Source organism: Heteronotia binoei, chromosome 6 (assembly GCF_032191835.1).
Source record: "Heteronotia binoei isolate CCM8104 ecotype False Entrance Well chromosome 6, APGP_CSIRO_Hbin_v1, whole genome shotgun sequence".
In the NCBI taxonomy this organism is placed as follows: domain Eukaryota; kingdom Metazoa; phylum Chordata; class Lepidosauria; order Squamata; family Gekkonidae; genus Heteronotia; species Heteronotia binoei.
In genome coordinates this window covers 148,885,472-149,028,102 of record NC_083228.1, presented here as the reverse complement: position 1 = coordinate 149,028,102, position 142,631 = coordinate 148,885,472, and the positions used below count along the sequence as shown (strand labels likewise).

The window sequence follows — 142,631 nt, the reverse complement described above, 5'->3', positions numbered from 1 at the left end:
CCCCCACTGAACACAAACCCTGCGTGGCATTCGCAGCCCTCCACGCACGGCCTGTCACATTCGGCCGGGGCCAGCAGGTTGGTGCAGGTTGCCGGACACGGAGAAGTGCACATCTTGGGCTCACTGTTGGAAGGGCAAAGAAGTGCTGGGGAAAAAAAAAGTCACATTTGGGGAAGTCCCATTGTTGGCTTTGTGGGGAAAGGGAGATCCTTTGAGGAAACTTGATAGAAACTCAAGTGCTATCACTGGGTTACCAACTCTGGGCTGGGAAATTCCTGGAGATTTGGGGGGTGGTGTTTGGAGAGGGTGAGGTTTGGAGAGGGGACAGACCTCAGAGGTACATAATGCCACAGAGTTTACCCTCTGAAGCAGCCATTTCTGTGTGGAAACTGATCTCTGCCATTGGGAAATCAGTTGTAATTCCAGGAGTTCTCCAGGTCAGACCTGGAGACTGGCAAGCCTAGTGTTCTGGGTCCTACAGCCTCCTCCCTGTCGCTTCGCAAGTAGTGAGACATCAGCCCTGTCATGACAAGGGGAGAACCAAGGCCCTGAACAACACCGCAGGAGTGTTGTTAAGCAGACGATGTCTCTCTTTGGTTGGCTGGCATTCTCTCAGAAAGGCGCTTCACCAAAGGAAGAGGGTACCTTGGAGGCCAGACATCCAAATGTAAAAGAGTCATCCCAGTTCACAGGCAACCTATTTACCATGTGAGTTCTGAGATGTTCCTATTTATTTATTTTATTAGCCACCTTTCTCCCTTCCAGAACTCAATCCCGCTTACATGAACATATGAACATATGAAGCTGCCTTATACTGAATCAGACCCTCGGTCCATCAAAGTCAGTATTGTCTTCTCAGACTGGCAGTGGCTCTCCAGGGTCTCAAGCTGAGGTTTTTCACTCCTATTTGCCTGGACCCTTTTTTGGAGATGCCAGGGATTGAACCTGGGACCTTCTGCTTACCAAGCAGATGCTCTACCACTGTGCCACCGTCCCTCCCCTGTGTGACACAGTGTTGAACTGAATGGGCCATTGGCCTGATCCAACATGGTTCCTCTTATGTTCTTATGTCTGGAGCAGTGATGCTCTGTATTTGGTGCTTGGGAGGGACAACAGTGGGAGGGATTCTAGTGTCCTGGCACCACTGGCAGACCTCCTGATGGCACCTGTGTTTTTTGGCCCCTGTGTGACACACTGTTGGACTGGATGGGCCATTGGCCTGAACCAACATGGCTTCTCTTATGCTCTTATGTGACACAGAGTGTTGGGCTGGAGGGGCCACTGGCCTGATCCAAGATGGCTTCTCTTATGTTCTTTTGTGACACAGAATGTTGGACTGGAGGGGCCATTGGCCTGATCCAACATGGCTTCTCTTATGTTCTTATGTGACACAGTGTTCGACTGGAGGGGCCACTGGCCTGATCCAACAGGGCTTCTCTTATGTTCTTATGTGACACAGAGTGTTGGACTGGAGGGGCCACTGGCCTGATCCAACGGGGCTTCTCTTATGTTCTTATGTGACACAGAGTGTTGGACTGGATGGGCCACTGACCTTGTCCAACGTGGCTTCTTTTATGTTCTTATGTGACACAGAGTGTTGGACTGGATGGGCCATTGGCCTGATCCAACATGGCTTCTCTTATGTTCTTATGTGACACAGAATGTTGGACTGGATGGCCCACTGGCCTGATCCAACAGGGCTTCTCTTATGTGACACAGAGTGTTGGACTGGATGGGCCATTGGCCTGATCCAACATGGCTTTTCTTATGTTCTTATGTGACTCAGAGTGTTGGACTGGATAGGCCATTGGCCTTGTCCAACGTGGCTTCTCTTATGTTCTTATGTGACTCAGAGTGTTGGACTGGATGGGCCACTGGCCTAATCCAACATGGCTTCTCCTATGTTCTTATGTGACTCAGAGTGTTGGACTGGATGGGCCACTGGCCTGATCCAACATGGCTTTTCTTATGTTCTTATGTGACACAGAGTGTTGGACTGGATGGGCCACTGGCCTGATCCAACAGGGCTTCTCTTATGTGACACAGAGTGTTGGACTGGATGGGCCATTGGCCTGATCAAACATGGCTTCAATTATGTTCTTATCTGACACAGAGTGTTGGACTGGATGGGCCATTGGCCTGATTAAACATGGCTTATCTTATGTTCTTATGTGACACAGAGTGTTGGACTGGATGGGCCACTGGCCTGATCCAACAGGGCTTCTCTTATGTCACACAGAGTGTTGGACTGGATGGGCCATTGGCCTGATCAAACATGGCTTCAATTATGTTCTTATCTGACACAGAGTGTTGGACTGGATGGGCCATTGGCCTGATCCAACATGGCTTCTCTTATGTTCTTATGTGACACAGAGTGTTGGACTGGATGGCCCACTGGCCTGATCCAACAGGGCTTCTCTTATGTTCTTATGTGACACAGAGTGTTGGACTGGATGGCCCGCTGGCCTGATCCAACAGGGCTTCTCTTATGTGACACAGAGTGTTGGACTGGATGGGCCATTGGCCTGATCCAACATGGCTTTTCTTATGTTCTTATGTGACTCAGAGTGTTGGACTGGATGGGCCACTGGCCTAATCCAACATGGCTTCTCCTATGTTCTTATGTGACTCAGAGTGTTGGACTGGATGGGCCACTGGCCTGATCCAACATGGCTTCTCTTATGTTCTTATGTCCTGGCCCCAATGGTGGACCTTCTGATGGCACCTGGGTTTTTTGGCCACTGTGTGACACAGAGTGTTGGACTGGATGGGCCATTGGCCTGATCCAACATGGCTTCTCTTATGTTCTTATGTGACACAGAGTGTTGGACTGGATGGGCCACTGGCCTTGTCCAACGTGGCTTCTCTTCTGTTCTTATGTGACACAGAGTGTTTGACTGGATGGCTCACTGGCCTGATCCAATAGGGCTTCTCTTATGTGACACAGAGTGTTGGACTGGATGGGCCATTGGCCTGATCCAACATGGCTTCTCTTATGTTCTTATGTGACACAGAGTGTTGGACTGGATGGCCCACTGGCCTGATCCAACAGGGCTTCTCTTATGTGACACAGAGTGTTTGACTGGATGGCCCACTGGCCTGATCCAATAGGGCTTCTCTTATGTGACACAGAGTGTTGGACTGGATGGGCCATTGGCCTGATCAAACATGGCTTCTCTTATGTTCTTATTTGACACAGAGTGTTGGACTGGATGGGCCATTGGCCTGATCCAACATGGCTTCTCTTATGTTCTTATGTGACACAGAGTGTTGGACTGGATGGCCCACTGGCCTGATCCAACAGGGCTTCTCTTATGTGACACAGAGTGTTGGACTGGATGGGCCATTGGCCTGATCCAACATGGCTTCTCTTATGTTCTTATGTGACACAGAGTGTTGGACTGGATGGGCCATTGGCCTGATCCAACATGGCTTCTCTTATGTTCTTATGTGACACAGAGTGTTGGACTGGATGGGCCACTGGCCTTGTCCAACGTGGCTTCTCTTATGTTCTTATGTGACACAGAGTGTTGGACTGGATGGGCCATTGGCCTGATCCAACATGGCTTCTCTTTTGTTCTTATGTGACACAGAGTATTGGACTGGATGGCCCACTGGCCTGATCCAACAGGGCTTCTCTTATGTGACACAGAGTGTTGGACTGGATGGGCCATTGGCCTGATCCAACATGGCTTCTCTTATGTTCTTATGTGACTCAGAGTGTTGGACTGAATGGGCCACTGGCCTAATCCAACATGGCTTCTCTTATGTGACACAGAGTGTTGGACTGGATGGGCCATTGGCCTTGTCCAACGTGGCTTCTCTTATGTTCTTACGTGACTCAGAGTGTTAGACTGAATGGGCCACTGGCCTAATCCAACATGGCTTCTCTTATGTGACACAGAGTGTTGGACTGGATGGGCCATTGGCCTTGTCCAACGTGGCTTCTCTTATGTTCTTATGTGACTCAGAGTGTTGGAATGAATGGGCCACTGGCCTAATCCAACATGGCTTCTCTTATGTTCTTATGTGATTCAGAGTGTTGGACTGGATGGGCCATTGGCCTTGTCTAACGTGGCTTTTCTTATGTTCTTATGTGACTCAGAGTGTTGGACTGGATGGGCCACTGGCCTAATCCAACATGGCTTCTCTTTTGTTCTTATGTGACTCAGAGTGTTGGACTGGATGGGCCATTGGCCTGATCCAACATGGCTTCTCTTAGTTCTTATGTCCTGGCCCCACTGGTGGACCTCCTGATGGCACCTGGATTTTTTGGCCACTGTGTGACTCAGAGTGTTGGACTGGAGGGGCCACTGGCCTGATCCAGCAGGGCTGCTCTTACGTGACACAGAGTGTTGGACTGGAGGGGCCATTGGCCTCATCCAACATGGCTTGTCTTATGCTCTTAAATAATCAGCTCTAGTGGTGGGGAGACGAAGGTGAGGGAAAGGTACTCACGACAGAAGTTCCCTGCTCTCCAGGCCGGAAGGACCAGACCGGCTCTCTGGCACGCATCGCTGTAGACACCTAGGGTCTTACACAGCTGCTCCTGGTGGCCCTGAAAGGAGCACATGTCTCGCACACAGGAATGGAGGAAGCTTTGAGGGCTGATGGTGGAGTGGCAGACCTGGAAATGTCCCTGGCTACTGACCAGTATCCCACAGAACTCGTCGGTTTGGTAAAGCTCCGTCTGATCTTCAGTGCACGGATCCTCCACATCTGGAACACCACACAGGGCGCCCTGCTCCGCATCGATCACTTTCCAGCTGCTGCCCAGCTCGTTGGCATCCTTGGCTTGCAGCCCGTCGGGCATCATGAAGTCATCGTGTGCGTCGCCATTGAAGTTCCCGCACAAGCCACAGGTCATGTTGAAAAAGAGGGCCGGGAGCCGGATTTCCACCAAGTGGTCGGTGTCATATGAAACCTTCAGCTGGAATTCCGTCTCAAGAGAAATGTATCGCCCGCTCTTAGTGACCGTCACTGACCCGGCCGCGTAGCTCACTGGGAGCGTCCTCCATCTTTTATCCACCTGAGGGAAGGGGAAACTGCATGTGGGGCTGGGAGAGCCCTAGAAGGGGGGCAGGGCCTCAGTGGAGCACAGGGCCCTAGAGCCCACCCTCCCAAGCCATGTTCTCCAGGTAGGGTTGCCAAGTCCAATTGAAGAAATATCTGGGGACTTTGGGGGTGGAGCCAGGAGACTTTGGGGGTGGAGCCAGGAGACATTAGGGGTGGAGCCAAGATCAAGGCTGTGACAAGCATAATTGAACTCCAAAGGGAGTTCTGGCCCTCACATTTAAAGGGATGACACACCTTTTAATTGCCTTCCTTCCATAGGAAATAATGAAGGATAGGGGCACCTTCTTTTGGGGCTCATAGAACTGGACCCCCTCGTCCAATCTTTTTGAAACTTGGGGAGTATTTTGGGGAGAGGCTCTAGATGCTATACTGTAAATTTGGTGCCTCTCCCTCAAAACACAACCCCCCCAGAGCCCCAGATATCTGCGGATCAATTCATAATTTTCTATGGGAATAAATCTCCATAGGGAATAACAGAGTTCCCAGCAGACATTTCCCTCCCCTCCCCCTGCTTTCTCACGACCCTGAAGCGGGGGGAGGGCCTCCAAACCAGGGGATCCCCTGCCCCTACCTGGGGATTGGCAACCCTATCTCCAGGGCAGTGCCTCCCAACTTTTTTGGCACTAGGGACTGGTTTCATGGAAGACAATTTTTCCACGGACCGGTAAGGGAGGTGGTGCTGGTTTTTTTGCCACCTCAGGCTGCCCGAAGCATCTACATTTGTTTCGGTGAGATGAGTTTCGGCACTGCTGTTGCAACGTTTTTCTCAAAACTAGTTTTGAGGTGGTCATTTCTCTACAGGCGTTTCAGACTTGTCTTGTAGAAGTTTTCATGCATTTTAAAAGACTGCTCCAAAAGCCACCACGAGCCGCAGTAATTTGCATGAGAACTGACAGCACTTGAAATGTTTACATATCATTGCTTGCCTCATCTTGTAATTTAAATTTGTATTGTTTTTCCAGTATTCACAAGATTGCCAAGCAATTTCACTAAGCACTGACATTCCGTCTGCCCTCTGATCATAGACCCTCCCTCCCCCCAATCGAAACACTTTCAGCAGGAAATATAGAAGTTTGGCTACGCAAAATGAGCAAAGCAAATCCACCAACGTAAAAGGAAAATAATTAAAGCGGAGCGGTGGCAGGCGACTTGAAGACTCTAAAACTCTGGATCAAACTGAATGTAAAAACACCCTGGGGCTGTCTCTGCCTCGCCCTCCCCTTTAAAGACCCCTGCTGATCAGCTGATTAGTGAAGGTCTATAAATGAGGGGTAGGCAAAGGTCACAGCAGCACTGTCTCTACTGCCAACCTGGGACCTGGGCAGACGAAAGAGGCCAGGCCTCCTCTTTAGTCAAGAGCTCTCTGCCTTGGTCCGAGGCCCAGTTGCTACCAGGGCACAGTCCGGTACTTGTCCGTGGCCTGGTGGTTGGGGACCCCTGCTGCAGGGGAACTGAACTGTGTAGTCTACAGAGGAGCTGTAATTCCAGGCCCCACCTGGAGGCTGAGCAAACACCTGAAGACGGACTGTGCACAATACTATTAATCTCTTCAATATTTTCAGGATTATGACTTACTATGACACTTGTTTATATACTATACTTCATACATTAAGCAAACACGCTTCCATTATTTAAACTAAGCAATTAGTATATGTCTCTCCATGCGAACATCCACTCCGACCAAAGGTGCTGACTCCAGTGTAGATGTTGCTACATTGAAAGTTTTCGATGTTTTCAATGTTATTTTAAGCGCGCCAATTTCAGTTCTGCAAGAAGTCGGGTGGCCGGGAAGAAGAATTTTCTTTCGAAATGTTGCCATTCTAGCCACTTTTCAGTCAAGATAACAAGATTCATTCATTGTAACCAGGGATGGAATTCTAGCAGGAGCTCCTTTGCATATTAGGCCACACCATCCCCTGAGAACCAGTTTGGTGTAGTGGTTAAGTTTGTGAACGCTTATCAGGGAGAACCAGGTTTGATTCCACACTCCTCCAAGGCCATTCCAGCAGCTGCAAGTGGAGGAGTGGGGAATCAAACCCGGTTCTCCCAGATAAGAGAGCTATGGCTGACCCTAGGCCATTCCAGCAGGTGCAAGTGGAGGAGTGGGGAATCAAACCCGGTTCTCCCAGATAAGAGAGCTCTGGCTGACCCAAGGCCATTCCAGCAGGTGCCAGTGGAGGAGTGTGGAAACAAACCCGGTTCTCCCAGATAAGAGAGCTCTGGCTGACCCAAGGCCATTCCAGCAGGTGCCAGTGGAGGAGTGTGGAATCAAACCCGGTTCTCCCAGATAAGAGAGCTCTGGCTGACTCAAGGCCATTCCAGCAGTTGCAAGTGGAGGAGTGGGGAATCCAACCCGGTTCTGCCAGATAAGAGTCCGCACACTTCACCACTACACCAGACTGGCTCAAAATGAGGATCTTTTCCAACACAGCTGTCCTGCTGCCCCACAGGGCAAAAGAAAATCCCTGGTGGTTATTAAGCAAGTGGGCCTTCTGGGTATGTCATAGGGTTGCCAACCTCCAGGTGGTGGCTGGAGATCTCCAGGGAGAGCTTTGGAAGACGGACTCTATGAAGCCCCTCCCCTCCCCAAGCTCCGCTCTCCTCAGGCTCCACCCCCCCAACCTCCAGATATTTCCCAACCTTTCCTCCTGTCATGAGCCCTGATGAGGAGGAGCTGGAAGGGTTAACAGACCTGGAAGAGTTGCCAGCCAGTTCCTCAGCTGAACAAACAGCAGCTGGCCCATCAATCACTCTCCAGGCACCAGTGTCAACTGTTGATGGTCAATCTCCTCCAAGCTCTCCTCCTCCCATCTCAAGAGTTCGAAGCAGGCTCCGGAAAGAACTTTCAGAGCGAAGACATGAGGCACGCCGATGCTTCAGGTCTCTCAGCCCTGAGTTCTAGCAGAGTCACTGCCACTCAGGGAACAGGCTGATTGAGACTCCCATATAGCTCCCACCCAGGACCTGGTAACCTTGTGGAAGCAATGTCAATTCTCTGGCTTGCATCCACACTCCCTGATCCTGACCTGCTTGATTTCCTTGGCACCCTGACCTTTTGGCTTTTGGACACTGACTTCTGATTCCAGTTTGTGATTCTGCATTGGTGACTTGGCTCCTGCTTGACTTCCTAGATTTTGACCTTGGACTGGCTTTGGACTCCTGCCTGCCTGCACCCTGAGAACGTGACACCTCCCCAGGAGGGAGGAAGTCCAGTGGGACTCACCATCACCTGGTCAGTGACGTCCTTGTGGATCTCCACGTGGTGCCCATAGACAAAGGCGAGGATGCGGTGGACATAGGTCTGGGGGGGCTCCTCCAGGAAGACGTTCTTGGCCTCCACCCTGAAGTAGGGGACGATGGTGCGGAGGCTGCAGCGCTGGGCCAGGGTGTAGGTGCAGTTGCCCATGAAATGGAAGGAGGCGTGGTCGAAAGTATAGTAGTTGGGGTCCCCGTGAACGCGGCAGATCTGCTCAGTGGCCTTCTGGCACCCCGGCTGCCCCTGCTCCACCCTGCAGAAGGAGCCCTCTGGGCAGGTCGCGTTGCCACACTGCAGCTCCCCCTGGCCCAGGCAGGTGCAGTAAGAGGAGCAGCTCTCATCCGCCCAGAACTCCGAGCCCACCGGGTAGCGCTGGCCCTGGTGCTGGCATCCACACTCCTGGCCTGGTGGGCACGGAACGGCTGCCGAAAGCAAAAGGAAATCTCAGGCTATGCCAGCGCCGGAAGGAATGGCTCACGCAGCGTCCCTTCATGCAGCCTCACACAGACATCCAGAGAGCCCCAGAAGAGGAGGGATTAAACCCTGTGGAGGCCCCTAGGCAGTTGCGCCCCCTCCCTCTCCTACAGACCCCCCTCTGCCTTGTAGTTGCGCCCCCTCCCTCTCCTTCAGACCATCCTCTGCCTTGTAGTTGTGCCCCCTCCCTCTCCTTCAGACCCTCCTCTGCCTTGTAGTTGTGCCCCCTCCCTCTCCTACAGACCGTCCTCTGCCTTGTAGTTGTGCCCCCTCCCTCTCCTTCAGACCCTCCTCTGCCTTGTAGTTGTGCCCCCTCCCTCTCCTTCAGACCCTCCTCTGCCTTGTAGTTGTGCCCCCTCCCTCTCCTTCAGACCCTCCTCTGCCTTGTAGTTGTGCCCCCTCCCTCTCCTACAGACCCTCCTCTGCCTTGTAGTTGTGCCCCCTCCCTCTCCTACAGACCCTCCTCTGCCTTGTAGTTGTGCCCTCTCCCTCTCCTTCAGACCCTTTTCTGCCTTGTAGTTGTGCCCCCTCCCTCTCCTACAGACCCTCCTCTGCCTTGTAGTTGTGCCCCCTCCCTCTCCTACAGACCCTCCTCTGCCTTGTAGTTGTGCCCCCTCCCTCTCCTTCAGACCCTCCTCTGCCTTGTAGTTGTGCCCCCTCCCTCTCCTTCAGACCCTCCTCTGCCTTGTAGTTGTGCCCCCTCCCTCTCCTTCAGACCCTCCTCTGCCTTGTAGTTGCACCCCCTCCCTCTCCTACAGACCGTCCTCTGCCTTGTAGTTGCGCCCCCTCCCTCTCCTACAGACCGTCCTCTGCCTTGTAGTTGTGCCCCTCCCTCTCCTTCAGACCCTCCTCTGCCTTGTAGTTGTGCCCCCTCCCTCTCCTACAGACCCTCTGCCTTGTAGTTGTGCCCCCTCCCTCTCCTTCAGACCCTCCTCTGCCTTGTAGTTGTGCCCCCTCCCTCTCCTACAGACCCTCCTCTGCCTTGTAGTTGTGCCCTCTCCCTCTCCTTCAGACCCTTTTCTGCCTTGTAGTTGTGCCCCCTCCCTCTCCTACAGACCCTCCTCTGCCTTGTAGTTGTGCCCCCTCCCTCTCCTACAGACCCTCCTCTGCCTTGTAGTTGTGCCCCCTCCCTCTCCTTCAGACCCTCCTCTGCCTTGTAGTTGTGCCCCCTCCCTCTCCTTCAGACCCTCCTCTGCCTTGTAGTTGTGCCCCCTCCCTCTCCTTTAGACCCTCCTCTGCCTTGTAGTTGTGCCCCCTCCCTCTCCTACAGACCCTCCTCTGCCTTGTAGTTGTGCCCCCTCCCTCTCCTTCAGACCCTCCTCTGCCTTGTAGTTGTGCCCCCTCCCTCTCCTACAGACCCTCCTCTGCCTTGTAGTTGTGCCCCCTCCCTCTCCTACAGACCCTCCTCTGCCTTGTAGTTGTGCCCCTCCCTCTCCTACAGACCCTCCTCTGCCTTGTAGTTGTGCCCCTCCCTCTCCTACAGACCCTCCTCTGCCTTGTAGTTGTGCCCCTCCCTCTCCTACAGACCCTCCTCTGCCTTGTAGTTGTGCCCCCTGGCTCCACCCCCAAAGTTCCCTGGGAGAGGATGGCAGAGATGGATGTCCATGTGGGCCCTGCCCAGTTCAGCCTCCCTCCCATCTCTGCCTAGGACTAACAATCTCAAGGTGGGGGAGGGGATCCCATGGTTTGGAGGCCTTCCTTCCGCTTCAGGGTCGTCAGAAAGCGATGCATGGGTATCTGGGGCTCTAAAGGAGTTGCTTTTTGAGGTAGAGGCACCAAAGTTTCAGCATAGCATCTGGAGACTCTCCTCAAAATAATCCCCAAGTTTCAAAAAGATTGGACTGGAGGGGTTCAATTCTATGAGTCCCCAAAGAAGGTTCCCCTGTCCTTCATTATTCCCAATGGAGGGAAGGCATTTAAAAGGAGTGTGGTCCCTTTAAATGTAATGGCCAGAACTCCCTTTGGAGTTCAGGTGTGCTTGCCACACCCTTACTCCTGGCTCCACCCCCAGAGTATCCTGGCTCCACCCCCCAAGTCCCTAGATATTTCTTGTGCCAGACTTGGCAACCTTATTTTTGCCCTTACGACTGGGAGTGCTCTAAAGGTGAAGAAAGGGGCACAGCTCTTGATCTAGGTGGCAAGATGCTGCCCAGCCTCAAAGTCGAATGCAGAAAGCTAAGCTGTAATGTCATGTGGGGGGGGGGCGGAGGGGGGGAGACACACATGGTGGATTTGATCTAGGTAACAGGCAGCACCTACCTGGGACACTCCTCAAAGTAGGCTCTGGATCTCTCTCCTCTCCCCTGAAAAAGGAGATGCAAACAGATCAGGTGACTTTCAAGCAATACCAATCCAGCACCAGCACCAGCAACACCCTCTAGTAGTCCTATCAAGACGGCACTTTGGTTTGCCAACTGACCCCTTCCCCTGTTCCTCTGTCTCTAGCTCCATGCCCAGTCCATCTGCAGAAGGTGTTTCTGGGTTGTCCAGCTTTTTACTTTATCTTTTAAGAAGGATGTAGCAACTCCCCCATTCTTAGAATCATAGAGTTGGAAGGGACCTCCAGGGTCATCAAGTCCAAACCCCCCCACCCCGCCACAAACAATGCAGGAAACTCACAAATACCACCCCCCCCTTTAAATTCACAGGATCTTCATTGCTGTCAGATGGCCATCTAGCCTCTGTTGAAAAACCTCCAAGGAAGGAGAGCCCACCACCTCCCAAAGAGGAAGCCTGTTCCACTGAGGAACTGCTCTATCAGAATAATAGAATCACAGAATCATAGAGCGGGAAGGGACATCAACATATGAACATATGAAACTGCCTTATACTGAATCAGACCCTCGGTCCATCAAAGTCAGTATTGTCTACTCAGACTGGCAGCGGCTCTCCAGGGTCTCAAGCTGAGGTTTTTCACCCTTATTTGCCTGGACGCTTTTTTAGTAGAGATGCCAGGGATTGAACCTGGGACCTTCTGCTTCCCAGGCAGATGCTCTGCCACTGAGCCACCGTCCCTCCCCATCAAGTCCAACTCCCTCCCAATAAACAATGCAGGAAACTCACAAATACCACCATCCCCCCTCTAAATTCACAGGATCTTCATCACTATCAGATGGCCATCTAGCCTCTGTTTAAAAACCTCCAAGGAAGGAGAGCCCACCACCTCCCGAGGAGGAAGCCTGTTCTACTGAGGAACAGCTCTAACCGTCTGGAAGTTCTTCCTAATGTGGAGCTGGAAACTCTTTTGATTTAATTTCAACCTGTTGGTTCTGGTCTTGCTTTCTGGGGCCACAGAAAACAATTCCACACCATCCTCTAGAACAGGGGTGGTCAACGGTAGCTCTCCAGATTTTTTTTGCCTACAACTCCCATCAGCCCTAGCCATTGGCCATGCTGGCTGGGGCTGATGGGAGTTGTAGGCAAAAAACATCTGGACAGCTACCGCTGACCACCCCTGCTCTATATGACAGCCCTTCAAGTACAGGAGGATGGGAGGAAGGAGGGAAGGAAGGAAAGGAGAGAGGAAGGGAGGGAGGGAGGGAGGGAGGAAGGAAGGAAGGAAGGAAGGAAGGAAGGAAGGAAGGAAGGAAGGAAGGAAGGAAGGAAGGAAGGAAGGAAGGAAGGAAGGAAGGAAGGCATGGGGAGGGAGATGTGGAAAGAAAGCAACTTTAACTTTGACTTTGAATACATTCTCCAAGTTGTTAGTTGCCTTGGCTTAGAGATGCGATTGAAAGAGAGAGATGCCTTCTCCAAGCTGGCTGATGGGGCAGTAGGGACTTTGAGAGCCGCAGAATATGTGTGACTCCTGACCCGCAGTTTGGCCACCCCGGCATAGATCTAGCTGTTGGGTGGCTGAGCTCCAGGAAGGGGTAGGCATACCTAGTTGCAGCCAACAAACTACCCTCCCTGAACCTTCCCCACTCCAAGCACAAAACCATCCACATTCCATGTTTAAAATCACGCACCCGCCCCCGTCTTTCCCACACAGCGAAAGAATTGTCCCCCACAGTGATACATACAAAATCCAGTGCCAACTAGCATACCTAGAATAGAAGCATTCAGGAAAAAAGCAAGTGCATTTTGACTGTGGCACAGAGTGTTAAAGCTGCAATACTGCAGTCCTAAGCTCTGCTCACGACCTGAGTTCGATCCCTGGTGGAAGCTGGGTTTTCAGGTAGCCGGCTCGAGGTTGACTCAGCCTTCCATCCTTCCAAGGTCGGTCAAATGAGTCCCCAGCTTGCTGGGGGGAAAGTGGAGATGACTGGGGAAGGCAATGGCAAACCGCCCCGTAAAAAGTCTGCCCTGAAAACGTTGTGAATGCAACGTCACCCCAGAGTCAGAAACGACCGGTGCTTGCACAGGGGACCTTTCCTTTCCTACCCAAGAAGCAAAACATGAACCAGAATTGTGAAAGAGGCAGAACATGAGACCTTGCATTCTAAGAAGCAGAAATTTGGGCTGGTCAGAAGACCTTCCCTCTTTCCCCTCAAAGCCAGTGAGAGTTTCAGGGTCTAAAGAGGCAGCTTTCCTGTACATTCCCAGGGCTGATTTAGAATTTGGGAGGGTCTGTGAGGAGGATCCATCTGGAACAGAACCATGCTCAGCCTTAGAAGTGACCCAGAAGAGGAAGGAAAGGAGAGATTTCCTTGCTGTATTACAGAACCGGCTTACCTGCTGGCGCTTGTCACAAAGAGACACAAGAAAGCCCAAGAGTGCTGGAGATACCAGAGGGTCCCCATTCTGCTCAGATGAACCCAGGGCTTGTCTTGACGCCTGCAGCAAAATACGAAGCCGTGGCCTTTTGCGAGCCAGTGAGAATGACCCAAGGCCACCTGTGAGAGCAGCGGGGAGGATCAGAGGCAGCCATAAAAACGCACCTGTCCAGGTGAGAACGGCCAGTTTCCACTCAATGGCCACCTACATTTTGTTGCAGCGAACACAGAATAAGGATTCACATGCAGGGTGAAGTGGGGCGTTTCAATCCCAAGGACCCACCTCATGCCTCGTTTCCTGCTTGTGGATTCTGTCTGCAGGATCCAACTCACAAGGCACAATTCTAAAACCTGCTTTTTTGGTTAAGCCAAAAGGACTTTTTAAAAACAACCTTTTTGACTTTGCTGAAATGACTGAGGAGCTCCAGCACCATGAGGGTCCACCCCGAGTACCCCCTTTCCAAATTGTCTCTGGCACTTTCCGGTCTCTCCCACTTGCTGGAGTTTGTGGCTTCTGGTCCCAGAACTTCCTGAAGGTGGTGGCCATGACCAGGAGTTAGGGTGGCCAGTTGCCAATTCCTGGAAAATTCCTGGAGACTGAGGAGGGCTTGGTGGCCTCAGGGCCGGACTTCTGCCATGGAAAGAAGAAGAAGAAGACTGCAGATTTATACCCCGCCCTTCTCCCTGAATCAGAGACTCAGAGTGTCTCATAATCTCCTCTATCTTCTCCCCCCACAACAGACACCCTGTGAGGTGGGTGGGGCTGAGAGAGCTCTCACAGCAGCTGCCCTTTCAAGGACAACTCTGCAATAGCTATGGCTGACCCAAGGCCATTACAGCAGCTGCAAATGGAGGAGTGGGGAATCAAACCCGGTTCTCCCAGACAAGAATTATAGAATCACAGAGTTGGAAGTCACCTCCAGGGTCATCTAGTCCAACCCCCTGCACAATGTAGGGAACTCACAAACACCTCCCCCTAAATTCACAGGATCTTCATCGCTGTCAGATGGCCATCTAGCCTCTGTTGAAAAACCTCCAAGGAAGGAAAATCATAGAATCCTAGAGTTGGAAGGAACCTCCAGTGTCATCTAGTCCAACCCCCTGCACAATGTAGGGAACTCACAAACACCTCCCCCTAAATTCACAGGATCTTCATCGCTGTCAGATGGCATCTAGCCTCTGTTGAAAAACCTCCAAGGAAGGAAAATCATAGAATCCTAGAGTTGGAAGGAACCTCCAGGGTCATCTAGTCCAACAATGCAGGGAACTCACAAACCCCTCCCCCTAAATTCACAGGATCTTCATCGCTGTCAGATGGCCATCCAGCCTCTGCTGAAAAACCTCCAAGGAAGGAAAATCATAGAATCCTAGAGTTGGAAGGAACCTCCAGGGTCATCTAGTCCAACAATGCAGGGAACTCACAAACCCCTCCCCCTAAATTCACAGGATCTTCATCGCTGTCAGATGGCCATCCAGCCTCTGCTGAAAAACCTCCAAGGAAGGAAAATCATAGAATCCTAGAGTTGGAAGGAACCTCCAGGGTCATCTAGTCCAACAATGCAGGGAACTCACAAACCCCTCCCCCTAAATTCACAGGATCTTCATCGCTGTCAGATGGCCATCCAGCCTCTGCTGAAAAACCTCCAAGGAAGGAAAATCATAGAATCCTAGAGTTGGAAGGAACCTCCAGGGTCATCTAGTCCAACAATGCAGGGAACTCACAAACACCTCCCCCTAAATTCACAATGCAGGGAACTCACAAACACCTCCCCTTAAATTCACAGGATCCTCATTGCTGTCAGATGGCCATCTAGCCTCTGTTGAAAAACTTCCAAGGAAGGAAAATCATAGAATCCTAGAGTTGGAAGGGACCTCCAGGGTCATCTAGTCCAAACCCCTGCACAATGCAGGGAACTCACAAACACCTCCCCCTAAATTCACAGGATCCTCATTGCTGTCAGATGGCCATCTAGCCTCTGTTGAAAAACCTCCAAGGAAGGAGCACCCACCACCTCCCAAGGAAGCCTGTTCCACTGAGGAATCGCTCTAACGGTCAGGAAGTTCTTCCTAATGTTGAGCCGGAAACTCTTCTGATTTAATTTCAACCCACTAGTTCTGGTCCTACCTTCCGTGGCCACAGAAAACAATTCCACACCATCCTCTATAGGACAGCCCTTCAAGTTCTTGAAGATGGTGCTCCTATCACCTCTCAGCCGCCTCCTCTTCAGGCTAAACATCCCCAGCTCCTTCAACCTTTCTTCATAGGACTCGGTCTCCAGGCTCCTATGGCAAAAAGGTGAAGGAGTTGCATGTTGGCTACATGGGGAGGAGGAGAGGGAGGAGGAAGATAGGGAGGAGGAGGTGGAGGAGGAAGGGGAGGAGGAGTTGGCTGCATGAGGAGGAGGAGGGAGGAATCACACCCAGTTTTCCAGATTAGAGCCTGCCACTCGGAACCACCACAGCAAACTCGTTCTCATGTGCTGATGGTGGGCTGCATTTAAGGATTGTTCAGATGAATCCAAATGCAGGAGTGAAAAGCAACCCACAAAGCCTGGGCAGTAAGAGTGGAGGATTCAGCTTTGCCAAAGAAAGAGCCGGCTCAGGGCTGCATGCCTGGTGCCAGCTGCTGCCATCTCATTTGTTTATTAGGACCCCTGTCTTGCTGCCAGGAGATAGACGGCTAAATGTGCAAAGACATGGACCAGTTGGGCCATTTGCAAATCTTGGAGCCCTGGTCCGTTTCTCTTTGAGGACTTGCTGAATGTACCGTGACCTTGGCTCCCTTCTTGGACTCTTCTCTTCTCCTTTGTTATTGCTTCTTTTTGCTCTTTCTGCATCCAGGTATGATGTTGCAGCAGCGGTGGCCAAGCTTGCTTAATGTAAGAGCCCTAGAGAATAAATGCCAGATGTTGGACATTATATGTGCAGATGTGGAAGCACGATGAAATACCAAAAAAGTGGGAATGGACTTTAAAAGTTATGCATTGGAGTTAAATGGAGAAGCTTACAAGAATCTTAAAAGAACATGATTTAGAGAAGTTTAAAAATGAGTGGGGAAAATTTCAAAAATATGTTGAAAAACAATGGAATGTTAAAGGTTATTTGGTTATTTTTGGTTATTTTTGACAATGATTAAGTTCTAAAGGAACGTTAAATGGACTATAGTAAAAAAGTGAGGCTATTGGAATAATTTTTTTCCGTTCTTTTGATAATGACTAAAAGACTTCTACGAAGATGGATTACAATTATAACCTATGGTTTTTTCTTTTCTTTTCTTTTCTTTTCTCTTTTTGCTTTATGATTTTTTTTAATGAAGATTCTTTAATAGACAAACTGATTACCTTTTTTTTTTAGCAATATAATTAAAATACACTGCCGGGGGTCACTAAAAGGAGGGGAGGGTGGAGAAAATGTAATGTATGTGTATTAATTTTAAGAATAGATGATGTTATTACAATATATTACAGTATAATAAATTGTTTTAAATCAGAATAAATGCCAGATGTTTGAGAGCCACAAAACATGAACATCAGATGCTTGAGAGGAGGGAGGGAGGGAGGGAGGGAGGGAGGGAGGGAGGGAGGGAGGAAGGAAGGAAGGAAGGAAGGAAGGAAGGAAGGAAGGAAGGAAGGAAGGAAGGAAGGAAGGAAGGAAGGAAGGAAGGAAGGAAGGAAGGAAGGAAGACAGGCAAATAGATAGCGGAGGGAGGTTGAGAGAAAGCAACTTCAACTTTAAATGCATTCTCCAAGCTGGCTTGGCTTGGAGAACTGATTTCAAGGGACAAATGCCTTCTCCAAGACAGCTGACAGGGCGGTGGGGGCTTCAAGAGCCACATAAGAGCCACATGTGGTTCTCGAGCCACAGTTTGGCCACCCCTGTATTTGAGCATGATCAGAGCTCTCAGCCCTTGGCCAAGAAGGTCCTTGACCCTCGGGCCCTGCTCAGTGGGGCTCGGACAGACAAAATAACATAGCTGGCTGTTGTTTCTTTTATTTAATTGTATTGCACTGGAATTTCATTTAGTACTGAAATTGCTTTGGCTCCGTTCGAGGAGCAAAGAAGGCATGAATATTCTAAGAAAAAAGATGCATCCATAGAGGGTAAGTGTTTTGCCTGTCAAACGCTGGAAAAGGTGGCACCTTCTCAGCGGGGCAACTCAACAGTTGAGTGCCTTGCAACCACTTCAGATGTTCCCTTTGCATTCAGGAGAGTCCAGTCTGCGTGAGCCGGGAGTGGAAATCCCTGCAGACCTTGGAGAGACGAGATCTGAAGGCGTCTCCCACCTGCTCTCCATGCCCATTAGGGCTGGAACGGTACAGAAGGGTCCCCGGGGCAGGGACGGGTTGTGTTCCATTGGAATTAGGACAAGGTGGACGGAGCTGTGGGCGGGAGGTGTTATAGCTCCATCAAAGAAGCAGGATGGTGCCGAAGGGCTTTTGGAACAGAGCGTGGTTGAATGCTCCTCCCCCTGAACCCAGAGGAAGCTCCAGGTGCTACCCAGAGGCCAGATAAGTCCTCCAGCTTCATCTGAGAATCACAGCCATGTCCAGAGAAAAGATCTCTCTGGAGCAGCTTCCTAGAGAGGAAACAATGAAGACAGTTTGGTGTTTTTTGATGGGAAACCACAAAGGATCTTCCTTCCGTTCTGAGATACAGCTCCTGTCTTGTGGCTTTCAAACATCTGACATTTATTCTATGTGGCTCTTATGTGAAGAGCCAGTTTGGTATAATGGTTAAGTGAGCGGACTCTTATCTGGGACAATCGGGCTTGATTCCCCACTCCTCCACTTGCAAATTCTGGAATGGCCTTGGGTCAGCCAGAGCTCTCTTATCTGGGAGAATCGGGTTTGATTCCCACACGTCCACTTGCAGCTGCTGGAATGGCCTTGGGTCAGCCAGAGCTCTCTTATCTGGGAGAATTGGGTTTGATTCCCCCATCCTCCACTTGCACCTGCTGGACTGGCCTTGGGTCAGCCAGAGCTCTCTTATCTGGGACAATCGGGCTTGATTCCCCACTCCTCCACTTGCAAATGCTGGAATGGCCTTGGGTCACCCAGAGCTCTCTTATCTGGGAGAATCGGGTTTGATTCCCACACCTCCACTTGCAGCTGCTAGAATGGCCTTGGGTCAGCCAGAGCTCTCTTATCTGGGAGAATCGGGTTTGATTCCCCCATCCTCCACTTGCACCTGCTGGACTGGCCTTGGGTCAGCCAGAGCTCTCTTATCTGGGAGAACCGGGTTTGATTCCCCACTCCTCCACTTGCACCTGCTGGAATGGCCTTGGGTCAGCCAGAGCTCTCTTATCTGGGAGAACCGGGTTGGATTCCCCACTCCTCCACTTGCAGCTGCTGGAATGGCCTTGGGTCAGCCAGAGCTCTCTTATCTGGGAGAACCGGGTTGGATTCCCCACTCCTCCAATTGCACCTGCTGGAATGGCCTTGGGTCAGCCAGAGCTCTCTTATCTGGGAGAACCGGGTTTGATTCCCCCCTCCTCCACTTGCACCTGCCGGAATGGCTTTTGGTCAGCCAGAGCTCTCTTATCTGGGAGAACCGGGTTTGATTCCCCACTCCTCCACTTGCACCTGCTGGAATGGCCTTGGGTCAGCCAGAGTTCTCTTATCTGGGAGAACCGGGTTTGATTCCCCACTCCTCCACTTGCAGCTGCTGGAATGGCCTTGGGTCATCCATAGCTCTCTTATCTGGGAGAACCGGGTTGGATTCCCCACTCCTCCACTTGCAAATGCTAGAATGGCCTTGGGTCAGCCAGAGCTCTCTTATCTGGGAGAATTGGGTTTGATTCCCCACTCCTCCACCTGCACCTGCTGGAATGGCCTTGGGTCAGCCAGAGCTCTCTTATCTGTGAGAACCGGGTTTGATTCCCCACTCCTCCACCTGCACCTGCTGGAATGGCCTTGGGTCAGCCAGAGCTCTCTTATCTGGGAGAATTGGGTTTGATTCCCCACTCCACCACCGGCACCTGCTGGAATGGCCTTGGGTCAGCCAGAGCTCTCTTATCTGGGAGAACCGGGTTTGATTCCCCACTCCTCCACTTGCAGCTGCTGGAATGGCCTTGGGTCATCCATAGCTCTCTTATCTGGGAGAACCGGGTTGGATTCCCCACTCCTCCACTTGCAGCTGCTGGAATGGCCTTGGGTCCGCCAGAGCTCTCTTATCTGGGAGGATTGGGTTTGATTCCCCACTCCTCCACCTGCACCTGCTGGAATGGCCTTGGATCAGCCAGAGCTCTCTTATCTGTGAGAACTGGGTTTGATTCCCCACTCCTCCACCTGCACCTGCTGGAATGGCCTTGGGTCAGCCAGAGCTCTCTTATCTGGGAGAATTGGGTTTGATTCCCCACTCCTCCACCTGCACCTGCTGGAATGGCCTTGGGTCAGCCAGAGCTCTCTTATCTGGGAGAACCGGGTTTGATTCCCCACTCCTCCACTTGCAAATGCTAGAATGGCCTTGGGTCAACCACAGCTCTCGTAGGAGTTGTCCTTGAAAGGGCAGCTGCTAGAAGAGTTCTCACAGCCCCAGCCGCCTCACAGGGTGTCTGTTGTGGTGCGGGGGAAGGTAAAGGAGATTGTGACCATTCTGAGACTCTCAGATTCAGAATATAGGGTGGGATATAAATCCAAAACCAACATCATCATCATCATCTTCTTTTAAGCTAGTGTGGCCACTTCTACACTAGGAGCCTGTAGTAGCAGCCATGAAATCCTGGTTTGCTCCCATGAAGGCAGAAGAACAAGAAGTGTGATACAGCGGATTAAAAGGCAAATACAATTTTGGGCTGTATCAACAGAAGTCTAGTGCCCAGATCACGTGATGGGATAGTATTGCTTTACTCTGCTCTGGTAAGACCTCACTGGGAGTATTGTGTTCAGTTTTGGGCACCACATTTTAAGAAGGATCTAGACAAGCTGGAACAGGTCCAGATTAGGGTGACGAAGATGGCGAGGGGTCTGGAGACCAAGTCCTATGAGGAAAGGTTGAAGGAGCTGGGCATGTTTAGCCTGGAGAAGAGGTGGCTGAGAGGTGATAGGATCACCATCTTCCAGTACTTGAAGGGCTGTGCTATAGACGATGGTGTGGAATTGTTTTCTGTGGCCCCAAAAGGCAGGATCTGAACCAACGGGTTGAAATTAAATCAAAAGAGTTTCCGGCTCAACATTAGGAAGAACTTCCCAACCGTTAGAGCAGTTCCTCAGTGGAACAGGCTTCCTGGGGAGGTGGTGGGCTCTCCTTCCTTGCAGGTTTTTCAACAGAGGCTAGATGGCCATCTGACAGCAATGAGGATCCTGTGAATTTAGGGGGAGGTGTTTGTAAGTTTCCTGCATTGTGCAGGCGTTTGGACTAGATGACCCTAGAGGTCCCTTCCAACTCTATGATTCTAATTGCAAATTTATACCATGCCCTTCTCTCTGAATCAGAGACTCAGAGCGGCTTACAATCTCCTATATCTTCTCCCCCCACAACAGACATCCTGTGAGGTGAGTGGGGCTGAGAGAACTCTTACAGCAGCTGCCATTTCAAGAACAACCTCTGCCAGAGCTATGGCTGACCCAAGGCCATTCCAGCAGGTGCAAGTGGAGGAGTAGGGAATCAAACCCTGTTCTCCCAGGTAAGAGTCCACACTAGGGTTGCCAAGTCCACTTCAAGAAATATCTGGGAACTTTGGGGGTGGAGCCAGGAGACATTGAGGGTGGAGCCAGGAACAAGGGTGTGACAAGCATAATTGAACTCCAAGGGAGTTCCGGCCATCACATCGAAAGAGACAGCACACCTTTTTTAAATGTCTTCCTTACATAGGAAATAACGAAGGATAGGGGCACCTTCTTTTGGGGCTCATCCTTTTTATGCAACAGGTCTAGAGCTTTATCATCCTCCTCCAGCTCCTCTATAGGATTCACGACCACCTCCCACAGCTCTTGGTGCTTTAATAACAGACGGACCTTCTGGGACCACGTGGCATAGTTTGTCCCGTTCAGCTTTGTAATGCTGAGACCAGATAACGAAACTACATTTGCCGCTTCCATCTCTGTACTTATCTCTGGACACCTGGGCAACTTGGCAGTATGCCTTAGTCTTCCCCAAAACACTGTGCCGCCTCCTCTTTCTTCAGAACAGCACCACTGGGCCCATAACCAATGTGAGAGAATTTATGCACAGTTCTCTGAAGCTGCTGCTGAAGAATAGGAATTGGAAACACAGGAATCAGTAGACAAGAGACAAATACTGTAGTTACAGTGTTTATATTTACCAGTACAGTATCCAATACTCAGTCTCAGCCAAGCTAGGGTCATACACAGTAATCAGTCCAATACACAGTAGATATAGAGAATGATCCAAACACAGTTACCAAGGTCAATATACAGTATCCGCTGCCAAACCGGACAGTAACCAATGCAGTACTCACAGTCCTTACCAGGCAGAAAGAGCAATCCTTCTGACCTTCCTTTATACTCATACCAATCATGCAATCTAACCAGAGATTGCATCAGCTTCAGTGAGTCAGCACAAAGCTTAATCACAGGTGAGGTCATTCCACCTTACAACTGTAACAAGAAACACCTGGTGCATAACTCAGCAATGCACTTGCAGAAACTACATCACTAGTACCTAAGATGGAAGCAGTTCAGCCATTTTAGAACTGATTCCTAACAAAGAAGAAGATTTTGAATTTATATCCCACCCTATACTCTGAATCTCAGAGCGGTCACAATCTCCTCTACCTTCCCCACCCCCGCAACAAACACCCAGAGAGGTAGGTGGGGCCGAGAGTGCTTTTACAGCAGCTGCCCTTTCAAGGAGAGCTTCTATGAAAGCTCTGGCTGACCCAAGGCCATTGCAGCAGCTGCAAGTGGAGGAGTGGGGAATGAAACCCGGTTTTCCCAGATAAGAGTCCGCGCACTTAACCACTACACCAAATTGGCTCTCTTCTTCTTCTTTTAAGCAAGTGTGAGAGAACTGCCACCTTACACTGCTGAGGAGCTACGAACATTATAGGATCACTAGAAGAAGAAGAAAGATCCCGCCTATATCGAAGTTGTACAGCACCACAAAATGTTTTAAAATTGTATTTTATTGGTTTTAAATTATATTATATATGTTTGAACTGACTGTTTACACACATATATACACACTGTGGCTAATAGCCACTGATGGACCTCTGCTCCATATTTTTATCTAACCCCCTCTTGAAGCTGTCTATGCTTGTAGCCGCCACCACCTTCTGTGGCAGTGAATTCCACACTTTAATCATCCTTTGGGTGAAGAAGGACCTCCTTTTATCTGTTCTAACCCGACTGCTCAGCAATTTCATTGAATGGCCACGAGTTCTTGTATTGTGAGAAAGGGAGAGAAGTACTTCTTTCTCTGTCTTCTCTATCTCATTGCATATATATATACAGCAGAGCCCTGTGGCACAGAGTGTTAGAGCTGCAGTACTGCAGTCTTAAGCTCTGCTCACAACCTGAGTTCGATCCCTGGTGGAAGCTGGGTTCAGGTAGCTGGCTTGAGGTTGACTCAGCCTTCCATCCTTCCGAGGTCATTCAAATGAGTCCCCAGCTTGCTGGGGGGAAAGCGTAGAGGACTGGGGAAGGCAATGGCAAGCCACCGTGTAAAAAGTCTACCGTGAAAACATTGTGAAAGCAAGGTCACCCCAGAGTCTGAAACAACTGGTGCTTGCACAGGGGACCTTTCCTTTCCTGCATATCTATTCTTAAAATCACTCTGTTAATGCATGTTTATTCTGCTGGTCCATGGCTGCAAATTCTGAGTCCTTTGCATGGGAATAAAACAAAGTCTGGGGCAGGCTAGAGCAGCAGAGGGTGAGGTTCCAAGGGGGGAGTGGAGCCCCAGAGCTGGGCCCGTCACCTGCAAGGGAACCTACCTTCAATGCTGGCTTTAGGTCCCTGGTTGTCAAGGGAAGCGATGTTGTTGGCCGAGGCATCAGCCCTTGATGCTTCAAGAGGCCAGTCCAATTTTTAAAAGAAGAAAAAGATATTGGATTTATATCCCGCCCTCCACTCCGAAGAGTCTCAGAGGGGCTCACAATCTCCTTTCCCTTCCTCCCCCACAACAGACACCCTGTGAGGTAGATGAAGATATTGGATTCATATCCCGCCCACCACTCCGAAGAGCCTCAGAGCGGCTCACAATCTCCTTTACCTTCCTCCCCCACAACAGACACCCTGTGAGGCAGATGAAGATATTGGATTTATATCCCGCCCACCACTCCGAAGAGCCTCAGAGCGGCTCACAATCTCCTTTCCCTTCCTCCCCCACAACAGACACCCTGTGAGGTGGATAAAGATATTGGATTTATATCCCGCCCTCCACTCCGAAGAGTCTCAGAGCAGCTCACAATCTCCTTTGCCTTCCTCCCCCACAACAGACACCCTGTGAGGTAGATGAAGATATTGGATTTATATCCCGCCCTCCACTCCGAAGAGTCTCAGAGCAGCTCACAATCTCCTTTCCCTTTCTCCCCCACAACAGACACCCTGTGAGGTAGATGAAGATATTGGATTTATATCCCGCCCTCCACTCCAAAGAGCCTCAGAAGGGCTCACAATCTCCTTTCCCTTCCTCCCCCACAACAGACACCCTGTGAGGTGGGTGGGGCTGAGAGGGCTCTCACAGCAGCTGCCCTTTCAAGGACAGCTCTGCCAGAGCTCTGGCTGACCCAAGGCCATTCCAGCAGGTGCAAGTGGAGGAGGGGGGAATCAAACCCGGTTCTCCCAGATAAGAGAGCTCTGGCTGACCCCAGGCCATTCCAGCAGCTGCAAGTGGAGGAGTGGGGAATCAAACCCGGTTCTCCCAGATAAGAGAGCTCTGGCTGACCCAAGGCCATTCCAGCAGCTGCAAGTGGAGGAGTGGGGAATCAAACCCGGTTCTCCGAGATAAGAGTCCGCACACTTAACCACTACACCAAACTGGCTCTCTGCGAGATATACTCTCATCCTTCAGTTGAAATAATACAATTGATTTTCAAAAGTCGCAAAGATGTTTTAAGAATGGGGAGATGGAAGAGTGCATAGGCACTGTGAGGAACACTAGCCAATAGGTGCCATGCACGGTCAGCTTTTCCCCGGGTCTGAACAATACTAAACGTGAGCAGAACTGGGCTGCTTTTGGCTTTTTTTTTTTTAAAGGAGTTCAACAAAGGGAAGGGAAATAAAAGAGAGCAGAGGCACTTTCTGGTTGTCCGCCTTGTCCTCAAAACGTCACTCCTGTTTGCAGACTTAAACCAAGTACTGAATTGAAAACGTGGATCTGGCCAGTCTGAATACAGAAGAAGAGTAAGAAGCAGCCAGCCTTCCACCCGCTCTGAAAAGGCCTAAGAAATACGGAACAAAAGAGGCTATGCTTTTCCATGCCACAAGAAAGCTTTGTTCTACTTAACATATTCAGAGCAAAACTAAGCTATTGTTAAAGAACCTCTTCGTCGCTAAAAGAAGACGTGCGGGCACTCCCTCCGGCAGGCTAGCTGTGATGGTTCAAGGATGTGCCAGTGCACTCTGCACACATACGGGGGTGCTCTCTTGAGCCTGCGTTGGCACGGGTGCTTGGTCACCTGGCATGTCTGAAAACAGGCCTGCAGCTAATGAAGAGGCTGGCTAAGACTGGCACTGGGGGGTTAACTTGGTTTAGGGTTGCCAATCCCCAGGTGGAGGCAGGGGATCCCTCAGTTTGGAGGCCCTCCCCCCGCTTCAGGGTCACCAGAAAGGTCTGCTGGGAACTCCATTATTCCCTATGGAGACTTATTCCCATAAGAAATAATGGAGAATTGATCCACGAGTATCTGGGGCTCTGAGGGGAGCTGTTTTTTGAGGTAGAGGCACCAAATTTTTGGTATAGCATCCACTGCCTCTCCCCAAAGTACCCCCCAAGTTTCAAAATGATTGGACCCGGGGGTCCAATTCTATGAGCCCCAAAATAAGGTGCCCCTATCCTTTATTATTTCCCATGGAAGTCATTTAAAAAGGTGTGCTGTCCCTTTAAATGTGATGGCTGGAACTCCCTTTGGAGTTCAATTATGCTTGTCACACCCTTGCTCCTGGCTCCACCCCCAAAGTCTTCTGGCTCAATCCCCAAAATGACCTGGCTCCACCCCCAACGTCTCCTGGCTCCACCTCCAAAGTCCCCAGATCTTTACTATAATATAAGAGAGCCAGTTTGGTGTAGTGGTGAAGTGTGCGGACTCTTATCTGGGAGAACCGGGTTTGATTCCCCCCCCTCCTCCACTTGCAGCTGCTGGAATGGCCTTGGGTCAGCCATAGCTCTGGCAGATGTTGTCCTTGAAAGGGAGAGCTCTCTCAACCCCACCCATCTCACAGGGTGTCTGTTGTGGGGGTGCGGGTGGAGATAAAGCAGATTGTGAGACTGAGATTCGGAGTGGAGGGCAGGATATAAATCCGATGTCATCTTCTTCTGCATTACTCACAGATCTGTTCTTAGGAAAAACTGAGCACAAATTCTGCAGTGTTGTCTTGACAAACTAGCATGAGATACGGCTGGAAAGTCTTTCAACCTAGAGGTCCCCAGCCTTTTTTGAGCCTGCATGTATCTCTGGAATTTCGACACAAGTTATAGAGTCATAGAGTTGGAAGGGACCTTCAGGTTCATCTAGTCCAACCCCCTGCACAATGCAGGAAGTTCACAAACATCTCCCCCCCCCCAACACTCCCAGTGACCCCTGCTCCGTGCCCAGGAGATGGCCAAAACAAACAAACAACAGAAACACCCAGCCCCCTCCAAGAATCCCTGGCCAAACTGGTCTGGAGAAAAACTGCTGATCGGAAGGCAATGTGAACTAAGCATTGATGCAACCCTTCCTGCCTAAAGTTCACAGAATCAGCACCGCTGTCAGGTGGCCATTTAGTTGGTGAGTTCAACCTTAAAATGGCTGCCACAGGAGGCAGAGACAAGCACAAAATGGCCACTGCAGGACGTGGAGCCAATCATGAAGAAGAAGAAGAAGAAATTGGATTTATATCCCGCCCTCCACTCTGAAGAGTCTCAGAGCGGCTCACAATCTCCTTCCCTGTGAGGTAGATGAAGATATTGGATTTATATCCCGCCCTCCACTCCGAAGAGCGGCTCACAATCTCCTTTCCCTTCCTCCCCCACAACAGACACCCTGTGAGGTAGATGAAGACATTGGATTTATATCCCATCCTCCACTCCGAAGAGTCTCAGAGCGGCTCACAATCTCCTTTCCCTTCCTCCCCCAAAACAGACACCCTGTGAGGTAGATGAAGATATTGGATTTATATCCCACCCTCCACTCCGAAGAGTCTCAGAGTGGCTCACAATCTCCTTTCCCTTCCTCCCCCACAACAGACACCCTGTGAGGTGGGTGGGGCTGGAGAGGGCTCTCACAGCAGCTGCCCTTTCAAGGACAACCTCTGCCAGAGCTATGGCTGACCCAAGGCCATGCTAGCAGCTGCAAGTGGAGGAGTGGGGAATCAAACCCAGTTCTCCCAGATAAGAGTCCGCACACTTCACCACTACACCAAACTGACTCTAAAGCATCAGGGAGTGTGGATTTGCACAGCTGTACAGCAACCCATCAACTTTTCAGGCAGAAGCTCCCTTAAGAGAATGTCTTTTAAAATGAGCTTATTGTTATTTTCTACCAGACACATAGCTTGTGTGTAGCCATGCCATGAGGATCCTTGTGCTATGGGGTCAATTGCACCTGAAGCAATATTTCTAAAAAGCTGCCCCACCAATCAAATCCCCAATGGCCAATCAGAAATCTTGCTGGGTAAAAGCTCCAACCGTCCCGCCCTCTCTGATAACGAAATGGCAACAAGAAGCCATTCTTGTGTGTGTGAAAGGAAGGCTTGACTGAATGGTCAACTGTAGGTTGAGAGGAGGAGGAGGAGAAGGAAGAACAGTCTTCCCTTAGAGCCCTTCCCCCAGGAACACAGAGCCTTCTAACATTTTCAGATTGCAGCTGTGCTGGTTAGCAGGAGAACAGACAGAGATTAGAAGCCTAGAATCATAGAGCTGAAAGGAACCTCTAGGGTCATCTAGTCCAACCCCCTGCACAATGCAGGAAACTCACAAACCCCTCCCCCTAAATTCACAGGATCTTCATCGCTTTCAGATGGCCATCTAGCCTCTGTTAAAAACCTCCAAGGAAGGCAGTATCGCACGTGAGCTGTCCAAACAACAAAAAGCCGATCTTGTGTCTGTTTTGAAAAAGGGCCGGACTTTCTGTGGTGTCAACTTAATGCGGCACTGATCTGCAGCCAGTCGGAATGACGCTGGATCATGCTCGATTGCCAGATGTGGATGTATGAACGAACACATTTAATCCGTCAGCGAGACGGCGCTGTGTCGCCACTAATGGTACGTCTGGCCGCACCCACCCAGTACCATCATGCCCCCGTATAAATCGATGGTGCGGTCTCATTTGGAGTACTGTGTGCAGTTCTGGTCGCCGCACCTCAAAAAGGATATTATAGCATTGGAGAAAGTCCAGAAAAGGGCAACTAGAATGATTAAAGGGCTGGAACACTTTCCCTATGAAGAAAGGTTGAAACGCTTGGGACTCTTTATATATAAATTTTTGGCCACTGTGTGATACAGAGTGTTGGACTGGATGGGCCATTGGCCTGATTCAACATGGCTTCTCTTATGTTCTTATGGGACACAGAGTGTTGGACTGGAGGGGCCACTGGCCTGATTCAACATGGCTTCTCTTATGTTCTTGTGTCTGGGGCAAGTGATGCTCTGTATTCTTGGGGGGGGGCACAGTGGGAAGTCTTCTAGTGTCCTGGCCCCACTGGTGGACCTCCTGATGGTGCCTGGGTTTTTTTGGCCCCTGTGTGACACAGAATGTTGGACTGGAGGGGCCACTGGCCTGATCCAACATGGCTTCTCTTATGTTCTTATGTAAAATCTCCCGCTCTGTTTCCACAGAACACACCAGTTGCCACCAGCTTTGTGGCGGTGTGGTCAGTGCAGACTGCTCCCACCTGGGCAGGTGTGGAAGCCGGCAAATGAGGGCATCTCTGCCTAACCGAACTCTGCAGGTATTAACTGAACAGTTTCATTTTAAAAACTGTTTTTATGGCTTGCTTGTAGGCAAAGAAATCCCAAGCACTATTTTTATGCCTCTTTTTAGAGCTCTCCTCCACTAGGCAAACACCATAAAATTTCCTTCCCTTGAGGAAAGATTCTACTAAATTTGACTGAAGAATGAGAGCCAGTTTGGTGTAGTGGTTAAGTGCACAGACACTTATCTGGGAGAACGGGGTTTCATTCCCCACTCCTCCACTTGTAGCTGCTGGAATGGCCTTGGGTCAGCCATAGCTCTAATAGAGAGCAGGTCTGGTGTAGTGGTTAAGTGCGCAGACTCTTATCTGGGAGAACCAGGTTTGATTCCCCGCTCCTCCACTTGCAGCTGCTAGAATGGCCTTGGGTCAGCCAGAGCTCTTGCAGGAGTTGTCCTTGAAAGGGCAGCTTCTGTCAGAGCTCTCTCAGCCCCACCCACCTCACAGGGTGTCTGTTGTGGGGGGAGGAGATAAAGGAGATTGTGACCACTCTGAGACTCTGAGATTCAGAGTACAGGGCAGGATATAAATCCAATATCATCATCATCTTCTTCGTCTCCTCCCCCCTTACGGGAACCCAAAATGGTTAACATAATTCCCCATTCCTCTATTTTATCCCCCAACCACCCTGCAAGGTAGGTTTAGGCTGAGAGTCTGTGACTGGCCCAAGATCACCCCGCAAGCTTCCAAGGGAGTGTTGAGATTTCAAACCTTGGTCTCCCAGATCCTAGCAGACACTCCAACCACTACAACAGGCATTGCACTCCCTCAATTCTGTGAAATTCCCCAATATGAAGACAAATTCTTCACATTTCCTTGGAACATGAGCCTACTGTGCCCTCACTCACAAGTAAACCCCACTGAGTTCAACCCCAGGTAACCGAGTATAAGCAGGTGCCCTCAGTTTGAAGTCAGACTTTGGGGAAAAAATCCTTCCACCTGAAATTCATTTTTTGTGAAACCCCCAGTCTGTGGTGAAACAGCATAAAAGAAACCTCAGGACAATTCTTCTCCCTCTCAAAACAGGCTTCATGCAAAAGTGAGGACTTTGGACAGAAGTAAAATGAATCAATTCCAAGACCAGAGAACTCAAGGAAACAACCCCAGCGGGAAAAAGAGAGCAAACAGATCCCACAAATTTAGGCCTCAAAGGAGGGAGGGTCCAGATCCAAACCAGCTGCCCTGATCAGGGGAATGGAGGTATCTTTCGCCGTGTGGCTAACCTTTTCACACGTGGTATGTTTGGGGCCTGATCCAATCCTTGTTGCACTGCCCAGTCACAGCAATGTAATTTCTCATGGACCTGATGTGTTTTGGACAATGGCTCACTGACCATAAGGCATGAGATCAGTGGTCCATCCAGTCCAGCATCCTGTCTCACACAGTTGTCCTGGGATGCAGAGGTTGGTTGCCTCCAGATGTGGAGATTCCTTTTAGTAAGCCTGGTAAGATTCATGGAAGTCTAATGCCCTTCTTAAAGCTATCTATAGTCTTGGGCATAATGACCTCTGCTGGCAGTGATTTCCCAGAATTTAATTACTTGTTGAATAAAGAAGTACCTCTTCTAATCTTTCCTGAGCCTATTTCCCAACAACTCAGTCGGGAGCTCCAAAACTAGCATTACGGGGGAGGCAGAAAATGCTCTTATTCGCTTTCCCTGCTCCATGCATAGTTCTGCAAACCTGTCAGGTACCCCCTTAGCTATCTTTTTTTGTTTTGTTCCTAGGCTGAAAAGCCCAGACTCTTCAACCTTGCCCCATAAAGAATACACATGTGAATAATTAATAATAATAATTCCTTACAGTTGCAGAGGAAATAATGCTGCATGCAAAATGGTTCCAACCATTTTGTTCTTCCAGGGCACAGCTGCCATGGGGCTGCTGAATCCCAGACTTGCCTAGAGTGTTTGGACTCTTGAAAACTCATATCTTCCCGACCCCCACAAAGGAAAAAACACCTGCTTGGTCTCTAAGGTGCTTCTGGGCTTCAGTTTTTCTCTTCCACTGCAGACCAACACAGCTGCCCTCCAAATTTTCTCCACGGAGGTGCTTGAGAATCACAAGAGCATAAGAGAAGCCATGTTGGATCAGGCCAGTGGCCCATCCAGTCCAACACTCTGTGTCACATAAGAACATAAGAGAAGCCCTGTTGGATCAGGCCAGTGGTCCATCCAGTCCAACACTCTGTGTCACATAAGAACATAAGAGAAGCCCTGTTGGATCAGGCCAATGGCCCATCCAGTCCAACACTCTGTGTCACATAAGAACATAAGAGAAGCCATATTGGATCAGGCCAGTGGCCCCTCCAGTCCAACACTCTGTGTCACATAAGAACATAAGAGCAGCCATGTTGGATCAGGCCAGCGGCCCATCCAGTCCAACACTCTGTGTCACATAAGAGAAGCCCTGTTGGATCAGGCCAATGGCCCATCCAGTCCAGCACTCTGTGTCACATAAGAACATAAGAGAAGCCATGTTGGATCAGGCCAATGGCCCATCCAGTCCAACACTCTGTGTCACATAAGAACATAAGAGCAGCCATGCTGGATCAGGCCAGTGGCCCATCCAGTCCAACACTCTGTGTCACATAAGAACATAAGAGAAGCCCTGTTGGATCAGGCCAGTGGCCCATCCAGTCCAACACTCTGTGTCACATAAGAACATAAGAGAAGCCCTGTTGGATCAGGCCAATGGCCCATCCAGTCCAACACTCTGTGTCACATAAGAACATAAGAGAAGCCATATTGGATCAGGCCAGTGGCCCCTCCAGTCCAACACTCTGTGTCACATAAGAACATAAGAGCAGCCATGTTGGATCAGGCCAGCGGCCCATCCAGTCCAACACTCTGTGTCACATAAGAGAAGCCCTGTTGGATCAGGCCAATGGCCCATCCAGTCCAGCACTCTGTGTCACATAAGAACATAAGAGAAGCCATGTTGGATCAGGCCAATGGCCCATCCAGTCCAACACTCTGTGTCACATAAGAACATAAGAGAAGCCATGTTGGATCAGGCCAATGGCCCATCCAGTCCAACACTCTGTGTCACATAAGAACATAAGAGAAGCCATGTTGGATCAGGCCAATGGCCCATCCAGTCCAACACTCTGTGTCACATAAGAGAAGCCCTGTTGGATCAGGCCAATGGCCCAACCAGTCCAACACTCTGTGTCACATAAGAACATAAGAGAAGCCCTGTTGGGTCAGGCCAATGGCCCCTCCAGTCCAACACTGTGTGTCACATAAGAGTATAAGAGAAGCCATGTTGGATCAGGCCAATGGCCCCTCCAGTCCAACACTCTGTGTCACATAAGAACATAAGAGAAGCCCTGTTGGATCAGGCTAGTGGCCCATCCAGTCCGACACTCTGTGTCACATAAGAACGTAAGAGAAGCCATGTTGGATCAGGCCAATGGCCCATCCAGTCCGACACTCTGTGTCACACAGTGGCCAAAAACCCCAGGTGCCATCAGGAGGTCCACCAGTGGGGCCATGACACTGGAAGTCCTCACACAGTTGCCCCTCCCAAGCACCAAGAATACAGAGTATCACTGCCCCAGACATAAGAACATAAGAGAAGCCATGTTGGATCAGGCCAATGGCCCATCCAGTCCAACACTCTGTGTCATACAGTGGCCAATAAATGTATGTATATACATATATATACACACACACAAACATATATATATACTGTGGCTAATAGCCACTGATGGACCTCTGCTCCATATTTTTATCCAATCCCCTTAAAGCTGGCTATGCTTGTAGCCGCCACCACCTCCTGTGGCAGTGAATTCCACATGTTAATCACCCTTTGGGTGAAGAAGTACTTCCTCTTATCCATTTTAACCCGACTGCTCAGCAATTTCATCGAATGGCCATGAGTTCTCATATTGTGAGAAAGGGAGAAAAGGACTTCTTTCTCTACTTTCTCCATCCAATGCATAATCTTGTAAACCTCAGCTATCCTAGTTCATAAAGTAAACTAGGGTACCCTAGTTTGGATGAGGTGGACTACTGAGTTGCCTCTTTGATAAAGACGTTGGGAGAAACGGCGACCTAGTCGACAGGACCGGCAGAGGCTGTTCACACAAGTCCATGCCTGCAGTTGCAAGTGGAATTGATGCGCCAAGGCTTCATAGGAATACCCTCCAAAGCTTTATTTGAGTAGTGGGATTACACGAGCACTTTACAAAGAAGAACAGAGGAGCAGAAAAGAAGATGGGCCTATCCTGGCATTTGTTTTAACTTTGCACTTTATGAAACCTTCTCGGACTCTTATGGGAATGTCTTTTCATAGGTATCGTTGTATTTGATTGTATTGGAAATAGAATTGGTATTATTCAGTGATTTTTCCTTAGCTTTTACAGCTTTTTGTTGTAGTTACCTATTTCCACGACTCTCTGTTGGTTATAACGCCCTCTGAAGGCAGCTGACTGATGATTACAAGTAACCCTGGAACCCCCTCCCCCCCCCTTCAACGTTGCGGCATCAGAAGCAGTCCATCCAGGGGCTTTGTTCAGGATTTAATGCCCATCGTTCCCTCATGCCTTGTCACGTGGCAGAAGTGGAGAGGTCCAGTGGCAGGTTCTTAATCCCTGGCTGCTTTCTTGATCTCCTTGTGTCGGGCAAAAAGCTGTGTGGGGGGGGGGGAGGTGCAGACCAGATGGGCAGCTGTCTTTGAAGGCCAGAAATGCTCCAGGCAGACCAGAGATTTTGCCAGGAAAATCGCTAACGCACCGCTTGACAGAAGAGACCTGGCTATTTAGAGGAAACTAACTGTTCCCACATACTGAACAGGGATATTGGGTTTTTTATCTCATTACATATGCTAAACCAACTCTCACTGCATCCACAGTGTTCCAATGTATTTCTCTTTTAGAACAGTGTATCAGAATAATGTTTTGTTTTTGTGTTGACATGGTCAAATGAGGGATGTGGGCTGTTTGTCTCATTACATATACTAAAGCACCTTCCGCTATACTTTAATGCACCCTGTTTTTCTAAGGGCTTATATGATTTCTCTTTTAGAACAGTGTATCAGAATATTTTGGGGGTTTTTTGTTTTCGTCTTTTTGTATCCATACTCAAATGGGGGATATTGGCTGTTTGTCTTATTGCATATACCAACCCATCTTATGGCAAACTAAATAGTTGTTATAATCTCTTGAGAAACCATGTCCTCTATTTGAACAGAGCTTTACTCTGCTCTGGTAAGCCCTCATCTGGAGTATTGTGTTGAGTTTTGGACACCACATTTTAAGAAGGATGTAGTCAAGCTGGAACGGATCCAGAGGAGGGCGACGAAGAGGTTGAGGGGTCTGGAGACCAAGTCCTATGAGGAAAGGTTAAAGGAGCTGGGGATGTTTAGCCTGGAGAGGACGCGGCTGAGAGGTGATAGGATCACCATCTTCAAGTCCTTGAAGGGCTGTCATCTAGAGGATGGCGTGGAATTGTTTTCTGCGGCTCCAGAAGGCAGGACCAGAACCAATGGGTTGAAATTAAATCCAAAGAGTTTCCAGCTCAACATCAGGAAGAACTTCCTGACCATTAGAGCGATTCCTCAGTGGAACAGGCTTCCTCCTTGGGAGGTGGTGGGCTCTCCTTCCTTGGAGGTTTTTCAACAGAGGCTAGATGGCCATCTGACAGCAGTGAAGATCCTGTGAATTTAGAGGGAGGTGCATTGTGCAGGGAGTTGGACTAGATGGCCCTAGAGGTTCCTTCCAACTCTATGATTCTAACAAAGCCAGAATGTTACCTAGATTTTTGGCACCGGCACCTACGACAGCAGTCTGCTTTCTATCATTCTCCAATGTTTTTTCAACCCTCTTTTGTTCTGCACTAACAAACACAGATCCCTATCTGTGATTCTTTTAATCTGCTAAAAACATTCTCATGATTCCCCACCGCCCACTTACATTAAGTATCGCTGCTTACCATTCCCATTCTGTCTGATGAAGTCTGCTTAAGAGCATACGAAAGCTTACATTCCGAATAAAACTTAGTTGGTCGTACAGGTGCACTTGTCAACTGCTTTGTTTTGTCCCCACATAATTACCGACATTCCCACTGGGGTCAAATCGTTGGTCAAATTCTTTTCCACCTTCAACAGATCTTATGCTCTTATGCAAGAGAGGAGATGCGTTTCACAAAAGGGGAGTTCTCCTAGGTCCTTCTGTTTCTAGTGCATGCCTCCCCTGCAGAGAGAGGATGTTGCTAAGACTGATCTAACTGCAAGCCCTCGCTGGAGAGAAAGTCCTGGAACTCTGTCAGCTTTATTCATAGACTGAAGCAGAGAACACACTGGAAGAGAGACGGTGTGGGGAGGCTGGAGCGCGACAGGGGCCAGAGGGGACAGAAACCATTATTTTCAATTCAGTCACATCTCTGGAACTGAAGAAAGTAGTCATAAAAAGAGCCTCAGAGCATTTGCAAAGTACGTCTAATTTCAGCCAAGACTCTTCCTCAGGTCTGGAACCTGTACTGTGTCATGGATGCTGGGGGCCCTGCAGAAGAAGCTGAGCCTGCGGAAGAAACTGTGCCCCTGCCACCTGCACCAGTGCCCCTGCCTCCTGCTGGAGAAGATCCAAGCCCCCCTGCCTCGCCCTCTCGGGTGGCTCGTGGGCATGACCGCCTTCGTCAGGACCTCAGGGATTGGAGGAGGGCGGCACGCTCACGAGCAGGACGCTCCCTGAGCCCTGAGTTTTGAAAGGATTCTGGCCCTTCTAGGAGTGAAGGTGCTTGAGTCTCAGCAGGATCCTGGCTGCCCTCTGAGTCAGCAATTAGCCCAAATGGGCAACAGACAGCAGAGGGCTATATAGCTGTGGGCTTTGAGAGAAGGCTTTGTGGAAGCAACTAGTCACTTACCTGATGTTCTAGCATCCACTTCGGCTTCTGACTTAGGCTTCTGGACCCCCTGACTCTGGCATTGACTTCTGGACCCCCTGACTTCGGCTTCTGAACCTCTGACCTGCGATACCTGGACTGTGATTCGGTTTTGGCGCTTTGGACCCTCCTTGCTACCCAGCTACAGACCTTGGACTGCCCCTGGACTTTGCCTGACCCGGCCCCAGCCCGTGACATACTGTTTGCGAAGCTGGAGCTCCAGGGCCCTTGCACTCAAAGCAGAGACTCAAGTGCCGCTGAGCATGCACAAAGTGTTTTACCCCCATTGCCATAAGAAACTATTGAGATTTTCAACATCATCCATACAGTGAAAGTTTTATTTTCTGAACATAAAGGACTCGGCTCTTTTCACACTGGTGCTCTCTGCTCCTTGCCGGCCTCTGGTAGCCACCCTCTGGCTCCAGCCTAGCCCTGGGAATTGCTCTGGTCTGCCTTTGACCCCTCTTGTCCAGCAGGCCAGTGAAGGAACAGGACAGTCAGCCATTTATGCCAGGTAATGAGAGAGTATGAGACACAGAATCCCAGAGATTCTCAGAAAGGCCTTTCCTAACCCTTGATTTAATGATGACCCATTAAAGGTGAGCTCTCACATGGGGGTTTGTGTACAGACCGTGTCTCATCATTTGGGGGCTCTTTAGCTTGGAGAAACGTCCACTGCAGGGTGACATGATAGAGGTTTACAAGATTATGCATGGGATGGAGAAAGCAGAGAAAGAAGTACTTTTCTCCCTTTCTCACAATACAAGAACTCGTGGGCATTCAATGAAATTGCTGAGCAGTCGGGTTAGAACGGATAAAAGGAAGTCCTTCTTCACCCAAAGGGTGATTAACATGTGGAATTCACTGCCACAGGAGGTGGTGGCGGCTACAAGCATAGCCAACTTTAAGAGGAGATTGGATAAAAATATGGAGCAGAGGTCCATCAGCGGCTATTAGCCACAATGTGTATATATATGTGTGTGTGTGTACACACACACATATATTGGCCACTGTGTGACACAGAGTGTTGGACTGGATGGGCCATTGGCCTGATCCAACATGGCTTCTCTCATGTTCTTATGTGACACAGAGTGTTGGACTGGAGGGGCCATTGGCCTGATCCAACATGGCTTCTCTTATGTTCTTATGTGACACAGAGTGTTGGACTGGATGGGCCATTGGCCTGATCCAACATGGCTTCTCTTATGTTCTTATGTGACACAGAGTGTTGGACTGGATGGGCCATTGGCCTGATCCAACATGGCTTCTCTTATGTTCTTATGTGACACAGAGTGTTGGACTGGATGGGCCATTGGCCTGATCCAACATGGCTTCTCTCATGTTCTTATGTGACACAGAGTGTTGGACTGGAGGGGCCACTGGCCTGATCCAACATGGCTTCTCCTATGTTATGTTCTTAAACTGGGCTTCGACTCACACAAAGGAACTGCTGCTGGTGTGTAAAGTCAAGCCCAACAATTCTGCAGCACAAGGAAAGACCCTTCTCTGCTCACAAAACAGGAAACTACAGCAGGATCCGCAGACGAAACCCAGGCACTTTGCAGTGTTAACAGAAACCAATAAGAGATTCATTGCATTGGAAAACTCTATTACTCTACCCAGTGAACTAAAGCAGAAGTTTCACCCTTTAAGCTCTCTTTAAGATGCAGTCCCTTCTTGTAGCAGTGAATTAACATGCTGGCTGTGAAGAAAAAGCAAGACTGAGACTTACCAATAAATTTAGGGATTGTAGCAATCGCAGCTGGTAGCTACGGAAATGGGTTTTTTCAAGCCAGCTTTGGCATGTACTTTAGAGGCGACATTGTCCCTTGGCCAGGGTGGGTTTAACTCACCTCACAGGCTTAAATCATATTTCCAGACACTGTGTAGAATCTCAAAGTGGATTCCAGGGCATAAGAACATAAGAGAAGCCATGTTGGATCAGGCCAATGGCCCACCCAGTCCAACGCTCTGTGTCACACAGGGGCAAAAAAAAACAGGTGCCATCAGGAGGTCCACCATTGGGGCCAGGACACCAGAAGCCCTCCCACTGTCTCCCCCCAAGCAGCAAGAATACAGAGCATCACTGTCCCAGACATAAGAGAAGCCATGTTGGATCAGGCCAATGACCCATCCAGTCCAACTCTCTGTGTCACACAGGGGCCCAAAAACCCAGGTGCCATCAGGAGGTCCACCAGTGGGGCCAGGACACTAGAAGCCCTCCCACTGTGCCCCACCCCCAAGCACCAAGAATACAGAACATCACTGCCCAGACAGTTCCAACAATATGCTGTGGCTAATAGCCACTGATGGACCTCTGCTCCATATTTTTATCCAATCCCCTCTTGAAGCTGGCTATGCTTGTAGCCACCACCACCTCCTGCGGCAGTGAATTCCACATTAATTCGATTTACACCGCTTAAAGGAATCCTTCTTACCTTTTACAGCTTCCACTACTTTGTTTGTTAACCATGCAGGCTTTTTCTTATACCTGTTTGTGCCTTTCCTAACTTGTGGTATATATTTTATCTGAGCTTCTAAGTTTGTAGTTTTAAATAGCATCCAAGCTTCCCCAAGGGTTTTGGCTGTACTTACCTTTCCTTTCAGTTTCCTCTTCACGTGCCTCCTCATCTCAGAGAAGTTAAAATCGAATTAACATGTTAGCGTGGAATCAATGCATGCTTTGCCTGGTGCTTGGTTTGGGATTTTTTGGTGACTGCGGCCCCAGTTTGGCAAAGGGGATGCAATGCAGAAGGGGGCAGAGTGAAGGCACCACACCGTGGCTCCCCGCTGGCGGGAGAAGTCACACTATGAAGCTGCCCTATGTCAAATAGACCTTTCATCCATCAAGGTTACTCAGACTGGCAGCAGCTCTCCAGGGTCTGAGGTAGTGCCTGGTCCTTTCAACTGGAGATGCCGGGGATTGAAGCTGGGACCTTCTGCATTCCAAGCAGATGCTCTACCACTGAGCCACAGCCTCTCCCCACCAAGCCTGAGTTGGTTTGGTGACACCTGGAATGGTCAAGATGCTGGTGCTTCTTCCTTCTTTTCCCAGAACTACAGGTCCATTGCTGGGCATAAGGCAGACCAACCAGTTTGGAGACAGACAGACTCTCTCCAGTGGTTCTTATGATGAGTTCCTCCACCCTGTCATGTTCTCAGCTCAGCACTCCCTGCTCCCCCACCCAAGACATGGTCCATTCAGGGAGCTCCCCTTCCTCTGTGGTTTTCCTCAACTGAATGAAGAGCCTTTGCAGGAACGTCTTTCCATATTAGGCCATACCCCCATGATAGAATCAGAGTGGGAAGGGACCTCTAGGGTCATCAACCCCCTGCACAATGCAGGAAACCCACAAACACCTTCCCCTAAATTCACAGTATCTTCATTGCTGTCAGATGGCCATCTAGCCTCTGTTGAAAAACCTCCAAGGAAGGAGAGCCCACCACCTCCTGAGGAAGCCTGTTCCACTGAGGAATCGCTCTAATGGTCAGGAAGTTCTTCCTAATGTTGAGCCGGAAACTCTTTGGATTTAATTTCAACCTGTTGGTTCTGGTCCTGCCTTCCAAGGCCACAGAAAACAATTCCACACCATCCTCTCTAGGACTTGATGATCACTTCTCAGCCTCCTCCTCTCCAGGCTAAACATCTCCAACTCCTTCAACCTTTCCTCATAGGACTTGGTCTCCAGACCCCTCACCATCTTCGTCGCCCTCCTCTGGACCCATTCCAGCTTGCCTATATCCTTCTTAAAATGTGGTGTCCAAAACTGAATACAATACTCCAGGTGAGGCCTTACCAGAGCAGAGTAAAGCGATACCATCAGATCACGTGATCTGGACACTAGACTTCTGTTGATACAGCCCACAATTGCATTTGCCTTTTTAGCTACCTCATCACACAGTTGACTCATGTTCAGCGTATGATGCAGCCAATCCTCCAAGAGCTTACAGTAGGCCCTGTAATAAGAGCCCTGTAAGCTCTTGGGAGGGTTGGCTGCATCGGGAAGGTGTGGCCTAATATGCAAAGGAGCTCCTGCTACAAAGGAAAGCCCTAGTAAGAGAGCAAGGTTCACCAGCCTGCTGGGCCAGAGACTGACAACCCCCCCCCCACGAGGACTTCTTGGGTGTGCTTTAGGGATGGGCACAAATCAAAGTACAAATCATGATTTAAAGCCCTATATGGCCTAGGACCTGCCTACCTTAGGGACCGTCTCTCCCCACACGTTCCCCAGAGAGTACTGAGATCGGGTTCGCAAAACCTGCTTGTAATCCCCGGGCCAAAGGAGGCCCGTTTGAAATCTACCAGGGATCGGGCCTTCTCGGTAACGGCGCCTTACTGTAGGAACCAGCTGCCGGAAGAGGTGAGGGCCCTGCGGGACCTAGGGCAGTTCCGCAGGGCCTGCAAGACAGTCCTCTTCCGGCTGGCCTATAACTAACCGACACTGAGAATTTTGGATGGAGCTAGAGTGCATTCTGACAGACCGCTGTTTTTTATGTTTTATTAATCTACTGTTTTAACTGCTGCTATGTAATGGTTTTTAAGCCAAACCTAATGTAAGTTTTATATGTTGTAAGCCGCCCTGAGCCACTTCGGTGGGAAGGGCGGGATATAAATATAAATAAATAGATTCTCGCCGAAAATAGCTGAATCGTGGTTCCTTCCAAATCAGTTCAAGTAACTGCGCCATGCACAACTCACAGAACAAAGTAGCTTGTTTTTTGGGCGGGTTGCCTGTGTCGTTATGGGTGGAAGGTCATTCTTGTGCGCCATGACGATGTCACCTGGGAGTGGTGTTGTCATGACAGTTATGCTGGCACGAGAGTGCCACTTCCGGGTGACGTCGTCATGCTAGGCACGTCTGCAGCGTGCTGGCACTTTCTAGCCCTCCTGAACCAACAAGCCACAATTCATTCAGAAGATCAGAAAGGACATGAAATGACCCGAACCACCAATTCAGGCAAACCAATAAACCATGGAATGAAACGAACCACCATTTTTGCCTTTGGTGCCCATCCTTAGCATGCTTCAAAACTCCTCAGCTGTGGAGAGCCAGTTTGGTGTAGTGGTGAAGTGTGCGGACTCTTATCTGGGAGAACCGCATTTGCTTCCCCACTCCTCCATTTGCAGCTGCTGGAATGGGCTTGGGTCAGCCACAGCTCTTGCAAGAACTGTCCTTGAAAGGGCAGCTTCTGGGAGAGCTATCTCAGCCCCGCCCACCTCACAGGGTGTGTTGCAAGGGAGGAAGGTAAAGGAGATCGTGAGCCACTCAGATTCAGAGTGGAAGGTGGGGATATAAATCCAGTATCTTCTAAAGAGAGCCAGTTTGGTGTAGTGTTTAAGTGCACAAACTCTTATCTGGGAGAACCAGGTCTGATACCCCACTCCTCCCCTTGCAAGGGCTGAAATGGCCTTGGGACAGCCAGAGCACTCATAGGAGTTGTCCTTGAAATGGCAGCTGCTGTAAGAGCTCTCTCAGCCCCACCTACCTCACAACAGAGGAAGGTAAAGGAGATTGTGACTGCTGAGACTCTGAGATTAGGATATACAGGGCTGGATTAACAATTAGGCGAAGTAGGCACCGGCCTATGGGCCCCCACACCTTTAGGAGCCCTGGTCTAGCTCCTCCCCTGGTTTCCCCCCTACTTGCAGCCCTCCCAGCCTCCACGCACAGCCAGCAACTGTACCGCTCTTTGCCCCACTTGCCTGGTGCGGCTGCTGCTGGCTTCATCGCCAAGTTTGCCTCTCTGTGCCCCTCCCTGTTTTGTCAAAGGGGCTTTTGAGAAGGGGCCTGCAGGCTGCAAGGGGGGGGGGCACGTGGTGGGGCAGGCATTCAGGCTCTGAGATAATTTGCAAAGGGGTCCCTGAGATTTTGACTGCCTAGGGGCCCCCATAGGGCTTAATTTGGCACTGAGGATATAAATCCTGTATCTCAGGGGTGGCCAAGGGTAGCTCTCCAGATGTTTGCTGCCGACAACTCCCAGTTATTGGCCATGCTGATGGGGGCTGATGGGAGTCGTAGCAAAAAAAACATCTGGAGAGCTCCCCTTGGCCACCCCTGCACTATATTCTATGCCCCTGTCCCAAAAAGCTGCCGAGAAGCAGCAAACCCTGCAGTGAATGGGAATGGGTGAACCCCCCCCCCCGACTTTTTAAAAAGCCCCCTGACTTGTAAAATCCTGGCTATGGCCCTGGGGGTGGCCAACGGTAGCTCTCCAGATGTTTTTTACCTACCACTCCCATCAGCCCCAGCCATTGGCCATGCTGGCTGGGGCTGATGAAAACATCTGGGGAGCTACTGTTGGCCACCCCTGGACTATATCCGGGGTGGCGAACGGTAATTCTCCGGGTGTTTTTTTGCCTACAACTCCCATCAGCCCCAGTCATTGGCCATGCTGGCTGGGGCTGATGGGCGCTGTAGGCAAAAAAACATCTGGAGAGCTCCCCTTGGCCACCCCTGCGCTATATTCTATGCCTGTCCTAAAAAGCTGCTGAGAAGCAGGCAGGCCTGCAGTCCATGGGAATGGGGGCCGCCTCACTTTTTAAAAAGCCCCCCCACACACACACACTTGTAAAATCCTGGCTATGGCCCTGGGGGGGTGGTCAAGGGTAAGAACATAAGAGAAGCCCTGTTGGATCAGGCCAGTGGCCCATCCAGTCCAACATTCTGTGTCACACAGCGGCCAAATATATACACACACACACACACACACACTGTGGCTAACAGCCACTGATGGACCTGTGCTCCATATTTTTATCCAATCCCCTCTTGAAGCTGGCTATGCTTGTGGCTGCCACCACCTCCTGTGGCAGTGAATTCCACATGTTAATCACCTTTTGGGTGAAGAAGGACTTCCTTTTATCCGTAGGGTAGCTCTCCAGGTGTTTGTCTCCCCCCCCCCCCCCCCCGGCTGGAGCCTGTCCCCCCGCACTATAGCATAGGCCATGCCGGCGGGGGCTGATGGGCGTCGTAGGCCGAAAAGCACCTGGAGAGCTCCCGCTGGCCGCCCACCCCTGCGCTCTCTGAGATGCCCCCGTGCCCCAAAGCTGCTGAGCAGCAGCGAGGCCTGCAGTGGGTGGGAATGGGGGCCGCCTCGCTTGCCCAATCCTGGCCCCTTCCCCAGGCAGCCAGCGAGCGAGCGAGGAGCAGGAGGCGGGCGGGCGGGCGGGCGGCTGGGCTGGCCGGGGCGCGCCCTGGAGGCGAGGCGCGGGGCGGGGCGCGGGGCGGGGCGCGGGCGCGCGCGGGGGGGGTGGCTGTGCGCGCCCCTGCGAGGGGCTGGAGGCTGCTCGGCGGCGGCCGGCGCTTGTTGCTGGCTGGCTGGGCGGCGGTGCGGGCCGGGGCGGGCGGCTGGAGGATGGCGGCGCCGGCGGCGTCGGGCGGCTGCAAGGGCTCGGGGGTCCCCGGCGCCGCTCGCCCCCCGCCCGAGCTGGACTTCCGCTCGGGCGCCCGGCTGGAGGAGCTGAGCCGGCTCATCCACGAGTTCGGGCGCCACGAGCAGCGCGACTACGACGACCAGCGCGCCCTGGAGATCCACACCGCCAAGGACTTCATCTTCTCCATGCTGGGTGAGCCCCCCCCGCCGGGAGCCTGGCACCCCGCGCCCCCTCCCCCCGGGCTGCGCGAGACAAAGGCGGCGGCGGCCCCCCCCCCCCCCCTGCAGGGCCGGCCTGCCCCCGCCTGCCGCCTCGCCCGTGCTGCAGCCCCTTGCGCTCCCGGGCTGCGTTCAGGGCACGCGGGCCTCGCCTCCCAGGCCTTCCGGGCAAGAGCCTCTGGCCGCTGCCAGGCTGGCAGGAGAGGGCGGGGAGGGAGGCAGCGAGAGCCGCCCTGCCACTGGGCCAGGCCGAAGGGAAGTTTGGGAGGCCAGAACTCGGGGACACTCGTGAAATGCCCGAGCAGTCGGGGTAGAAGGGATCAAAGGAAGTCCTTCTTCACCCAAAGGGGGTTAACACGGAATTCCCTGCCACCTTCAAGAGGGGATTGGATAAGGATATGCAGCAGAGGTCCATCAGTGGCTCTTAGCCACAACAAGGTTTACAAGATCATGCTTGGGATAGAGAAGGTAGAGAAAGAAGTCCTTTTCTCCCTTTCTCACAATACAAGAACATGTGGGCATTCCATGAAATTGCTGAGCAGTCATATTAGAACCGATAAAAGGAAGTCCTCCTTCACCCAAAGGGTGATTCACATGTGGAATTAATTCACTGCCACAGGACGTGGTGGCAGCGGCTACAAGCATACACAGCTTCAAGAGGGGATTGGATAAGGATATGGAGCAGAGGTCCATCAGTGGCTATTAGCCACAGTGTGTGTGTGTGTGTATATATTGGCCACTGTGTGACACAGAGTGTTGGACTGGATGGGCCACTGGCCTGATCCAACAGGGCTTCGCTTATGTTCTTATGTACCTCAGAGTGTTGGACTGGAGGGGCCATTGGTCTGATCCAACAGGGCTCCTCTTATGTTCTTATGTGACACAGAGTGTTGGACTGGATGGGCCACTGGCCTGATCCAACAGGGCTTCTCTTATGTTCTTATGTGACACAGAGTGTTGGACTGGAGGGGCCACTGGCCTGATCCAACAGGGCTTCTCTTATGTTCTTATGTACCTCAGAGTGTTGGACTGGAGGGGCCATTGGTCTGATCCAACAGGGCTTCTCTTATGTTCTTATGTGACACAGAGTGTTGGACTGGAGGGGCCAGTGGCCTGATCCAACAGGGCTCCTCTTATGTTCTTATGTGACACAGAGTGTTGGACTGGATGGGCCACTGGCCTGATCCAACAGGGCTTCGCTTATGTTCTTATGTACCTCAGAGTGTTGGACTGGAGGGGCTATTGATCTGATCCAACAGGGCTCCTCTTATGTTCTTATGTGACACAGAGTGTTGGACTGGAGGGGCCACTGGCCTGATCCAACATGGCTTCCCTTATGTTCTTATGTGACACAGAGTGTTGGACTGGAGGGGCCACTGGCCTGATCCAACAGGGCTTCTCTTATGTTCTTATGTGACACAGAGTGTTGGACTGGAGGGGCCATTGGCCTGATCCAACATGGCTTCTCTGATGTTCTTATGTGACACAGAGTGTTGGACTGGAGGGGCCACTGGCCTGATCCAACAGGGCTTCTCTTATGTTCTTATGTGACACAGAGTGTTGGACTGGAGGGGCCACTGGCCTGATCCAACATGGCTTCTCTTATGTTCTTATGAGGGCTGCCGACTGCCGCTCTCAGTCTTGCTCTGCCCTCTGTGTGCCTTGGCACCTGTCGTGGGCATCCTCTTGGGCCCAGCATGCCAGTGCCAGCTTCTTCCAGCGTGCCAGTGGCTTGCCTCCTGCAGGTGCTGGGTCTGAATGGAAAGGAGGTGCCCTGGCCCCGCAGGCTTCTGTGGCAGAGTCCGAGTCCAAGAGAACAGAATGGGCTCTCTGCTAGACTTTGGCCGGGGGAGATGTTCTTTGTAAGGCACTTGAAGCCCCCCCCTCCCTGTCTGGTTGCAGCCCCCCCAGAGGGTCAGTGGAGTGGCTTTGGACGCTTGACCCACTTGCCAAGCCCAGCAGGCTGACCAGCTTTGTTCCTTTAGGTTTTTCGGTTGGCTTAAAACAGGGGTGGCCAAAGTAGCTTAACATAAGAGCCATATGGAATAAATGTCAGGTGTTTGAGAGCCGCAAGACATGACCATCAGAAGTTTTGAGAGCCACAGGACGAACGGAAGGAAGGAAATAGATGGAGGAGGGAGGGAGAGCTGGCTTGGCTTGGAGAAGCGGTTTAAAGAGAGAAATGCCTTCTCCAAGCTGGCTGATGGGGTGGTGAGGGCTTTTAGAGCCACACAGCATGTGTGAAAGAGCCACATGCGACTCTCGAGCCACAGTTTGGTCGCCCCAGCTTAAAATGTCTGTCCGTCACCTCTCCGAAGCAGCTCACCACCGCCAAAATAATGGCCTTAGAATACCATGAGGAGACCGAGCGAGGGACAAAAGGAGCCACGCTCTCCGGTGTACCTCAGGGCCCCGGTGCTGTTGGCATGGGAAACAGGGCGGCCTTCCGTACCCAGTGCACAGCTAAAGGCCGGGGCTGGTGGTGTGGAAGGGGCCTCTTCTGTTGCCCCGCTGAGTTCCAGGATCCCTGAGTGCCTGGCCCCAATGGGGGTCTGCCCCAAATGTTGTGGCATGCCGCCCCCCCCCCCCGGATGGAAATGGAACTCCTCCTATGGGAGTAGTAGCCACAGGTAACCAAGCCGTAGCGGCTTCATGGGAAGGTCGTGGGGATTAGACACAGAAGGTCTGTGGCCAGGCTTGTGGGAAAGGCCTAGGAGGTGGGACGGTTATAGTTTGTTTTAATTAATGTTCTACTGGTTTTTAAGGTTAAGTTAATGCTTAATTTAATGTTCTTAATGTAATGGTTTTAATTAATGCACCATTGGTTACTATGTTGTTTATTAATGTTTTATTTATTAATGTACCATTGGTCACTGTGTTGTTAGCCGCCCTGAGCCTGCTTCGGCGGGGGAGGGCGGGGTACAAATAAAATTTATTATTATTATTACTAGGTGCTCCTTTTTGTTTTTTCTCAGCTCTTTAATTAACGTCTTTTTAAATTACCTCCCTGTTTCTTTGAGCCTACGATCCCTGGGAATCACATCCCACAATCACAGGGCTGCCGTTTGCCCTGGACTGCTCGGAGCTGGGGCAGAGCCTTGCCCCGTGAAGAGTCGTGGCTGAAAATGGCAGCGATTGATTGACGCCCTGGTTCATTTTCTGCGGCAGTTCAGTGCTCAGGCAGGCCTGATGCCTGTGCTCCGGCGGTGGCGCGAGCTGCAGAAGCCTGTGCCTCCAGGGCCTGCAAACGGACTGTGGGTTGTGTCTGCCACACCTTGCTGCCTTGGGAGGTTGTGGTGCTGTGCGCAAAGCGTGCGGGTGTGGGGAGATCTGCCTTCCAGAAGCCTTTGCAAAGGCCTCTTTTAATCGGTCGGCTTGCCCTGGAGGTGAAGGTGCCGGAGGTTGTGGCACATTTGTGGTGTTTTTTCGCCATTGTTGTTACGGTAAGAGAATTCCATCCTGCGAAGAGTTAAAGGTTGGGCGTTTGCTTGTTGAGTGAAATACTTCTGGATCTGCATCGTGGTAACTAGGATACCAAGCGTGGAGCTGCCGCCCGCTATGAGTCTGCATGAGCCCAGACTTGGGAAGCAGGAGGTACGATAGACAGCCACGTTGCTAATGAACTCTGAGCCGTGTTCTCTGGGAAACCAGCTCCACACCTTTCTCACGAGAGAGAGAATATTTAAACTCTTCAGTTAAATGATCTATCCCAGGGGGTCTTTTAGGGAGAGGCTCTGGAAGGTTTGCAGCGCAAGGTTCGTTCAGTGTATTTTGTCTCCTCAGAGAAGGTGCTCTCTTCCTTTCCTGGGCAGGGCTTGAACCCAAGTGGGCACGGCAGTCACCTCCTTTGGCACTGGTGGGCTGGTGCGGGGCAGTCTGCTCTGGTACGTGCCTTAGTGCCCTCTGCTTTATGGATTCCCAAGCCATTGCTGTTGTGATTGTTGTGATTCCCAAGCCACTGCAGAAAAGGCCAACTGGAATGATGAAAGGGTTGGAACACTTTCCCTATGAAGGAAGGTTGAAACGCTTGGGGCTCTTTAGCTTGGAGAAATGTCGACTGCGGGGTGACATGATAGAGGTTTGCAAGATTATGCATGGGATGGAGAAGGTAGAGAAAGAAGTACTTTTCTCCCTTTCTCACAATACAAGAACTCGAGGGCATTCCATGAAATTGCTGAGCATTCGGGTTAAAATGGATAAAAGGAAGTCCTTCTTCAGAGTGATTAACATATGGAAGTCACTGCCACAGGAGGTGGCGGCGGCTACAAGCATAGCCAGCTTTAAGAGGAGATTGGATAAAAATATGGAGCAGAGGTCCATCAGTGGCTATTAGCCACAGTGTGTGTATGTATATATATATGTGTGTGTGTGTGTGTGCGTGTGTGTATATGTATACACACACATATTGGCCACTGTGTGACAGAGTGTTGGACTGGATGGGCCCTTGGCCTGATCCAACATGGCTTCTCTTATGTTCTTATGTTGTGGTTGGAGAGCCGGCCGGAAGGAGGAGTTTTGGGAGGAGAGCCCTTGGCTACGAAGCCCTCTAGGTCCTATAGGACTTTGTAGCCAAGGGCTCTCCTCCCAAGATTCTAGAGTCTAGGAGGGGGTGGGGAACCTCCGTCCCGAGGGCCGTATGCAGCCCTCAAGGTCACTTGGTGTGGCCCTCGGGGATTGTTGGGCCGAACCGAGCCATGTGGCAGCCTCCCTGCGGCCTGGCTGGCCAGCGAGGATCGTGGGGCCCAGCCGCGCTGTGCAGCAGCCTCCCCAGGGCCAGGCAGGGATCGCAGGGCCCAGATGTACTGAGCAGCAGCCTCCCTGGGGCCTGGCCAGCCGGCCAGAATTGCTGCAGGGCCTGGAAAAGCTACTGTCACACTTCAGTTTGCACCTGACTATCCCAGATGGTGTGGCCTAATATGCTAATTTTAGAGGATGTGGTCTAATATGCTACTGAGTTCCTGCTGGGCTTTTTCTACAAAAAAGCCCTGGACCTATGCATTTGCCTAGGGCGGCGGGTCGGGTTTGTGTGTGCCAGATTAGGCTCTCCCCACATGACTTCAAATAGAAAAACAATTATTTGCATTCTTCCTCAGCAGTGCACTGTTTTTTAAGTTGATAATTTTTTATGGCCCGCAAATGATGTTATAAATATCCATATGGCCCTTGGCAGGAAAAAGGTTCCCCACCTCTGGTCTCGGACATGCTCTGCCTTGGCCCTCCTGTTCATGAGCAGGCCTAGAGATGGTTGGGGGCAAATTGGGACACGGTTTGAGCGTGCCCGGTGTGAAGGCGCATGCGGCGCTTCCCTTGGCCTTGGCGGGGCTCCTTGCTTGGCTTACTGGTGGAGAAAAGAGCTTATGGAGAAAAGAGCTTACGGAGGTGACCTACTTATGACAAATAATCTGTTTCTCTTTTTGTGTGTGTGAGAGAGAGTCTGTGGCAGTGTCGGTCAGACGTTGGCCAGAGGTGCTCAGAAGTTATGGTCAGAAGTCTCTTCTGGCTGGAGCGTGTGGTCATCCTTTGGACTGCAGGAGTGCACTGTCGCTTTTCGATACTGTGTGGCTCAGAAGCAAAGTGGTTCTGGTTTGAATTTCTCTGCCTTGTTTCCAGCTCCAATTTCAGAGTACTGAGGGCCCTGGCCAGACAGTACATGCCACCAACACTCCCTCAAATTCTACTTTGTGAGCTCCTGGCATTAAAGTTGTGAGCTCCTGCATCAATTAGGTTGTTCTGGGGCCATTTTTCCTGAAATGAGACAAAAATGTATGAGCTGGAAGCTAAAAAATTGTGAGTTAACTTGCACTAACTCAACTTAGAGGGCACACTCCCTGTGAGGTAGGTGGGGCTGAGAGAGCTGTGACAGAAGCTGCCTTTTCAAGGACAACTCCTGTGAGAGCTCTGGCTGACCCAAGGCCATTCCAGCAGCTGCAAGTGGAGGAGTGGGGAATCAAACCCGGTTCTCCCAGATAAGAGAACTCTGGCTGACCCAAGGCCATTCCAGCAGCTGCAAGTGGAGGAGTGGGGAATCAAGCCTGGTTCTCCCAGATAAGAGAGCTCTGGCTGACCCAAGGCCATTCCAGCAGCTGCAAGTGGAGGAGTGGGGAATCAAACCCGGTTCTCCCAGATAAGAGTCTGTGAACTTAATCACTACACCAGTCAGCCCTGGTTAGTGCTTGGATGGGAGACCTCTAAAGAAGAAGAAGATATTGGATTTATATTCTGCCCTCCACTCTGAATCTCAGGGTCTCAGAGAGGCCTACAATCTCTTTTCCCTTCCTCCCCCACAACAGACACCCTGTGAGGTGGGTGGGGCTGAGAGAGCTCTCCCAGAAGCTGCCCTTTCAAGGACAGAGTCCCAGAGCAGCCTACAATCTCCTTTCCCTTCCTCCCCCACAACAGACACCCGGTGAGGTGGGTGGGGCTGAGAGGGCTCTTCCAGAAGCTGCCCTTTCAAGGACAGAGTCTCAGAGCAGCCTACAATCTCCTTTCCCTTCCTCCCCCACAACAGACACCCTGTGAGGTAGGTGGGGTGAGAGAGCTCTCCCAGAAGCTGCCCTTTCAAGGACAGAGTCTCAGAGCGGCCTACAATCTCCTTTCCCTTCCTTCCCTACAACAGACACCCTGTGAGGTGGGTGGGGCTGGAGAGGGCTCTCACAGCAGCTGCCCTTTCAAGGACAACCTCTGCCAGAGCTATGGCTGACCCAAGGCCTTTCCAGCAGGTGCAACTGGAGGAATCAAACCCGGTTCTCCCAGATAAGAGTCTGTGCACTTAAGCACTACACAAAACTGGCTAACAGACCCCTCGAGAAGTGAGTTTTGCTGGGAGTGGAGCTGAGGGTAGCTTTGGCTTCAGCCCATTTGTGATTCTTTCTGCAGCTGAAGGACCCTGCGTTCGTATCTGCTGGAGTCCCCCGGAAGTTCCGGAAGCTTTGGCTTGACGGTGGGAAAGGCTTTCTATAAATATTTCCAATACAAGCAGTAAATGGAAACAGATGCTCCCAAGTGCTTTTGTCTCGCTTGGGATGAGGCTGCCTGAGTTGCCACCGTGGAGATGGGTGGCTTGGGTGAAGGTTTTGGAGACCTGTGTTCGAGTCCCTGCTCCCTCATGAAGCTGACTCGGTGACCTTGGAGGGTGCTTTGCATAGGTGCCTCCCTCCAAGGGCAGGTGGAAGAAGAGGCACCTGTGCCACCTGCCACAAAGCTGCCAGTGGAAGGGAGGAAGGACCAAAAGGCAGTTGCTGTAAACTCCTTCCTGGGCCGGTCTCCAACAGGCCTCAGAACAAGAGGCAGTGTTTGAAGTGGTGAGGAATCCTGGGAAGTGGGAGGGTCTCGGGGGGGTTGCTAGCCCCCCAGAGGAAGAAAGAAATGGGCCGGCTTAATGGGATGCTCTTTTATCTGGTCCAGTAAGTAGCACTTTAGAGACCAGCAAAACTGTCATGGTAGATGCTTTTGAGAGTCAGTGGTTCTGGTTGGAGAAGAAGAAGGAGTGTCAAACATGCAGCCCGGGAGCCAAATTGAGCCCCCGGAGGACTCCTATCAGGCCCATGAGTAATTCACCATCTTCTGATCCCTTCTCCCTTTCTTGCTTCCTTCTGTATCACAATTTGCTTTGCCAGGCTTGCTCAATCGCACAGGAGCAACAGAGCAAAGCTCTTCCCTTGGGGAGGAGGTGGGGGAAGGAGAGCTTGCTTTGCCAGGCTCTCTCAGTTGCTCAGCAGAGCTACTGAGCCAAGCCTCTCTCCCTCCTGTTGGCTGAGGCTCAGCAAGCCAGTGAGGTGGATTAGGCTGAGTGTGTGTGTTTGTCTGTGTCATTTATAAAGTTTGTATCTCCCCGACCTGGCGTTACATTTTATGACACACAGGGCCCATCCTGGCAAGGTCACATTTATGTCAGATCCGGCCCTCATAACAAATGAGTTTTACACCCCTGGACTAGATAGTTTTGCTGCATCTCTGCCTTGAGTGACAGCACCAATTCTCTGTTCAGAAACGCACAGAGAGAAGAAGAAGAAGACTGCAGATGTATACCCCGCCCTTCTCTCTGAATTAGAGACTCAGAGTGGCTCACAATCTCCTTTATCTTCTCTCCCCACAACAGACACCCTGTGAGGTGGGTGGGGCTGAAAGGGCTCTCCCAGAAGCTGCCCTTTCAAGGACAACTCTTGCAATAGCTGTGGCTGACCCAAGGCCATTCCAGCAGCTGCAAGTGAAGAAGACTGCAGATTTATACCCCGCCCTTCTCCCTGAATCAGAGACTCAGAGCGGCTCACAATCTCCTCTATCTTCTCCCCCCACAACAGACACCCTGCGAGGTGGGTGGGGCTGAGAGGGCTCTCCCAGAAGCTGCCCTTTCAAGGACAACTCTTGCAATAGCTGTGGCTGACCCAAGGCCATTCCAGCAGCTGCAAGTGAAGAAGACTGCAGATTTATACCCCGCCCTTCTCTCTGAATCAGAGACTCAGAGCGGCTCACAATCTCCTTTATCTTCTCCCCCCACAACAGACACCCTGCGAGGTGGGTGGGGCTGAGAGGGCTCTCCCAGAAGCTGCCCTTTCAAGGACAACTCTTGCAATAGCTGTGGCTGACCCAAGGCCATTCCAGCAGCTGCAAGTGAAGAAGAAGACTGCAGATTTATACCCCGCCCTTCTCCCTGAATCAGAGACTCAGAGTGGCTCACAATCTCCTTTATCTTCTCCCCCCACAACAGACACCCTGTGAGATGGGTGGGGCTGAAAGGGCTCTCCCAGAAGCTGCCCTTTCAAGGACAACTCTTGCAATAGCTGTGGCTGACCCAAGGCCATTCCAGCAGCTGCAAGTGAAGAAGAAGACTGCAGATTTATACCCCGCCCTTCTCCCTGAATCAGAGACTCAGAGCGGCTCACAATCTCCTCTATCTTCTCCCCCCACAACAGACACCCTGCGAGGTGGGTGGGGCTGAGAGGGCTCTCCCAGAAGCTGCCCTTTCAAGGACAACTCTTGCAATAGCTGTGGCTGACCCAAGGCCATTCCAGCAGCTGCAAGTGAAGAAGACTGCAGATTTATACCCCGCCCTTCTCTCTGAATCAGAGACTCAGAGTGGCTCACAATCTCCTTTATCTTCTCCCCCCACAACAGACACCCTGTGAGATGGGTGGGGCTGAAAGGGCTCTCCCAGAAGCAGCCCTTTCAAGGACAACTCCTACAAGAGCTATGGCTGACCTAAGGCCATTCCAGCAGCTGCAAGTGAAGAAGACTGCAGATTTATACCCCGCCCTTCTCTCTGAATCAGAGACTCAGAGCGGCTCACAATCTCCTTTATCTTCTCCCCCCACAACAGACACCCTGTGAGGTGGGTGGGGCTGAGAGAACTCTCCCAGAAGCTGCCCCTTCAAGAACAATTCCTGCGAGCTATGGCTGACCCAAGGCCATCCCAGCAGGTGCAAGTGGAGGAGTGGGGAATCAAACCGGGTTCTCCCAGATAAGAGTCCGCACACTTCACCACCACACCAAACAGAGAGACACCAATTCTGCCATCCTAAGTAGAGTTGAACCTTCGGAACCCGTTGACTCCAGTGGGATTAGAAGGGTGCAACTCAGTTTAGGATGGCGCAGTAAGTATTTTTCTTCTCCGACAGCAGCATGCAGAAATATATCTTGCACTGGCTAAACCCTTCGGGGTGAAAGAGTAACCTTTTGCTCACGATGCGCAAGCATGCCTCTGAAGTATTTGAGAGGCTGGCTGCTGGTGGAAGTCTTGTGATTCGGTTTGCATTCTTTGGTCTTGTGGCGACCTGTTAAGGCAGGCAGCTGCCTGGTTGCAACCTCTGCACTTTGTTCAGCTTCTGTTTTTTGCTTCTTCGGAAGGTTCTAGGGCTGAATGAATCAGAGCCTGGAACTCTCAGGGGCTTTTGATCGGCCTCTCTCTCTCCTGAGGATAAAGGAACGTTTTGTGGGGGGGGGGCAGAGGGGGGAGAGATGACTAGCACAAGTGTTGGAGTTCAAAGTTTCATACAGAAATGTGATTTAAAGCGGGGGGGGGGAGAGGGGGGGAAGAGCATGGGTTTCACAGCCTGCAATTCTCTTATGTTGGCCTACGAATGCTGCTCACGTTAACTGCTTAACCATTTGTGAATCATTGACCAATTTCCGACTCGCCTTACGCCACTCCTCTCCTCTGCGGGGCTTCCATCGGATTTCACACTATCTGCCCCGGGGCTGCAACTCATCTTAAGTACTGTGACCTCATCTGGAGTCTTGTGTTGAGTTTTGGGCACCACATTCTAAGAAGGATCTTGACAAGCTGGAACAGGTCCAGAGGAGGCCGACGAAGATGGTGAGGGGTCTGGAGACCAAGTCCTATGAAGAAAGGCTGAAGGAGCTGGGGATGTTTAGCCTGGAGAGGAGGCGGCTGAGAGGTGATAGGATCACCATCTACAAGTACTTGAAGGGCTGTCCTATAGAGGATGGGGTGGAATTGTTTTCTGTGGCGCCGGAAGGTAGGACCAGAACCAATGGGTTGAAATTAAATCCAAACAGTTTCTGGCTCAACATTAGGAAGAACTTCCTGACTGTTAGAGCGATTCCTCAGTGGAACAGGTTTCCTCAAAAAGGATATTATAGCATTGGGAAAAGTGCAGAAAAGGGCAACAAGAATGTTTAAAAGATTGGAACACTTTCCCTATGAAGAAAGGTTAAAACGCTTGAGGCTCTTTAGCTTGGAAAAACGTCGACTGCGGGGTGACATGATAGAGGTTTACAAGATTATGCATGGGATGGAGAAAGTAGAGAAAGAAGTACTTTTCTCACTTTCTCAAAATACAAGAACTCGTGAGCATTCTATGAAATTGCTGAGCAGTCAGGTTAAAACGGATAAAAGGAAGTACTTCTTCACCCAAAGGGTGATTAACATGTGGAATTCACTGCCACAGGAGGCAGTGGTGGCTGCAAGCATAGCCAGCTTCAAGAGGGGATTGGATAAAAATATGGAGCAGAGGTCCATCAGTGGCTATTAGCCACAGTGTGTATATATATATGTGTGTGTGTGTGTGTATACACACACAAACACATATATTGGCCACTGTGTGACACAGAGTGTTGGACTGGAGGGGCCATTGGCCTGATCCAACATGGCTTCTCTTATGTTCTTATGATTTGGTTTGGTGATGTTTGTGGCCTCAGGTCTGCGTGGATTGCAGAACAGTTGGCCAGTGATTGACCCCAAGCCGAAGAGCCATCCCAAGAAGACACATCACCTCTGCCCTTTTGCAGTTGGAACTGAAGAAGGGGGTGGGTGGTGTGGTCCTCTTTGGGGAGGGGCGCTAGCTTAGTGGTCGAGCATCTGCTTGGTAAGCAGAAGGTCCCAGGTTCAATCCCCGGCATCTCCAACTAAAAAGGGTTCAGGCAAGTAGGCGTGAAAAATCTCATCTTGAGACCCGGGAGAGCCGCTGCCAGTCTGAGGAGACAAGACTGACTTTGATGGACCCAGGGGGGCTCTGATTTCAGTAGAAGGCAGCTTCAGATGTTCATGTCCTTTTCCTGTTGCATGCTTTAAGGAGGCTCAACCCAAATGCTCCTGTCCCCCTCCCAAGGGAGGTGATTCAGGCCCCTGCCAAAAGAGAGCCAGTTTGGTGTAGTTGGTTAAGTGCACGGACTCTTATCTAGGAGAACCGAGTTTCCCCACTCCTCCACTTGCACCTGCTGGAATGGCCTTGAGTTAGCCATAGCTCTGGCAGAGGTTGTCCTTGAAAGGGCAGCTGCTGTGAGTGCCCTCTCAGCCCCACCCACCTTACAGGGTGTCTGTTGTGGGGGAAGAAGATAAAGGAGATTGTGAGCTGCTCTGAGTCTCTGATTCAGAGAGAAGGGCGGGGTATAAATCCGCAGTTCTTCTTCCAGTCTGCCTGCCTCTGTAGCAAAGTCTCTGTTCATGAAAGAAACACTGGAGGGGGTTTTCGGTCAGCGGCTGGGAAAAAAGGCTTCTTTGCCATTCACTGTGGCTGTGTTTCCTCTGTGGGCATCCCTATGATTAATTGACATTTGAGTCAGTGGGGAGGGGAGTTTATTTGGTTTGGGGCTGAGTTCTGACTGGAGATGCCGGGTTTCATTCCCACCTCTCTTGTCTGTCTTCCTTCCAAAAGCTGACCGGTCTCTGGCTGGTGTTTCGGAGACTGTGCTGCTTGGCTTCAAGGGTCACTGGATTTCCATCCCTCAGCAGTGCCTGAGCAGGGGATTAGCTCGGCCTTTCTGCTGTGGCATTACCCAGTGCAGAGTAAACACTGGCGGACACGCCGTTTAGTATTTCCCCTCGGCTTTGTGTAGAGGGGCGAGTGGGGCCAGTTCGATTCTGTGACTCTTTGTTTGGCAGGCAGACTGTGCAAGGGATGCCAAGTTGGAACAGCGGGCATCTGGAAGCACGGCTGAGAATGGTGTTGGCCATCGGCTGGTAGCTAGAGCTGTGCTTGCAGACGGCCTGGTTTCAGTTCTCGCTTGTGGGGGCTTGAAAACCTTCCTGGCTGGGAAGGTCATTTGGCTGGAATCTCTCATAAGAACATAAGAGAAGCCATGTTGGATCTGGTCAATGGCCCCTCCAGTCCAACACTCTGTGTCACACAGTGGCCAAAAAACCCAAGTGCCACCAGGAGGTCCATCAGTGAGGCCAGGACACTGGAAGCCTTCCTACTGTGCTCCCCCCCCCCCAAGAACTAAGAATACAGAGTATCACTGCCCCAGACAGAGTTCCAAATATAAGCTGTGGCTAATAGCCACTGATGGACCTCTGCTCCAGATGTTTATCCAATCCCCTCTTGAAGCTGTCTATGCTTGTAGTCGCCACCACCTCCTGTGACAGTGAATCCCACATGTTAATCACCCTTTGGGTGATTCTTTTATCAGTTCTAACCCGACTGCTCAGCAATTTTATTGAATGTCCACGAGTTCTCGTACTGTGAGAAAGGCAGAAAAGTACTTCTATCTCTACTTTCTCCATCCCATGCATAATGTTGTAAACCTCTCTCATGTCACCCTGCAGTCGACGTTTCTCCAAGCTAAAGAGCCCCAAGCGTTTTAACCTTTCTTCATAGGGAAAGTGTTCCAACCCTTTAATCCTTCTAGTTGCCCTTTTCTGTACTTTTTCCAGTGCTAGAATATCTTTTTTGAGGCACGGGCATCGCTCAAGTCGAGTTCACCTTAGAAACCAATGCAGTTTGGGGATTCTGAGCTGTCAAGAGGCAAAGCTTTCCTTGGGCAGAATTTTGACTTCCAAAATCCCCCCAAATCTTGTGGGTCTCTGAGGTGCGACTGGACTCCAGTTGAGCAGTTCTGCCTGAGACCAAGGCGGCAGCCCTCCAGACCTCTGCCTGGCACTGGAGACTGGAGTGAGTGGATCCCAGATAGCTGCACGCTTTACTCATTTCCTGGGAACCCAAACCGTAAAGTCCTTGCACAGCTGCCGGCTGAGCAGCTGAATGCAACACCGTGACTGACTTGCCGCAGGTGTGTTGTGGGTTCGTGGCAGGAAAAAAAAGGCTTGCAGCAGCTGTGGGCAAAGGAGGGAGACTAGTTAACCTGGTTAGTTAGGTCAGCGGCATGCATGTGTGTTTGTGGTGGCAGCAGTGGGCAGAATTTGGCTGCGGTGTGTCCAGCAGTGCTTGCTAGGCTCTGCCCATCCAGACTTCTGTGGAGTGGTCTCACCTGGTTTGCTCTGCTCCTGTGGGAGGGAGGTGGGAACACTCACTGCCCTGCAACACCTTGCTTGGAGGTGCCTCCATCCAGGAATCCATGGCATCAGGCAACAGGAGAAAGATGAAAGGGAGTTGAGTAACTTTTTCCCGCCGTTCCCCCAAATTCTGGGGGGTGAATTCAGAAACAAGGCAGGTGGGAATGCCCCACTTTGCAATGGCTCACTTGGCTCTGAGCATCTCTCATCTTGGGCACTGGGCAAGATCTGGACTCCTTACCTAGATTTGGGGACATAGAAGCCTAGAGTTGGAAGGGACCTCCAGGGTCATCTAGTCCAACCCCCTGCACAATGCAGGAAACTCACAAACACCTCCCCCTAAATTCACAGGATCTTCATCGCTGTCAGATGGCCCTCTAGCCTCTGTATAAATACTTCCAAGGAAGGAGAGCCCACCACCTCCCGAGGAGGAAGCCTGTTCCACTGAGGAACCGCTCTAATGGTCAGGAATCATAGAATCCTAGAGTTGGAAGGGACCTCCAGGGTCATCTAGTCCAACCCCCTGTACAATGCAGGAAACTCACAAACACCTCCCCCTAAATTCACAGGATCTTCATCGCTGTCAGATGGCCATCTAGCCTCTGTTTAAAAACCTCCAAGGAAGGAGAGCCCACCACCTCCCAAGGAGGAAGCCTCTTCCACTGAGGAACTGCTCTATTAGAATCATAAGAGCTGGAAGGGACCTCCAGGGTCATCTAGTCCAACCCCCTGCACAATGCAGGAAACTCACAAACACCTCCCCCTAAATTCACAGGATCTTCATTGCTGTCAGATGGCCATCTAGCCTCTGTTGAAAAACCTCCAAGGAAGGAGAGCCCACCACCTCCCAAGGAGGAAGCCTGTTCCACTGAGGAATCGCTCTAACGGTCAGGAAGTTCATAGAATCCTGGTGTTGGAAGGGACCTCCAGGGTCATGGGGAAGGAGGGTGGTCATAGGCTGGGTTGTAACCTCCAGAATCCAAGGCCGTGTATGTCAGAATGCTGCTTGCTTGGGGTTCTTTGTGCCCTTGCTGTGATGTTTGTTGGTTTCTCAAAATGGAATGTTTCACAGGGCAGGGGCCAAGGGCAGAGTTTCCCCAGGGCACTTCTGGGCCAGCCCTGAGTGGGTCACCAACCAAGTAAATTTGGATTTGTGGGTTACCCTACTGAAAACTAGGTTGGGTATCCCTGACTTAAGGAATCTCTCTCTCTCTTTCCCCTGAGCCTCCCCCCAGTATAAGTGTGGGGGATGCCTCATTCTTCGTTGTGGCTTTTGAAGTTATAGGAGATTGTAAGCTGCCAACAAAAGTCCGTATAGTCAAAGCAATGGTATTCCCAGTAGTCATGTATGGCTGTGAGAGCTGGACCATAAGGAAGGCCGAGCGCAGAAGAATAGATGCTTTTGAGCTGTGGTGCTGGAGAAGACTCTTGAGAGTCCCTTGGACTGCAAGAAGATCCAATCAATCAGTCCTAAGGGAAACCAAACCTGACTGTTCCCTGGAAGGTCAGATGCTGAAGCTGAAGCTCAAATCCTTTGGCCACCCAATGAGAAGGGAGCACTCCCTGGAGAAGACCCTGATGCTGGGAAAGACAGAAGGCAAAAGAAGAAGGGGATGGCAAAAGATGAGATGGCTGGACAGCTTTACTGATGTAACTAACACGAATTTGAGCGGACTTTGGAGGATGGTGGAAAGCAGGAAGGCCTGGTGTGACTTGGTCCAGGGGGTCGCAAAGAGTCGGACTCAACTGTGCGACTGAATAACAAAAAAGCCGCTCTGAGTCTCTGATTCAGAGAGAAGGGTGGGGTATAAATCTGCAGCCTTCTTTTTGCTGGCGGTGCTGGGAGGCTGGAGGAGTCAAAGGGCTTTTGCTTGGTTCATTAGCTCTTCAGCTCCCTGATATCCAGCAGATGGGCATGCTCAGAGAGGGCTGCTTCTGTCTGGTTACTCTCCAGCGCCCAGAAAATGGGGCTGAATGGGAGGAGTTGACTCTTATTTTGGCAGCCCCAGGAGCTCAGTTAAGATGATCTCAGGTTTCATGTGTGTTTTGTTTTCCCAGGAAAGCTGGATTTTGTTTTCAGCCAGCCTCGATGAGGAGTGAAAACTTGCACATCGCTTTGGGGTTTATCCAGTTTCCGTTAATTTTGCTTGGTCCTAATAAATGCTGGGCCACAACTGTTTTTTGGGGGGAGGGTTGTTTGTGGCCCAGCAACACCTGAGGAGTTGTGCCTCTTGTATTCCTATGGAAGAAAATGGCAGGAAGAACTCCCAAAATATCAGTGCAGCTGCTGTCAGTGGAAGAAGCTGCCTCAAGAGCTTGCAGGATCGCCTGCCTAGTCCGAATCCCTGAAAAGGAATTTCAAAGGACTTCCCACCTTAGGCTGGGTTCTGTGGCCATATATGGGGCCACTGGGGCTTTTTTTGTAGCAGGAACTCCTTTGCATATTAGGCCATGCCCCCCTGATGTAGCCAATCCTCCTGGAGCTTACAGTAGGCCCTGTGCTAAGAGCCCTTTAAGCTCTTGAAGGATTGGCTACATCAGGAGTGTAGCCAATCCTCCTGGAGCTTACAGTAGGCCCTGTACTAAGAGCCCTGTAAGCTCTTGGAGGATTGGCTACATCAGGGGTGGAATTCTAGCACAAGCTCCTTTGCATATTAGCCCACACACCCCTGGTGTAGCCAATCCTCCTGGAGCTTGCAGTAGGCCCTGTACGAAGAGCCCTATCAGCTCTTGGAGGATTGGCTATATCGGGGGTGTGTGGCCTAGTGTGCAAAGGAGTTCCCGCTACAAAAAAAACCCTGGGGACCACGATGCTGTGCGGCTCTGACTCTTGCGTGTGTTCCAGATGCCACCCACTACCTTCCAGCCTTGCTCACTTGAAAGCTCCTCCTGTTATTTAGCCTGTTACATTTTCTCTGCTCCAGCCTCCGGGCAGCCTAAATCACTTGTCTGTCAGCAGCACAGCTTCTGGAGGAAGAGGATGTGGCTCAGATGCCGGATGATGAAATCCCGAAAGCTTGACATTTGGAGAATTTGCATCCAGAGGCCTTTCCATACCACAGCCGCTTCTGCAGAAGTGCTCTAATGTGGCCAGGAAAAGACTCCTTGTGCCTGCAGCGGGCATTGGGGGCCTCCCCTTCTGCCTTCTCTGCTTGTCCTAGAATCCTAGAGTTGGAAGGGTCTGCCAGGGTCATTAAGTCCAACCCCCTGCACAATGCAGGAAACTCACAAACACCTCCCCCTAAATTCACAGGATCTTCATTGCTGTCAGAGGGCCATCTAGCCGCTGTTTAAAAACCTCCAAGGAAGAAGAGCCCACCACCTTCCAAGGAGGAAGCCTGTTCATAGAATCCTAGAGTTGGAAGGGACCTCCAGGGTCATTTAGTCCAACCCCCTGCACAATGCAGGAAACTCACAAACACCTCCCCCTAAATTCACAGGATCTTCATTGCTGTCAGAGGGCTATCTAGCCGCTGTTTAAAAACCTCCAAGGAAGAAGAGCCCACCACCTTCCAAGGAGGAAGCCTGTTCATAGAATCCTAGAGTTGGAAGGAACCTCCAGGGCCATCTAGTCCAACCCCCTGCACAATGCAGGAAACTCACAAACACCTCCCCCCAAATTCACAGGATCCGCATTGCTGTCAGGTGGCCATCTGAAACGAAAGGAAAGGTCCCCTGTGCAAGCACCTGTCGTTTCTGACTCTGGGGTGACGCTTTCACAACGTTTTCATGGCAGACTTTTTACGGGGTGGTTTGCCTTCCCCAGTCTTTTACATTTACCCCCCAGCAAGCTGGGTACTCATTTTACCGACCTTGGAAGGATGGAAGGCTGAGTCAACCTCGAGCCGGCTACCTGAAAACCCAGCTTCTGCCGGGGATAGAACTCAGGTTGTGAGCAGAGCTTAGGACTGCAGTGCTAGTACATTTAGCCTCTGTTGAAAAACCTCCAAGGAAGGAGAGCCCATCACCTCCCAATGAAGCCTGTTCCACTGAGGAACCGCTCTAACAGTCAGGAAGTTCTTCCTCATGAACCGGAAACTCTTCTGATTTAATTTCAACCCGTCGGTTCTGGTCCTACCTTCCGGGGCCACAGAAAACAATTCCACCCCATCCTCTCTAGGACAGCCCTTCCAGTACTTGAAGATGGTGATCCTATCACCTCTCAGCCGCCTCCCTTCCAGGCTAAACATGCCCATCCTTTCTTGGGCTGCTGCTTCCACACAGTAGGATCCAGCTGGAAAGTGGATTAAAAGAGGAGTGAAACTGCATTATTTAGCAGGTGTGATCGCAGCCTGTGTTTGTCAAGCACTGCCAAGTCACTGCCGACCCCAGCAAGGGGCTCTCAAGGCGAGGGGCTGAGTCGGGGGGGTCTGCCGGGCCCTTCCTTCTTTTCCAAGTAGCTTCCAAGACAAGGCTACACCCTCTGACTTCTGGCTTACAGAAGGAAGATTCGATCTCAGGGCCCTTTTGAGGCGTGGGGATCTGCCAGGGGAGAGGGAGGAACTCTGTATGCAGCCCTGCCTTGTTTCTTCCACAGAAGTGGAGGGCGCTGTGTGCGAATTTTGCCTTGCATTTAGTCCATAGCAAAGAATAAAATGGAGATTTCTTTGGTAGCGGGGAGGGCGAGCTGTCTAGTGAGTGGTTTGGGGCAGAAGGAAGGATTTTGTCTGTCATGGATTTTTACAGAATGCCTTTTGTATGGCATGGTAGGCAGCCAAGTGTTGCAAATAATATAATATAAATATCTTTAATTGTGTTTGTGTCCTTTATATAAAGTTTATATCGCCACTACCTGGTATTACATTTTAAGACACGCATGGCCCAGCCCCACAAAGTCAGTCTCATTTATGTCAGATCCGGCCCTTGTAACAAATGAGTTTGACATGCCTGCTTTAGAGTGAGAAAGCAGTGAAGTGGCCAAGTTTGCAGATGCCACTAAATTGTTCAGGGTGGTGAGAACCAGAGAGGATTGTGAGGAACTCCAAAGGGATCTGTTGAGGCTGGGTGAGTGGGCGTCAACGTGGCAGATGAGGTTCAATGTGGCCAAGTGCAAAGTAATGCACATTGGGGCCAAGAATCCCAGCTACAAATACAAGTTGATGGGGTGTGAACTGGCAGAGACTGACCAAGAGAGAGATCTTGGGGTCGTGGTAGATAACTCACTGAAAATGTTAAGACTGCGATTACAATTAAAAAGGCCAACGCCATGCTGGGAATTATTAGGAAGGGAATTGAGAACAAATCAGCCAGTATCATAATGCCCCTGTATAAATTGATGGTGCGGTCTCATTTGGAATACTGTGTGCAATTCTGGTCACCGCACCTCAAAAAGGATATTATAGCATTGGGAAAAGTGCAGAAAAGGGCAACTGGAATGATTAAAGGGTTGGAACACTTTCCCTATGAAGAAAGGATAAAACGCTTGGGGCTCTTTAGTTTGGAAAAAACGTCGACTGCGGGGTGACATGAGAGAGGTTGACAAGGTTATGCATGGGATGGAGAAAGTAGAGAAAGAAGTCCTTTTCTCCCTTTCTCACAATACAAGAACTCGTGGGCATTCAATGAAATTGCTGAACAGTCAGATTAAAATGGATAAAAGGAAGTACTTCTTCACCCAAAGGGTGATTAACATGTGGAATTCACTGCCTCAGGAGGTGGTGGCAGCTGCAAGCGTAAGCTGCTTCAAGAGGGGATTGGATAAAAATATGGTGCAGAGGTCCATCAGTGGCTATTAGCCACAGTGTGTGTGTGTGTATATTTTGGCCACTGTGTAGAGTGTTGGACTGGATGGGCCATTGGCCTGATCCAACGTGGCTTCTCTTATGTTCTTATGAGAGACAGAGCATAATGTGAATAAAAAGGTAAAGGTAGTCCCCTGTGCAAGCACCAGTCGTTTTCGACTCTGGGGTGACGTTGCTTTCATGTTTTCACGGTAGAATTTTTTACGGGGTGGTTTGTCATTGCCTTCCCCAGTCATCTAAGAAGAAGAAGAAGAAGATGATATTGGATTTATATCCCGCTCTCCACTCCGAAGAGTCTCAGAGCGGCTCACAATCTCCTTTATCTTCCTCCCCCACAACAGACACCCTGTGAGGTGGGTGGGGCTGGAGAGGGCTCTCACAGCAGCTGCCCTTTCAAGGACAACCTCTGCCAGAGCTATGGCTGACCCAAGGCCATTTCAGCAGGTGCAAGTGGAAGAGTGGGGAATCAAACCCGGTTCTCCCAGATAAGAGTCCACACACTTAACCACTACACCAAACTGGCTCTCCGCTTTCCCCCAGCAAGCTGGGGACTCATTTTACCGACCTCGGAAGGATGGAAGGCTGAGTCAACCTGGAGCCGGCTACCTGAACCCAGCTTCCGCTGGGATCGAACTCAGGTCGTGAGCAGAGGGCTCCGACTGCAGTACTGCAGCTTTACCACTCTGTGCCATTGGGCTCTTATATAATTTGAATAGAGGGTACCAATTCAGTCTGTGGGAGCTCTTGCAATGCAAGCAAAAAGAACAAGTCCGCTCCTTGGTGAGCTGGTTTTCTGCTTGCAGGGAGCTTGTGCCCGTGTGTGGGCTCCCTCTTTGACACCTGCTGTCTGACACGGGCACTCCTTTCTGCCGCTCACCTGGCTGCAGTGCCTGGCTCCAAACCTCCCTCCCATCAAGGGCACTGGGGGGGAGCAGAAGGGGGTCTGTCGGTGGCCCAGGGCTGGCCTAATGAAGACATTGGATTTATATCCCGCCCTCCACTCCGAAGAGTCTCAGAACGGCTCACAATCTCCTTTCCCTTCCTCCCCCACAACAGACACCCTGTGAGGTAGATGAAGATATTGGATTTATATCCCACCCTCCACTCCGAAGAGTCTCAGAGCGGCTCACAATCTCCTTTCCCTTCCTCCCCCACAACAGACACCCTGTGAGGTAGATGAAGATATTGGATTTATATCCCGCCCTCCACTCTGAATAGTCTCAGAGGGGCTCACAATCTCCTTTCCCTTCCTCCCCCACAACAGACACCCTGTGAGGTAGATGAAGGTATTGGATTTATATCCCGCCCTCCACTCCGAAGAGTCTCAGAGGGGCTCACAATCTTCTTTCCCTTCGTCCCCCACAACAGACACCCTGTGAGGTAGATGAAGATATTGGATTTATAGCCCGCCCTCCACTCTGAATAGTCTCAGAGGGGCTCACAATCTCCTTTCCCTTCCTCCCCCACAACAGACACCCTGTGAGGTAGATGAAGGTATTGGATTTATATCCCGCCCTCCACTCCGAAGAGTCTCAGAGGGGCTCACAATCTTCTTTCCCTTCGTCCCCCACAACAGACACCCTGTGAGGTAGATGAAGATATTGGATTTATAGCCCGCCCTCCACTCCGAAGAGTCTCAGAGAAGCTCACAAGCTCCTTGATCTTCCTCCCCCACAACAGACACCCTGTGAGGTGGGTGGGGCTGGAGAGAGCTCTCCCAGAAGCTGCCCTTTCAAGGACAACCTCTGCCAGAGCTTTGGCTGACCCAAGGCCATTCTAGCAGGTGAAAGTAGAGGAGGGGGGAATCAAACCCTGTTCTCCCAGATAAGTGTCCGCACATTTAGCCACTACACCAAACTGGCTTCTAGTGTCCTGGCCCCACTGGTGGACTACAATCTCCTTCACCTTCCTCCCCCACAACAGACACCCTGTGAGGTGGGTGGGGCTGAGAGTGCTCTTCCAGAAGCTGCCCTTTCAAGGACAACCTCTGCCAGAGCTATGGCTGACCCAAGGCCATTCCAGCAGGTGCAAGTGGAGGAGTGGGGAATCAAACCTGGTTCTCCCAGATAAGAGTCCGCACACTTAACCACTGCACCAAACTGGCTCTCAGGAGACAGACACCCTGTGAGGTGGGTGGGGCTGAGAGAGCTCTCCCAGAAGCTGCCCTTTCAAGGACAACCTCTGCCAGAGCTATGGCTGACCCAAGGCCATGCTAGCAGGTGCAAGTGGAGGAGTGGGGAATCAAACCTGGTTCTCCCAGATAAGAGTCCGCACACTTAACCACTACACCAAACTGGCTCTCACCAAACCAAAAAATTGAGCTTTTTGTTATCTGATACTGATCCATTTGTCACCTAGAGAGTGTCTCTTTTTGCCTTGGCTGCTAAAAAAATCAGAGCCAAAACTGCCTCTTTAGATTAGTTGACTTTATTTTAGACGTCTATTATTTTATAGTATATTGATATTTACCGTAAACGGGTTCGTTGGATTTACAACATTTTTAACTTAACTGTGTAGATATTGTCTCAGCATTATGGTGTTATAATATCTTAGCAGTTTAAACCAGTTTGCATTTTTAGCAATGCATTTGAGGTTGCAATTGTTGCATTATACCCCATGTAACCCATTGGTCTGTTTATTGGACCGTTTTTAATTTCTGTCCGATTAATTTTTATGATACCGTGTTTAATCTTATATTGTGACGGCCAATGGCCACGTACAATAAATCTTTTCTACTTCTTCTTTCTTCTAAACACGGCCAGTCCGTGGTTCTCCTTCATCCAGTGATTTTTGGGGGGGGGCTACGGATGAGTGAAGACGCGCATCCCCAGTGCTGAAGAGTCAGGCCTGCTGAGTGCTGTTAAGCCTGAACAAGCCCCCGTTATCTGTGCATGTGCAGACAGAAGAGCTTCTTGCTAGTTGCCTTCTGATGCGGTCGCTTCTTGGTATATAAATCCTGAGTGGCGGCGGGGGGGGAGGGAGGGAGTGAATTTGGAAGGGGCTCAGTAAAGTTCAAAATGGTTGAGGGCTGGGGCAGCTGAAGAACTTCCTGCTCCGGCATTGTCCAGCTTACCAGTTAAAATTTGCCTCACAAGCCCTCCTCTCTGTGCTCTCACCTGCAGAGGTGAGACAGGTGGCAACTGGGGGTTACTTGGTTAGCAGAGCTCAACGGACGTAACACAGCAGAGTGTACCTGGTTTGTGCGTGCTGAGAAGAAACAAACTTACAGATGGAGCCTCTTTATCTCTGCAAGAGATAGAGTCCTTTATTGTACGGAGCTCTGTTCTAGACAGGATAGAGACAGGATAGCATTAGACTAATCTAGGTGACCTAGCTAGGATGGATAGTGATGCAAGAAGCGTGTCCTGCCCTTTTAATTGTTTTCTTGTAAGATTTTAATTAGTTAATGCTTAACCTGCAAACGTTTTTACTGTTGTAAGCTGCCCTGAGACTGCTTCGGCGGGGAGGGTGGGCTAGAAATCCAATAAAATAAAATAAAATAAAAATTCCTTCCAGTCTTGCAGTTCTGGCAGTGTCTGTGCTGGCAGCAGACAGAGTGGGCAGAGACCCCCAGTCCAGGGCTGTTCTTTGCATATTGTCTGCTTTAGGGATACTGTGGTGTGCTTGCATGAATTTCTTTTATTTCTGCATCGTCATGGGAACTGTGCTGCCCCTGTTGGACCGCACCATTCTCAGCTTTCCCCCATGCAGCGGTGCCAGGATCGTAACGAAGAATACCTCCCCCCCCCCCCATCCCCGGTTCCTTCTGCACTGGCTCTCTGGCGCCGGGCGTCTGGCACCTCTCACGCCGGGAAGGGCTGGCTGGAGTCTGGTGTCTGCTTTAGGGGGAGCTCTGTGCGAATGCAGGTGTATTAATAGCTGGAGATGCCGAGTTCGAGGCCTTCCATCTCCTGTTGGCATCTCTGCCCGGGAAAGTCAGGTCATTGTCCTTTGATGCAGTTCTAAGGGCGATGCCTCCTTGGGGAAGGGGGGATCACAGCTCTGCTGTACCTGTGCTAGGGTTGCCAACCTCCAGGCGTAGTCTGGAGTTAGAAGAGATCTCCAAATCACAGAGCTCAAGTGCTCTGGAGAGAACGGCAGCCTCGGAGACTGGGCACAAGGACCTAAACAGGGCATGGTGCCCTTCCCCTGACTCCTCTGCTGACCGTGGATCAGGAAATGCCTCGGGATTTGAGGATGGAGCCTATGGATGCCCTAGATTGGCATGGGGCAGGGATGTGATACAATTAAAGGTGCCTTGCAGGGGAGTCGAACTCATTTGTTATGAGGGCCGGATCTCACATAATGAGACCTTCTTGGGCTGGGCCATGCATGTCATAAAATATAACGCCAGGTAGCAGAGCTACAAAGAGCCCCATGGCACAGAGTGGTAAAGCTGCAGTACTGCAGTCCTAAGCTCTGCTCATGACCTGAGTTCGATCCCGGCGGAAGCTGGGTTCAGGTAGCTGGCTCCAGGTTGACTCAGCCTTCCACCCTTCCGAAGTTGGTCAAATGAGTCCCCAGCTTGCTTCGGGGAAAGTGTGGATGACTGGGGAAGGCAAGGGCAAACCACCCCGTCAAAAGGTCTGCCGTGCTTGCACAGGGGACTTTTCCTTTCCTTTTCCCCAGTCATCTACACTTCTCCCCCCCCCCCACCCCCAGCAAGCTGGGTACTTGTTTGACTGACCTCGGAAGGATGGAAGGCTGAGTCAACCTCAAGCCGGCTACCTGAAAACCCAGCTACCGCCGGGGATCGATCTCAGATTGTGAGGTATGTTATATATGCTATAAGAGCCCCGTGGCGCAGAGTGGTAAAGCTGCAGTACTGCAGTATGAGCTCTGCTCATGACCTGAGTTTGTTCCCGGCGGAAGCTGGATTCAGGTAGCCAGCTCAAGGTTGACTCAGCCTTCCATCCTTCCGAGGTCGGTAAAATGAGTCCCCAGCTTGCTGGGGGGGAAGTGTAGATGACTGGGGAAGGCAATGGCAAATCACCCCGTCAAAAGTCTGCCGTGAAAACGTTGTGAAAGCAACGTCACCCCAGAGTTGGAAACGACTGGTGCTTGCACAGGGGGCTACCTTGACCTTTAGCAAAGCTATAAACTTTATAAAGGACACAGACAAGCACAATTTAAAAAAAAAATTAAATTGTTTTTAAATAAAACATGCTTAAAACATTAGCACTTTTGCAATTGTTTATTTAACAGTCTGATAACTGTTCCTCTTGCTCTGAATTATTGTGTCAAAATCTGGAGACTGTCTGTGCTGTAGCAGTCTTGAGTATGCCGTTTAGGTGTCGCTCAGGTGTGTTTGTGTCAGTTGCAAACCTGCTTTTCATTTCCGTGACATTCAATACAGATCTCTCATGGTCAGTGCTTTGAGCTTGAGATGCAGAGGAAAACGTGAAATGGCTGGGCATTGCGAGTTTTGTGCACGAGTTGCTTCATGTGCTGGTCGGCCAATGAAGAGAATAGAGGCTTTGCTCTGTAGTGTGATTGAACAAACCTGGCAAAGCAAGCTGTGATGCAGAAGGAAGCAAAAGAGGGAGAAGGAAGCAGGCAGCAGTGAGTTGTTCGTGGGCCTGATAGGAGCCTTCTGGGGGCCTCATCTGTCCCCCAGGCTGCGTGTTTGACACCCCTGTTTATTGCATCAGGCTAGTAGACCATCAGGGTCTGTCTTGTCTACTCAGACTGGCAGTGTCTGTCCCACTATCTCAGGTGGAGAAACATCTTTCACAGTGCCTGCTCCCTGATGCATTTTCGGGGATTGAACCTGGGACCTTCTGCACACCAAGCGGGTGCTCTGCCGCTCTGCAATGCTATCAAGTCCATTCTCCAGAGCGTCAGTTTCATCCAGAGGAACTGATCTCTGCAGTCTGTGGGTCAGCTGTCGTTCTGGGAGAGCTCCAGACCCTACCTGGATAGGATCACCATCTTCAAGTGCTTGAAGGGCTGTCCTATAGAGGGTGGGGTGGGATTGTTTTCTGCGGCCCTGAAAGGTCGGACCAGAACCAATAACTTGAAATTAAATTAAAAGAGTTTCCGCCTCAACATTAGGAAGAACTTCCTGAATGTTAAAGTGGTTCCTGAGTGGAACAGGCTTCCTCCTCGGGAGGTGGTGGGCTCTCCTTCCTTGGAGGTTTTTCAACAGAGGCTAGATGGCCATCTGACGGCAATGAGGATCCTGTGAATTTAGGGGGAGTTGTTTGTGAGTTTCCTGCATTGGGCAGGGGGTTGGACTAGATGACCCTGGAGGTCTCTTCCAACTCTATGATTTTATGACTGTTAAGAGCGGTTCCTCAGTGGAACAGGCTTCCTCCTCGGGGGGGAGGTGGGCTCTCCTTCCTTGGAGGTTTTTCAGCAGAGGCTGGATGGCCATCTGACAGCAATGAGGATCCTGTGAATTTAGGGGGGGGGTATTTGTGAGTTTAGAGCGGTTCCTCAGTGGAACAGGCTTCCTCCTGGGGAGGTGGTGGGCTCTCCTTCCTTGGAGGTTTTTCAACAGAGGCTAGATGGCCATCTGACGGCAATGAGGATCCTGTGAATTTAGGGGGAGGTGTTTGTGAGTTTAGAGCGGTTCCTCAGTGGAGCAGGCTTCCTCCTCGGGAGGTGGTGGGCTCTCCTTCCTTGGAGGTATTTATACAGAGGCTAGATGGCCATCTGACAGCAATGAAGATCCTGTGAATTTGGGGGAGGTGTTTGTGAGTTTTCTGCATTGTGCAAGGGGTTGGACTAGATGACCCTAAAGGTACCTTCCAACTCTGTGATTCTATGATTCTACCTGGAGGTTGGCAACCCTAAGATGGACCTGGGGAGTAAACAGATCATGGTCGGGTGTGTTAGCCAGCCAGGCTGACTGTAGTTTTTAGTGTTTCTTCTGTGGCCCGCCTTGTTTTCAGCTGGCCGGCTGCCTGTGTCAGTGGGCCTCATTGTCTGGGCATGAAGGCCCTTTTGCAACTGTAGCTGCTACTACCCTGGCACTGCCAGCCGGTATTTCAGCCCTCTTTGGTGCCTGGCCAGCAGTTGAGAGAGCTCGGACCACATTCCTCGCAGTCCTAGCCAGGGCAGCTCCCTGGCAGCTTCAGTTCTCTCCGGCTCTCCTCAGCCGGGAGAAGAGGGGGAGCAGCTTTAGCGGCTGTGGAAACTGCGTTTTGCTGAATTGTACAGGAAACCAGCCCCCCCCCCTTGCTCTGCTTCACCCTATTCCCTGCCTCCGTCCTTCCTGGACCCCGCTCCAGCACCACGGACAAAGGAGATGTGGCATCTGAGAAGGGATTCGTTCCTTCAGAAATGGAAGGTGGACACTGTTCTCCTAAGGCGCCACTACTTCCTGGTCTGATGTGTTCTGCCATCTCATGGTAGTGAAATGACCGCAGCAACAGAACCTGGTACAGAAAGGATGGGGTCTCACTCCTCCTGGTCTCTTTCCGTGGTCTGCTGCTGGACGACTGGGGGCAGTCCATGCCACCAGCTTGTTCTTCTGCAGGGGTGGCTAAACTGTGGCTCTTCCACACATATTGTGTGGCTCTCGAAGTCCCCATTGCCCCGTTAACTGGCTTGGAGAAGGCATTTGTCTCTTTTGGAGAGGCATTTTTTCTTTTGACTTCCAGAAAGCTTTTGATAAAGTTCCTCATCAAAGGCTCCTTAGAAAGCTTGAGAGTCATGGAGTTAAAGGACAGGTCCTCTTGTGGATCAAAAACAGGCTGAGTAATAGGAAGCAGAGAGTGAGTATAAATGGGCAGTCTTCGCAGTGGAGGATGGTAAGCAGTGGGGTGCCGCAGGGCTCGGTACTGGGTCCCATGCTCTTTAACTTGTTCATAAATGATTTAGAGTTGGGAGTGAGCAGTGAAGTGGCCAAGTTTGCGGATGACACTAAATTGTTCAGGGTGGTGAGAACCAGAGAGGATTGTGAGGAACTCCAAAGGATCTGTTGAGGCTGGGTGAGTGGGCGTCAACGTGGCAGATGCGGTTCAATGTGGCCAAGTGCAAAGTAATGCACATTGGGGCCAAGAATCCCAGCTACAAATACAAGTTGATGGGGTGTGAACTGCCAGAGACTGACCATGAGAAAGATCTTGGGGTCGTGGTAGATAATTAACTGAAAATGTCAAGACAGTATGCGTTTGCAATAAAAAAGGCCAACGCCATGCTGGGAATTATTAGGAAGGGAATTGAAAACAAATCAGCCAGTATCATAATGCCCCTGTTTAAATCAATGGTGCGGTCTCATTTGGAGTACTGTGTGCAGTTCTGGTCGCCGCACCTCAAAAAGGATATTATAGCATTGGAGAAAGTCCAGAGAATTGCAACTAGAATGATTAAAGGGCTGGAGCACTTTCCCTATGAAGAAAGGTTGAAACGCTTGGGACTCTTTAGCTTGGAGAAACGTCGACTGCGGGGTGACATGATAGAGGTTTACAAGATAATGCATGGGATGGAGATAGTAGAGAAAGAAGTACTTTTCTCCCTTTCTCACAATACAAGAACTCGTGGGCATTCAATGAAATTGCTGAGCAAACAGGTTAAAACGGATAAGAGGAAGTACTTCTTCACCCAAAGGGTGATTAACATGTGGAATTCACTGCACAGGAGGTGGTGGCGGCCACAAGTATAGCCACCTTCAAGAAGGGTTTAGATAAAAATATGGAGCACAGGTCCATCAGTGGCTATTAGCCACAGTGTATGTGTGTATATAAAAATTTTTGCCACTGTGTGACACAGAGTGTTGGACTTGATGGGCCGTTGGCCTGATCCAACATGGCTTCTCTTATGTTCTTATGAGAGCCAGTTTGGTGTAGTGGTGAAGTGTGCGGACTCTTATCTGGAAGAACCGGGTTTGATTCCCCACTCCTCCACTTGCTTGAATGGCCTTCTTGGGTCAGCCAGAGCTCTTGTAGGAGTTGCCTTTGAAACGGCAGCTGCTGTGAGAGCCCTCTCAGCCCCTCCCACCTCACAGGGTGTCTGTTGTGGGGGAGGAAGGGAAAGGAGATTGTGAGCTGCTCTGAGACTCTTTGGAGAGGAGGGCGGGATATAAATCCAATATCTTCTTCTTCTATAAGCCCAAGCCAAGCCAGCTGGCGATTTGGAAAATGCATTTAAAGTTGCTTTCTTCCCACCTCTCCATCCCCATCTATTTTCCTCCCTCTCGTCCTCCCTCTGACATTCATGTCTTGCGGCTCTCAGACACCTGATGTTTATTCTATGTGGCTCTTACATTAAGCAAGTTTGGCCACTCCTGCCCTTTGGGGTGAGCTGCCTTTGATGCATCCGGTGGGGGAGGGGGTGGGCTGGCCACAAGGAAAGCGTCCCCATTCCCCTAACTATGCTTCCCCTAGCCTGGTGGAGGAACTTGTGAGTACCAGGGGCTGTAGTCCTTAGCCTGAAGAAGACGAATTGCAGATTTATACCCCATCCTTCTCTCTGAATCAGACTCCCAGAGTGGCTTACAAATCTCCTTTACCTTCCTCCCCCACAACAGATGCCCTGGGAGGTGGGTGTGGCTGAGAGAGCTCTGATAGAAGCTGCATTTCAATGGCAGCTCGGCAAGAGCTAAGGCTCACCCAAGGCCATTCCAGCAGGTCCGTGTGGAGGAATGGGGAATCAAGCCTGGTTCTCCCAGATAAGAATCCACACACTTACCCACTACACCAAACTGGCTCTGGGAGGAAGCCCCTTGTCCCTGGCCTGCTCTGGTTCCCTCTCCGTCTTTCATGCTCACCTAGGGGTGACTTGGTGGTCCTCCTTTCCTACTCTGCACAACTCAGGCTAGCCCACTCTTATTGGAGCTCAGAGCTAAGCAGGGTCAACCCTGGGTAGTACTTGGACGGGAGACCACCTGGAAAGCTACAGATGCAGGAAAGACCTCTTAGAATCACAGAGTTGGAAGGGATCTCCAGGGTCATCTAGTCCAACCCCCTGCACAATGCAGGAAACTCACAAGTATCTCCCCCCTAAGCCTCCCCCTCCCTGTGACCCCTGCTTCAAACCCAGAAGGTGGCAAAAAAACCCAACACACACACACAAATGAAGAAAAAACCACTCTCCAGGATCCCTGGCCCGGAGAAAAATTGCTACCTAACCCCAAAGTGGCCATCTTTCCCTGGGCCATGTAAGGAAGGGTTGCTTGACTTGGGAACCCCACAGGCTGCAGCTGGACAGCTCACCCCCACCAGCTGGTGGTACTCCAAGCACCAAGGGGCCAGTCAGGCACGGAATTCCTCTGTTGAGGTCTCTGCTTGGTCCTCTGAGAGTTCTGCTTCCCCCGGCTTCTGTCTCCCTTCCCCCGCCCCCTTGCCTGGCCTGATCTGAGGGCTCTTGGGGGGGGGGGCTTCTCCCTGCCCCCCCCAGCCATGGCAGCCCCCTAATCTGTTAGGATATCGTTTAGCTGAGCAACGCTGAGTAGACTGCAAAACTAGCCAGGCACACACATTTAGCTTTAACAAAGTAATCATTACTTGTCTAAAGCAGTAGACAAGTGCACCTTTTAAGACCAACTAAGTTTTATTTAGAATGTAAGCTTCCGTATGCTTAAGAAAGCTTACATTCTAAATAGAACTTACTTGGTCTTAAAGGTGCACTTGTGTACTGCTTTGTCCTGTTGCTTCACACCAACACGGCTGCCTGCTGGGATCTGTTTTTCCTTGTCTAGCGAGGGAAAAGGTAACTTGGAGTTCTACAAAACAAGAAAATGATTTAACGTCCTATCTGTCTCCTCTAACTACATGTGACTCTCTCAGGTTTAAACAGCAGCTGCATGGAGATCTGGGGACTTAAACAAAGGGTCATAAACTGTAACCTAGTGCTTTCTCCGCAGACTGTCCCAATCTATTGATAACCCAATTAGGACTTCCCCTTATAGGTTAATATGCATATTGATGCCTAGCTTCTGGCGGGAGATATGTGCATAGACTAGATGATAGGTCCTATCACTGACTAGCTAAGTACTCACATGCATAAACAAACAATTAGCTCCAGGGAGTGAAGTTGCCAAAAACCCAGCATAATCCCTTTGGACACACCTGAGTGGGCAGCGCTGGGTGGGGGAGACCAGAAGCTGGTCTCCTCTGCGCCTCCTGATGTCCCACTTTGCCAGAGGACTTCATCGGTATGGTCAGTGTGGCACCCCCCCCAATCTGTCAGAATCCACCTTTCCTTGAAGAGGTGATCTAATTCAGGGGTGTTAAACATGTGGCCCAGGGGCCAAATCAGGTTCCCGGAGGGGTCCTATCAGGCCCGCGAGCAAATGAAAAGTAGGTTTACAATTTACAGATACACACTTGGATGCCTGAACAGCATACTCAGGATTGCTACAGCACAGACATTGTCTCCAGATTTTGATGCAGTAATTCAGAATAAGAGGCGTCAGTTATCAGAGACTTAAATAAACAAAATATTGCTAGAGTGCTAATGTTTTAACCATGTTTTATTTTAATTTTTTTAAAATGGTGTTTGTCTGTGTCTGCTCCCTACCTGGCATTGCATTTTACGACATGCTTGGCCCTGCCCGAAAAGGCCTCATTTATGTCCGATCTGGCCCTCATAACAAATGAGTGGAACACCCCTGAACTAATTGACCCTCGTAAATCTAGCTTTGGATTGTAAAGGGATCTGCCTTAGCCCTTCTGGGGAGAGCGGAGGGGGCTCATGGAATCCCACAAGAAGTAAGAAAGAGCCAGAGAGGAAGAGGCAGGAATCACGGGAGCAGAGCGTCTCTCTCATTCTTCCTTGTGTGCAGTGGGGAGAGCGGGGTGGGGGCAGGGGGAAGAGCAGCTAATAGCATCCGTGCCTGATGGGAGCCCCTCCCTGAAAGGTGAGCAGGACCATTAATACTTGGAGGTCACCTAAGATTGCTGTTCTCCCCCTCCCTGGGTCCTGGGACTTAGTAGGTTTTCCCGACTTTCCATGTCCCGCCATCTGGTGCCCACACGAGGCAGAGGGATTAGAGAGGGGATCCAACAGTTTGCTGGCGCTGGTGTCCGGTCCTGGGCTGCCCTCACCCCTGGAGGTGAGGTGTGGGGGGCAGTTGGCACAGAATGCTTTGTGTTTATGGGGGAAGCCTGTAATTCGTTCCTTGGCATAGTGGGATGGAGAAAGACAGAAATTCCCTTTTTTTTCCCGTCTCCCTTCTCAAGAGAGAAACGGTGCTCTGCATTGAATGGGAGCACATGCAGCCAGGGCTACGGGAACTGCACTGGCTGCCAATAGTATTCCGGATTCGCTCCAAGGTGCTGGTTATTACCTTTAAAGCCCTATATGGCCGAGGACCTGTCTACCTTTTTTAAAAAATGGTGTTTGTCTGTGTCTGCTCCCTACCTGGCATTGTCTCTCCCCACATGTTTCCCAGAGGGTACTTAGATCTGGATTGCAGAATTTACTGTCAATCCCCGGGCCGAGGGAGGAGAGACTGAAGGCTACCAGAGAAAGAGCCTTCTCAATTGCTGCCCCCATTGGTGGAACCAACTCTCAGAAGATGTAGGGGCCTTGCGGGACCTTGCTCAGTTCCTCAAGGCCTGTAAAACAGCTCTATTTCGACTTGCCTTTAGTTAAACTACAGTTCAATACTAATAATAAGAAGAATAATTTTTAATTTATATCCCGCCCTCCCCGCCAAAGCAGACTCAGGGCGGCTTACATAGCATAAAATACAAACATTACAATAGTACAATAATAAAAACCCCAAATTACATAGCAGTTGTGTTCCTCAATTAAATATACGATTACATTAAAATCATCAATTAGGCTAACAATTTAAAACCACAATTAATTTGGTGCTACGATCGTAATATAACAGTTATTCATGACGATGGTACAGTAATTCCACTTTAAAACGCCAGCTGGAAGAGGATGGTCTTGCAGGCCCGGCGGAACTGGTCAGGGTTCTGCAAGGCCCGTATCTCTTCTGGTAATTGGTTCCACCAGTGGGGAGCTGTAATCGAGAAGGCCCTCTCCCTCGTAGCTTTCAATTTGGCCTCCTTCAGCCCAGGGATGGTCAGCAGGTCTTGCGAGGTAGATCTCAGTACTCTCTGGGGAACATATGGGGAGAGACGGTTCCTAAGGTTGGCAGGTCCTCGGCCGTACAAGTAGATGCCCAATGTCACTGACTGTAATGGTATCAACACTAGCACCAAATTCTTTAATTGGTAAGGATTGTTAATTTTAATTGCCTGCTCGCTGTTTTATTGTTTGGCGTTTGATTGTTGTTAGCCGCCCTGAGCCAGCTTCGGCGGGGAGAGCGGGATATAAATGCGAGGAATAAATAAAAATAAAATTATCCCAACGTTTGGATAAGGATCAGTGTTGTGCACTGAGACGCTGAATGGAAACTGGTCCCACTTTCGCAGCATGCCCAGTTCTGCAGCTGGATGCTAGAAACTGGAGGGGCCCAATTAGAACTTTAATTCCATGTGGGGGTTTTGTTTGTTTTAATCTTGTCCTTCCTTCCCAATCACCTTTAATCCACTCTTAAATCCTGCTGCGGAGTTGGGATTGTGACTGGTGGGGGAAGCGGGGAGGACAGACAGCTGGGGCATTTGCGTTTTCTTCTGGGATCTGGAATAGCAGACCAGGTGGGGGGGGGGGGCGCTCTGGAAAGGTGGCACCGAAATACACTTCAAACAAACAAAAAAATCACCCCAGCCCGGAGGTTTTGGTTATGTCTTCGATGCCAGCTTTGTTCTGCTTTCTCTCTATGTGGGACAAAATTAAAAGCAGAATCCATTAATTCTACTCTAAGCGATGAACCTCAAGTCTGTGTTAGATGCCATGGAAATCAGGTTCCAGTTTGACAGCCTGGTAACTGGAGAAGACCGGTCTTGGAAATGCCTTGATATCTAGAGGGGACGTCTTATGAAGGCTGTAAGAATTTCCTGGTCCTTCCTACTTGAAAGGATTTCAGACCTTTTTATGGACTTCATTGTGAACTTTATTTGCTGAAGGAAGGAATTGTTGAAGACTCTTAATCCCTCTATTGGAAACTGGGGAAGCAGTTGTTTGGCAATGAACTGCAATTGGAGGGAAGGTATGAGGGCATTGTATACACTGGTGTGTATAAAATTATAATAGGATTGAAGCAATTGTATTATTTTTCAGTGGTACGGTTTGTTGCAGTATTTTTTTGCTAGCCGAACATTAACAGCCACTTGAGCCGAACTGTCAGCAGGAGATGTCAGAGACCGAACCCATATGACCATCTGAAGCTGCCTTCCACTGAATCAGACCCTCGGTCCATCAAAGTCAGTCTTGTCTACTCAGACTGGCAGCGGCTCTCCAGGGTCTCCAGCGGAGGTTTTCCATGCCTACTTGCCTGGACCCTTTTTTAGTTGGAGATGCCAGTGGGGATTGAACCTGGGACCTTCTGCTTCCCAAGCAGATGCTCTACTACTGAGCCACCATCCCTCCCCGAGGGCCAGGGACTTTTGCACATGCTGCCCCAGGCGTTTGCACCCTGTGAAGTTCCTGCATTGTGCAGGGGGTTGGACTAGGGAAGAAGAAGAAGACTGCAAATTTATACCCCGCCCTTCTTGCTGAATCAGAGACTCAGAGCAGCTCACAATCTCCTCTATCTTCTCCCCCCACAACAGACACCTCGTGAGATGGGTGGGACTGAGAGAGCTCTGACAGAAGCTGCCCTTTCAAGGACAACTCCTGCAATAGCGATGGCTAACCCAAGGCCGCTCCAGCAGCTGTAAGTGGAGGAGTGGGGAATCAAACCCGGTTCTCCCAGATAAGAGTCCGCACGCATAACCGCTGCACCAAACTGGCTCTACAGCAAACTGAAGGAGGAGGAGGGGCAGACTGCAGATTTATACCCCGCCCTTCTCCCTGAATCAGAGACTAAGAGCGGCTCACAATCTCCCATATCTTCTCCCCCCACAACAAACACCCTGTGAGGTGGGGGCAGATTTATACCCCGTCCTTCTCCCTGAATCAGAGACTCAGAGCGGCTCACAATCTCCTCTATCTTCTCCCCCCACAACAGACACCCTGTGAGGTGGGGGCAGATTTATACCCTGTCCTTCTCCCTGAATCAGAGACTCAGAGTGGCTCACAATCTCCTATATCTTCTCCCCCCACAACAGACAACCTGTGAAGTGGGGGCAAATTTATACCCCGCCCTTCTCCCTGAATCAGAGACTACGAGCGGCTCACAATCTCCTCTGTCTTCTCCCCCCACAACAGACACCCTGTGAGGTGGGTGGGGCTGAGAGGACCCTCACACCAGCTGCCCTTTCAAGGACAACCTGTGCCAGAGCTGTAGCTGACCCAAGGCCATTCCAGCGGGTGCAAGTGGAGGAGTGGGGAATCAAACCCGGTTCTCCCAGATAAGAGAGCTATGGCTGACCCAAGGCCATTCCAGCAGGTGCAAGTGGAGGAGGGGGGAATCAAACCCGGTTCTCCCAGATAAGAGAGCTATGGCTGACCCAAGGCCATTCCAGCAGGTGCAAGTGGAGGAGTGGGGAATCAAACCCAGTTCTCCCAGATAAGAGAGCTCTGGCTGACCCAAGGCCATTCCAGCAGCTGCAAGTGGAGGAGGGGGGAATCAAACCCGGTTCTCCCAGATGAGAGAGCTATGGCTGACCCAAGGCCATTCCAGCAGCTGCAAGTGGAGGAGTGGGGAATCAAACCCGGTTCTCCCAGATAAAGAGAACTATGGCTGACCCAAGGCCATTCCAGCAGGTGCAAGTGGAGGAGTGGGGAATCAAACCCGGTTCTCCCAGATAAGAGAGCTCTGGCTGACCCAAGGCCATTCCAGCGGGTGCAAGTGGAGGAGGGGGGAATCAAACCCAGTTCTCCCAGATAAGAGAGCTATGGCTGACCCAAGGCCATTCCAGCAGGTGCAAGTGGAGGAGTGGGGAATCAAACCCAGTTGTCCCAGATAAGAGAGCTCTGGCTGACCCAAGGCCATTCCAGCAGCTGCAAGTGGAGGAGGGGGGAATCAAACCCGGTTCTCCCAGATAAAGAGAACTATGGCTGACCCAAGGCCATTCCAGCAGGTGCAAGTGGAGGAGTGGGGAATCAAACCCGGTTCTCCCAGATAAGAGAGCTCTGGCTGACCCAAGGCCATTCCAGCGGGTGCAAGTGGAGGAGTGAGGAATCAAACCCAGTTCTCCCAGATAAGAGAGCTCTGGCTGCCCCAAGGCCATTCCAGCAGGTGCAAGTGGAGGAGTGGGGAATCAGACCCGGTTCTCCCAGATAAGAGAGCTCTGGCTGACCCAAGGCCATTCCAGCGGGTGCAAGTGGAGGAGTGGGGAATCAAACCCAGTTCTCCCAGATAAGAGAGCTCTGGCTGCCCCAAGGCCATTCCAGCAGGTGTGAGTGGAGGAGTGGGGAATCAAACCTGGTTCTCCCAGATAAGAGAGGTCTGGCTGACCCAAGGCCATTCCAGCAGCTGCAAGTGGAGGAGGGGGGAATCAAACCCGGTTCTCCCAGATAAGAGAGCTCTGGCTGACCCAAGGCCATTCCAGCAGCTGCAAGTGGAGGAGGGGGGAATCAAACCCGGTTCTCCCAGATGAGAGAGCTATGGCTGACCCAAGGCCATTCCAGCAGCTGCAAGTGGAGGAGTGGGGAATCAAACCCGGTTCTCCCAGATAAAGAGAACTATGGCTGACCCAAGGCCATTCCAGCAGGTGCAAGTGGAGGAGTGGGGAATCAAACCCGGTTCTCCCAGATAAGAGAGCTCTGGCTGACCCAAGGCCATTCCAGCGGGTGCAAGTGGAGGAGTGAGGAATCAAACCCAGTTCTCCCAGATAAGAGAGCTCTGGCTGCCCCAAGGCCATTCCAGCAGGTGCAAGTGGAGGAGTGGGGAATCAGACCCGGTTCTGCCAGATAAGAGAGCTCTGGCTGACCCAAGGCCATTCCAGTGGGTGCAAGTGGAGGAGTGGGGAATCAAACCCAGTTCTCCCAGATAAGAGAGCTCTGGCTGCCCCAAGGCCATTCCAGCAGGTGCGAGTGGAGGAGTGGGGAATCAAACCTGGTTCTCCCAGATAAGAGAGGTCTGGCTGACCGAAGGCCATTCCAGCAGCTGCAAGTGGAGGAGGGGGGAATCAAACCCGGTTCTCCCAGATAAGAGAGCTCTGGCTGCCCCAAGGCCATTCCAGCAGCTGCAAGTGGAGGAGTGGGGAATCAAACCCGGTTCTCCCAGATAAGAGAGTTCTGGCTGACCCCAGGCCATTCCAGCAGCTGCAAGTGGAGGAGGGGGGAATCAAACCCGGTTCTCCCAGATAAGAGAGCTATGGCTGACCCAAGGCCATTCCAGCAGCTGCAAGTGGAGGAGTGGGGAATCAAACCCGGTTCTCCCAGATAAAGAGAACTATGGCTGACCCAAGGCCATTCCAGCAGGTGCAAGTGGAGGAGTGGGGAATCAAACCCGGTTCTCCCAGATAAGAGAGCTCTGGCTGACCCAAGGCCATTCCAGCGGGTGCAAGTGGAGGAGTGAGGAATCAAACCCAGTTCTCCCAGATAAGAGAGCTCTGGCTGCCCCAAGGCCATTCCAGCGGGTGCAAGTGGAGGAGTGAGGAATCAAACCCAGTTCTCCCAGATAAGAGAGCTCTGGCTGCCCCAAGGCCATTCCAGCAGGTGCAAGTGGAGGAGTGGGGAATCAGACCCGGTTCTCCCAGATAAGAGAGCTCTGGCTGACCCAAGGCCATTCCAGCGGGTGCAAGTGGAGGAGTGGGGAATCAAACCCAGTTCTCCCAGATAAGAGAGCTCTGGCTGCCCCAAGGCCATTCCAGCAGGTGTGAGTGGAGGAGTGGGGAATCAAACCTGGTTCTCCCAGATAAGAGAGGTCTGGCTGACCCAAGGCCATTCCAGCAGCTGCAAGTGGAGGAGGGGGGAATCAAACCCAGTTCTCCCAGATAAGAGAGCTCTGGCTGACCCAAGGCCATTCCAGCAGCTGCAAGTGGAGGAGTGGGGAATCAAACCCGGTTCTCCCAGATGAGAGAGCTATGGCTGACCCAAGGCCATTCCAGCAGCTGCAAGTGGAGGAGTGGGGAATCAAACCCGGTTCTCCCAGATAAAGAGAACTATGGCTGACCCAAGGCCATTCCAGCAGGTGCAAGTGGAGGAGTGGGGAATCAAACCCGGTTCTCCCAGATAAGAGAGCTCTGGCTGACCCAAGGCCATTCCAGCGGGTGCAAGTGGAGGAGTGAGGAATCAAACCCAGTTCTCCCAGATAAGAGAGCTCTGGCTGCCCCAAGGCCATTCCAGCAGGTGCAAGTGGAGGAGTGGGGAATCAGACCCGGTTCTCCCAGATAAGAGAGCTCTGGCTGACCCAAGGCCATTCCAGTGGGTGCAAGTGGAGGAGTGGGGAATCAAACCCAGTTCTCCCAGATAAGAGAGCTCTGGCTGCCCCAAGGCCATTCCAGCAGGTGCGAGTGGAGGAGTGGGGAATCAAACCTGGTTCTCCCAGATAAGAGAGGTCTGGCTGACCCAAGGCCATTCCAGCAGCTGCAAGTGGAGGAGGGGGGAATCAAACCCGGTTCTCCCAGATAAGAGAGCTCTGGCTGCCCCAAGGCCATTCCAGCAGCTGCAAGTGGAGGAGTGGGGAATCAAACCCGGTTCTCCCAGATAAGAGAGTTCTGGCTGACCCCAGGCCATTCCAGCAGCTGCAAGTGGAGGAGGGGGGAATCAAACCCGGTTCTCCCAGATAAGAGAGCTCTGGCTGCCCCAAGGCCATTCCAGCAGCTGCAAGTGGAGGAGGGGGGAATCAAACCCAGTTCTCCCAGATAAGAGTCTGTGCACTTAACCACTACACCAAACTGGAGGTCCCTTCCAACTCTCTGATTCTAATAATTGTAGCCCCTCTGGTTATTGTCCCTGTCCCACCTTGCTCATGGGGCAGATGTAAACCAGGCCTTGCTTCTCAGAAAACCTTGAACGATCAGTGCATTTCATGATTGATATAAAGCAGTGGCCCCCAACCTATTTGGCACCAGGGACCGGTTTCATGGAAGACAGTTTTCCCACAGCCCGGTGGGGGTGGTGCTGGGGTGTTTGCCACCCCATGCTGTCCCCCCACCCATACCCCATCCCTACCAGGTTTGGTGTAGTGGTGAAGTGTGCGGACTCTTCTCTGGGACAACCGGGTTTGATTCCCCACTCCTTCACTTGCACCTGCTAGCATGGCCTTGGGTCAGCCGTAGCTCTGGCAGAGTTGTCCTTGAAAGGGCAGCTGCTGTGGGAGCCCCCTCAGCCCCACCCACCTCACAGGGTGTCTGTTGTGGGGGAGGAAGGTAAAGGAGATTGTGAGCAGCTCTGAGACTCTTTGGGGTGGAGGGTGGGATATAAATCCAATATCTTCATCTACCTCACAGGGTGTCTGTTGTGGGGGAGGAAGGTAAAGGAGATTGTGAGCCGCCCTGAGACTCTTCGGAGTGGAGGGTGGGATATAGATCCAATATCTTCATCTACCTCACAGGGTGTCTGTTGTGGGGGAGGAAGGGGAAGGAGATTGTGAGCCGCTCTGAGTCTCTTTGGAGTGGAGGGCGGGATATAAATCCAATATCTTCATCTACCTCAAAGTGTGTCTGTTGTGGGGGAGGAAGGGAAAGGAGATTGTGAGCCGCCCTGAGACTCTTCGGAGTGGAGGGTGGGATATAGATCCAATATCTTCATCTACCTCACAGGGTGTCTGTTGTGGGGGAGGAAGGGGAAGGAGATTGTGAGCCGCCCTGAGACTCTTCGGAGTGGAGGGCGGGATATAAATCCAATATCTTCATCTACCTCACAGGGAGTCAGTTGTGGGGGAGGAAGGGAAAGGAGCTTGTGAGCCGCCCTGAGACTCTTCGGAGTGGAGGGCGGGATATAAATCCAATATCTTCATCTACCTCACAGGGTGTCTGTTGTGGGGGAGGAAGGTAAAGGAGATTGTGAGCCACTCTGAGGCTCTTCGGAGTGGAGGGTGGGATATAAATCCAATATCTTCATCTACCTCACAGGGTGTCTGTTGTGGGGGAGGAAGGGAAAGGAGATTGTGAGCCGCCCTGAGACTCTTCGGAGTGGAGGGCGGGATATAAATCCAATATCTTCATCTACCTCACAGGGTGTCTGTTGTGGGGGAGGAAGGAAAAGGAGATTGTGAGCCACTCTGAGGCTCTTCGGAGTGGAGGGTGGGATATAAATCCAATATCTTCATCTACCTCACAGGGTGTCTGTTGTGGGGGAGGAAGGGAAAGGAGATTGTGAGCCGCTCTGAGACTCTTCGGAGTGGAGGGCAGGATATAAATCCAATACCTTCATCTACCTCACAGGGTGTCTGTTGTGGGGGAGGAAGGAAAAGGAGATTGTGAGCCGCCCTGAGACTCTTCGGAGTGGAGGGCGGGATATAAATCCAATATCTTCATCTACCTCACAGGGTGTCTGTTGTGGGGGAGGAAGGAAAAGGAGATTGTGAGCCACTCTGAGGCTCTTCGGAGTGGAGGGTGGGATATAAATCCAATATCTTCATCTACCTCACAGGGTGTCTGTTGTGGGGGAGGAAGGTAAAGGAGATTGTGAGCCGCTCTGAGACTCTTCGGGGTGGAGGGTGGGATATAAATCCAATATCTTCATCTACCTCACTGGGTGTCTGTTGTGGGGGGAAAGGTAAAGGAGATTGTGAGCCGCTCTGAGACTCTTCGGAGTGGAGGGTGGGATATAAATCCAATATCTTCATCTACCTCACCGGGTGTCTGTTGTGGGGTGGGGGGAGGTAAAGGAGATTGTGAGCCACCCTGAGACTCTTCGGAGTGGGATATAAATCCAATATCTTCATCTCCCTCACAGGGTGTCTGTTGTGGGGGAGGAAGGGAAAGGAGATTGTGAGCCGCTCTGAGACTCTTCGGAGTGGAGGGTGGGATATAAATCTAGTATCTTCATCTACCTCACAGGGTGTCTGTTGTGGGGGAGGAAGGAAAAGGAGATTGTGAGCCACTCTGAGAATCTTCGGAGTGGAGGGTGGGATATAAATCCAATATCTTCATCTACCTCACAGGGTGTCTGTTGTGGTGGAGGAAGGCAAAGGAGCTTGTGAGCCGCTCTGAGACTCTTCGGAGTGGAGGGTGGGATATAAATCTAGTATCTTCATCTACCTCACAGGGTGTCTGTTGTGGGGGAGGAAGGAAAAGGAGATTGTGAGCCGCTCTGAGTCTCTTTGGAGTGGAGGGCGGGATATAAATCCAATATCTTCATCTACCTCAAAGTGTGTCTGTTGTGGGGGAGGAAGGGAAAGGAGATTGTGAGCCGCCCTGAGACTCTTCGGAGTGGAGGGTGGGATATAGATCCAATATCTTCATCTACCTCACAGGGTGTCTGTTGTGGGGGAGGAAGGGGAAGGAGATTGTGAGCCGCCCTGAGACTCTTCGGAGTGGAGGGCGGGATATAAATCCAATATCTTCATCTACCTCACAGGGAGTCAGTTGTGGGGGAGGAAGGGAAAGGAGCTTGTGAGCCGCCCTGAGACTCTTCGGAGTGGAGGGCGGGATATAAATCCAATATCTTCATCTACCTCACAGGGTGTCTGTTGTGGGGGAGGAAGGTAAAGGAGATTGTGAGCCACTCTGAGGCTCTTCGGAGTGGAGGGTGGGATATAAATCCAATATCTTCATCTACCTCACAGGGTGTCTGTTGTGGGGGAGGAAGGGAAAGGAGATTGTGAGCCGCCCTGAGACTCTTCGGAGTGGAGGGCAGGATATAAATCCAATATCTTCATCTACCTCACAGGGTGTCTGTTGTGGGGGAGGAAGGAAAAGGAGATTGTGAGCCACTCTGAGGCTCTTCGGAGTGGAGGGTGGGATATAAATCCAATATCTTCATCTACCTCACAGGGTGTCTGTTGTGGGGGAGGAAGGGAAAGGAGATTGTGAGCCGCTCTGAGACTCTTCGGAGTGGAGGGCAGGATATAAATCCAATACCTTCATCTACCTCACAGGGTGTCTGTTGTGGGGGAGGAAGGGAAAGGAGATTGTGAGCCGCCCTGAGACTCTTCGGAGTGGAGGGCGGGATATAAATCCAATATCTTCATCTACCTCACAGGGTGTCTGTTGTGGGGGAGGAAGGAAAAGGAGATTGTGAGCCACTCTGAGGCTCTTCGGAGTGGAGGGTGGGATATAAATCCAATATCTTCATCTACCTCACAGGGTGTCTGTTGTGGGGGGGAAGGTAAAGGAGATTGTGAGCCGCTCTGAGACTCTTCGGAGTGGAGGGTGGGATATAAATCCAATATCTTCATCTACCTCACCGGGTGTCTGTTGTGGGGTGGGGGGAGGTAAAGGAGATTGTGAGCCACCCTGAGACTCTTCGGAGTGGGATATAAATCCAATATCTTCATCTCCCTCACAGGGTGTCTGTTGTGGGGGAGGAAGGGAAAGGAGATTGTGAGCCGCTCTGAGACTCTTCGGAGTGGAGGGTGGGATATAAATCTAGTATCTTCATCTACCTCACAGGGTGTCTGTTGTGGGGGAGGAAGGAAAAGGAGATTGTGAGCCACTCTGAGAATCTTCGGAGTGGAGGGTGGGATATAAATCCAATATCTTCATCTACCTCACAGGGTGTCTGTTGTGGTGGAGGAAGGCAAAGGAGCTTGTGAGCCGCTCTGAGACTCTTCGGAGTGGAGGGTGGGATATAAATCTAGTATCTTCATCTACCTCACAGGGTGTCTGTTGTGGGGGAGGAAGGAAAAGGAGATTGTGAGCCGCTCTGAGACTCTTCGGAGTGGAGGGTGGGATATAAATCTAGTATCTTCATCTACCTCACAGGGTGTCTGTTGTGGGGGAGGAAGGGAAAGGAGATTGTGAGCCACTCTGGGACTCTTCGGAGTGGAGGGCGGGATATAAATCCAATATCTTCATCTACCTCACAGGGTGTCTGTTGTGGGGGAGGAAGGGAAAGGAGATTGTGAGCCACTCTGGGACTCTTCGGAGTGGAGGGCGGGATATAAATCCAATATCTTCATCTACCTCACAGGGTGTCTGTTGTGGGGGAGGAAGGGAAAGGAGATTGTGAGCCACTCTGGGACTCTTCGGAGTGGAGGGCGGGATATAAATCCAATATCTTCATCTACCTCACAGGGTGTCTGTTGTGGGGGAGGAAGGCAAAGGAGGTTGTGAGCTGCTCTGAGACTCTTCAGAGTGGAGGGCGGGATATAAATCCACTATCTTCTTCATCATCATCTTCATTTAATTCTTTTTTGTTTGAACAGTTTTATTCAGACATGGGCTTGTTTTAAAATACTTGTAGTACTTTTTATTTGGACTGACCCAGCTGACACAGTGCAGGCTTTCATGCTCTCCAGAACTTTTTGTCCGGGGGTGGGCAGCAGATTTTTCAGGCCATGATGTCAGTGCCTGATTGTTAGCGAGGGCCGGCTTTTGCCTCCCCTCTCCCTGGGCTTTTCCGCTCTCTCTCCCTCTGCCTTTTGCCTCTTCTGGTGAATGTGCTGCAGCAAAGACGCTTTTCCAGGTCAGGCGGCTGGAGTTGATGTGACTTTGCTGGGCCCGGATGAGTCAGCTAAATCAGCAGCTCCCAAAATATCTCTCCACCACTGGCAAGAAAGGGTGCTGGTGGCAGCAGGGGCTGTTCCCGTTCTCGTGTTTGTGGGTCTTGTTGCGGAAAGCACATGTAGCTGTGCAGTTTTCAGCAGAATTTGCCGCTGCTGTATTCAGAATGTTCCTTCTTCTCGGCCGTCTTCCCCTCTCCTCCAAAAATCTGAGCTGCATTTCGTGCAAATTGTAGGTGTGGCGGCTTCTCTTCATTGCCCTGGCGAATTTGAGGCTCTTTGTGAAGGTGTAGGGTGAAGTGAATTGGACCAAGGCAGTTTTGTTTGGGTTTTCTCCCAGTCGGTTGATATCCTAGTCCATTTGGGGCTTTTTGCCATGCAGATGTGGTGGGCGTGTGGCCTGCTGTCTGTCCCCAAAGGGCTTTGTTTGTGGTGCCGGCTGAGAAGTCCTTGAGTGGAATGTTCCTTGAAAGGCCCCGTTTCCTTCAACTTCTTTCAGGCTCTTTGTAGTTTGGGGTGGGGGGGGCAGGTATTCCTAGAATTTGTGCAGAAACATTCCATACTTGACATAGTACATCTTCTTTGAGGTGCGGTGACCAGAATTGTACGCAGTGCTCTAAATGAGGCCGCACCGTCGATTTATACAGGGTCCTGTTTAGAGGCTGAGACCCACCCCCCAGTACACAAACACACACTCTCTGATTGATATGGGCAGTGCTCTGCCATGCATAACCCAGGAAGTGGTTCATTCTTGCTCTTTCCCATGCACTAATCTGGGAGCAGCTCATGCCCCCTGGACCCTTCCCCACGCCCTGGGGTTCTTCACATAGGTTGGGCAAGCCTGTTGCTTCCAGCAGGTTTCTCTGGACTCCCTTGCCTAGCCCCCCCTCCCCCCGCCGTGTCCTCTGATAGCTTCCATAAGCACTGGATAAATGAACTCACTGCCTTCTAATGAAACTGGTCCTTTGCCAGAGCCCAGCTGGAGGAAGGAGCTGGGAGGGGAGAATGGAGGAGCAAGTGCAGCTGTTGACTCTCTTGGAAAAGGAGGGCGAGGGAGGGGGAGAGAGAGAGCCTGCAGCGTTTTTACGAGGATCTGCGGCTCAGAGGGGGGGGGGGTTGATCCTCCTCCTTGGCTTTTATGGCTCCAGCTATAAAGGGAAGGGGGGACTTTGGACCGGGCTGTAGTGAAACCTGCTGACGGTGCATCCCTCCTTCTTTTTCATCTCTGCAGATGGCGGCTGCTCGTTCTGGACAGGGGGCCGCCCCACAGCCTGGCCACCCATTTCCAGCCTCTGGAATATAGAATCATAGGTGCCGCCAAGGTCATCTAGTCTAACCCCTGCACAATGCAGGAAATTCACAAATACCTCTCCCTAAGTTCACAGGATCCTCATTGCTGTCAGATGGCCATCTAGCCTCTGGTTGAAAACCTCCAAGGATGGAGAATGATAGAATCCTAGAGTTGGAAGGGACCTCCAGGGTCATCTAGGCCAACCCTCTGCACAATGCAGAAAACTCACAAATATCTCCCCCTAAATTCACAGGATCCTCATTGCTGTCAGATGGCCATCTAGCCTCTGTTGAGAAACCTCCAAGGAAGAAGAATCATAGAATCATAGAGTTGGAAGGGACCTCTAGGGTCATCTAGTTCAACCCCCTGCACAATGCAGGAAACTCACAAACCCCTCCCCCTAAATTCATAGGATCCTCATTGCTGTCAGATGGCCATCTAGCCTCTGTTTCAAAACCTCCAAGGAAGAAGAGCCCACCACCTCCTGAGGAAGCCTGTTCATAGAATCCTAGAGTTGGAAGGGACTTCCAGGGTCATCTAGTCCAGCCCCCTGCACAATGCAGGAAACTCACAAACCCCTCCCCCTAAATTCACAGGATCAGCTTTGCTGTCAGATGGCCATCTAGCCTCTATGTAGAAACCTCCAAGGAAGGAGAGCCTGTCCACTGGGGAACCACCTGTCCACTGAGGAACCACTCTAACGGTCAGGAAGTTTTTCCTAATGTGGAGCCGGAATCTCTTTTGATTTAATTTCAACCTATTGGTTCTGGTCCTGCCTTCTGGGGCCACAGAAAACAATTCCACACCATCCTCTATAGGACAGCCCTTCAAGTCCTTGAAGATGGTGATCCTATCACCTCTCAGCCGCCTCCTCTCCAGGCTAAACATGAGTCTTTTTTTAAAAAAAAGGAAATAGATCCCCCCCTTACAGAATTTGTTGAATGCGTCATGTCTAATATTTATGTTTTCCCCCATATTTCTGCATTCTGAAGCCTATGACTTTGCTTATTCTTGATTGATTTGTTTTGTTTTGTACCCAAGCGGGTTTAGGGAGGGCCACAAGAAGTCAGTGGAACACATAATTAAAACGTTAAAAGCAAATAATCACAATTTAGACAAAGCAACAATTGGATGACACATAAGAGTCACGTTTCAGTGAGATCACAAGGAGGTGGCTGTTATTCAGGTAGATCCAAGCGGGCAGCCATGTTGGTCTGAAGCCGTAGAACAACGTAGGAGTTAAGCCGCATCTTTAAGACCAACGAAGTTTTATTCAGAACGTAAGCTTTCGTGTGCTCTAAGCACACTTCAGCTGGCAGTTCCTGGTGCCGCCTGGAGCATGCTAGATTAGACGTCCACCTCTTTTGCCAGGGCGCCCCAATGGGCAGCCTTAGGTGTCACATACCAAGTATTGTGCTTATTTAAGAGTGTAAAATCTGCTTTTGAGTCTCGGCGAAAGGTGGACTAAAATGGCATGAATAAACAACAAAGTGGATAACAGGAGTTAGTCCTTGTAAACATCTGGATCAGTGTCGATCATTTGAGTCCCAAGTACAGCCTCGATTTCAGGGGGTCTGGAGTTGGAGCCCCCCCTCCCTCCCCGCCATCTGCTTTTCGGCTTGGCTCCAGCACGGTGCAAGTGGAGATGCAGACAGAGCGCACTTCCTCTTGTGCAAAATTCTGTGAAACGCCCAGTGCTTTCATGCCTGCATGTTACAATACCCAGAAATTGATTTCACAAGTGGAAATGCAAGGGGGGGGGAGGAGGGAAGAGAAGGAAGTCCTTCTTCACCCAAAGGGTGATTAACATGTGGAATTCACTGCCACAGGAGGTGGTGGCGTCCACAAGCATAGCCACCTTCAAGAAGGGGTTAGATAAAAATATGGAGCAGAGGTCCATCAGTGGCTATTAGCCACAGTGTGTGTGTGTGTGTGTGTATATATATATATATATATATATATATATATATATATATATATATATATATATATATATATATATATTTGGCCGCTGTGTGACACAGAATGTTGGACTGGATGGGCCATTGGCCTGATCTAACATGGCTTCTCTTATGTTCTTATGTTAAGTCCTGTAAATCTGGCTTACCATAAACATTTGCCACCATCACCGCCTTGCATTTCTACTTTGGCAAGAGTTCCAGAGCCAGCCAACATTTTTGCCCCCGATCCAACTTGGCAAGCCTAGAGGCTCAATTCCTCATTTGTAAAAAATGGGTAGGATATTTCCTTTCCTCACGGACTACTTGAGGACAAGTGCAAGATAATGAACCGTGGAACCATGGAAAGTGCTTTGTAAATGACAGGTGTAAAGTAAAGGAACATCTTTGTCTCCCTGCCTGAATTGAGGGTGCAAATTCTCCCATTTCCTGTTTGGTGCTTTCCAGGCCTCAAAATAGGAGTCAATGGCACCTTTAAGACCAATTTAGCTTTGTGACGGAACCGGCCCGATTCTGCCTTCAGACCCGGTCCCATCAGCTCCCTATTGAGTCGCCAACTCCTGGAGGGAGCTATTTCTCCTCCTGCCCCTTGGGCGCGCTGCCACCACCTGCTCAGTCCCGGGGTTCAGATTGAGAGGAACAGGACTCCCAATCCCCCTCTCCCGCTGCGAGGCTAGGCCTCCAGGTCCTCTGCCACCCTGCACTTGGGTTTCACAGAGACCTCAGCGCTTCTTTGGGGCACCCCTGGAGGATTGGCACCTTATCCAACTGCATGCCTTCCCCCTTCCCTGGGGCCCCCTTCTTAAAAACAGCGTGGTCTAAAGCGGTCTGGGGATCTATGTGGTACAGAGTTTGACTGCCAGCATTTTAAACAGAAAAAACATTTATTTAAAAGGGAAAAGGATAGGGAAAGAAAAACAAAACAAAAACAGTTGCATCTACAAAATTAGCACAGCACAGCACAGCACAGCAAACAGCCTGACAAACAAAATGTGTTATAAACGCGTCCTGCTGGCCCTGATCTAAACTTGTCCTGTCTTGTGAATTACTTACTTAGTCTGCCTGCCTGGGGGCCTCCCCGGCAGGAGCCTCCATTGCTCACCACATGCTCGCTCGAGCCCCAGTTCGAATCTGCCTTCTCTTCCTGCCTAACACATGCAAGGAACAACAGCACTTCCTGCCTCTCTAGGAGATTTTCCCCCTAGCAATGTTGGTTTGGCTCTGGAAGGGAGGGGGGGAGTGAGGGGAAGGCTACAAAGCCGGCTGAGGGATTTACTGACCCCTGCCAAATGAAGCACCACCACTGCCTAAAATGGCGTTTCTCCACAAGCTTTATTCAGAACGTAAGCTTTCATGTGCACACGAAAGCTGACGTCCTAAATAAAACTAAGTTGGTCTTAAAGGTGCAATCGATTCCTGTTTTGTTCTACTGCTTCAGACCAACATGGCTGCCTGCTTGGATCTATCTTGCAGGCCTCAGATTCAGCAGGAATCCTGAACCTTTCTGAGGGTTCCCACTCCTCCTCCCCACCTACCTACCTTGTCCATTGAATAGTAGGTGCAACTGCATAACAATCCCTGGATGAGCTCTACTATCTATTTTTCTGGAGAGCCAGTTTGGTGTAGTGGTTAAGTGAGCAGACTCTTATCTGGGCGAACCGGATTCGATTCCCCGCAACTCCACTTGCAACTGCTAGCATGGCCTTGGGTCAGCCACAGCTCTGGCAGAGGTTGTCCTTGAAAGGCAGCTGCTGTGAGAGCCCTTTCAGCCCCACCCACCTCACAGGGTGTCTGTTGTGGGGGAGGAAGGGAAAGGAGATTGTGAGCCGCTCTGAGACTCTTCGGAGTGGAGGGTGGGATATAAATCCAATATCTTCATCTACCTCGCAGGGTATCTGTTGTGGGGAAGGAAGGGAAAGGAGATTGTGAGCCGCTCTGAGACTCTTCGGAGTGGAGGGTGGGATATAAATCCAATATCTTCATCTACCTCACAGGGTGTCCGTTGTGGAGGAGGAAGGGAAAGGAGATTGTGAGCCACTCTGAGACTCTTTGGAGTGGAGGGCGGGATATAAATCCAATATCTTCATCTACCTCACAGGGTGTCTGTTGTGGGGGAGGAAGGGAAAGGAGATTGTGAGCCCCTCTGAGACTCTTCGGAGTGGAGGGCGGGATATAAATCCAATATCTTCATCTACCTCACAGGGTGTCTGTTGTGGAGGAGGAAGGGAAAGGAGATTGTGAGCCGCTCTGAGATTCTTCTGAGTGGAGGGCGGGATATAAATCCAATATCTTCATCTACCTCACAGGTTGTCTGTTGTGGGGGAAGAAGGGAAAGGAGATTGTGAGCCACTCTGAGACTCTTCGGAGTGGAGGGCGGGATATAAATCCAATATCTTCATGTACCTCACAGGGTGTCTGTTGTGGGGGGGGGGAAGGGAAAGGAGATTGTGAGCCGCTCTGAGACTCTTCGGAGTGGAGGGCGGGATATAAATCCAATATCTTCATCTACCTCACAGAGTGTCTGTTGTGAGGGGGGGGGGAGGGAAAGGAGATTGTGAGCCGCTCTGAGACTTCGGAGTGGAGGGCGGGATATAAATCCAATATCTTCATCTACCTCACAGGGTGTCTGTTGTGGGGGAGGAAGGGAAAGGAGATTGTGAGCCGCTCTGAGACTCTTCGGAGTGGAGGGCGGGATATAAATCCAATATCTTCATCTACCTCACAGGGTGTCTGTTGTGGGGGAGGAAGGGAAAGGAGATTATGAGCCGCTCTGAGACTCTATGGAGTGGAGGGCGGGATATAAATCCAATATCTTCATCTACCTCACAGGGTGTCTGTTGAGGGGGAGGAAGGGAAAGGAGAATGTGAGCCGCTCTGAGACTCTTCAGAGTGGAGGGCGGGATATAAATCCAATATCTTCATCTACCTCACAGGGTGTCTGTTGTGGGGGAGGAAGGGAAAGGAGATTATGAGCCGCTCTGAGACTCTTCGGAGTGGAGGGCGGGATATAAATCCAATATCTTCATCACCTCACAGGGTGTCTTTTGTGGGGGAGGAAGGTAAAGGAGATTGTGAGTTGCTCTGAGACTCTTCGGAGTGGAGGGCGGGATATAAATCCAATATCTTCATCACCTCACAGGGTGTCTGTTGTGGGGGAGGAAGGTAAAGGAGGTTGTGAGTTGCTCTGAGACTCTTTGGAGTGGAGGGCGGGATATAAATCCAATATCTTCATCACCTCACAGGGTGTCTGTTGTGGGGGAGGAAGGTAAAGGAGATTGTGAGTTGCTCTGAGACTCTTCGGAGTGGAGGGCGGGATATAAATCCAATATCTTCATCACCTCACAGGGTGTCTGTTGTGGGGGAGGAAGGTAAAGGAGATTGTGAGTTGCTCTGAGACTCTTCGGAGTAGAGGGCGGGATATAAATCCAATATCTTCATCACCTCACAGAGTGTCTGTTGTGGGGGAGGAAGGTAAAGGAGATTGTGAGTTGCTCTGAGACTCTTTGGAGTAGAGGGCGGGATATAAATCCAATATCTTCATCACCTCACAGAGTGTCTGTTGTGGGGGAGGAAGGTAAAGGAGATTGTGAGTTGCTCTGAGACTCTTCGGAGTGGAGGGCGGGATATAAATCCAATATCTTCATCACCTCACAGGGTGTCTGTTGTGGGGGAGGAAGGTAAAGGAGATTGTGAGTTGCTCTGAGACTCTTTGGAGTAGAGGGTGGGATATAAATCCAATATATTTTTCATCTTCTTCTTCTATAAAACACGCCTTGGTGCTTTCAGAAGCACTGGTAGGCCTGAAAGGGGGCCAGGCAGCTCCCTGCTGCCGTTGGGAGTGGCTGCACGGGAAGGGGGGGGGGGGATTCGTGTTCCTGCCAGCACAGGTAATATAGCTTTATTGAGATGGCTATCAAGTGGTGTTCAGCACAGCATGGATTTCTTCCTCCTTTTATAGGCGAGAGCTAGAACTTGGCAGGGGAAAAGAGCAAGGGCCTTTCTTTATTTCTTCCAGTTGACAGAATATGGAAAAGAGAGCAGGCAGTCTCTATGGCCTCTTTGTCCCCTCCCCTCCCTCTCCCCTTAACTGTGTGCAGAGGAGGGAAGCGATGTCTTTAGCTGCTGCTGTTGTGCCAGCAATAGCCACAGTGTTGTGCATCAGGATTTCACATCTGCCGAAGAGAACTCTGTTCCAGAGGCTGGGGGAGAGATGGGGGGCTTGACATGTGTGATGCTCTGGGGGTACTCAGTGGGGGTACTCAAACCCAAAGAGTAGGAAGCACAGTGCAGCCTGCAGTGGCCCTATTGCCATTCCAGCATCCCCTGGGGTAAGAGGACAGCCCGTAGTCTCTGCTCAGTCTGGGGAGGCTGGGTCAGAGGTCAGCCAGTTGCAATCCAAAAAGGGCTTTCTGCTTAAATATTAGTTGGGAGCAGCACCCTGACCTGGCAAGCCCATTTTCATCAGATCTCAGAAGCTAAGCAGAGTCATCTGTGGTTAATACTTAGTTGGGAGACTTCCTTGAAATACCCAGTCAGGAGGCCGAGGCAGGCTTATTCAGCCACCTCCCTGAATATCCTCCAGGCCCCCAGTAGGGGTCAGTCACTAGAGGTCACCAAGACTTCCAGGTGCAGACACACACACACACATGAAAAATAAATAAATAAAAAAGATTAGTCAAGGGAGTGTTGAGCCCCACCAGATTTTAGCATCAGCTAGCAGACCAGAGCTCGAGAACCAGTTTGGTGTAGTGGTAAAGTGTGTGGACTCTTATCTGGGGGAACTGGGTTTGATTCCCCACTCCTCCACTTGCAACTGCTGGAATGGCCTTGGGTCAGCCATAGCTCTCACAGAGCTGTCCTTGAAAGGGCAGCTGCTGTCAGAGCTCTCTCAACCCCACCTACCCCGCAAGGGTGTCTGTTGTGGAGGAGGAAAGTAAAGTGAATTGTAAGCCACTCTGAGATTCAGAGTGAAGGGCATAATATAAATCCGATATCATCATCTTCTCGCAAACTGGGGTGCTGTCATTGGTGACTTTGAGAGGGGATTTCTGGAGGCCGGGGGGGGGGGGGGGGCGGAGAGGCGGGAAGGGCTTGCCCTGCTAGGTCAGAGCCAAAGTCCCCTAGATCTTGTCTTCATCTCCCAAAATGACCAAAGAGGGACAAGATGGTGAGAACAATGTTCTAAGCTGCAGAGACTTGTGAGCAAAAATTCTACATTGTGAGCTCCTGGCATTAAGGTTGTGAGCTGCTGCATACATTAGTGTGCTCGGGGGTCATCCTTCCTGAGCTAAGACAAAAATGTGTCAGCTGGAGGCTAAAAATCTCCAGAAAAGCAAGTTCTCACCCGGTGTTCCCTCCAAGCTGAGTTAGCGTGAGCTAGCTCACAGATTTATCTGTGAATGTGGGGAGCTCTGTTTTAGCAAACAATGGATTCCCCCAACCCCCCCCCCCGCACGCACACACACACACACACACACACTCTAAATTTGCCTAATCCATTTAAAATAAAGCACATCTAAAGTAACAGCTGTCGCCATGTAGCTGAAGATCCAGATGGGCAGCAATGGGAAAGAGCCAGAGTTTGGCAGCACCTCCAAGACTCGCAAAATTTGTGGCGGGGGGTGAGCTTTCGTGAGTCACGCCTCACTTCTTCAGGGCAGGGATTTGAATCCAGGCCTTCCAATGCTGCAGGCCAGCACTAGTCACTCGCTGGGCCCCTTGAATTGGTTCGCAGCACCTTTGTTTGCTCGGCGGAGGGCTGTCCTGGGGAGCAACCCGCTTCTTCCTCTCCCCACCGAAAGCCAAGAACACAAAGGGGCCATCTGTTCCTTTGGACCCGCAGGGGCCGCCCGCCTCCGGAGCTGGCAGGGACTCTGCCCAGGGAAGGGGGGGGTGCCGCTCTGGGCAAAGTGGCCGTGAATTGCCTTGTGTGGAGTGATGGGGGGGGGGAGGGCACCATCCAGAAAGTTCTGCACCTTCCTTGGATATCCGTCCTCATTTGCAGCAACTCCCTGCCCCAGCTGCCCTTCTGGGATCATCTCAGTTCTGCAATTGGGACTGACAAACAAGTGTAGAAAGCGGCCCAGGACGTGGCAAACAGCTGTTAAGGGTGTGTATCCTGGGCATGGGTGGGTGGGGGGATCTGTCGGATGGCATGAAGCCCATGCTGCAACTCTTTGTTCCTCGTGTCCCTCCAGCAAGGAGCCCCTGCTTGAGGCTACATCCTGTGTGGGAGAATAGGGATTGGCCCAAGGTGGTCCTTATTGAGGACGATTTGAACTCAAGGCTCCTTAGAACTTTGGCCTGTTCCTCCATGGGTGCGCTTGGCCCGAGGGGAGCTCACCTGTTTGTATTTTTTCCCTGCTGCCTGCTTCATTTCCATCTGTTACTACTATTTCCTTCTGTTACTACACCACTACAGTTTGGTGTAGTGGTGAAGTGTACAGACTCTTACCTGGGGGAACTGGCTTTGATTCCCCACTCCTCCACTTGCACCTGCTGGAATGGCCTTGGGTCAGCCATAGCTCTCTTATCTGGGAGAACCGGCTTTGATTCCCCACTCCCCCACTTGCATCTGCTGGAATGGCCTTGGGTCAGCCGTAGGTCTCTCGGCAGAGTTGTCCTTGAAAGGGCAGCTGCTGTCAGAGCTCTCTCAGCCCCACCCACTTCACAGGGTGTCTATTGTGGGGGAGGAAGGGAAAGGAGATTGTAAGATGCTCTGAGACTCTGTTCTTGAAAGGGGAGCTTCTGGGAGAGCTCTCTCAGCCCCACCTGCCTCATAGGGTGTCTGTTGCGGGGGAGGAAGGGAAAGGAGATTGTAGGCCGCTCTGAGACTCTGTCCTTGAAAGGGCAACTTCTGGGAGAGCTCTCTCAACCCCACCTGCCCCACGGGGTGTCTGTTGTGGGGCAAGGAGATAAAGGAGATTGTAAGATGTTCTGAAAATCTGATTCAGAGAGAAGGGCGTGGTATAAATCCGCAGTCGTCTTCTGTTAGAGATTGAGATAAGGTGACTGGAGGGGGTGCCTGCTTAGATCCAGAGGGTGGGCAAGAAAGAAGTCCCCCAAGCCCCGTTTGATGGGGGGGGGGCTCCTTGCAGCTGCAGGGGCTGTTTTTGTGGGCAGGGGAGGTGCTGCTTTCCAAAGGCTTATTGGCAGGGAGGGGGCTGTCTGGCCTCTTCTTCCCCCTTCTCCTCCTCCTCGCCTGTGATCCTCTTCTCCGCTTTAGTCACGGTGAGGTCTGTGCTGATGGGGGGAGCGTTTCCCTCCTCCTTTGTGTGTGTTTTATGAGCCTGATCAAGCAGGTGGGCGAAGGGAGGGGGCTTTGAAAGGCCCCTTTGTTGGGCCTGCAGGTGCCGGTGGAGGTCCTCATTTCCACCACACTGGGATTGGACGTGTATGCAGCCGGTCTGTCCTCTTGTGCAGGCAGAAATGCAGGCTGTGTTGCGTGGTGTGCCCGAGCGTGCTCCCCCCTTCTCCAGCCGAGAAGCCACCCCCACCTCATGGCCCCCCTGCCCAGGTTTCTGGCTGTCAGCTCCTTCTTCCTTCCGGTTTCATTGATTCTCTTTCCACTAATGAGGCTGCAGGCAACGCAGGAACACAATGGCCTGTCTTTGGGGTCAGGTGGGTTGTTTGAGGGGCAGGGCAAATTTGGCGGAGCTCTTGTTGTCTTCTGTGAACAGCGCACACCTTGGTGCAATGCAGATGTGCAAAGCTGCCTGGTGAATCCTCCCTCTTGCTGGCTCTTCTTGAGAAGAAGAAGAAGATATTTGATTTATATCCCGCCCTCCACTCCGAAGAGTCTCAGAGCGGCTCACAATCTCCTTTCCCTTCCTCCCTCACAACAGACACCCTGTGAGGTAGATGAAGATATTGGATTTATATCCCGCCCTCCACTCCGAAGAGTCTCAGAGCGGCTCACAATCTCCTTTACCTTCCTCCCCCACAACAGACCCCCTGTGAGGTAGATGAAGATATTGGATTTATATCCCGCCCTCCACTTCGAAGGGTCTCAGAGCGGCTCACAATCTCCTTTACCTTCCTCCCCCACAACAGACACCCTGTGAGGTAGATGAAGATATTGGATTTATGTCCCGCCCTCCACTCCGAAGAGTCTCAGAGCAGCTCACAATCTCCTTTCCCTTCCTCCCCCACAACAGACACCCTGTGAGGTAGATGAAGATATTGGATTTATATCCCGCCCTCCACTTCGAAGGGTCTCAGAGCGGCTCACAATCTCCTTTACCTTCCTCCCCCACAACAGACACCCTGTGAGGTAGATGAAGATATTGGATTTATGTCCCGCCCTCCACTCCGAAGAGTCTCAGAGCAGCTCACAATCTCCTTTCCCTTCCTCCCCCACAACAGACACCCTGTGAGGTAGATGAAGATATTGGATTTATATCCTGCCCTCCACTCCGAAGAGCCTCAGAGGGGCTCACAATCTCCTTTCCCTTCCTCCCCCACAACAGACGCCCTGTGAGGTAGATGAAGATATTGGATTTATATCCTGCCCTCCACTCCGAAGAGTCTCAGAGCGGCTCACAATCTCCTTTCCCTTCCTCCCCCACAACAGACACCCTGTGAGGTAGATGAAGATATTGGATTTATGTCCCGCCCTCCACTCCGAAGAGTCTCAGAGCGGCTCACAATCTCCTTTCCCTTCCTCCCTCACAACAGACACCCTGTGAGGTAGATGAAGATATTGGATTTATATCCCACCCTCCACTCCGAAGAGCCTCAGAGGGGCTCACAATCTCCTTTCCCTTCCTCCCCCACAACAGACGCCCTGTGAGGTAGATGAAGATATTGGATTTATATCCCACCCTCCACTCCGAAGAGTCTCAGAGAGGCCTACAATCTCCTTTCCCTTCCTCCCCCCACAACAGACACCCTGTGAGGTAGATGAAGATATTGGATTTATATCCCGCCCTCCACTCCGAAGAGTCTCAGAGCAGCTCACAATCTCCTTTCCCTTCCTCCCCCACAACAGACACCCTGTGAGGTAGATGAAGATATTGGATTTATATCCCGCCCTCCACTCCGAAGAGTCTCAGAGCAGCTCACAATCTCCTTTCCCTTCCTCCCCCACAACAGACACCCTGTGAGGTAGATGAAGATATTGAATTTATATCCCGCCCTCCACTCCGAAGAGTCTCAGAGCGGCTCACAATCTCCTTTACCTTCCTCCCCCACAACAGACACCCTGTGAGGTGGGTGGGGCTGGAGAGGGCTCTCACAGCAGCTGCCCTTTCAAGGACAACCTCTGCCAGAGCTATGGCTGACCCAAGGCCATTCCAGCAGGTTCAAGTGGAGGAGTGGGGAATCAAACCCGGTTCTCCCAGATAAGAGTCCGCACACTTAACCACTACACCAAACTGGCTCTCCACACCAAACTGGCTCTTTACCTTCCTCCCCCACAACAGGCACCCTGTGAGGTAGATGAAGATATTGGATTTATATCCCGCCTTCCACTCCGAAGAGTCTCAGAGCGGCTCACAATCTCCTTTCCCTTCCTCCACCATAACAGACACCCTGTGAGGTAGATGAAGATACTGGATTTATATCCCGCCCTCCACTCCGAAGAGTCTCAGAGCGGCTCACAATCTCCTTTACCTTCCTCCCCCACAACAGACACCCTGTGAGGTGGGTGGGGCTGGAGAGGGCTCTCACAGCAGCTGCCCTTTCAAGGACAACCTCTGCCAGAGCTATGGCTGACCCAAGGCCATTCCAGCAGGTGCAAGTGGAGGAGTGGGGAATCAAACCCGGTTCTCCCAGATAAGAGTCCGCACACTTAACCACTACACCAAACTGGCTCTCCACACCAAACTGGCTCTTTACCTTCCTCCCCCACAACAGGCACCCTGTGAGGTAGATGAAGATATTGGATTTATATCCCGCCTTCCACTCCGAAGAGTCTCAGAGCGGCTCACAATCTCCTTTCCCTTCCTCCACCATAACAGACACCCTGTGAGGTAGATGAAGATACTGGATTTATATCCCGCCCTCCACTCCGAAGAGTCTCAGAGCGGCTCACAATCTCCTTTCCCTTCCTCCACCATAACAGACACCCTGTGAGGTAGATGAAGATATTGGATTTAGATCCTGCCCTCCACTCCGAAGAGTCTCAGAGCGGCTCACAATCTCCTTTCCCTTCCTCCCCCACAACAGGCACCCTGTGAGGTGGGTGGGGCTGAGAGGGCTCTCACATCAGCTGCCCTTTCAAGGACAACTCCTGCCAGAGCTCTGGCTGATCCAAGGCTGTTCCAGCAGCTGCAAGCGGAGGTGTTGGGAATCAAACCCGGTTCTCCCAGATAAGAGTCCGCACACTTCACCACTTCACCAACTGAGAGCCAGTTTGCTGTAGCAGTTAAGAGTGCGGACTCTTATCTGGGAGAACCGGGTTTGATTCCCCACTCCTCCACCTGCAGCTGCTGGGATGGCCTTGGGTCAGTCGCAAGTTCTCAGAGCTTTTCCACAGCAGTTTCTGTCAGAGCTCTCTCAGTCCCACCTGCCTCACAGGGAGTCTGTTGTGGGGAGGGGAAACATCCTTCATATTGCCTCCTGCCTGTTCCTGAAATGGAGATGGTGGGGATTGAGCCGGGGACCTTCTGCACGCCAAGCAGAGGCTCTGCCACTGAGCCATGGCCCAAAGACGGAGAATGTGGGAAAGTATGATAGTGTTTGCACATATTCCAACATCCAACCTGGGATCTTTTTTTGCCCAGCTTTCATGTTTGAATCTGTTCGAAAGCAGACGTGCTATATATCTCAGTGTATAGCTTGCTGAAACTAGAATCCTACTATTTGAAGGGAGGCGGGGGGGATCTTCCATTTCTTTGTGGCCAGCGCAGGTGGGTGAGATTATGCAAAAGGAATAACACCTGTGCATTTGCTTAAAGATACAGGCTGGAGCGTGGCAGGTTTGGATCGCCTTGACTCTAGCAACCAGACCTCATGTGGTGCGGAATGCTAAAAGTTCTAAGGTTCTTGAATTCACCTGCCTCCCTCTGCTGGACTGCGGCTTGCTTCTTCTCTTGTCCAAGGGGGACTATCGAAGGCCAGCAAGAGCTGCGCAGGAAGAGGTCCCTTCTGGCTGGCTGAGAAGGATGCTGTGGAGTCTGCTTTCTGTCATGAGGTGTGGATGAAAACCTTGTTCTTCCAGCGTGCTGACCGGGCAATGTTCCGGCGTGCGTTCAGCTTTCACCACGTGAATGTCAAACTGCTCCCGGGGACTTCCGAACTACAAATATCCCCTCTCATTTGACACCAAACTACTCCGGTCCTCGTCTCCCCAGGACTGACATGTTGCTTGTTGGCACTGCTGTGAGGGGGCCGCAAAGCGTCCTTTTCCATCCGTTAGTGAATCCGCGACTTGCGGTGGATTTTTACACCTGGTGATCTTTTTAAGCTCCCGATTGACAAACTTCCACACGCAGTGCAAAATCAGAAAACGGGCCGCAGGTATTTTTTAAACACAATTTCTGTAAAACTATAGAGCAGGGGTGGCCAACGGTAGCTCTCCAGATGTTTTTTTGCCTACAACTCCCATCAGCCCCAGCCAGCATGCTGGCTGGGGCTGATGGGAGTTGTAGGCAAAAAACATCTGGAGAGCTACCGTTGGCCACCCCTGATATAGAGTGTTTGTTTCTTTTGTTTGTGTTCTCCTTCGCTCACCAGGGCTCAGGGCGGGTTACGGGGAAAGGAGTCCGTGCAGTCAACAGGACAGGACATCCGATAGACAAGGCAACTGAATTATGGTTGTAGAAGAAACCGAACTAAACTGAAGCAAAGCAAACGTGCTAACAGGACACGTGCTAAATGATGCAAAAATCACATTGCAGAATCCTGGTTTCAGCAGGATCTGAGTAACTTTGTCAGTCATTTAGTACAGAGCTGCTCCGCTCCATGTGCTGAAAAGCCCTCTTGAATCATGCCGTTTTGCATAGATTCAGGTGAGTCACTATGTTGGTTTGAAGCAGCAGCACAAAGTGTGAGTCCAGGGGGCCCTTGAAAACCAACAAAGTTTAATTTGGGGTATAAGTTTTCATGTTCATTCACGCTTCATCAGATCTGAAGAAGTGGGCATGTACATGAAAGCTTGTATCCAGAATAAGACTTCGTTGGCCTGGGCCCCAGACTGAAATTTTGTAGAATTTTTGCTCTTTTAGGATGAATGTAGTGCATTTAAAGACAAGGTGGGTAGGCAGCGGACTCGTACAGCTCTTGTCCAAGATGCATTTCTGCATGTAGAAAGATTTGTAATCTCCATGCTTCAGAACTGCTGGATGCCTTCTGTTGCCCTTTCGACTCTTCCCTTGGAGCTGACCTTTTCACCGCTCCCTCAGACTTCTGTGAGGCACATCCCCATAGGCTGGGTATCAAGTAGCATATGTCTCTTCGTTTCTGGAATTTGTATATCTAGCTATTTGGAATGTATATTTGGAATTAGTGTTTCGTTGTGTATGACTGGCTATAGTAAGAACATATAAGATGCCATGTTGGATCAGGCCAATGGCCATCCAGTCCAACACTCTGTATCACACAGTGGCCAGTACACACACACACTGTGGCTAAGAGCCACTGATGGACTTCTGCTCCATATTTTTATCCAATCCCCTCTTGAAGCTGGCTATGCTTGTAGCTGCCACCACCTTCTGTGGCAGTGAATTCCACATGTTAATCACCCTTTGGGTGAAGAAGGACTTCCTTTGATCCGTTTTAACCTGACTGCTCAGCAATTTCTTGGAATGCCCACAAGTTCTTGTATCGTGAGAAAGGGAGAAAAGGACTTCTTTCTCTACTTTCTCCATCCCATGCATAATCTTGTAAACTTCTATCATGTCACCCCGCAGTCAACATTTCTCCAAGCTAAAGAGCCCCAAACGCTTTAACTTTTCTTCATAGGGAAAGTGTTCCAAATCTTTAATCATTCTAGTTGCCCTTTTCTGCACTTTTTCCAGTGCTATATAATATCCTTTTTGAGGTGCGGCGACCAGAATTGCGCACAGTACTCCAAATGAAGCTGCACCATTGATTTATACAGGGGCATTATGATACTGGCTGATTTGTTTTCAATTCCCTTCCTAATAATTCCCAGCATGGTGTTGGCCTTTTTTATTGCAATTGCACACTGTCTTGACATTTTCAGTGAATTATCTACCACGACCCCAAGATCTCTCTCTTGTGTTGTTGTGCCTGGAGCAGTGGATTTGTGGTTTGGATTCTCCACACTGCAGTCCGTTGTTTTGACTTACATACCAGGAGGTTGGAAGCCACAGGTAGCTCCCTTGCAAACTGCCTTTGAGTTTTGTGTTGGCGTCCTAGAAGACTCAAGAGAGGGGGGAGAGAGGCTAAAGGCAGTGCTGCTTTGCAGACAATGTGTGGTTGGCTTGTGGAACTCATTGCCAGAAGACGATCGGGGCGAGGGATAGACTTACGAGGAGAACACTGGCTGTTATCTGAGGGGGACTTCCAGAGTGAAACTGAGGCGTGGTCGGTGGGAGAAAGCTCTGGTCTGCAGGTTCCCCATGGCATCCATCCGGAGAGAGGGTGCCGGATTAGATGGCCCCTCCTGGGTGTGCTCGAGCAGGTCTACTCTGACATAGGAGCTCTTGGTTAGAAGTCCAGACGTGCAAAGGGCTGTAGTCCCTGACCCATAACTGCAAATGGGGCACCCCACGTCATTTTCTTAACGGGGCCCTTTTCCCTCTTCTCCCCTACAGGGCCCTGTCTTGGATTCAGTAGCAGGCTGGTGTGTGTGTTCTTCGGAGATTTAGAAAGAGTAGTTTTTGAAAAGCCTGAAATGGATGCAAAGTTCACTATTGAGCAGCGCCTGTTTCTGGGAAATGTCAAGAGCATTTTGCTGCGGTAGCTGAACTTCACAAAGATCCTGGGGGGTGGAAATGAGAAGGGAAGGGGGGGAGGGTGTTTGCTACAAGCAGAGGGGGGGAGAATTGTTATCTCGTGGCAGCTCTGGACTCCGCAAGCCTGGCGTCTTCTTTGCAGGAAGAGAGAGGCTCCAAGCCCGGAGAGGGTCCCATCTTCTCACAAGGGGCCTTGCTTCTTCAGGTCTTTGCAGGATCAGCTGCTCAGTTGCTCTCAGCTGGGCTTAATCAAGAGGCATGCCTTTAAAGGGGCCCTGCATGCAAAGGCTCGCCAGCCAGATCATGTTCCGGCCTTTCAAAGCACAGCTTAACTGCTCAATATCAGACTATTAGAACATATAGATTTTGCCCCTAAAGGGGGCCTCTATGTGCTTCTTTGTGCCGCTTGCCTGTCAATACAGAGTTCTGCTTCTGCCCGTTCTGAAGAGTGGTGGGGGTCGAAGTGGGCACGGTTCAGCCTGGGGCCCGTCTGGCCCCTGGGAGTTCTCCGAGCTGCTGGATGTTTTGAAAGGAGCCTTTCCCCACCAGAGTGGCAGAATCAGCTTAAGGAAAAATGTTCAGTAGCTCAAGGGCCGTTCAGAGGCGTTGAGCGGGGCAGAGAGCGAGGGCTGCCAGAACGGAGTCTGCGCCCACTTTGGAGACAAGGATGTAACCACAGCTGCCAGAATCCTTTCTGCTAAAGGGTGGAAAAGTTCTGACACACCATCGAAATTGGACCTAGTGAAGAAGACATTAGAAGCGGCGGAAATGGACGTTGTCAATACTTATAAGACATTTTACAGATTTTTACAGATTCACTTTTACAGATGGAATCCTTTGTACAGGTGGATGGAAACATGTTTATGATGTTACCCTAAGAAATGGAGGCTCAATATTTTCTTTAAGCTATATTGGCATATATGTTACATTTTGAATACTCATGGAAACGACTTTCTTTTCGGTTAAAAAATGGCTAGAACAGGGGTGACCAAACTTGCATAACGTAAGAGCCACATAGAATAAATGTCAGATGTTTGAGAGACGGAAGGAAGGAAGGAGGCAGGCAAATAGGTGGGGGGAGAGGGAGAGAGGTGGAAAGAAAGCAACTTTAACTTTAAATGCATTCTCCAATCCACTGGCTGTCTTGAGAGCCAGTTTGGTGTAGTGCAGGGGTGGGCAACGGTAGCTCTCCAGATGTTTTTTGCCTACAACTCCCATCAGCCCTAGCCATTAGCCATGCTGGCTGGGGCTGATGGGAGTTGTAGGCAAAAAACATCTGGAGAGCTACCGTTGGCCACCCCTGGTGTAGTGGTTAGGTGTGCGGATTCTTATCTGAGAGAACTGGGTTTGATTCCCCACTCCTCCACTTGCACCTGCTGGAATGGCTTGGGTTATCCATAGCTATTGCAGGAGTTGTCCTTGAAAGGGCAGTTTCTGTCAGAGCCCTCTCAGCCCCCACCCACCTCCCAGCGTGTCTGTTGTTGGGGAGGAAGGTAAAGGGGATTGTGAGCTGCTCTGAGACTCTGATTCAGGGAGAAGGGCGGGGTATAAATCTGCAATTCTTCTTCTTGGCTTGGATAAGTGATTTAAAGAGAGGAAAGTCTTCTCCAAGCCGGCCAACAAGGTGGTGGGGGCTTCAAGAGCCACACAATATGTGTGAAAGAGCCACGTGTGGCTCCCGAGCCACAGTTTGGCCACCCATGGGCTAGAACATCGTCATGCAATCTTGCAATTTAACAGTGCAATTTGAGATACGTATTTTTTTTTAAAAAAAAAAAACTATTCTCATTCCCTTTGAAATCAATCAAATATTTGAAAGCCACTTTGGAGAGAAGCGGCTGGCATCCAATTCGAAGCCCTCCCAAGGGGGCCGGGAGCCGGATGTGGAACCGTCTGTGCTTCTGACAATGCTTTGCTCATACTGCGGCGAATTTGTGGCTTTCGTGGAATGCAGGGGCTGCATCCAGGCATCGCAAGCAGGAACCCAGCTGCTGTTTGTCCTGCCAGCCAGAGGTGGTTGGGGAAGGGGGCAGCATTCAGGCGAGAATCTGAATCAAGCCGCAGCACAGAAATTGAGTCCGAGGCCAAAGTCTGAACTGAACGAGGCTACTGCAAATACATGCTCTGGCTTTATTTCAAACCCTATGGGCAAAGACGGAAGCAATGTGGCTTGAGTGAAAGAGAGCCAGTTTGGTGTAGTGGTGAAGTGTGCGGACTCTTATCTGGGAGAACTGGGTTGGATTCCCTACTCCTCCACTTGCACCTGCTGGAATGGCCTTGGGTCAGCCACAGCTCTAGCAGTTTGGGCTAGTGGTGAACTGTGCAGAGTCTTATGTGGGAGAACCGGGTTTGATTCCTCACTCTTCCACTTGCACCTGCTGGAATGGCCTTGGGTCAGCCATAGTGGCTAAGTGTGCAGACTCTTCTCTGGGAGAACCGGGTTTGATTCCCCACTCCTCCACTTGCAGCTGCTGGAATGGCCTTGGGTCAGCCATGGCTCTGGCAGAGGTTGTCCTTGAAAGGGCAGCTGCTGTGAGAGTCCTCTCAGCCCCACCCACTTCACAGGATGTCTGTTGTGGGGGAGGGAGATAAAGGAGATTGTGAGCTGCTCTGAGACTCTTGAGTGGAGGGCAGAATATAAATCCAATGTCGTCGTCTTCTTGTTGTTGTGGAGAGGGAAGGGAGGTGGGGTGGGGTGAGGGTAGAAGAAGAAGAAGAAGATATTGGATTTCTATCCCGCCCTCCACTCCGAAGAGTCTCAGAGCGGCTCACAATCTCCTTTACCTTCCTCCCCCACGACAGACACCCTGTGAGGTGGATGGGGCTGGAGAGGGCTCTCACAGCAGCTGCCCTTTCAAGGACAACCTCTGCCAGAGCTATGGCTGACCCAAGGCCATGCTAGCAGCTGCAAGTGGAGGAGTGGGGAATCAAACCCGGTTCTCCCAGATAAGAGTCCGCACACTTAACCACTACACCAAACTGGCTCTCCAGTAGGGTTGCCAAGTCCAATTCAAGAAATATCTGGGGACTTTGGGGGTGGAGCCAGGAGACATTGGGGGGTGGAGCCAGGAGCAAGGGCATGACAAGCATGATTGAACTCTGAAGGGAGTTCTGGCCATCACATTTAAAAGGACCGCACACCTTTTTAAATGCCTTACTTCCATAGGAAATAATGAAGGATAGGGGCACCTTCTTTTGGGGCTCATAGAATTGGACCCCCTGGTTCAATTTTTTTGAAACATGGGGGGTGTTTTGGGGAGAGGCACTGGATGCAGTACTGAAAATCCGGTGCCTTTACCCCTGAGCCCCAGATACCCATGGATCAATTCTCCATTATTTCCTATGGGAATAAGTCTCCATAGGGAATAATGGAGTTCCCAGCAGAAATTTCCCTCCCCTCCCCCCGCTTTCTGATGATCCTGAAGAGGTCGGGGGGAGGGCTTCCAAACCAGGGGATCCAGGGACGTAATTTGTGCGAAGCAATGCCCATTAACATAGCAGGATTGGGTCCCATTTAGCGAATGATCGTTCCAAAAATCGGAGAAGGCGGACGCAGCAATTTGTGTTGTGAGTAACGATTGAGAAGGGCGTGGCCGAAACCGGTCTCTATTTTCTTCTCCGACACTTCTTACGAGTAATTGAAGATTGCATCTTAAAGCAGATTTTGGAATAGAGTGGACTTTTGTGGGCTGAGACTGTAAGAATATGTTTGCATGGTTTGTGTATACGGGATGAGCAATTTATGAGCAATTGAATATACGGTGTTTGTTTGTGCTACCTGAACTCTGTTGTTTTTGATACACCTGGGGATCGGCAATCCTCGGTGAGGGCGAGAAAGTGTGATTGGGCATGTAGGAAACCCCACCTGATTCCTTGATTTGATCCCACATCTCCCCCACCTCCCATAGCCAGTCACTCTTCTCCTTTTCTCTGCTGGCACAAGCTAAGTTGAACGAAGTCCTAAGACCAACAGAGTTTTATTCAAGGTGCAAACTTTCTTGTGCATGCACACTTCATCAGAGACGCACTTGGATCTGTAAGCTGAACTAAGCCGGAGTCAAGTATCACCTTTAACTTGACTCCTGCTTTGTTCTACTGCTTCAGACCAACACGGCTGCCCGTCTGGGTCTTTCTGTAAGTTGAACTGTTAGCGCCACCATCTGACCGACCCAGGAAAGGCAGGTATTAGGGGCACTTTGGACTATTGGGTGAATTTCCTCGTTCATGCAGTCAAAAGGGTAACGGCTGGTTATTTGGGAAGAGAACGCAGGGAGTCTCGCGCCTTGGAGCTCTAGTTTTCCTTGGTTCGTTTGGATTCCTTCTGGGTCTGCCGCTTCATAAGTTTGGCAGGCGATGGAGCCCCCGTCTGTGGCAACTCTGCTGTTCGGAAGAGAGGAAAGCAAAGCAAACCGGGGCTGAGTGCAGAGGTTAGAGGTGGTTTCGATGCTGCTGGTCCCTGTGGGTTGTGGAGCCCTGCTGCGAAAGTGGGCTGGAAAATGGAAGAGAAACCTTTCTCAAGCCAACGCCTGTGTCCCAGATCAGACCTGATGCATTCAGCAAGCAGCCAGGAGGGAAAGCCAGCAAGGGAGGGGAGCAAAACTCGGCCCAGTGCTGTTTGTGTGAGGAAGGGGCTTGGATGCTGTTGCTGCAGGTCTTGGCTCTCATTCGTCACTCTCTCCTGCACCCCCTTCCTCCTCCTCCTCCACTTTTCTCTCCAGAACCCCCCCCCCCCACTACAGCAATTGAGAAGATGCTTCAGTCTCTGGCTTCTGGTTTTTTTTTTAGGGGAGGGGGAGGCTGGCGCCTCTCATGCCTGGCCTATCCACCACCATGAGCTCCTTGGAGAGGTTTGCCAGTGGGGTGAGGTCGCAAAGCAAAAATCAGCATAAATATGATACAGTGTCCCTCCGCCCCCCCCCCCAAAAGATACTATATAGGTATAATCAGGAGGGAAGCCAAAGGGAGGGGGAGAATGAAAAAAAGGGGGGGGAGGAGGAATAAGAACATATATTTCTTGAAACAATAAATGTCGTCACGCTTTCAACCCATAAGTGGTAAAGAGAGTCAGTTTGGTGTAGTGGTTAAATGTGTGGACTCTTATCTTCCTGAGCGCTAGAGCGGTTCCTCAGTGGAACAGGCTTCCTCCTTGGGAGGTGGTGGGCTCTCCTTCCTTGGAGGTGTTTCAACAGAGGCTAGATGACCATCTGACAGCAATGAGGATCCTATGAATTTAGGGGGAGGTGTTTGTGAGTTTCCTGCATTGTGCAGGGGGTTGGGCTAGATGACCCTGGAGGTCCCTTCCAACTCTAGGATTCTATGATCTGGGAGAACTGGGTTTGATTCCCCACTCCTGCACTTGCAGCTGCTAGAATGGCCTTGGGTCAGCCAGAGCTCTGGCAGAGATTGTCCCTGAAAGGGCAGCTTCTGGGAGAGAGAGCTCAGTCTCACTCACATCACAGGATGTCTGTTGTGAGGAAGGAAGGAAAAGGAGATTGTGACCGCTCTGAGATTCAGAGTATTGGACAGGATATAAGTCCAATATCTTCTGAAGAGAGCCAGTTTGGTGTAATGGTTAAGTGTGCATACTCTTATCTGGGAGCATTGGGTTTGATTCCCCACTCCACTCAGCCACCCCGAGCCACTCGTTGGGAAGGGCGGGATATAAATCATAAAATAAATAAATAAAAAATAAATAAACTCCTCCACTTGCAGCTGCTGGAATGGCCTTGGGTCAGCCAGAGCTCTCCCAGAGCTGTCCTTGAAAGGGCAGCTTCTCTTATCAGAGCTCTCTCAGCCCCACCCACCTCGCAGGGTGTCTGTTGTGGGGGAAGAAGATATAGGAGATTGTAAGCCACTCTGAGTCTCTGATTCAGAGAGAAGGGCGGGGTATAAATCTGCAATTCTTCTAAACTTCCAGATTAGATACAGTGTGTTTTGAGTAGCAAAGCCAGCCTGTCTTTGCAAACCATGATTCAGTTTATTCATGGTGTATTATGTAGTAATAGACCATTAGATCCTGTTAGGCTATTTAAAAGGATTAGTAGCTTCTTCGGATATATATATCTGTCTTAATTCTGCTTTCAGCTACTAAGACGGTTATTGTGGCATCTTGGAAAAACCCGAACTCTGTTCTGTTAAAGATTGGTTAAATTGCATTTTGAGCGTAGCTTTCTTAACTGAATGAACATACTACCAAAGGATGCAAAGAAATATTTTATGATATACAGATCAATTCGCGAATTATGGCGGGAAGGACCGTCAGGTCACAGCTGACTTATGGCAACTGTTGTTGGGATAAGAGCATAAGAGAAGCCATGTTGGATCAGGCCAATGGTCCATCCAGTCCAACACTCTGTGTCACATAAGAACATAAGAGAAGCCCTGTTGGATCAGGCCACTGGCCCATACAGTCCAATACTCTGTGTCACACAGGGGCCAAAAAACCCAGGTGCCATCAGGAGGTCCACCAGTGGGGCTAGAAGCTCTCCCACTGTGCCCCCTCCCAAACACCAAGAATACAGAGTATCACTGCCCCAGACAGAGAGTTCCAACAATTTATTTATTTATTTATTTATTCGATTTATATCCCGCCCTCCCCACCGAGGCGGGCTCAGGACGGCTACCTGTGGCTAAGAGCCACAATACCCTGTGGCTAAGAGCCACTGATGGACTTCTGCTCTATATTTTTATCCAATCCCCTCTTGAAGCTGGCTATGCTTGTGGCCGCCACCACCTCCTGTGGCAGTGAATTCTTCAAGTGTCCAGATCACGTGATATGATGGTATCGCTTTACTCTGCTCTGGTAAGACCTCACCTGGAGTCTTGTGTTCAGTTTTGGGCACCACATTTTAAGAAAGATCTAGATAAGCTGGAACGGGTCCAGAAGAGGGCAACGAAGATGATGAGGGGTCTGGAGACCAAGTCCTGTGAGGAAAGGTTGAAGGAGCTGGGCTTGTTTAGCCTGGAGAGGAGGCGGCTGAGAGGTGATAGGATCACCGTCTTCAAGGACTTGAAGGGCTGTCATCTAGAGGATGGTGTGGAATTGTTTTCTGTGGCCCCGGAAGGTAGGACCAGAATAAATGGTTTGAAATTAAATCAAAAGAGTTTCCGGCTCAACATTAGGAAGAACTTCCTGAAAGTTAGAGCAATTCCTTAGTGGAACAGGCTTCCTCGGGAGGTGGTTGGCTCTCCTTCCTTGGAGGTTTTTAAGCAGAGGCTAGATGGCCATCTGTCAGCGATGAAGATCCTGTGAATTTAGGGGGAGGGGTTTGTGAGTTTCTTGTATTGTGCAGGGGGTTGGACTAGATGACCCTTGAGGTCCCGTCCAACTCTATGATTCTAAAGAGCCCCAAGTGTTTTAACCTTTCCTCATAGGGAAAGTGTTCCAACCCTTTAATCCTTCTAGTTGCCCTTCTCTGCACTTTTTCCAAAGCTATAATATCTTTTTTTGAGGTGCGGTGACCAGAATCATACACAGTATTCCAAATGAGGCAGCACCATTGATTTATACAGCGGCATTATGTCAAAAAAAACAAAGAAAATTATGATACTGGATGATACTCTTGAACTAGACTAAAGGTAACCCTGCCCTTGCTTACAGTTTGGGGGGATAGATTCAGGCAGGTTTTTTTTTTAGCAGGAACACACAGAAATCCAGTTCTGGCTGACTTGCTGTCAGGGGTGTGGCCTAACATGCAAATGAGTTCCTTCTGGGCTTTTCCTGCAGGTGTTGGTCTGAAACAACAGAACTAAGTTTCGTCCAGTCAGGCACCTTTAAGACCAGAAAGTTTGATTCTGAGTGTGAGCATGCACGCAAAAGGTCATACCCAGAATTAAACTTTGTTGGTCTTAAAGGCTCCTTACTTTGTTCCTTTGGGACATGTTATTTACAAGCAAGGCCACTAGATGGCGCCTGTGGGCTTGGCTTTTGGCTGCCTGGTTGAGCTGGAATTTGGACACCCCAAAGAACTTCGAGTCCACTTTCAGCGGTCATTGTTAAGCGGACTTTGCCATTTCACACTGGAAAATCCAGTTGCAAAGTACCCTGGAAGAGGCATCAGGGTGTGCTGGGAAAATTGGGAGAAGCCTTTGAATCTGAAGAGTGGGGAGAGCTGGATGGCCAAACAGGTGAACTTGTAAAGTCTGGGTTTGTGGCAAGCAAGAACCATTTTTATCCATGCAGTTCCTTGCTGCACAAACTTTGAAATCTTCCTGGCATTCCTCATCAGTAGCCTGATATCAAGGCCCCCAAGGAGGTGTTGCATAGATGAAAATATGGAGCAGAGGTCCATCAGTGGCTATTAGCCACAGTGTGTGTGTGTGTATATATATATATATAATTTTTTTGTCACTGTGTGACACAGAGTGTTGGGCTGTATGGGCCATTGGCCTGATCTAACATGGCTTCTCTTATGTTCTTAAACTCTGTGTGTGTGTGTGTGTGAGAGAGAGAGAGAGAGAGAGAGAGAATAGTGCCTCTTGCCATGATTTGGGAGAGGGGGAATTCATGCTTGCTTGTACCTTGTAGTAACCTCTGAGGGTCTGTCTTTGCTACTGTCTTTTTGTTCTCACACACTGCAATATTGTGTATGTACTGTCCGTACCGTGCATCTTTCCATCATGGGGCCATGTTATCTAGTTCCCAGAGACGCTCACAGCTTGCTTCAAAAGTGTGGGGCTGGGATGACATATTGTGGCGGGGATGGGGGAGGTGGGGGGTGGTGCTTGGTAGCTTTTGACACTTTTGCATTTGCAAAATGAACTATGCAATGGATGGAGCCTAGCTAGGAGGGCAAGACCCTCTGACATCAGCTTGAGCAAGACCCTGTCCGGCTGTCATTTCGCGCTTGTCAATAAATTGCTGAAACTCAGGTGTGTCGATTGGTGAAGAACTTACCGCATGTGACATTTTGCTAAAACCGATGAGAACCTTGGCAGCTTTTGGGGGGAGGAGAAGGCATTGGCTTAAACACTTCATCTCACGCCCCAAATGGGCACGGCCTATTTCATTGCTTTCCATCTTCTCCGAGAATGAGGTAGGGCATCAGCTGTGCCTGTGAGAGCGAAGAAGGGGCTGCCACGGAGGGACTGGGTCTCTTGCTCTGCCAACTTCCGACTCCCATGGATTGGGCAGGGGCTTAGAAGTTGTGCCAGCAGGAAGGGGTTGTTTGGCCTTCTGAGTCTCTAGAGCCTCACCTCCTCTAGACAATGCATTGTCTATGACCCTGGTGGGGGAAATGTCTTTTTATCCAGGCTTTTAATGGGGGTGGGACCTCTGTCTTCTGAGATATTCAGGGGCTGCTTCTGCTTGGGATTTTGCTTTACAGATACCTTTAGAGCATTCAGCGGTGCTTTTATGGCCCCAGCTCAGGTTGCTTTCACATGGATAATTTGTGATGACACTTGGTAAGAACATAAGAGAAGCTGTGTTGGATCAGGCCAACGGTCCATCCAGTCCAACACTCTGTGTCACATAAGAGAAGCCCTGTTGGATCAGGCCAATGGCCCCTCCAGTCCAACACTCTGTGTCTCATAAGAACATAAGAGAAGCCATGTTGGATCAGGCCAGTGGCCCATTCAGTCCAACACTCTATGTCACATAAGAACATAAGAGAAGCCCTGTTGGATCAGGCCAGTGTCCCATCCAGTCCAACACTCTGTGTCACATAAGAACATAAGAGAAGCCATGTTGGACCAGGCCAGTGGCCCCTCCAGTCCAACACTCTGTGTCACATAAGAACATAAGAGAAGCCCTGTTGGATCAGGCCAATGGTCCATCCAGTCCAACACTCTGTGTCACATAAGAACATAAGAGAAGCCCTGTTGGATCAGGCCAATGGCCCATCCAGTCCAACACTCTGTGTCACATAAGAACATAAGAGAAGCCCTGTTGGATCAGGCCAATGGCCCATCCAGTCCAACACTTTGTGTCACATAAGAACATAAGAGAAGCCCTGTTAGATCAGGCCAGTGGCCCCTCCAGTCCAACACTCTGTGTCACATAAGAACATAAGAGAAGCCCTGTTGGATCAGGCCAGTGGCCCCTCCAGTCCAACACTCTGTGTCACATAAGAACATAAGAGAAGCCCTGTTGGATCAGGCCAGTGGCCCATCCAGTCCAACACTCTGTGTCACATAAGAACATAAGAGAAGCCATGTTGGATCAGGCCAATGGCCCATCCAGTCCAACACTCTGTGTCACATAAGAACATAAGAGAAGACATTTTGGATCAGGCCAATGGCCCATCCAGTCCAACACTCTGTGTCACATAAGAACATAAGAGAAGCCCTGTTGGATCAGGCCAATGGCCCATCCAGTCCAACACTCTGTGTTACATAAGAACATAAGAGAAGCCATGTTGGATCAGGCCAATGACCCCTCCAGTCCAACAGTCTGTGTCACATAAGAACATAAGAGAAGCCCTTTTGGATCAGGCCAATGGCCCATCCAGTCCAACACTCTGTGTCACATAAGAACAGAAGAGAAGCCCTGTTGGATCAGGCCAGTGGCCCCTCCAGTCCAACACTCTGTGTCACAGAAGAACCTAAGAGAAGCCATGTTGGATCAGGCCAGTGGCCCCTCCTGTCCAACACTCTGTGTCACAGAAGAACATAAGAGAAGCCATGTTGGATCAGGCCAATGGCCCATCCAGTCCAACACTCTGTGTCACATAAGAACATAAGAGAAGCCATGTTGGATCAGGCCAATGACCCCTCCAGTCCAACAGTCTGTGTCACATAAGAACATAAGAGAAGCCATGTTGGATCAGGCCAATGGCCCATCCAGTCCAACACTCTGTGTCACATAAGAACAGAAGAGAAGCCCTGTTGGATCAGGCCAGTGGCCCCTCCAGTCCAACACTCTGTGTCACAGAAGAACCTAAGAGAAGCCATGTTGGATCAGGCCAGTGGCCCCTCCTGTCCAACACTCTGTGTCACAGAAGAACATAAGAGAAGCCATGTTGGATCAGGCCAATGGACCATCCAGTCCAACACTCCGTGTCACATAAGAACATAAGAGAAGCCATGTTGGATCAGACCAATGGCCCATCCAGTCCAACACTCTGTCACACAGGGGCCAAAAAACCTCAGGTGCCATCAGGAGGTCCATCAGTGGAGCCAGGACACCAGAAGCCCTCTCACTGTTGCCCCCCCCAAGCACCAAGAAGACAGAGCATCACTGCCCCAGACATAAGAACATAAGAGAAGCCACATTGGATCAGGTCAGTGGCCCATCCAGTCCAACACGCTGTCTCACACGGGCCAAAAAACCCCAGCCGCCATCAGGTGGTCGATCAGGAGGGCCAGGACACTAGAAGCCCTTCCACTGTTGCCCGCTCCCCCCAAGCACCAAGATGACAGAGCATCACTGCCCCAGAGAGTTCCAACAATATGCTGTGGCTAATAGCCACTGATGGACCTCTGCTCCAGATGTTTATCCAATCCCCTCTTGAAGCTGGCTATGCTAGTTGCAGCCGCCACCATCTCTTGTGGCAGTGAATTCCACATGTTAATCACCCTTTGGGTGAAGAAGTACTTCCTTTTATCCATTCTAACTCGACTGCTCAGCAATTTAATAGAATGTCCACGAGTTCTCGTATTGTGAGAAAGGGAGAAAAGTACTTCTTCCTCTTCCTTCTCTATCCCATACGTAATCTTGTAGACCTCTGTCATGTCACCCCGCAGTCGACGTTTCTCCAAGCTAAAGAGCCCCAAGCGTTTTAACCTTTCCTCATAGGGAAAGTGTCCCAACCCTTTAATCCTTCTAGTTGCCCTTTTCTGCACCTTTACTGGTCTTGGGGGGCTTTTTTCCCCTCATTTGCAAGCTACTGGGCCTGCCTTGGCAGGGAGGGCGGGATATAAATAAAAAGTTATTATTATTATTATTACTTCAAGCAGAACTTCAGAGAGGTGGCATATGAACAAATTCCCTCAACCAAATAAATACCCCCTAAGCCAAATGCCCCCCTGATGGGCACCCCCTCCAAAGGTCCATCAGTGGCTATTAGCCGCAGCTTATTGTTAGAACTCTCTGTCTGGGTCAGTGATGCTCTGTATTCTTGGTGTTTTGGGAGGGAGCACAGTGGAAGGACTTCTAGCCCCACTGGTGGACCTCTTGATGGCACTTGGGGTTTTTTGGCCACTGTGTGACACAGAGTGTTGGACTGGGGGGGCCATTGGCCTGATCCAACATGGCTTCTCTTATGTTCTTAAGGCAAGTTGTTCAGCTTGGGGCCTTCCACCTCTGGACCCCCCTTTGAGCTCCTTCTCATATCCAACGGGAGGATCGTTTCTGGAAGCCTCAGACTTGCCCGTGAGCCTGTCCCACCCTCTCCTCTCCTCCGCGTGGCGTCTGTTGGAAAGAGAGTAGTTGGCCCTCCATGTAGGGTAGGCCAAAAGTTCCTTGGGAGTCACAGGACATCTTACTGGACGACCGGTTCCCGTTGATGGGTGGGTCATCGTGAAATCCCCCTGCCCTCAGAGGACTGGCGTCCCCCTCACCCATTCCTTTCTTTCTGGGCGTTGCCCCCAGACCTAGCCTTCTGAGTCTGAATCGGAGCCCTGTTTGGGCGTCTTCTGAGCAGGGAATTGGGGGAGGGGGATCAAAGATGTGGCCGGTTGCTTGTGAGGGGGACGGACCCCCCCCATCTTAAAATAGCACGCTGGTCACTCAGGGCCTGACGTTGCAGGTTCTCCATAATGAGGCTTAATAAAGATTTTCCATTAGGCAGCCGCCCCCCTGCCCCCCCAGCGGCACTTGCTATTTTAGGAGAAATTGCTGACTCGCCTTCCGGGGCATAACTTATTGGAAGTTGGGGCAAGGGGGGCGGGGTGGAGCGGAAGGAGTTCTTTCGCTCCCTCAAGACATCTCTGTTCCTCCTTATTGCATTTCAACCTCTCCGAAAGGGAACCAAGCTATACATTCACTCGCCATGTGATTTTAAAAATAGTTTCCCCCAAAATAACTCCAACCCTTTCCTTTGGGCTCTTTCTCAGAGGCATGCTTATTTAACGATGCATTTCAGAAAAGAAAATTAAGAACCAGGAATGGGGACCCTTCCCTTCTCCGGTCATTGCTGAGCAACGTGCTTCCAAACAACTCTTCGCCTTTTCGTTTGATGCTTGTGATGGAAAAGTTTGCTCCATGGGAAGAGCGGGCGCTGAAATGCTGAAAAGCCAGAAGAAACTCGGTCTTCACTTTCGTAGAATCATGGAGTTGGAAGGGACCTCCAGGATCATCTAGTCCAACCCCCTGCACAATGCAGGAAACTCACAAACACCTCCCCCTAAATTCACAAGATCGTCATTGCTGTCAGATGGCCATCTAGCCTCTGCTTAAAAACCTCCTGGGAAGGAGAGCTCACCACCTCCCGAGGAGGAAGCCTGTTCCACTGAGGAACCGCTCTAAACTCACAAACACCTCCCCCTAAATTCACAGGATCTTCATTGCTGTCAGATGGCCATCTAGTCTCTGCTTAAAAACCTCCTAGGGAGGAGAGCTCACCACCTCCCAAGGAGGAAGCCTGTTCCACTGAGGAATCGCTTTAACGGTCAGGAAGTTCATAGAATCATAGAGTTGGAAGGGACCTCCAGGATCATCTAGTCCAACCCCCTGCACAATGCAGGAAACTCACAAACACCTCCCCCTAAATTCACAGGATTGCTCTAACGGTCAGGAAGTTCTTCCTAATGTTGAGCCGGAAACTCTTTTGATTTAATTTCAACCTGTTGGTTCTGGTCTGACTTTCTAGGGCCACAGAAAGCAATTCCACACCATGACAGCCCTCCTGTGAATTGAGGGGGAGGGGTTTGTGAGTTTCCTGCATTGTGCAGGGTGTTGAACCAGATGACCCTGGAAGTCCCTTCCAACTCTTATGATTCAAGTACTTGAAGATGGAGATCATCTCCCCTCTCAGCTGCCTCCTCTCCAGGTGGAACTTTGTTCAAGGTTAACGCTTCCAAGTGTTGTTTTCAGATCTGGTTCAATGTAGAATCCTGCAGGCAGAATGGCTGCCCTCCCAAATGATCTGCTGGAACAGAGAAGGGAGCAGAAATCCACTTGGGGGGCGCGGGGGTCTTCAAAACTGGATAATTCACCAAAGCAGCAAGGAAGATACCACCCCCCCTTGGAGTGAGGCACTGGTCTCTCTCCTGCTGCGGTTGAGGGGGGAGGCCTTGAGGGGAGTCCCCATTCCCTGCGTGACGAGCTTTAGGTGCTTTGTGGTTTTTTAAAATGGTGCCTTTAATATCTCCCCAGCCAAGAGGGACTAGAAACTTGCTCTTTTGTCTCAACTTCTTATAAACCCCAGTTTGTGCAGGCTGGTGGGCTTTTGCTTGCTTTGATTCTTCTCGTGATTTGTATCCTGTGCTGTGGTCTGCTCTGACAGACTTGCTTTGCAGTAGTGTAGAAATCAAAATTTCATGGCAGACTTTTTACGGGGTGGTTTGCCATTGCCTTCCCCAGTAGCCATCTCACAGCAATCCATCCATCCTCTATTTGTCTGTCTGTCTGTCTGTCTATCTATTATCATCTATCTTATCTATCTGTCTGTCTATCATCTATCTATCTATCTATCTATCTATCTATCTATCTATCTATCTATCTATCTATCTATCTATCTAACTCCATCCATCTATCTATCTATCTATCTATCTATCTATCTATCTATCTATCTATCTATCTATCTATCTATCTATCTATCTATCTATCTATCTATCTATCTATCTATCTACTCCATCCATCTATCTATCTATCTATCTATCTATCTATCTATCTATCTATCTATCTATCTATCTATCTATCTATCTATCTATCTATCTATCTATCTATCTATCTACTCCATCCATCTATCTATCTATCTATCTATCTATCTATCTATCTATCTATCTATCTATCTATCTATCTATCTATCTATCTATCTAATTTATCTAATTTATCTAATCTATCTACCTATCTTATGTATCCATCCATCCTTTTTCACCCTCCTGAAATGTCTGTTTCAAGTGGACCCAGAGGTCTTGTCCACCATTCAGATTCCTAGATCGGGGAGGGTCAAGGCTCCATAGATGCTTGTGAGAACTGCAAAAACTCCCTCCCTCCCCCCCCCCCCCGCTGTAAGAGACAGCGGCAGTTCCAGACTGGGGCCTCCTCGGATGCAATCGTGGGCAGCAAATAATTCCGGCTAATGAGCTGGAGAATTTCCAGTGTGAGTGCTGTGTGGCCTCCTTGGCCTCTAGAGAGAGACGCCTTCCTTCCATCCATCCATCGTGAGCACAGGAGCCTCAAATTGCTGTAGTGAAGATGAAATTTCCTGCAATTGGCTGAGTGGGAGGGGGAACTTCCTAGAGAACTAGTTGACTGCCTTGGTGGAGAAGTTTCCATTTCTTTTCCTTTTGGCCCTGGAGACACGGGTACCAGTGTGAGCCTGCGTGCTTCTTATGTGTTGCCCTGGGGTGCAGGGGATACGCAGCACACCACGTACATCTCAGCTTTCCTGAACTTCACTGTCTCCGGCCGACTTTTTTTGGCCTTCCCTTTATTCTCTTTCGGTGAGCTCTTTGAAACTATTTCTGGCCTGCAGCCGTTCTTGCCAGTAACCTGCTGGCTGTCTTTCTATATTTGTCATTCCTGTTGCTAAATGGAGCAGCTAACAGGGCTGGGGGGTAATGGGCTGTCCTCTCCACGGTGACAGAGACATCAGTGGTGGGTGGGGAGCTGCTTCCTCTCCCACCTTCTGGTTGTTTTAACCTGGAGCTTAATGCTGCCCCCTCCCCCCCCCCCCCGCAGTGAGAATAAAGAAGTCCCTTCAGCTGGGCAAGAGAGAGAGCGAGAGAGCGGGGGCTGCCTCTCCTGGAATTCTGGGGAGAGTTTTCCAGACACAACCTCCATGTTGCTTGCTGTTATTGATGTGGAGGTTTTCCCAGGTGCTTCTCACCTGTGCTTCATAATCCCTGCCAGGATCTTACTGTAAACAGAGACTCTTGCCATTAGTCTTGGAGTACTTTCACTTTTCACTGTCTCTGCTTTGCGCCGCCGCTATCTCTGTGTAATGAGTGAAGCATTCTTTCTGCCTAGTTTCAGGGATGGCCAAGCTCGTCTCTATATGATTATGTTCGCACCTACCTGCAAGGAGCCTGGGAGAGGAATATCGGGGGAGGGATTGCTTGCTTCACGCCTTAAGATTTGAATGTGTAACGGTTTAATCCTGAACTATAAGTAGAGGGCACTTGCCCTCCAAAGCCAGTTTTCGCAAGGACCATCTTGCTCTGACCTGTCATGTATCAATAAACAGCTATTCTTGCAATGGACTGCCGTTGATCCTTGAACCGTTGGGGACTTGACTGTCACTGACAGTTGTGAAGCAATAGCTGGGCAAACACTTGTCAGGGGTGCTCTAGGCTGATCCTCATTGAGCAGGGGGTGGGACTAGATGGCCTCTATTGTACCCTTCCAACTCTGTGTGATTCTGTGGTCTGGGAAGGCCGTCAAGACTGAGTCCCATGGATGAGAGAGAGGCGTAGAATCCAGCTCATGAATTGTGGGAAGGGATCCTTGTTCCTCTCTTTACTACTAGATCACCCCATTGTTCTGGAGCCTTCCCCCCTCCCTGTGAAAGGCTTAGTGGGCACGCACAGTTCTGTTTGGGGGAGAGGCTCAGTGGAAGAGCCTCTGTTTTGCATGTGCTTGGGCAATAGCTGGGATCAAGGGAAGCATGACATATATCAGCAGATGCTTTGCCACGACACAGAGAGAAGGGTTTCAGAGGCAGACCGCAGCTTGCTTTTGAGACAGATTCTGGCTCCAGTTATAGGGCTGGCAGCAAAGCACCAAGATGGAATGATCTTTCCTTTCTGGACTTAGAAAGGGATAAGGTGGATGTTCGGAAGAGCAGCCCTGCCTGCTTGTGGGGGAGGAAAGGGTGTGGGAACTTCCAAGGGAGGTAATGGGGTGTGAACTGGCAGAGACTGACCAACAGAGAGATCTTGGGGTCGTGGTAGATAACTCACTGAAAATGTCAAGACAGTGTGCGTTTGCAATAAAAAAGGCCAATGCCATGCTGGGAATTATTAGGAGAGGAACTAAAAACAAAACAGCCAGTATCATAATGCCCCTGTATAAATCGATAGTGCGGTCTCATTTGGAAAATGTGTGCAATTCTGGTCGCCGCACCTCAAAAAGGATATTATAGCATTGGAGAAAGTCCAGAAAAGGGCAACTAGAATGATTAAAGGGTTGGAACACTTTCCCTATGAAGAAAGGTTAAAACGCTTGGGGCTCTTTAGCTTGGAGAAACGTCGACTGCAGGGTGACATGATAGAGGTTTACAAGATAATGCATGGGATGAGAAAGTAGAGAAAGGAGTCCTTTTCTCCCTTTCTCACAATACAAGAACTCGTGGGCATTCGATAGAAATTGCTCAGCAGTCAGGTTAAAACGAATAAAAGGAAGTACTTCTTCACCCAAAGGGTGATTAACATGTGGAATTCACTGCCACAGGAGCTGGTGGCGGCTGCAACTAGCATAGCCAGCTTCAAGAGGGGATTGGATAAACATCTGGAGCAGAGGTCCATCAGTGGCTATTAGCCACAGCATGATCGAACGTGACTTCTCTTATGTTCTTATGTGACACAGAATGTTGGACTGGAGGGGCCATTGGCCTGATCCAACAGGGCTTCTCTTATGTTCTTATGTGACACAGAGTGTTGGACTGGATGGGCCATTGGCCTGATCCAACCTGGCTTCTCTTATGTTCTTATGTGACACAGAGTGTTGGACTGGATGGACCATTGGCCTGATCCAACATGGCTTCTCTTATGTGACACAGAGTGTTGGACTGGATGGGCCATTGGCCTGATCCAACAGGGCTTCTCTTATGTTCTTATGTGACACAGAGTGTTGGACTGGATGGGCCATTGGCTTCTCTTATGTTCTTATGTCCCTTAGTCCAGGGATGGATAGCTGATTTTGAGCTCCCAAACGCAGTGCTCTCTGGGGAAACAAATGGGGAGAGGCGGTCCCATAGATAGGCAGGTCCTCGGCCATATAGGACTTTATAGGTCAATACCAGCACATTGAAATGGACTCGGTACACAATAGGCAGCCAGTGCAGCTCTTTCAGCAGTGGTTGAATGTGCTCCCATTGAGGTAGGGAGATGTCTTTGGGGCAGTCTTGGTCTAATTGAATGCTTGTGACCTTGGCAGGCAATGTAGACCATTTAATTACATTATTAGAATGGCAAGTCTGAGGTGGGAAGTGGCCAGTGTTTGGTGCGGGTGTCCACACTTGGGTTTTCTACAAACATGGCAGGTTCCTTTTGTGCCTCCTTTTGTGCCCTGATGAAATCCCTTGGAGGCCTTGGGGAATGATCCAGGGGTCGGATCCTGGGGGGAGAAGGCTTCTCTGAGAGACCGCCTGTTCTGCCCCATTGGGCAAGGCCCTCCTCCCGCCACTCTACTGGGCTCTCTGTCCTTTGTAGTGGGAACAGCCAGGAGCTCCCTGAGGGAAGCTGGTCTTCGCCATCCCCCAAGGTGGGGCCAAGGGTGATCCAAAGTGGAGGCTTGTTGGCCACGTCTTTTGCTGTTACTGCTGTCCCAGGCTCTTGGCAAAGCGAGAGGCTCGCTGAGCTCCTGTTGGGTTGTCCCAAATGGCTGGTGGGTTGTGGGTCAGAAGGAGCTGTGCAGACAACTCTTCGAAAGTGTGATGGTCACCATGAAATTATTTTCAATTAGCAATAATTGTGCCCCAGATTAAGCTCGTTGGCTATAATACTTGTGCCCAGCAGCCATCCTGGTACATGGGACATATCCACCTGTTCCAATGTCCTGACCAGTTCAGCCAGCCTGTATGTCTTGCAGGTCCCTTTTGACTTTATCATAGAATCATTTATTTATTTATTTATTATTTATATCCCGTCCTTCCGACAATCATAAAGTTGGAAGGGACCTCCAGGATCATCTAGTCCAACCCCCTGCACAATGCAGGAAACTCACAAACACCCCCCCCCCCCTAAATTCACAGGATCTTCATTGCTGTCAGATGGCCATCTAGCCTCTGTTTAAAAACCTCCAAGGAAGGAGAGCCCACCACCTCCTGAGGAAGCTTGTTCCACTGAAGAATTGCTCTAACGGTCAGGAAGTTCTTCCTAATATTGAGCCGGAAACTCTTTTGATTTAATTTCAACCCGTTGGTTCTGGTCCTACCTTCTGGGGCCACAGAAAACAATTCCACACCATCCTCTATATTCCTTGAAGATGGTGATCCTATCATTTATGTTTCTGTGATGTTTGTACCATGCGGAAGAGGATACCCCGAATGGTGGCTATTGTGTGCCTCCCCTTTCCTCTGTCTCGGGCAAATGGAGGTTTTGTGTTGACTTGCGGGGGCTGAGTGTTCCTGTCCCCCCACCTGGTTCTAAACTTGTCCTTCTTTGTCTTGACAGGCATGGTACAGAAGCTGGACCAAAAACTGCCCGTCGCCAACGAGTACCTGCTGCTTTCCGGTGGGGTCCGGGAAGGCGTGGTCGACCTGGATCTGGACGAGCTGAACATCTATGCTCGCGGGACCGACTACGACATGGACTTCACCCTTCTGGTGCCGGCTCTGAAGCTCCATGACCGGAACCAGCCCGTCACCCTGGACATGCGCCACTCCGCCATGTGCCACTCATGGCTGAGCTTGCGGCTCTTCGACGAGGGGACGATCAGCAAGTGGAAGGACTGCTGCACCATCGTGGACCATATCAACGGGGCGACCAATTACTTCTTCTCCCCCACCAAGGTGGCAGACTGGTTCTACGACTCCATCAGCATCGTCCTCTCGGAGATCCAGAAGAAGCCCCAGAGGGGGATGCCGAAAGTGGAGAAGGTGGAGAAGAACGGGACGATTATCTCCATCATCTTGGGGGTGGGCAGCAGCCGCATGCTTTACGACATCGTGCCCGTGGTGTCCTTCAAAGGCTGGCCGGCGGTAGCCCAGAGCTGGCTGATGGAAAATCACTTCTGGGACGGGAAGATCACAGAAGAGGAAGTCATCAGCGGGTTCTACCTGGTCCCCGCCTGCTCGTACAAAGGCCGGAAGGACAACGAGTGGCGGCTCTCCTTTGCCCGGAGCGAGGTGCAGCTGAAGAAGTGCATCTCCGGCAGCCTCATGCAGGCCTATCAGGCCTGCAAAGCCATCATCATCAAGCTCCTCTCCCGGCCCAAAGCCATCAGCCCCTACCACCTGCGTAGTATGATGCTCTGGGCCTGCGACAGGCTCCCGGCCAACTACTTGGCCCAAGAGGACTACGCGGCCCACTTCCTCTTGGGCCTGATCGACGACCTCCAGCACTGCTTGGTCAACAAGATGTGCCCCAACTACTTCATCCCCCAATGCAACATGCTGGAGCACCTCTCGGAAGAGACGGTCATGCTCCATGCACGGAAGCTCTCCTCGGTGCGCTCGGACCCCACCGAGCACCTCCGGACTGCCATCGAGCACGTCAAGGCGGCCAACCGGCTGACTCTGGAGCTGCAGAGGAGGGGCAGCACCACAAGTATCCCGTCCCCGCAGTCGGACGGGGGAGACTCCAACCAACCCGACGACCGGCTGGCCAAGAAGCTGCAGCAGCTGGTGACGGAGAACCCGGGGAAATCCATCTCGGTCTTCATTAACCCCGACGACGTCACGCGGCCTCACTTCAGAATTGACGACAAATTCTTCTGAGAGCAGCCCCTCCCTTTGGACTCTGCCAGCAGCTCTCCTTGGCCCACCTCTCTGGTGGTTCTCACATATCCACCTTTCTGTTGGGTTTTTGGAGACTGACCCAAAGGTCGTTCAGGTTCTGAAGCGCGAGGCGGGCTTTGAAACAGTGAATCCCTATTTCATTTGCTGCTTTCTCCCTCCCCGATAATTTTGTGTGAACCTGTAATTTTGGACAGTGATCTTGACACTTCCCCACCCCTTTGTTTTCCAAGCTTCCCCGATGCCCGTCTTTCCCTCTTTGCCTCCTCTTCTCTGTTGATTCCGTTTTGCTTTCCTTCCCAACAGCTTCTTTTTGATCGAAGAAGGTGAAAAAGGCCAGTCATAAATTTTGGCGGGTTTTCATTTCCTTGGCCAACGCCCCAGTTGAATTCGTTCTTCACTCCCCTCCTCCAGAAGGATCAAGTTGACTTTAGATGCAGGCGACTTCTTTCAATTTGGGATATTCCCCCTCCCCCCTTCAGTCACCTCTTTTTTGAATGTAATTTTGTTCAGAATCAAACTTCGTACCATGCAGAGAAAGGCCCTTTCTGCCAATCTTCCATGCGGAATAAGGTTCTGGAATGCTAGTTTTTAGTGTGTGTGTAATTATTCAAAGCCTTATTTAAACTCTATTAAAGAACGTACTGTTATCCACATCAATTTGCACAAATGAAATCTTCGGGCGCTCCGGCCTCACCTTTGGCTTTGTGCTCCTTGTAAGGAGGGAGCGTTGATGGACGAATCCTGTTTCCTTGGGGCTCTACCTTTAACCTTGGCTCGATTCTCTCATCCCGCCCCATGGCTTAGGAGGATATCACTCAGGGGTTCCTTGCAGGGGTAAGAAGCAGCCGTTTCACTGGCTTCTCTGTGCAAGGGCAAGAAGTGATCCACGGGGAGTCTTTCCTTGTGACGCTGACAGTGATGGAGGGACTCCTCGGAGAGAAATGTCAGTCGATCTATCAGGTGGGGCCCTGATCCTGCCCCCCTTGCAGGCTAGGCTTGTGCTGGGCTGTTCTGGATTGACCTCCCCAGAGAGGTCATTCCTTGTTATCCCCCCCATCTTTCGCATGGGGGGGAGGAGGAGAGAAAGTAGTTACTCACTGCGCCCTGGGGGCTTCACAGCTGGGATGGGATTCCAAGCAGGTGAAGGGGGGGGGGACACAGCTTAACCTCCTTTGCCATCTCCTCTCCATTCAGGGACACGGGCCACCCGCCCCCTCCCCACAGTTCAAGTCTTGGGATTCCCCTCTTCTCTTTTGCAGCAGCAAAGGAAAACACCTCCTCCATCCTCGGTATTTGCACCTTGATCTTGCACAGGTCAGCAGCATCCTGGGGTGGGGGGGGGGGGGAGGCAGTGATCCAGCTTCTCCGTTTGGTGGCCTGGGTGGTCTAGTGGGGGGAGGGGAGCAGTTCCCACCCAAAGGAACTTCAAGTGTCAGAAAGGGCTGACCCCCCCCCCCAAAGGAACTCCAAGTTGGGGGTGGATTGTGGCCTGCACCAAAGGACAAGCTGGTGGAAATACTGATTAGAATCGGAGAGAGCCCAATTCGAATCCCTGCTGTTCTCCCTGGGAGCTTTGCTAAGTGACCCGTTGGGGGCCAATCCTGCCTACCTCACAGGGTGGTTGTTGGGAGGATCAAACAGAGGAGAGGAGAGGAGAGACGGCTGTTGGCCCAGCTGGAATTCCCACGGGGAGAAAAGCAGGGGAGAAATGAAGCACTTGAATCCCTCCACACACACCTGCCCCCCAGTAACCTTTGTCTTATTGAGGGTTTTCTACACGTGAATTTGTAACTCCCAGGCCCCAGCAGCTGCCATCTGAAAACCTGGGTTTTCCTTGGGGGGGGGGGGGGACGGTGGCTCAGTGGTAGAGCATCTGCTTGGTAAGCAGAAGATTCGAGGTTCAATCCCCGCCATCTCCAACTAAAAGGATCCAGGCAAGTAGGCATGAAAAATCTCAGCTGTAGACCCTGGAGAGCCATGAATGGGGCTGTGGCTCAGTGGCTGAGCATCTTCTTGGTAATCAGAAGGCCCCAGGTTCAATCCCCGGCATCTCCAACTAAAAAGGGTCCAGGCAAGTAGGCGCGAAAAACCTCAGCTGGAGACCCTGGAGAGCCACTGCCAGTCTGAGTAGACAATGCTGACTTTGATGGACCCAGGAGGGTCTGATACACTAGAAGGCAGCTTCATAGGTTCTTTAAGGGAGGGGCAGTGGCTCAGTGGTAGAGCGTCTGCTTGGTAAGCAGAAAGTTCCAGGTTCAATCCCCGGCACCTCCAACTATAAAAAGGGTCCAGGCAAGTAGGCGTGAAAAACCTCCACTTGAGACCCTGGAGAGCCACTGCCAGTCTGAGTAGACAAGACTAACACTGAAGTAACCTGGGGGGTCTGATTCAGTAGAAGGCAGCTTCATAGGTTCATATTATTTAGGGGAGGGACAGTGGCTCAGTGGTCAAGCATCTGCTTGATAAGCAGAAAGTCCCAGGTTCAATCCCCACTGGCATCTCCAACTAAAAAGGGTCCAGAAAAAGGCATGAAAAACCTCAGCTAGAAACCCTGGAGAGCTGTTGCCAGTCTGAGTAGACAAGACTGACTTTAAGGAGGGACAGTGGCTCAGTGGTCGAGCATCTGCTTGGTAAGCAGGAGGTCCCAGGTTCAATCCCCGGCATCTCCAACTAAAAAGGGTCCAGGAAGTAGGCATGAAAAACCTCAGCTTGAGACCCTGGAGAGCCGCTGCCAGTCTGAGTAGACAAGACTGACTTTGATGGACCAAGAGGGGTCTGATTCAGTAGAAGGCGGCTTCAGATGTTCATATTATTTAGGGGAGGGACAGTGGCTCAATGGTAGAGCATCTGCTTGGTAAGCAGAAGGTTCCAGGTTCAATCCCCGGCATCTCCAACTAGAAAGGGTACTGGAAATAGGCATGAAAAACCTCAGCTAGAAACCCTGGAGAGCCGCTGCCAGTCTGAGTAGACAAGACTGACTTTAAGGAGGGACAGTGGCTCAGTGGTAGAGCATCTGCTTGGTAAGCAGAAGGTCCAAGATTCAATCCCCGGCATCTCCAACTCAAAAGGGTCCAGGCAAATAGGCGTGAAAAACCTCAGCTTGAGACCATGGAGAGCTGCTGCCAGTCTGAGTAGGCAAGACTGACTTTGATGGACCTAAGGTCTGATTCAGTATAGGGCAGCTTCAGATGTTCATATTATTTAAGGGAGGGACAGTGGCTCAATGGTAGAGCATCTGCTTGGTAAGCAGAAGGTTCCAGGTTCAATCCCCGGCATCTCCAACTAGAAAGGGTACTGGAAATAGGCATGAAAAACCTCAGCTTGAGACCCTGGAGAGCCGCTGCCAGTCTGAGTAGACAAGACTGACTTTAGGGAGGGACGGTGGCTCAGTGGTAGAGCATCTGGTAAGCAGAAGGTCCCAGGTTCAATCCCCGGCATCTCCAACTAAAAAGGTCCAGGCAAGCAGGCGTGAAAAACCTCAGCTGGAGACTCTGGAGAGCCGCTGCCAGTCTGAGTAGACAAGACTGACTTTAGGGAGGGACGGTGGCTCAGTGGTAGAGCATCTGGTAAGCAGAAGGTCCCAGGTTCAATCCCCGGCATCTCCAACTAAAAAGGTCCAGGCAAGCAGGCGTGAAAAACCTCAGCTGGAGACCCTGGAGAGCCGCTGCCAGTCTGAGTAGGCAAGACTGACTTTGATGGACTGAGAGTCTGATTCAGTATAAGGCGGCTTCATATGTTCATATGTTTAGGAGGGGCCATGGCTCAGTGTTAAGAGCCTCTGCCTGGCATGCAGAGGGTCCCAGGTTCAATCCCCGCTTAAAAGGACCAGACAGGAGGGGATGGAAAAAAGACCTCTCTACCTGAGACCCTGGAGAGCCGCTGCCAGTCTGAATAGTCAAGAATGACTGATTGACCAAGAGTCTGATTCAGCATAAGGCAGCTTCAGGTGTTGCTCAGCAGTTGCTCTGCATGCAGAAGGTCCCAGGTTCAATCCCCAGCATCTCCAGTTAAAAAGACCGGGTAGGAGGTGATGTGAAAGAGAGCCAGTTTGGTGTAGTGGTTAAGTGCGTGGATTCTTATCTGGGAGAACCGGGTTTGATTCCCCCCTCCTCCACTTGCACCTGCTGGAATGGCCTTGGGTTAGCCATAGCTCTGGCAGAGGTTGTCCTTGAAAGGGCAGCTGCTGGGAGAGCTCTCTCAGCCCCACCCACCTCACAGAGTGTCTGTTGTGGGGGAGGAAGGGAAAGGAGATTGTGAGCCTCTCTGATTCAGAGAGAAGGGCGGGGTATAAATCTTCAATTCTTCTTCTTCTAGTTGTAGTTCTTCCTGATCCAACATGGCTTCTCTTATGAGCTCCCAGGCAGAGGCGTGCCCGTAAAATCTTCGCTTTGCTGGCCTCTGTTTGCTGCAGACAGGCTGGGATATCTCCTGCCTTGCAGGGTAGGGCTGGTGCAGAGATATAACTCCAAGAGGAAAGCAAGCTGCTTGCTGTCCCGGAGGCTGGGGTCTCCCAGCTCCCACCCCCTCTGCTCAGGCGGTCTCCCTGGCTCTCAGGTGCCTTCCGCCATACAGTGTGTTGCCCGGGGATGGTTCAGGGCCTTCTGCAATCCACATATTCCTGCAGACAAGCAGTCAAGGCAGTGGTTTTGGGGCCCTTTGGACTGAAGGGGGAGACAGGAGAGGGCCCTTGAGAGAGAAATCTGACCTTTTCTTGGCTTCGGGATGCCTTCTCTTGTCCTGGGCCGCGTCTTGGCATTTCACGGCCAGTTTAACCCGATGATGAAAGGCCTCTGCAGCTTCAAATGCTCAGCAGCTGAGAAGGCAGAACATCCTCTCTGCCGCACCTGGTTTGGTTACGAGGGGGGGGGGGAGTGTGCTTTGTCTTAATGGGCAAGATGAGCACTTTTTTTGGGTGGGTGGGGCTGTGCTGCAGAGGGGAAGCAGGGAGGAATCGTGTTGCCTCCCCCAGAAAGACATGGGTTTGCATGGAGAGCCAGTCTGGGGTAGTGGTGAAGTGTGCGGACTCTTAACTGGGAGAACCGGGTTTGATTCCCCCCTCCTCCACTTGCACCTGCTAGCATGGCCTTGGGTCAGCCATAGCTTTAATAGAGAGCCAGTTTGGTGTAGTGGTTAAGTGCATAGACTCTTATCTGGGAGAACCGGGTTTTTTCCCCCCTCCTCCACTTGCACCTGCTGGAATGGCCTTGGGTTAGCCATAGCTCTCGCAAAGCTGGCCTTGAAAGGGCAGCTTCTCTTTTCAGAGCCCTCTCAGCCCCACCCACCTCACAGGGTGCGTGTTGTGGGGGAAGAAGACATAGGAGATTGTAAGCCATTCTGAGTCTCTGATTCAGAGAGAAGGGTGGGGTATGAATCTGCAATTCTTCATTTGCATTTCTTGCAGCAAAGACTCAAACCGGCTTAGTCCTCTTCTCCCCATCCTCACTTTCTCAAGGCAGCCCTGCAAGGTAGGCCAGGCCAAGAGTTTGTGACGGACCCAAGGTCAGTCACCCAGCTTCTGTGGCAGGAGTGGGAATTCGAACCTAGGCCAGTTTATCCACTGTGCTTGACTGGGTCTCACGGCAGTCTCATGATGCCTTTTTACACATCTGGTGGGAGGGGGGCGGAGTTTGTCTCTTTCCTACCCAGGAAGGGGCCATCAGCGCCCCCTCCTTGCCCCAGCTCTTCCTCGGAAAGGGTTTTGTTACGAAATCAGAGATCCTGGCTGTGTGTGTGGGGGGGGGGGGGGGAAGTCAGGTTTCAGTCCCCTGCGTGTTCCCCAAAGAGAGCTCATTAATCTCTTTTAAAAATAGACCTGCCTGGAACGAAGGATTGGTTAAATGCAGAGCTCTGTCAGTCTTTTCCATTCCGCAGGCGGCTGAAGAAAAAGATATTGGATTTATATCCCGCCCTCCACTCCGAAGAGTCTCAGAGCGGCTCACAATCTCCTTTCCCTTCCTCCCCCACAACAGACACCCTGTGAGGTAGATGAAGATACTGGATTTATATCCCGCCCTCCACTCCGAAGAGTCTCAGAGCGGCTCACAATCTCCTTTCCCTTCCTCCCCCACAACAGACACCCTGTGAGGTAGATGAAGATATTGGATTTATATCCCGCCCTCCACTCCAAAGAGTCTCAGAGTGGCTCACAATCTCCTTTCCCTTCCTCCCCCACAACAGACACCCTGTGAGGTAGATGAAGAGATTGGATTTATATCCCGCCCTCCACTCCGAAGAGTCTCAGAGCGGCTCACAATCTCCTTTACCTTCCTCCCCCACAACAGACACCCTGTGAGGTAGATGAAGATATTGGATTTATATCCCGCCCTCCACTCCGAAGAGTCTCAGAGCGGCTCACAATCTCCTTTCCCTTCCTCCCCCACAACAGACACCCTGTGAGGTAGATGAAGATACTGGATTTATATCCCGCCCTCCACTCCGAAGAGTCTCAGAGCGGCTCACAATCTCCTTTCCCTTCCTCCCCCACAACAGCCACCCTGTGAGGTAGATGAAGATATTGGATTTATATCCCGCCCTCCACTCCGAAGAGTCTCAGAGTGGCTCACAATCTCCTTTACCTTCCTCCCCCACAACAGACACCCTGTGAGGTAGATGAAGATATTGGATTTATATCCCACCCTCCACTCCGGAGAGTCTCAGAGTGGCTCACAATCTCCTTTCCCTTCTTCCCCCACAACAGACACCCTGTGAGGTAGATGAAGATATTGGAATTATATCCCGCCCTCCACTCCGAAGAGTCTCAGAGCGGCTCACAATCTCCTTTCCCTTCCTCCCCCACAACAGACACCCTGTGAGGTAGATGAAGATACTGGATTTATATCCCGCCCTCCACTCCGAAGTCTCAGAGCGGCTCACAATCTCCTTTCCCATCCTTCCCACAACAGACACCCTGTGAGGTAGATGAAGATATTGGATTTATATCCTGCCTTCCACTCCGAAGTCTCAGAGCGGCTCGCAATCTCCTTTCCCTTCCTCCCCCACAACAGACACCCTGTGAGGTAGATGAAGATACTGGATTTATATCCCGCCCTCCACTCCGAAGTCTCAGAGCGGCTCACAATCTCCTTTCCCATCCTTCCCACAACAGACACCCTGTGAGGTAGATGAAGATATTGGATTTATATCCTGCCTTCCACTCCGAAGTCTCAGAGCGGCTCACAATCTCCTTTCCCTTCCTCCCCCACAACAGACACCCTGTGAGGTAGATGAAGATACTGGATTTATATCCCGCCCTCCACTCCGAAGTCTCAGAGCGGCTCACAATCTCCTTTCCCATCCTTCCCACAACAGACACCCTGTGAGGTAGATGAAGATATTGGATTTATATCCTGCCTTCCACTCCGAAGTCTCAGAGCGGCTCACAATCTCCTTTCCCTTCCTCCCCCACAACAGACACCCTGTGAGGTAGATGAAGATACTGGATTTATATCCCGCCCTCCACTCCGAAGTCTCAGAGCGGTTCACAATCTCCTTTCCCATCCTTCCCACAACAGACACCCTGTGAGGTAGATGAAGATATTGGATTTATATCCTGCCTTCCACTCCGATGTCTCAGAGCGGCTCACAATCTCCTTTCCCTTCCCCCCCCCCCACAACAGACACCCTGTGAGGTAGATGAAGATATTGGATTTATATCCCGCCCTCCCCTCCGAAGAGTCTCAAAGCAGCTCACAATCTCCTTTCCCTTCCTCCCCCAGAACAGACACCCTGTGAGGTGGGTGCAGCTGAGAGGGCTCTCACAGCAGCTGCCCTTTCAAGAACAACCTCTGCCAGAGCTATGGCTGACCCAAGGCCATTCCAGCAGCTGCAAGTGGAAGAGTGGGGAATCAAACCCGGTTCTCCTAGATAAGAGTCTGCGCACTTAACCACTACACCAAACCGGCTAAAGGCGGGAGGATTCCAGCCCCCAGAGGGCAAGCTTCCTGCCCCCCCCCCACAACACACCTGACCCACCCTCTCCCTGAGAGGTGTGGGCAGAACTGCTTTCAAGCGCCTGACGGTGCGGGAAGCCTTTCATCCCCATAGCTTGGCCTGTCCTGAAAGCCAGGCTGGTGCTATTTATAAACTCCCTACAATCAAGAGAGCCTTGGCCTGCGCACCTTTCGGAAGGAGGGGGGCTCTTCCTCCACCCCCCACCCCCCTCTTTTCCCCTCTGCCAATGTTTTTAATACAAAAGCAAACCAGAGACGCCATCCTGAAAGGGAGGGGAAAATCGGTACACCTTGGAGGCTTTCCAGTCGACGACTGAGTCCTGGAGCATTTTCTTTTCCTTCACACGAGCAGAAGTTTTGAAGTGGAGATGTGCAAGCTCTCCTGAGATTCTGTTCCCACATGGTGGTGGTGTGGGTTTCTCAAACGTCAGCGGTTCTGGTGGAGCAGACTGGGTCAGGAGAAGGTTGCTACTCCAGCCCCTGGGGAAGAACACAAGGTCAGCCTTCCCCCCCTCCGCCCGTCCTGTGTTTCCAGAGTACGAGGACCTGCCCTGTCAGATGAAGAGGGGCTGTTTCTGAATTGATGGTAAAGGGACAGCAGATCCCAGAATAATTTATTTATTGAGACCATTTCTATGAAACCTGCAAAGTAAAGCTGAAGAATGAAACCCCACTGAAAAATGCAACAACAAACTACTAAACGCCAGTTTGGTGTAGTGGTTAAGTGTGCGAACTCTTATCTGGGAGAACCGGGTTTGATTCCCCACTCCTCCACTTGCAGCTGCTGGAATGGGCTTGGGTCAGCCAGAGCTCTTGTAGGAGTTGTCCTTGAAAGTGCAGCTGCTGTGAGAGCCCTCTCAGCCCCACTCACCTAACAGGGTGTCTGTTGTGGGGGGAGAAGATATAGGAGATTGCGAGCCGCTCTGAGTCTCTGATTCAGAGAGAAGGGCGGGGTATAAATCTGCAGTCGTTGTCTTCTTATCTGGGAGAACCGGGTTTGATTCCCCACTCCTCCACTTGCACCTGCTAGAATGGCCTTGGGTCAGCCACAGCTCTCGCAGAGTTGTCCTTGAATAGGGCAGCTGCTGGAAGAGCTCTCTCGGCCCCACCCACCTCACAGGGTGTCTGTTGTGGGGGGAGAAGATAAAGGAGATTGCAAGCCACACTGAGACTCAGATTCCGAGAGAAGGGTGGGGTATGAATCTACAGTCTTCTTCTAAAAGCTGAGCACTGAAGACTCCACATAATAATCAGCTTCAGCCATATCAAGCTGAACCCCTCCCCCCCCCCACACACACACAAATGACCAAGGCACCCCCTTAAGGTATTGTCTGGCTGAAGTAGGTTGTTTATGAAGGCCCCAGCAGAGGGCAGCACGGAGTCTGCCTGGGAACAACTGGCCAGGACTTTGTCAATCAATCAACATTTTATTTATATCCCGCCCTCCCCACCGAAGCAGGCTCCGGTTTAACACAAATTAACTTTGTGTTAATTTCTGTAACTCACCAATGACGGGTGTATTCACTTGGTCATTCAATTCTCATTTTAGTTGGAGAGAGCGCTTCAGAACACTTCTGGATTTATTCTCTCTTATAATTATTGGATGGATCTCTGTGTCTGGGGCATTCTCGGTGCTTGCGGGGGTAGGGCGGATTCAGTGGGAGGGCTCCTAGTGTCCTGGCCCCACTGATGGACCTCCTGATGGCACCTGGGGTTTTTTGGCCACTGTGTGACACAGAGTGTTGGACTGGATGGGCCACTGGCCTGATCCAACAGGGCTTCTCTTATGTGACACAGAGTGTTGGACTGGAGGGGCCATTGGCCTGATCCAACAGTGCTTCTCTTATGTTCTTATGTGACACAGAGTGTTAGACTGGAGGGGCCATTGGCCTGATCCAACATGGCTTCTCTTATGTTCTTATGTGACACAGAGTGTTGGACTGGAGGGGCCACTGGCCTGATCCAACAGGGCTTCTCTTATGTTCTTATGAGACACAGAGTGTTGGACTGGAGGGGCCATTGGCCTGATCCAACAGGGCTTCTCTTATGTTCTTATTTTATTTAATTGGCATTTTAAACATGCTAAGGGGAAAAGGCTGGAATGGGTGGAGGTCTTCCCCAGGCCCCATGGTGCCAGGCAAACAACACAGGCAGCTGCACAGCCGCCTTGCCCTCCATCTCTCACAGGGTTGGACTCCCATCAGAAAGATCTGGGGTGGGATCCGTGGGCCATAAGCAGAAGAGGATCTCTCCCCCTGCCTGCTGCTGGCTGCTATGTTTGTCTGTCTCCCCATGCGGCATCACAGGAGAGGGATACTGTTGGGAGTCTACAGGCAGGTAGAGGAGACGGCCTGGATCTTAGGCAACCAGAAGTGTGTGATCCAGGCAGAGGAGGCTGGGCCCCTGGCCAGTTGGCAAGTCAAAGAGGGAGAGATTCCTGCATTTTATTTTGGTCTACTGACATTGGTCAAATGTTTTTGGAAGCATTAACGTTATTAGAAACACAGAAAAGATAAATTTAAGCATCAACAGTGTTGTTAACACCAATTAAAAGTGTTAAGCGGCTGTTAGACAATGAAATGGATTTTTATTGTAACGAACAGCACCTTTTCATAGTGAAGAAGAAGAAGAAGAAGAAGAAGAAGAAGAAGAAGAAGAAGAAGAAGAAGAAGAAGAAGAAGAAGAAGAAGAAGAAGAAGAAGAAGAAGAAGACGACGACGACATTGGATTTATATTCCGCCCTTTACTCAAGAGTCTCAGAGCGGCTCACAATCTCCATTATCTTCTCCCCCCAGAACAGACACCCTGTGAGGTGGGTGGGGCTGAGAGGGCTCTCACAGCAGCTGCCCTTTCAAGGACAACCTCTGCCAGAGCTATGGTTGACCCAAGGCCGTGCTAGCAGGTGCAAGTGGAGGAGTGGGGAATCAAACCCGGTTCTCCCAGATAAGAGAGCTCTGGCTGACCCAAGGCCATTCCAGCAGGTGCAAGTGGAGGAGTGGGGAATCAAACCCGGTTCTCCCAGATAAGAGAGCTCTGGCTGACCCAAGGCCATTCGAGCAGCTGCAAGTGGAGGAGTGGGGAATCAAACCCAGTTCTCCCAGATAAGAGTCCGCACACTTAACCACTACACCAAACTGGCTCTCTGTTGGGTGAGGTTTCTGTCAAAGGGGAACAAGCCACTGGATTTTTCAAAAACCAGCATGATAAAACGCAACAGTCGCGATAGGAGCTCTCAAAAGGCACCTGGGCTTGGAAATGCCCGCAGCTTTTCATGGAGGAGCAGGAAGGGGGGGCTTTGCCTGGCTGCTCCCTTTGCCCCCTCTCTGCCATGGGGCTTGCGGGACAGGGGAGGGGGTCACAAAATGGGGGGCAGGAAATTGCTGTCCACCAGAACAATAATCCAGACAAGAGGCTGGGTTACAGAACTGGAGAGCTGGGTGGTGGAAACGGAGAATTATGAAGCAGAGGAAAGGAGAGGTCCCCTGCGCAAGCACCAGTCGTTTCTGACTCTGGAGTGATGTTGCTTTCATGTTTTCACAGCAGACTTTTTACGGGGTGGTTTGCCATTGCCTTCCCCAGTCATCTCCACTTTCCCCCCAGCAAGCTGGGGACTCATTTGACCGACCTCGGAAGAATGGAAGGCTGCGTCAACCTGGAGCCGGCTACCTGAACCAGCTTCCGCCAGAATCGAACTCAAGTCATGAGCAAAGGGCTCCGACTGCAGTACTGCAGCTTTACCACTCTGCGCCACGGGGCTTCTGTTAATGAAAGCTGGAAAGGAAAGGTCCCCTGTGCAAGCACCAGTCGTTTCTGACTCCGGTGACATTGCTTTCACAGCATTTTCACGGCAGACTTTTTTACGTGGTGGTTTGCCATTGTCTTCCCCGGTCCTCTACACTTTCCCTCCAGCAAGCTGGGGACTCATTTGACCGACCTCGGAAGGATGGAAGGCTGAGTCAGCCTTGGGCCGGCTACCTGAACCAGCTTTCGCTGGGATGGAATGGAACCCGGGTCGTGAGCAGAGAGTTCAGATCACAGGACTGCAGTACTGCTGCTTTACCGCTCTGCGCCACGGGCCCGCATAAACATGAACCCTTAAAGGTGCGTTGCAAAATTAGAGAAGCAATGCAATGCTAATGCTACCTAGGCAACAAGGACTGGTGAAAATTCCACAGACATTAACCGCAACCTTATTTACTTTATAAACATGCATTCCTGAACCTTGTTTACTTTATAAATATGCAGCCCTGCACAGTTTTGTGTCACACAATGTAGCATGCTCTCAGACATGTAGCCATCTTGGTGTGAAGCAGCAGAACGACGTTTGAGTCCCATGGCACCCTTAAGGCAAACCCAGTTTTATTCAAGTATAAGCCTTCCTAGGCACACGCGCATAAAGCTTACCCCTTGAATACAACTTTGTTGGTCTTAATGATGGCACAGGACTCCAACTTTGTTCTGCAGTTTAACACAAGCAAGTTGTTGTTTAAGCAAATTCTATTTTGCTGGGGCATAATTAACTCAGCTGCTTTGGCTCAGGAGCAGCCAGCAAGCAAGCAACGATCTCCAAGAAGTGAAAAATGCTCCAATTTATTTGGGGGGGGGGGGGGGAGACCTGCCATTTTTCCTGCCCCACCTATCTCTCTAAGTTTGCAGAGCTTTTCAGCTCCTAAGCAACGTGGCCTGTTCTTTTGCCTCTGAAGAAACAAGAGGCCGGGTCTCACAACATCGTTGGGAAGCTTCCCAAGAGCTGGTGGAGACCCTGAGCCCCAATTCAGCAGCAAAGCCACAAGTAGGCGCAGGAGTCTTGCAAAGCCTCAGATGAACATAAGAAGCTGCCTTCTACTGAATTAGACCCTCGGTCCAACAAAGTCAGTATTGTCTACTCAGACTGGCAGTGGCTCTCCAGGGTCTCAAGCTGAGGTTTTTCACACCTATTTGCCTGGACCCTTTTTAGTTGGAGGTGCCGCGGATTGAACCTGGGACCTTCTGCTTACCAAGCAGATGCTCTACCACTGAGCCACCGTCCCTCCCTTAATTCAGATGGCCCCAATTCAGCCCAGTAGTCCACACAGCAATGGATTTGTCTCCCCTCCTTTGAGAGAGTAGCGGCCCCGTGGCGCAGAGTGGTAAAGCAGCTGTACTGTGGTCTGAACTCTCTGCTCACGACCTGAGTTTGATTCCGGTGGAAGCTGGATTCAGGTAGCCGGCCCAAGGTTTGACTCAGCCTTCCATCCTTCCGAGGTCGGTCAAATGAGTCCCCAGATTGCTGGGGAAAGTGTAGAGGACTGGGGAAGGCAATGGCAAACCACCCATAAAAAGTCTGCCATGAAAACATTGTGAAAGCAACGTCACCCCAGGGTCGGAAACGACTGGTGCTTGCACAGGGGACCTTTCCTTTCCTTTGAGAGAGTAGCAGCACCAGTTTCGTCCATCAGAGGGAGCCAGAGTCATCAACAATACCATACATTGACCCAGGCTAATCCAGTCTCCACAAATCATGGGAGCAAAACAAGGTTGACCCTTGGATAGGAGACCACCAAGCCAGTCCAGGGTTGCTGTGTAGATGCAGGCAGTGGCAAACCACCTCTGTTTATGCCTTGCCTGATAAGGATGGGAGGGACGGTGGCTCAGTGGTAGAGCCTCTGCTTGGGAAGCAGAAGGTCCCAGGTTCAATCCCTGGCATCTCCAAAAAAAGGGCCCAGGCAAATAGGTGTGAAAAACCTCAGCTTGAGACCCTGGAGAGCAGGGTAGGGACCGTGGCTCAGTGGTAGAGCATCTGCTTGGGAAGCAGAAGGTCCCAGGTTCAATCCCCACTGGCATCTCCAACTCAAAAGGGTCCAGGCAAGTAGGCGTGAAAAACCTCCGCTGGAGACCCTGGAGAGCTGCTGCCAGTCTGAGAAGACAATACTGACTTTGATGGACCCAGGGTCTGATTCAGTAGAAGTCAGCTTCATATGTCCATATGTGATGACTGAGACTAGCCTAATCTCACCAGATCTTGGAAACTTAAACTGGGTTGGTGCTGGTTAGTATTTGGATGGGAGACAATCCAGGAACTCCAGAGTTGGTCTGTAGAAGCAGGCAATGACCAGCCACCTCTGAACATCTCTTGCCTTAGAATCATGGTGTTGAAAGGGACCTCCAGGGTCATCTAGTCCAACCCCCTGCACAATGCAGGAAACTCACAAGCACCTCCCCCTAAATTCACAGGATCTTCATTGCTGTCAGATGGCCATCCAGCCTCTGCTTCAAAACCTCCAAGGAAGGAGAGGCCACCACCTCCCAAGGAGGAAGCCTGTTCCACTCAGGAACCGCTCTAACTGTCAGGAAGTTATTCCTAATGTTGAGCCGGAAACGCTCTTGATTTAATTTCAACCCATTGGTTCTGGTCCTACCTTCCTGGGCCACAGAAAACAATTCCACCCCATCGTCTATAGGACAGCCCTTCAAGGACTTGAAGATGGTGATCCTATCACCTCTCAGCCGCCTCCTCTCCAGGCTAAACATGCCCAGCTCCTTCAACCTTTCCTCATAGGACTCGGTCTCCAGACCCCTCACCATCTTCGTCTCCTTGAAAACCCCATGAGGTTGGAGAGCACCATTGCACGTGGCATAGCCGCATTGTGGGAGTCCCTGCCTCACTCACCACCCTACCCTCAGGGAGTCCCCTGCTGCAGCAGCTGTTGCTTGCACAGACTTGTGAGGGCTGCCCCAGGGGAACAGGGGCTTTTGCCTTCCCTTCTGTAGTGCCAGGGTTAAATTTTTAAGTTGACCTAAGTTCTACAGGATCTCTCGCCTTCTGTTGTAAGCTCCAGGGTGGAGCCACCAGCTGCAGGGCATCAGACCTCTATTGCCAATTAGAGGCTGGGGGGCTAGCAAAACAGGAGATTGCTCCTCCTAGTTTGAGTCTTGCTGAGGCCAGGAGTTGTGGCGACCGGAGGGTCAGTAAGAGTATTCTTGGGAACCCTGGTGAAGAGAGCGCCTGTGGAACTCTGAACCTTTTAGCTCTCTGCAGTTGGCCTGAGGGTCAAGGTAACTAGACAGCTTTCATAGCTTTTTCTTATTTTGTTACATGCTGTTGGGGAAATACGTGTACTTGTAGAATGCCATAAGCAACTCTCTGGTTATCTGGAGGTTGTTGATCCTCCAGGGGAACCAGGGTGGATTGGGCCCTGCAAAAGAAGAGGAATTGCAGATTTATACCTCGCCCTTCTCTCTGAATCAGAGACTCAGAGCGGCTCACAATCTCCTATGTCTTCTCCTCCCACAACAGACACCCTGTGAGGTGGGTGGGGCTGAGAGGGCTCTCACAGCAGCTGCCCTTTCAAGGACATCCTCTGCCAGAGCTATGGCTGACCCAAGGCCATTCCAGCAGGTACAAGTGGAGGAGTGGGGAATCAAACCCAGTTCTCCCAGATAAGAGTACACACAGAAGAAGGAGGAGAAGACTGCAGATTTATACCCAACCCTATTGGATTTATATTCCACTCTCTGAATCTCAGTGGCCTACAATCTCCTTTCCCTTCCTCCCTCACAACAGACACCCTGCGAGGTGGGTGGAGCTGAGAGGACTCCCACAGAAACTGCCCTTTCTAGGACAGAGTCTCAGAGCGGCCTACAATCTCCCTTTCCCTTCCTCCCCCACAACAAACACCCTGTGAGGTGGGTGGGGCTGAGAGAGCTCTCCCAGAAGCTGCCCTTTCAAGGACAGAGTCTCAGAGTGGCCTACAATCTCCTTTCCTTTCCTTTCCTCCCCCACAACAGACACCCTGTGAGGTGGGTGGGGCTGAGAGGGCTCTCACAGCAGCTGCCCTTTCAAGGACATCCTCTGCCAGAGTTATGGCTGACCCAAGGCCATTCCAGCAGCTGCAAGTGGAGGAGTGGGGAATCAAACCCGGTTCTCCCAGATAAGAAGGATGGAAGGCTGAGTCAACCTCGAGCCGGCTACCTGAAAACCCAGCTACCGCCGGGGATCGAACTCAGGTTGTGAGCAGAGCTTAGGTACTGCAGCTTTGTGACTGAATAAACAATTTTTATTAGTAACATATGGTAGCAAAACTATATCTACAACTTATACAAACTTAAAGAAAAAGAACAATTTTTTCTACCCCGTATCTTACTTTTCCCCACCCCTCCCCCCGTTACTTGACCCCCGCCAGTGTTATTTACTTAAAGGAAACAAATATTAAAGGTACCCTTAACTGTTAAAAAACCCCAAAAGTTATATTCTTATTTTAAAGAACTTAATCATTATCAAAGATTGTCCAATGTCCTTTTATTTTCCACTCTTTTTCTACGTATCTTCTGAACTTCTTCCACTCCAACTTAAAAAGTTCCAAATCATAGTCTCTTAATTTTCTTGTTAATTTGTCCATTTCACTCCATGACTTAACTTTTGTAATCCAGTCCCCTTTCTCTGGTATTTTTTCTTGCTGCCACAGCTGCTCATACAATGTCCTAGCAGCTGAGAGCAAGTACCATATTAAAGTTCTGTCTTCTTTTGGAAATGTTTCCATTTGTAATCCCAGCAGAAAAGTCTCTGCAACTTTATTGAATTCATATCCCAAAATCTTAGAAATCTCTTGCTGCAGCTTTAACCCTGCACCGCGGGGCTCTCTAAGAGAGACTGAAAGGAAGCCCCAAACATGGGGGCCTGCGAAGGTCTCAAGGGCACCCTCCTGAGATCCCTGGAATCAGAGGCACCTTCTCTCTCGGGGTACATTCAGGTATTTTGTTGCCCCTTGCAATGGGTGCCCATCCCATTTCTGGACCCAACTGGTGGCAATGTGCCCGTCTCCATGCAGCTGATGGTGGGCAGATGGAGCCCTGCCCTTCAGCTCTTTCTTGGGTGCCTCCAAATGTCCTCTCAGGGCACCACTGGTGTATCCCGAGACATGGCTTGCAGTTAGCAGACCTCCCCACTCCCCCATCCACTTGAAGAAGAAGACTGCAGATTTATACCCGGCCCTTCTCTCTGAATCAAAGTCTCAGAGAGGCTCACAATCTCCTTTATCTTCCTCCCCCCACAACAGACACCCTGTGAGGTGGGTGGGGCTGAGAGAGCTCTCCCAGAAGTTGCCCTTTCAAGGACAACCTCTGCCAGAACTATGGCTGACCCAAGGCCATCCCAGCAGGTGCAAGTGGAGGAGTGGGGAATCAAACCCGGTTCTGCCAGATAAGAGCCCGCACACTTCACCACTGCACCAAACTGACTCTCAGGAGACAGACACCCTGTGAGGTGGGTGGGGCTTAGAGAGCTCTCCCAGATGCTGCCCTTTCAAGAATAACTCTGCGAGAGCTCTGGCTGACCCAAGGCCATCCCAACAGGTGCAAGTGGAGGAGTGGGGAATCAAACCCGGTTCTGCCAGATAAGAGTCCGCGCACTTCACCTCTCCTGGTGTTTGTGCGATGTGTGTGTGTGTGTGTGAGGAGGGCACTGGTCCTGAAGCCCAGGAAGATTTGGGAGCAGGCCCTCTGCCTCAGAGGCAACTGGAGAAGACTTTCCTGGGCTTCCTAGGAGAGAGTGTTCTTGTCAGACAGCTGCAGTTTGCCCAGATCCCAACTTCCAGCAGTCCAGCTCCAGGTTTCCAGGATGCCCTGGTCAGATACCTGAGGGAGGGCCCATCCTGCCTGGCTCATTAAAGTTGGCTTATCCAGCGAAAAACGCAGCATCTGACTTCATCTTTCTGGCAAGCCCCACAGCAGCCCAGTAATGCCCTCAGGGCAGAGCCAAAGTGCTGGGGATTAGATGGGAACGAGGGGCTCTCCTTGGCCCCTGGGGCAGCTGCCCCATCTGGAAGGGGTGCTGGTGGTGGTGGCGGCGGCGGCAGCAGCAGCCTCTCCCAGGCATGGAGAAAAGGAAGCCACCCCTGCCTCCTGGGCCTTTCTGCCGGCCTGAAAGGAGGGCGCTGAGGGGGCTCTGCCCTGCAGAACTGCAAGGTAGTTAGTGCCCCTATTGTTAGCCGCCTGAGAGCAAAAGAGGGAGGACTTCTAGATGAGTAAGCGAGGAAGGGAAGAAGATTGGAAGCCACTTTGAGACTCAAAAAGATAGAAAACAGTAGGGTATAAAAACCTTCCATACTTCTTTCAAAAGATCTGGATCAGGCTCAGGGCGGCTCACAGACATGGAACAACCACGATTCCAATAAAATACAATCAATACAATAAGACAGATTAAAATACAATTAAATTACAGTTATAAATTAGGTTAAAATTAAATAAAACAGCTGTTATGTGTTAATAATTAAGGTGCTACAATTCACGGTCATATATAAGATGGCTAGAAGTCAATTTAGCCGGGTTCTATCTTGAAAGCGAGCTGAAATAGGGTGGTTTTGCAAGCCCTGCAAAACTCATTCAGGTCCCGCAGGGCTCGCACCACCTCTGGAAGTTGATTCCACCATGGGGGGGGGGGGGGGCATTGCTGAGAAGGCTTGCTCCCTCGTTGTTTTTAATCTAGCTTCTCTTGGTCCAGGGATTTTTAAAAGGTTTTGGGAACTAGATCTCAGTGCTCTCTGGGGAACATATGGGGAGAGGCGGTCCCTAAGGTAGGCAGGTCCTCGGCCATATAGGCTAAGAGGCCACAGATATGCCTGGGGGAGGGGGCTCGGACCAGGATTCCTCATTGCAGCCTTTTTCACCCAGGAGAACAGAGAAGCTGCTGCTTTTTCCTGTATTTTCAGCATTTTTGGCAAATATCCTTTTCTGCATCTTTTGGGAAATGGTACTTGCCTCCACCCACCCTGCCTGTGTTGTCAGGGGGTGCAACCGCACAGGGGCGGTTGGCAGACATTAGGAGCTTTCTGTCACTCGTCCAAATTGTTCTGTGCAATAGCAGCGATGTTCTTGCAATTTGCACTGACTTCAGGACCCCCACCAAGCG

General features: G+C 50.8%; 1 protein-coding gene across 1 annotated transcript; it reads left to right on the top strand.

Annotated features, from left to right (window-relative positions):
* The first annotated feature begins 42,498 nt into the window (after positions 1 to 42,498).
* MB21D2 (Mab-21 domain containing 2) lies at positions 42,499 to 124,450 on the top strand. Its single transcript, XM_060242787.1, has 2 exons — positions 42,499 to 43,036; positions 122,512 to 124,450. Exons 1-2 carry the CDS (start codon positions 42,499 to 42,501, stop codon positions 123,774 to 123,776), a joined length of 1,803 nt encoding a protein of 600 aa, XP_060098770.1. The 3' UTR covers positions 123,777 to 124,450.
* The last annotated feature ends 18,181 nt before the right edge of the window (positions 124,451 to 142,631 follow it).

Bases quoted from the DNA above. Each gene is read 5' to 3' on its own strand.
- MB21D2 (XM_060242787.1), top strand. From the start codon at position 42,499: ATGCCCCCGTGCCCCAAAGCTGCTGAGCAGCAGCGAGGCCTGCAGTGG. The intron at 43,037-122,511 runs GTGAGCCCCCCC...TTGTCTTGACAG, and splicing joins CTTCATCTTCTCCATGCTGG to GCATGGTACAGAAGCTGGAC.